We start from the raw sequence: 121,896 nt of genomic DNA, 5'->3' as shown, positions 1-121,896 counted from the left end.
GACACAGAAGTCTCATGATAGTTTTGTTAACAAACATTTGCTCCTAGAAAACTACACAGAAATAAATGAAAAATTCATCCTGAAGGACAACAACTATGAACTATGAGTCTATTCTGATTTTATTGTGGTCATGTGGAAAGGTGCGACGAGTTGGACTTTATCTTCCTGGGCGGTAGGAAGTGAGTGAACTGCAACATTTAGCAGCAACATTGTACATCCACAGTTTGAATATTACATACTGTACATGCAGTTATACTTTTGATCATTTCCGGTTTTGAAATAATAAATGCTATTTTGAATGTTTCAGATTCTTGCACAACTCACCCTGCTGTCACAACTTTTATTTAAGTGAAGAATATTGCGGAGTTTTTACATATTCATAACTATTTAGGATATTTGGTTTTTGAAACTAAAAAAGGGAAATTCTTTCCTAGCTGTAAAGAAAAGAGTTTGCTTAAAGATTTCAGTTCCTAAAAAAGCTTTTCTCTATGACCTCATATTTTAGTAATCTAAATTTACTGTACATTTCATCTTGTCAGTGTAGTAACATTTCATAATCTAAAACTAGGCAAAAACTAAAATAAATACTGATGGATAAGATGTGACTTAAACTAAAATGAAATGTAATTTCAAAATTAACACTGGTTTGGAAGAGGAAAACATGTCTTGGTATTTCTTTTTTCGTCTAACAAACTGTAGGAGTGCAAATACAAAAACATGAATCACATAAATGGCCCAACCCTCAAGTAGTAATAAATGAACAGTTAGTTTGACAGAAGTGCAGAAAAGGGCATGACAAATTGAAAATAATGGAGAAAACAGGTCATATTTGGGTATTGTACGATGCTATTTTATGAGAAGTAAATACTGAACCAAATGGTGATAGATAGGAATGAAATGACTATAAGACTTCCATATATGACTAAACTAAGCAAGTCACTAAGCTACTAGGAATAAATGTCACTAAACGTCAGTTAAATATAAAATCATTAGGCAAGGAAGATGCGCTAGGTACAAAATACCTAAATTATTGTGAATATTTTATTTATTTCTAAAGGTACATTCACAAAACAAACAGTTTGCATTTAAACAATAAAACAGCTGGAAAATTTTGAATTTGCATTTTATTTGTGTAGATTTTAATTAATATTTATGTGCAGAAATGATCAGACACAAAAAGACACTTAAATAAATTGGTGAAGTTCCAATAAACTATTTAAATGTATAATCAGTTCATGAGTTATGAATTTTGCAGAATTTATTGGCTCTTCCTTGTTGACAAGAAACAAAAATATAGAACTGGTTTGTGATTAAGCCGTAAAATGTTACATAATACATTTTCATTTTTAAATTTAATAAGCTGGCATTTAAATCCTTTCCCTGACAACTACAGCTAAGATACAGAATGTCGTTCACTTGCAATGACCTCAGGGTTACGCTAAGCTTGCTAGCCAGTTTGACAGGGGCATTAGTGCTGTTGCTAAGCTAGCTAAAGCTAGATACAAACTTAATTTCCAGCACAGAAACTGTCTGAAATGACTTTTAACTTTTACCAAGTTGATATTTTCATTTCCTAACATAACCAATTTTAATGGCTAATATTTAAAAGAACATCCAAAAATAAATTTTATTGAGTAATAAAAACATGAACCAGTAAATGCTTTAAGTAAAACGTAAAACAGCTAAAAGTTACATATCTAAAAAAATATCAGCAAAAAAACTTGCAAAATTTAATTAGTTCTAAAATTTCTACATAAATGGATGAATATTCTTATAGCTGGTGGCAGTATTTCAGAAAAATACTGCCAAAATCGTACTGTGGCCTGCACACTTCAACTGGCCCCTGGATGGTGCTGACATTGAGACATATTGATCATGATGACAGAGCAAGGGTCGCCTAAGGCTGATTGGGGGATTTTGTGGCTGAGTGAATGAAAGAAACTGAGAGGAAAAAACGGCTCTGAGAGCATTGCTTTGGGTGGGACGCTAAAAACTGGATGCTGACTGCTCTGTTTATTTATTGAATGCATTGGCTTCAGACGGACTTGGGCAATGGGCCAACGAAGGTCTCTGGTAGCCTACAGACTGTTTGACTAGTTATTGATTGACTAAATAATGTTATCTCCCCCCACAATTTAATCCACACGCCACCATATATAGCTGGATCCCAACGCAGTTTAATTCACCTGCTGCTTCCATGTCTGTCATACATCTCATATTGCATGTGCTTTGTAAACTGTTAGTTTTATTTACTTTATCTCATTAAGTCTGAGAAAAGAATATTAGTTTCTGAAAAATGCCTAACAACAGGCAATTAAATCGGCCCAAATAGTCCATTATGAAGTCATGCATGGATTACCTTTCTTTTAGATTACAATGACGTTAGCTAACCTCTGGATGGAGCCATAACATCACCCACGTTTGAGGGGAACATTTTACACGATTTCTTCAAACAGAAATAAAAATCTAATCGTTTTTTAACCTTTGAAAATACGGAAGCATTAAACCAAACAGAAAATGTTTAATCAAAAGCTTCTTTATTTGGCAAAGTGTCTTTGGATTTTAGCTGATACAGTGATAAAGTGACTACCTATTACAGTACAATTAAAGGTAAAACATAAAAGACCCTCCCCATATATTTTACTGTAAAACAAATTGGTGACAACAGCTGGTGCAGTATTTCATGATGCAAACCAATAATTCTCGAGCTGTCATCAGTTATTTTTAAATACAGCAATATAATCAATGGGAAAGTTCTAGACATATATTTTACATCCCAACGCTTTGTCTTTGGATAACATTGCATGTCAGTAGTAATTCTCCTTTTTAAGGGCTTTTTGGTTTCTGTGTGCAGAACATCAAAGTTTACATGACTGCACAGTCATACAGTCCTCTGGCCACTGGTATGAGTCAACAGTGAAGTCATCATAGTCAGTGCTATAACAGATTGAGCGAACATGTGCTTCTTTGTCGGACGGCTCTGGACGAAGCGTGGCCATTTTGTGGTCATAGGCATAATCCATGATCTGTAGATGCAGATTTTTTGAGATTACAGATCTCGCTGTGTCGCCAGGGTCAATGCTGACATGACAGGCTGGATCTAATTTTGTGCTGAGAATCTCACCTTAGCAGCCAGTTTAAGAGAAACCTCCCTGATGGAGCTGAGAGGAGGATAGAGTCTTCCCTCTGCAAGGTCCTTCTCAGTCACCAGGTCAGCAAGAGCCTTCGAACACACCCCTTATATCAGCATTGACAATCAAGTGTCTCAGAGGAATTGCTTTCAATTTGAAATGATCCTATGTCTATATAAACATTAAGTGTAGTTGCAGGATTTTAAGCTACATGCAGGTATGTGATATGACCTGTCATAGCCCATTTTTAAATCAATAGTTCAAGTTTTCATCATACACTCAATTTGAAATAAATTGTGAAATAAAAATAAATGAACATGAAAGGTTGCACATATACACCCATTCATGTATCACCTCTGCAGCTGTTAGGAAGACATCCTCGGTAATGTTTCGCAGGGCACAGACAGTGACGCCCAGGCCTACACCGGGGAAGATATAGGCGTTGTTGCCCTGACCAGGATAGAATGTCCTCCCATCAGGCAGGGTGACAGCGTCAAATGGACTGCCACTGGCGAAGATGCCGCGCCCCTGCAGCAAAAAGGTGTTCAATGAAATGTATGTTAACGTTGAAATCTCAAGGTTTCAAGGATTCAAGGATTCTTATTGTCATACCAGCTCACAGTTACATGTTGAGGTACGAAATTCGGACTCAGGTCCCGGTTAAGAAGCTTAATACTTAGGTTAAAAGAAAACTAAGTATAACATACAAAGCTAAATCTAACAATAAATAGACAAACTATAGCATTCAGTAAAAACACATGTAGTGAGAAGCAAAAAATAAGAAATATAGACATGCATAAAAATTACAGATGCACCAAGAAATCAGCTGTGGGAATTTGAAGTTTTTTAGTAGATTGTCTACAAGCAGTGACTAGCTAGCCTCAGTCTCAAAAACCTGAATGGGAAGACTTTCAACAGATTACAGAAAGGCTTAATGGTGTACAGTAATGTTGCTCTGCTGTTTCCTGGTGAGCATTCAGCCTCTGTCTGTCATGGAACAGGCTGGATCTGAAAATTGGCTGCCGTCATAAAATCTCGGAATTAAGATCACAATCCACATTTTTTAAGGATTACACATGGAAACTGCTGTTTTTGTAATGCTAACTTCGCTCATCTGCAGTTATTTCCAATATAGGATGCTAAAGCTTGTTTAAAATTTTAATTTTATAATCATTTTGTCTTTGTTTTTTAAATAAAGACCAGGTTTTACAGAGACCATGTACAGGTCCTTCTCAAAAAATTAGCATATTGTGATAAAGTTCATTATTTTCCATAATGTCATGATGAAAATTTAACATTCATATATTTTAGATTCATTGCACACTAACTGAAATATTTCAGGTCTTTTATTGTCTTAATACGGATGATTTTGGCATACAGCTCATGAAAACCCAAAATTCCTATCTCACAAAATTAGCATATTATTAAAAGGGTCTCTAAACGAGCTATGAACCTAATCATCTGAATCAACGAGTTAACTCTAAACACCTGCAAAAGATTCCTGAGGCCTTTAAAACTCCCAGCCTGGTTCATCACTCAAAACCCCAATCATGGGTAAGATTGCCGACCTGACTGCTGTCCAGAAGGCCACTATTGACACCCTCAAGCAAGAGGATAAGACACAGAAAGAAATTTCTGAATGAATAGGCTGTTCCCAGAGTGCTGTATCAAGGCACCTCAGTGGGAAGTCTGTGGGAAGGAAAAAGTGTGGCAGAAAACGCTGCACAACGAGAAGAGGTGACCGGACCCTGAGGAAGATTGTGGAGAAGGGCCGATTCCAGACCTTGGGGGACCTGCGGAAGCAGTGGACTGAGTCTGGAGTAGAAACATCCAGAGCCACCGTGCACAGGCGTGTGCAGGAAATGGGCTACAGGTGCCGCATTCCCCAGACCTGGGCTACAGAGAAGCAGCACTGGACTGTTGCTCAGTGGTCCAAAGTACTTTTTTCGGATGAAAGCAAATTCTGCATGTCATTCGGAAATCAAGGTGCCAGAGTCTGGAGGAAGACTGGGGAGAAGGAAATGCCAAAATGCCAGAAGTCCAGTGTCAAGTACCCACAGTCAGTGATGGTCTGGGGTGCCGTGTCAGCTGCTGGTGTTGGTCCACTGTGTTTTATCAAGGACAGGGTCAATGCAGCTAGCTATCAGGAGATTTTGGAGCACTTCATGCTTCCATCTGCTGAAAAGCTTTATGGAGATGAAGATTTCATTTTTCAGCACGACCTGGCACCTGCTCACAGTGCCAAAACCACTGGTAAATGGTTTACTGACCATGGTATCACTGTGCTCAATTGGCCTGCCAACTCTCCTGACCTGAACCCCATAGAGAATCTGTGGGATATTGTGAAGAGAACGTTGAGAGACTCAAGACCCAACACTCTGGATGAGCTAAAGGCCGCTATCGAAGCATCCTGGGCCTCCATAAGACCTCAGCAGTGCCACAGGCTGATTGCCTCCATGCCACGCCGCATTGAAGCAGTTATTTCTGCCAAAGGATTCCCGACCAAGTATTGAGTGCATAACTGTACATGATTATTTGAAGGTTGACGTTTTTTGTATTAAAAACACTTTTCTTTTATTGGTCGGATGAAATATGCTAATTTTGTGAGATAGGAATTTTGGGTTTTCATGAGCTGTATGCCAAAATCATCCGTATTAAGACAATAAAAAGACCTGAAATATTTCAGTTAGTGTGCAATGAATCTAAAATATATGAATATTAAATTTTCATCATTACATTATAGAAAATAATTAACTTTATCACAATATGCTAATATTTTGAGAAGGACCTGTATACACACAGCACCTATGCTCCTATTATAAATATTTAAAGAGCACTCAAGGCAGAAAGGCCAGAATAATATTTCAATCCATATTTTTCCTTATATTTTAGTTCCTAAAGAGAAATCTGTATCAGGTGAAATGAGTCTCAGCAGGTGAAAACTTGATAAATCTTGTGCAGTATCATCCATATTGAATATATTTGAAATACAATTGTGCAGCACTGAGTACCTCTGTGAATGTGTAGCACTGCTCAGCAGTACATTCAGCTTTGCTGGTTGGGTTGCTGAGGGCAAAGATAATTGGTCGCTGATTGAAGGAAGCCATGTCCCTGATGATCTGCTCAGAGAAAGCTCCGGCAACAGCTGCCACACCTGAGACACATGAACATTTAAGTTCAATGCGATCCATTTTACTGAACAGTGTGTCTGGAAATGAGCAGACAACATTTACAAAAGGGTTGTTTACCAATGATAGCTGTGGGTTTCAGATCCCGAACCGCATCCTCCAGGTTTTTCATCTGGGGATGCTCATGGGCAAATCTCTCCTTCTCATGGGTCAGGTGGTCTCGACCCTAAGGATCCAGAGTGAGAAAATCAAGATTAAAAATATCCAAAAACCTGATAAAAAGATTATTATTACAAAAAAACATGGATGTATGGTTTATCTACCCAGCTGAAAATTAATGGTCACAAGCCCACTACGTTGGTTTGAAATGCACAAGTTACCCAAAGAAAATCAATGAAAACCTTTGAGCATACATGAAATTCCTGGCAAATATGAATTCTATCTGCATCTCTGTTTGTTTTTCTTCATGTGTGTCTGTGTATGTGTGTGTTTGCAGGCCTAGACAGACACCTTGACGATGAGACCCTTTGAATCAACCATCCAGATTTTTTTCAAGCTTTCTATTTTACTAAGTCCCTCCTTCTCCATGGCCATGGAGATCAGCTCAGCAATCCCCATCGCTGCCTGGGAGCAACAGAGAAGGGAGGCAGAGAAAAGCAGAAGATGTGACACTATGTCTCATCAGTCCCATTAAAGACTATCTGTGCACATGTGATCTTCCTTTTAATGCTTTGGTAAATGGAAAAAAATGTCATGTCTCACTTACCTCTCCTGCCCCTTGGAACACAATGGTGTGGTTGCTCATTTTGCTTTTGGTGATGCGGAGGGCGGCAAGCAATCCTGCTACTGCTACTGCTGCTGTGCCTGAATACAGAGAGTCACATCTATTAGACTTTTCTAACTCTGTACACAGGGTTTATAATGCTTATGTTAAATGTGCCACATCAACGAGTGAGTTTTAAATGGTTCCAAAAAGAAATAAAAACTACTGATTAAAACTGCAGTTAGTTGTAGTGTGTATACCATACATGTCTACGAATGTAAGGCATGTCTTTATATCCTGAAGTGAAACCCTTACAGTTATTTAACAGTGAAGACTCAGCTGCTCATTAAACTTATTAATGACATCATAAACAATAAAATGTTCCACACCTTACTGGCCCAAATTTACCCTGATTGTTCTGCAGTGTTTCAGCTTTTCCATTTAGAGTTGACTAGACTGTTTTCCATAATCTAACACTGCTGATGGGTGGGTCATCAATGAGGTTAGGGTTTAGAGATTGTAATGACTAATCCATGTGTGGAAAAATTGTCTCCCTCACAACAAATCTACAGATGTGACTTGCAGGAGCTTGTGGGAGTACGCTCTACACAGCCTGCAGCTTTGTCTCTGTGTACTGTGTATTTCTTCTATTAAACAACACTCCACTTAACTCCTAAAACTCGCAAAGGTAAGTTGCCTTGACATGTGGCTTCAACATTTCAACATAATGTTCTTTGCTAATGATACCATCTATTTTGTGAAGTGCACCAGTTCCATCTTCAGCAAAACGCCTCCACAACAGGATGTTGCCACTGTATTTCAGTTGGGATGAGGTTCTGACGATTTAAACTGAAACCTTTTTCTTAAAAAAAAAATGTTGTAATGGTGATTATGAAAACTTCCATGTTTTCCACAGGACATGTCTTCAAAATGTAAGATCTTTGTCCCTTTATGCCTTTTCAAACAGTGTTCTGGCTTTTTATGTTGCTTTTGGAGTAATGGCCTCTTCCTCTCTGAGTGGCCTTTCAGACCATGTTGGCATATAAATAGTTTTACTGTTGATAATCACACTTTCTGAGTAGCCATGTTTATACCTGTGTTTAACTGTCTGAACATATGAATGTAGGACTTTCAGGGATCCTGGAATGGAACCCAAGGATGAACCAGATTTGTGGAGGTCCACAGTTCTGTTCCCAATATTTTGGCTAATTTCTTTTTTATTTTCCCATGATGACACACAAGGAAGCAGTGTTTAACATTTTAGAAACTTACAAAGTCATAACATCATCACTGGCTTTTTACAAACTAATGAAAGGATTAGTTTAATTGCAGTGCTACCAACTGCATGGTGGCGCAGCTGGTAGCACTGTTGCCTTGCAGCAAGAAGGTCCTAGGTTTGAATCCCGGCCTGGGGTCTTTCTGCATGGAGTTTGCATGTTCTCCCCGTGCATGCGTGGGTTCTCACCGGGTACTCCGGCTTCCTCCCACAGTCCAAAGACATGCCTGTTAGGTTAATTGGTCTCTAAATTGCCCTTAGGTGTATAAATGAGTGTGTGCATGGTTGTTTGTGTGTTGCCCTGCGATGGACTGGCAACCTGTCCAGGGTGTACCCCGTCTCTCGCCCATAGACAGCTGAAGATAGGCACCAGCTCCCCTGTGACCCACTATGGAATAAGCGGTAGAAAATGACTGATGAAAGGATTAGTAATCTTAATATATGCAAATGTTTGAATTTTAAGAAAGTGATAAAGTATTATTTAAAAATGTTATCTGTGATTATTCTGGGATTTACTGAATAGTAATCATTTTGGTAGACTGACCTAAAATAAGAACAGCCTAGTCTGATTTAATGTCAGACAGTAGGAAAAAAATGGGCCTTTTCACAGTGAATGTAAAAATGTGGTTTCAAGTGTATTGCTGGGGTTAAGAAAGCAACATTATTTTAGCTGGACATTATGTATCAGGTATTTTTAACTGAGTTCTTATTCTCTAAGATGTACTCCACGCTCTAGCCAATTCTTTTGTGAACAGGTCACATATCACAAAACCTTGAGTTGCCATCTGGAACTCGGCTTTGTAAGGAGGAACCATTAGGAATTACTGGTCCTTTGGTCTTTTTGGTCGCCCATCTTTCTATGGACCATTTCTGTTGCTTTCACCTCAGTTGTCTCTGAACCTACGCTCTTCATTGTGATGACAAACAAAAAATCTGTGGATACCTTGCTGACATTTCAGTTACCTTGGATGTCATCGTTGAATGTGCAGTATTTGTTGCGGTACTTGTTCAGCAGACGAAAAGCATTAATGTTTGCAAAGTCCTCAAACTGAATCAGACAGTCCATTCCATACCTGCAAGCAGAAGATGTGTTTAATATGACTAAACTACCATCTGTAAGCATGCAGGGGAAGAAAACATATGATTTAACACATTATAATTTAGTCCAGAGGGTGGTGCTCTCACTCAACGCAGCACAGCAACATGAGCAATTAAAGGAAATGTTGAACTCTAAACGTTCATTAAACTTAGCTTTTCAGAGATGCACAAACTATTTTCAATGAGGAGAAATGGAACACAGATTTGTCATTTAGAAAATGGGCACCTGTTCCCTCCAGCTTTGTGACAACACCCCAGAAGGAGTTTCAATGAGGGAGGTCAAACCCCCAATAAAAAGCAGGGTAACATACATCTAATATAAAGCAAAAGAGCCAACGCAGTAAACCAGCAGTGTTCGGTTTAACAAGTTGTTGCTTACCACCTTTCATACCTAGCTGGCTCGCCAACAGAGAGGTGAGTGCATGTAAGCTTTTCCAAAAATACCTTAGAACAAAAAGAAGTCCAGCACTACAAGTCTGTAACTTAGATTTAGTAGCAACAAGAAGGATTCTTGTTTCAAGAAGGATTCTTGTTGCTACTAAATCTTGTTCATATTTAAGATCACAATATTACCTCAAAAAAATAAAAGACTTAATACAGAAATATGGGCTTAAAGAAAAGTATGTTTCATACCTGTACTTTAATCTGACAAGCAAGCGAGATCGAAACACATATTCAAACTAAATAAATATGACTGTATGTGGTAGAAAACTAACACTGCAGATCAACCCAGGACACACCATTCCAACATTGAAACATGGAAGTGGCAGGATAAAGCTGTGGGGTTACTTTTGTTAAAAAGGCACATCGAAGCTAAGAGAGAAGCTGCATACGGGGTTATCTGAAACCCAGACATTTTAAACACAACTTTTGCTTCAGTGGCAGAGTGATAGAGGAAATTGGGGACAGGCTGTACAAACATAGCTTCCAGCACTCAGACCTTCTCTGCTCACTGAATAACAGTGAGAGGTGCCTTGAGGACCCTTTTTATCAGATCCCTCCTTATCACTTTCTGTTTCCATGTAGCCTTTTCTCCTTTATTCACTGGATATTACCTATTTTTTATCCTTTTCCACTTAGTTCTTCCATAGAAGCACATTTTATTTGTCATAAGGAAAGCACTGTTATTGAACAGCTCAGTAAAGCTGTTTCCCACTTGTTATAGTGACAGCTAAACTGCTTAGATTTGACAGTAGGGAGATGGAGCTGGGAGGAAATGATGCAAAATAAAAGACAATTTCAGATGTGATAAAACTTTATGTCCTGAGAGAGCATTTCGCTGTGTGTATCCTGTGACTCACAGACAGCCTAACAGTCGCTGACAGCAGTGTGAACTTCCTGCCAACACCGGAGTAGTGCTCAGAAGAGAAATGTGTTTTCTATCAGCGAGCAAGCAGACACGGAGCGCTGAGAGACGGCAACAAAGACGAGGACTTATGAGGCTAAAATGGGAGCTATAAACATTTCATTGTGTTTCGGATTCAGGAGACGGAGACAGGCGACAAGCCAGGATAGACGGGGCCTTGCACTATCGTCAGGCAGAGTCGTGCTTGCTGTTGCAGTCTGCGACACGAGAGGTCACACAAGTTCACATACTGGCTCAGGATTATTATACAGAGTTTATAAATGTGGACTTGGAAGAGTAGCTGTCTGCAGGATGAAAACTGTATTTATTTGTTGCTGCCCTTCTCGTCACATAGCACAATATATTTTCACTGGAAAAGATTGAACAGTTTTCTTTTAACTTCATCAGGTCAAAATAAATCTTTTGGCTGAAACTTTACTTGTGTCTGTGATTGAACGCAAAATGAACACAAGCATACTTAAGACCTTTCAATGACCACAAATTGCAGAGTGTATATCTGTGATTGTGGTGCTAAACAAAGGAACATCTCCTCTCTGCTGAATCTCTTTGTTCTTATGCAAGCAACAATGAACATAGGGTTCGTGCTTTTAACAATGTGTGTGGGCTTTGCCAAGAACAGAGCTTCTGTTCAGTGCTTGGTGCCTGTATTTTGTGTCTGTTACCTTTCACTGGAGAACCTGGAACATCAAGAAGTTACAATCTATCCCCATGCCAACTAAATTAAAGAAATGACCATGATGCAAGACACGATTTGCTTTTGTGTCTTCACTAAAGCGTTAAAGGCAGGAACCTAAGCAAGCCAGGGCACACCCAGTATTATTCCTGACCACGCTCTAAAAAACAAACCAATCCCTAGGCAGCAGTGGAGGAGGGACCAGAGATTGTCCAGAGTTACAGTAAGCAGAAACTGCACTTAAAGAAAAATGTAGATTTGTGAGCAAGAAACTTCTTTTGCGCCTTATCGTGTACTATTAATTAGCTCTGCCTGTGAAACAACTGACATTAGTTGGCTAATTAGCTTGTAGTTGACAATTTATTTTACCGCCAGGCAAGCTAAGCTTTGTTTCAAACCATGTCACCTTAAAAGAGGCAGGCATTTGTCTGGTATGCAAACTTTTTGTTTTTTAACTATCTGAAACATTTTAAATTGAATAACCTTAACTTTTTTTTATGAACTGGAAAACAAAAACTAACTCATGGTAATCTAGGGACTCATTCTTTCAGCCATGATCTGTGTTTAAGGATCATAGTATAGGGTTGGAACAAAGGTGGGCCCGTGGGTAGAGAGTTTTGCTTTAGACCCTCAGCAGCTCATCCTGGCCGCCTAGCACTCAGCTGCAAACCGCTCAAGTGCAAAGTAAAGGTCATGGCCTGAAGATGCCACCAGAACCACATCATGAGCAGAAAGCAAAGATGAGACCCTGAGGATCCCAAACCAAACATCCTCATCTCACTGGTTATACCTTGAGAACCCAACCATAGACAGCAATTCACAATCGGAACGACATTACCTTGGAGCTGAAGATGTGGATACAACTCTTGTTTTGGGTTCGCAAGGCCCAGATAGACCTTAAAAGTATCCCCGGTCCCCCGTACTCTTGCACAATTTCTCAAGGTTCAGGGTACAAAGCCTTCTCCAGAGCCACATGTAGACCAGACAACCAAATAAATTACTACATATTACATGTATTATTATTAAAGCTACCATTATTGTTATTTTCATATTTATATAATAATTTTTTCTCATCAGGTTAGCAGCAGTAGTAATACTGCTGTATCACGTATATCTATTGCTATATAATGTTTAAAATTAATTAGTTAAATGTTGGTTTTTAGGGAATTTAATTACTAAATCTGATTTTAAAAATTTGAAAAAAATGTATAAATCTCAAAAACAAAGTTTTCTATTTTTTTTCATTGTTTTTAAACAGAATCAAAACTGCTTTCTTCAGTAAAAAGAGCTGAAAAAGTTACAGACATGCTGCAATGCAGATAAAACTCCGCCCCTTCATTTGGATATAAGAACATGAAATAAAAAGAGCTTAAAATGAGAAACGGGGTTAAAAAGAAAGTCACTGAAATACGTAAAGTAGCTTTACAAAATAAGTGTGACAAAATAAAACTGCATTAGGAAAAATAAATAAATAAATAATAAAAAAATCTTTAAGTAAATTAAATAAATCTTGAAATGAATTAAATAAAATAAAATAAAATTTTTTTTAAACATAATTATTTTGTTTTATTTCATGGGAATATTTATTTATTTATTTCATGGAATATTTATTAATAATTTATCAATAGCAGTATTTATGTATTTATTTAATTTTGAATGAAACAGCTCTCCATAGTTCAATTAACAATTTTTATTATATTATTTGGTCACAAACTGCTTTTTTATAATTGCACACAGTTAGATTTTTCTTCTTTGTTCCAAAATCTAAAAATAAACTTTATTTCTAGATGTATTCATTGACCAAATTCCATATTGAGTATTTAGAACAAAATGATACACTAACTTTTCAAAGGGCGGTTTAACTTTGTGACTCTGGACAAAATTAATATGGCAAGACAAGAGGCAGACGAGGTTTTTTGGATGGTAAAGGTTGCTGACCCCTAATATATTGGCAAGTTTTTGAAACATTCCAGCAATAGAACCTCACAAATATTTAAAACAACTGGACAAGAAAAGTAAAAAAGAAAAAAACTGCAGTCTGTCAAAGCAATTTGAGCCATTCTACCAAAACAACACCAGACTGCTTTTTGCTTTCAACTTATATCTTACCGTGATTTATGATTCATCGCAATATAATTTCTTTAACAGAAGCAAAGAAAGAATCTAGGATATATGAAATCTCTCTTCAAGTTGCTGCAGTTCTTTTTTCTTATCTTTTAGCCAATTCATCAAGAGCTACTACAATTGCTGATGGCTGATATAAAGGTATGAGATATAATAAAACAAACATTCCTCATTTCAATGTGTTTCTTTAGTCTATAGCAGTGAAGACTTAACAAGTGACTCTTTCAAGAAACTAAATCTGGTGTTATTAAGGCTGAAATGCGCAGCTATGGGGAAGTAAGGGGATGTGGGTTTCCTTCCAGTGCAGAGACGAGAGACTGATTCAGAGGCACTAACTGATTCATTTAGCTGGGGCCGCTTCATGAGGGCCAGAGAGCCCAGGAGGACCAAAACAAAGGTCACAGACAAGGGCGCTCTGTCCAAACACAGCTGTGAATCTGCGTATATATGTGAGGGCCTGTGTATACACTCTCTCTTTAACACACACACATACACATACACACACCTACAGGCAGTGAGTTACCTTTTTCCCTAAGGGGCTTTGTGGTGGAGGCCCTTAATAAATCCCCAGCCGACTCCGGTTCTCCAGAGAGCCGGCATCTCTCAGCACACATTATTTCTCAAATCCCAGAGCCGTCATTAAAAAAAAGACACATTCTGCATTCTTTCTCCTCTCCTCCTTTCTGTTGCTCCTTCCACCAGCCTGTCTGCCTGGTCCTCACTTTTTTCAGTGCCAAGAGTTTTAAAATAGCTGATAGCATTCCTGTAGTCTTTGCATGTCAACCAGCTTTGTAGGGGAAATGTCCCGAATCCCCAATTCATCAAATATGTGTAAACCTGGTTGTTTGGTTTCTAAAAACTTCAGGTTTCTGGATGAAGTAAAGCAACTTGCTTCAAAACAAAACTGTTCAAGGAAGACTGAATTACGTTGAAAAAACTAAATATTTACTACCTATTGAGAATAAATATATATAATCAAGTTATCAGATTTGGGTACAAAAATGTATTTTTTAAAATTGTTTGACAGTTCCTATTTATGAACAATCAGGTGTTGATAATTCTGGTAGATGGAAACAAACATTTACAGACCTTGCCTCTATTTATTCATAGCTTCGACAGCCAGATAATCTTTGACTTAACTGAATAAAAGATCAACTATGGTAACAGATTAGTGGTATAAATCGCTATAAGAGACATGTACAACACTAAACATAATTTTTCAAACTAACAATGTCTCTTTAAATGTATAATTTTTTTTTTTTAACTTTTATTAGCTTACTTGCCAAACATAAGAAAGAAACAATCACATTTTTGGTTGGTTGAGACCCTTCAAATGAACCTCAGTTCATTATGCTGCAGAGCATTGTTTTAAACCCGACTGTCCAGTGCAATATTGTGCAGAACTGGACAGGTCTGACGCTTTTTCAGGTGAAACCAGCAGAGTTCCTCCAGCTGATCCCAGACAGAGACATCTGTACCCCTGAAGGAGCCCCTCACCACAGCCCATTTTCAAATGTATGCAGCCTGACCTCCCACTGGAACATCCAAAAACCCTAGCTTTTTGGGCACCAGTAATGATGTGGCTTTGGAGGGCCAGCTTCCTTTAATTGTGGTTCTAGATTTTGGCATAGCTCGATAATGACAACTTTTCAAAATGTTTTTATTTTTGTCATCGAATGTTAAACATTTCCACCCACTCATGTAGACATAGGAAGAATTATCACCTGAAACACATGACTTCCATCTCTGCTTAGTTAAATTAGGTTAACAACAGTGGTTGATATAGTACAACAGAAATATCAATGTCTCAGTAACTTGTCATATGTCCTTGAGCATCAAATAAAGCTTGACAGCAATGTCTGATGTTGTTGACAAGTCGACGGCAATCCACTTTTTTTCAAGGGGTACCCTCAGTGTTAATGAGGTTCAGGATTTCAGAGTTAGAACCTTCTAAATAAATAAAGTCTAGGTTTTTAATGGGATTTAGGTCTGAAGAAAGTGTAGACCACTTCATTTGAGATACCCTATCCTCCAAGCAGCCGTTTCCCGGCAATGCAACCATGATAAGCAGGGTTTTTTGTCATCTATAAAAATATAATCAGGCCTATTTTGCTCAAGCCCAGGCAAATGACTGGATTCATGATGTTATTCAGCTTGTCATGGAAGCCTTCACAATGTGTAGGGCTGTTCTGCATTGACCAGACATCTCCTACAACATGTTTCTTAGAAAACTAAACATGAATATTACTTTGAGCTGTAATCATTCATTGAATCCCTGAGCCCATAATTATTCATTTTCCACCAATCTGGCTCCGGTGGGGAGAAAAAAAAAGGATTCTCTGTTCCCTGCATTTGGGAAGCTACCTGGTTATTAAATTCATGGTTTCCTGTTGCCAGCTGGAGGGGACCCAGACCCAGACTTCCCTCTTTGGACTACAGTCTCTTTGGGTTGGGGATGAGGCTAAACCAGGCCAATATGTGTATATGAGGGTGTGTATACATGGCTTCGTGGCACATGGGCACAGACATGATGGCTCGCATGGTAAGCAAGAATATACAGAAATTCTAACCAAAAACAAGACTGCAGAAAACACACAGGGTAACAATCAGACCAGGAGGCATTATGTCTTAACTAATTTCAGCTCCTAAAAGAAAAATACGTATCAGATGGTAGTAAACCAAATAAGCAAGTAGACCAAGCAGTAAACTTGGTTAACAGAGGCTGGCACAGTCTAATTAAAGAAGAAACATTCAATGTTTAATATATTAGCATGGCATCATAAACCTGCATCTCGCATTTTCTTTGCGAGTGATTTCATACTTTTCCTGGGCCCATATACTAGGATAAAAAGAACAAATCCCTGTTCTTTTTATCTTAGTATATGGGATAAAACAGGGAAAAGGGAAAACTGCAACCGTTGGTGCGACTAGTAATGCTAGCCGCAGCAACCAGGCTCTGTAATCATTTTGTCTTTTGTTTTAAAATACAACTAAAACCCTGTTATACATTGTCTGGTCTTTCCCACAATTCCTAATACATTAGAAATAATTAATGTTTTTGAATACTGTTCTTTCCTTTTAGTTCCTAAAGATAAATTAAAATAGGCAAACATTGACAGCTGCAGGTCAAAAATAGGAGATCGGAAATCTGCCACAAAAATCTGATACTCTAATACATTCATTCATGTAAAAATCAATTGATCAATGTTAAACAGAATCAGAAAGGATGTAAAGTCTTTACATTGTTATGTGAGCAGCATTAAAAGAGTGATGAATAAAATATCTCAGCAACCAACATGTGAAACTGCTTGTAAGGGGGTAAAATAAAATTAGTGGAGAGGTAAATTCCAGGCCTCTGAATCCCACAACATCTGAATGTTTTGCATGCTTGGAGCATGCTAAACTGCTTAACATTTTTCTTTTAAGGGTCCAGTGTGACTAGTGACCTGAAATGATGATAGCAGACAGAAGAAAGGAAATGGGTAAAGGATGACTCGAAGGGTCAGTGTGATGAGCGTACCTGTCTGAAACGGCTTTCATAAATTCATCTATCAGCTCATTGTAGGCCTGGCCTCGGACTCTCTTATGCCTCAACCCGATGTAGAGGGGGTCCTTTAGCAGTGCCTGGAAAATAAAAAAAACACATGAAGGAGGTAGTCAGTATAGCCAGACATACCTTGTGAAATTGCAACATTCGTTGTTGTAGCTTTTAAAGCTGTGAATATGTAGAACCCTTCTGCTGGGCTTACACCTCTTTCTGTGAGAGTACACAGAAGAACAAAAAATACTCTGCAAATACAATTCACAGCAGATGAGCTGCCCCAAAGAGTCAGTGGTTTCATGACTGATTATGTGTATTAATTCTGCTATAAAAACTGAAAGAAAGCTAAAAAAAACCCATCTTGAACTCTGGCTAGTATTTTTACAGTTCTTGGGCCTCTGTGATAATTTGAGCCATGTGTGTTATAGTGTTGAGACATTTCTCCTGTGACATAACTTTACACCAGTCTGCACACACTTCTCCCAATCAAGCAAATCCTTTGGTTAAAGAATATGGTCATGAATTATAGAAAGTGATTATTGTTACTACGCTGCACCAAAAACGCTATGTGATTCCTTATGTTATATTATTTTGAAAAGAGCATGCATTGCTTTAAATATACAAGAGTTATACGTTCAGATTGGGGAGACACTGAACCAAATGGGGACAGCAAATCAGTGGGGGGAGGAGACCAATAAGATCTTTTGATCAGATCACAATAAAGTGAACAAACACTATGAGCGGGAGTTCATAGGAAATGTATATCACTGTGAACCATCCAAAAAGAAATAAAAAAAAACCCAGACTTTTAAATTAAGTGCAAGGAAAGGTCATCTAGATTTTCTTGACAAATATCCCTAAACCTTTAGAGCTAAATATACAAAGTAGTATATAGCATATATGAGAGTACTATAGTTTTTCTTTCTCGCAAAATTGCTCCAATTCAGCCAGACGGGATATAACGCGTCTGGGGGTTCTTGAATCATGGTTTGGCCTTTGACTGGGCCATTCAAACTTATGGTTATGCTTTTATCCAAACCATTCCATTGTGGTTGTGGATGTATGTTTAGGGTCATTGTTCACTTGGAAAGTGAAACCCCGGTCCAGTCTCAATTCTTTGGCAGCCTCTAACACATTTTCTTCCCAGGATTGTCCTGTATTTACCTTCATCCATCTTCACATGAATTCTGACAGCTTCCCTGCCCCTGCTGAACAAAAGCATCCCCACAGCATGATGCAGCCAACACCATGCATCAGAAACATTTTTCTATTATTGGATGAAAGATGATTTGAGCCAAGTCCAAAGCTTAGGATACTATTTTAAAACCTAACACTGCTTTAGATGCCTACACTACGTTCTCACTGATCTGTCTGCTTTGTTCCTTGTTCTCCATGATGCTGTTTATTCCCTAATGTTCTCTAACAAATCTCTGAAGCCTTCATAGAACAGCTGCATTTATGCTGAAATTAAATTGCACACAGGTAGACTCAATTGACTAATTAAATAACTTCTGAAACCAGTTGGTTCCATGGGAGATTTGTTGGAGAATCAGAATAAAGGGAGAGGATATAAATGCATGCCACAACATTCAGATTTAATCGGAAAACAACGGAAATTGTTTTGCTAAGACTACACAATTAAGGACCAGTTTGTGTTGGTCTATCACATAATGTCAGGATCTGTGCTTTGTGTGTCTGTTGGTGCTTTTACTTTTACAGCCCCTAGATGGCGTGGAATCTGGAGGAGAGGTGACAGGTGTTCGCTATTCCCCTGATTATTCTGCAGAGGACTATTTAAGGAGGAGGCTGCCAGCAACTCACTGCCAGAGTGTTGCCCTTAGTGGTTTCCTGAACCTGATTTTGCCTTGCATTGAATCCTGCCTGGATAAACGGTCTTCTGGAAGGAAGCAATCCAGTTCCATGAACAAAGACTCAAGTCTCTCATGACTTCGTTGGATCACGCCAGCTGGCAGCCTCCTGATTCCTGCGTACCTCGGACCTCCATCTGCGAACCCTGTCCACCCTCTTCCTTCCATCGCACCTCGTGGATTACAAACTCTCCTGGCTTACCATATCCACCAACTTCAGTCTCACCGGCAAACAACCACTTGGTTTCTCCACTCCCCCTCTGGCGGATCCCTCCACCATTCTTTGTAAGACAGATTTATTATTTTCATGAGTTCAGCCCCAGAGTTATCCCTGCTTACCTTCTTGTTTATTTCTACAGTTTGCATCCTGGTTCCAGTTCCCTGCATTATTCACCCAGTTGTAAATAAACACTTTACCGAACAATACCATCTCCTGAATTGCTTTCCGCATGTGGGTCAAATCCTTTAAACTCAATATGACACATAAAATGTTAATCAATTCAAATCTGAGACAAAATGTGTAAAAAGTTGAAGGGGAAGAAGACTTTTATATCGGTTTTAAGTTACTTACAGGCTTTGTGCAACATACAGCATGTTTTACATCATCTTGTAGAAAGTATACCTGTGCCACAAAATATAGCTTCTCAACACTTATATTTGTTTAATGAATTAAAGTATGCAGATTCCATAAATGCTCTTTAAAATGTAGCTCACTTGAACATTTTGTCTCAAATAGTGATCTGCTCCGCATGTCAGCTGAACTCGCATGGCCAGCTTTTACTTCTAGAGATGCCAAATTAAAGGGTGCCATAAAACTGGGCATGGCTTCAAGAAGACAAAAAGTAACCTTTCCATGGCATGTTCAACCATCCAAGTACAGCTTGAAGAGCTTATTCTGGACATTTATTTAAAGATGTCAACTCATTTTCTGGCAAGTCCTTAACAGATAGTTATAGGGAGGATTTGGCTGAGTTCATTGGTAACCAAAACAAGGCAAACCTGTGTCTTGTATCTCACAAGGAAAGAGTTTTTTTTTATGTCAGTGTGAGATTATGATATAAATTTAACAAAAAAGATACAAGAACATGCTTGGCAAATGAGAAAAGAATGAGGAAAAAGCTCAATGAAAGGATGTGGGTTCTATGGGTTCATTTGGAAATGTTGAGCAAAGCTGTTAAACGGGTGAAAGAGAAGAAGCCCTGAGTGGTTTTAAAGCGATCCAGTCTCATTGACTCTGTGATGAGCTGTTGACATGGGTTCTCTTTCTGTCCTAGATTATCTTCTGTTAATTGACTGAGCTGCCCTTTCCATTCATCGGACCCTTTCTGTTGGAGGAGATTAAACCTCTCATGAGAGGCAAAGCTATCTTTGACTAAGAAAACTATTCTCAAAATGTCAGATTTAGGGATAGTGATATGATGTATTAATATTAATATTCAATCTATTAGTAGCTTTGGTAGACAAAGCTTCAGTAGTGAATGGGTCTTTGTTAAACATTTGGGCTGCAGCCTTTATTGAAAAAAAATCTAATCTCAGATTTACAAGAAGGGCAGAGATCCATAACAGCCTAGAACTGTAGCTGTACTGACCCATCAGTGACACACACACAAACAGGACATTGTCCGATGGCACTGTACACTCATGAGCCAATGATTGCATTGAGCTTGGAGCCATTTCTGCCTGCTTCTATTATAATTTCTATCTGAAACTGTTAAAAAGGCACAAGGGCAGGGAGAAATATATTTTTATTGATGTAAAGAGTAAAGAGATACGAAATGTGAGGTTAAAATTTGAGTTTTATAAATGCTGAATGGTAGATTTTGTTACTTCGGCTATAGTGTTCTGGTCGTAACAAGAAACAAGCAATTCATTTATCATTTCAAATATATAAGAATGCTGGATCAAAATTGGATTTCTCATTGAGAAAATAAGGGTCTTCTGTCAGATGGAGGTGATCAAACAACTCTTAGGAGAGGAGCAGCATCTGTAAGATGGAGTGCACACTGGAATCCTCAGAATGCATCTCGTCAATTAAAAATTGCCGTCTTTGACTAACACACCTGATGTGTCATGCTGTATGATCAGACAGAAATGATACTGTAATTCAGCCGGGGATATAAGCGTTGACACTTCTAAATAGATTAGGTTTGAAAAGTATTGCTAGGCGCAGAACCTTGGAACATCAGCTGCCAAGCAGATGCTGTTCTTGTTGGTTATTTAATTTCTTTTTTTTTATGCTGCCAGCGTGCATTGCCCTTAATTCCTTGGTCAGCAATGCCTGTCCACCAGCATGCATCCAGTCTCTTGGTAACCAACCAGTGTATTGGCTGATGGATGATTTGTAGACCCCCACCACTTCCATAGTCACTTTAGGCTTCAATGATGCACTAAAGATCCAGCAAATTCAGGTTATGCAGCAACCCACTGCCTTGTTGTTTAATGGACGGACGTTTTCTGCTAGCATGCTGGTTTCTCCACCTGGGTTAAGAGATTTGGCTATGGAGTAAATTAAAAACAAAAACACAAGTCTATCACCTGCCGGTCAACATGCTATGTGGGTACTTGCAGCTGTAAATAATCCCTTCCATCACCCAGGGAATGAAGATTAGCAGGGAAAATCTGTAGTGTAGTTATTTCATTAAGGTCAGCTTGAGAGCTGTGCCTGGATAGTGGCTCTGCTGCCCTGCCTCCGCCTCAAAGCATGCCGCATTCTGTGCAACCATGGTCAGATTGATTGCCTCTTGAGAAGCTGGGCATGTGGGTTCTCCTCCAGTTTATATCTTCCATGCATTATCAAAGGTTAACCTAATCGGAAAAACTGAAAACCTCTGCATCATAGTGCCTGAAACCAACAAATAAACATACTACTTACATACATTTCTGAAGCGAGAGAGGCTGCTGCAAACTTGTGTGCTGCAATTTTCCAATTATACTTGCTAAACTTTATGCTAAACAGCTTCTGACTTTTCAATAACTGGTATGATAAAATGTTGCCTGGGTCATCCCGCAAAAACCAAAACGTAAATTCATCGTAATACCTTAAATTATTGGATTGAGGAAAAAACAATTCGTTGGATCTGTCTATTTAAGTTCTTGGATGTATTAATATCTCTCTATTTATCCCTACACCCCACCGAGGGACATATATAATCCTATAATAACAGCCATTTTAATAATTAGCCAATGCTACCTCATATCCTGCCTCCATGGATAAACCTCTGCAGCCCTTCAGAATCAGGGCTGCAGAGTGATGCGGGTTACCAAGAGGCCACAGCTTAGCTTGCCTTCTACAACAAGCTAGTCCAGAAAAGCTACACTTATACACACTCACAAAGCTGCTCTAATTATCCAGTTACATCCTATTTAGCTTGTCATGCCTTCAGAATGGCAGAAATAAAGAAATTTCTACCAGGGCTTGGCAGAATACAGTGAAATCTCATTTAGAAGCATTTGCAAGCCAGAATTATGTGTTTGCATGTATGTATGCCTAGTGTCTTGCAAAATGTATTCATACCCCTTGAACCTTTTCAAATTTTGTTACATTAGAACCAGAAACTTAAATGTGTTTAATTGAGACTTTATATGAAGCAAGCACAAGGCAGTGTATAAGTGGAACAAAAGAATGTAAAAGAAAAGTGTGCTGTACAGATGTGGTCAGCCGCTCCGTGTCAACACTTTGTAGAACCACCTCTCACTGTGATTACAGCTGCACTTCTTTAGGCTTATGTCTTGACCGGCTTTTATCTATGACAGTTATGACATATTTATGAAATTTTAGCCCGTTCTTTGCAAAATTGCTCAAGCTCAGTCAGAGTGGAAGGTGGGCATCTGTGAATGGGAATTTCCAAGTCTTACCACAGATTCTGAATTTCATTTCTGCCTGGATTTTAACTGGACCATTTCAACACATGAACATGCTTTTATCTGAACGAATCCATTGTGGCTATGGCTGTATGTTTAAAGGGGTCATGACAACAAATTAAATTTTTCTGAGGTTTAGGGGGTATAATATGATCTGTTGTGCACTGATGAGGTGAATGTCAAAAGCGGGTATCAAAGGCCCAGAGGACAGTTTATCTTTCTACATAATTCATATTCCCCAATTAGAGCACACCATCAAGCCTTCCCCCTCCCCCCTCCTCCCCTTCCCTCCCCTCCTATGCAGTCTTGTCTGATGAACGTATGTGTCTGGAGAGCCCATGATCCTAACATATGATAGCCTCAAACTCTCAAATGCTCTGTTGTGAATATATTTTCAAAGATAAAATCTTTCTTTGTATCTGACACCAAGGTTTACTCAGTCGTGTGGTTAAATAAATTGCGACTTGTTGAGTCTTATGACTTATTGAGAAGCGAGGTGTGGATGGAGGGGGCAAAGGCGTGTGGGGTCGTGTTTGACCAGTCTTCCAAATAGGGTTGTAGCCAATCAGAGCAAAGTCAAATAGGTAGAGACACATATCATTATCGTACCCAAACCTTTTAATGAGGAGGGAAATCAGGCCTGCCAAAACACCCCCCTACAAAAAGGTGATGATATATTTTTTATGAAATTCTTGACATATGCAGTAATATCGACTACATGAAATAGTTTATACAGTGATGTCACCACTCCTTTAAGGTTGTTGTCCTGTTGGAAAGTGAACCCCCAGGTCAGTCTCAAATCTTTGAACCTCTGACAGGCCAGAAATGTCCTAGCTACATCCATCTTTCCATCAACTCTGACAAGTTTCCCAATTACTAATGAAGAAAAGCACCCCCAGAGCACGATGTTGCTAACACCATGCATACCCAGCTCCCAAAGCTCCGTTCAGCACCATATTTCCTCTTGTTTTGCCATAACTGCTGGTTTGATTTTCATACACACTCAATGCTGTTTTATCTTGTTTAGTTAGTTATTTTACCCCTTTTGTGTAGAATTTTGCATGTTTGATGAGGAGAAGATTAATGAAACAGAAAAGCGAGGTGTATCAAGGCTGTTGATTTAATAAATATTCACATAGAGAAAGAGAAAGCATTTGTGTTTATTTTGAGCAAGAGTGATTTGTCTGTCGGTGAAACAATTGATTAAACAGTGACATCTAGTAATAGTTATCAATTATTACTGAGAATTTAATAATTGTAATTATCAAGGGCTTAGAGCCATAATTACAACACCAGAGGACATCTCTGATTTCAATTCGTAAGTAATGATTTTTGGTTAAGAAATACATTTTTTTCAAATTATGATTGTAAATTATAATTCTTGATAAATATTAATTAATCAATAATCATAATCCTTACATTGGTTTTAATCAAAGTTTGGAGAGACACTAAGCTTTCTTGCTGGAAATATTGTATGTTGATCATCCTTGAATCTCTCATGTATGATCTAAAACACATCCTCATCATTTAAAGAGGTCTGTATCTTCTATCCAGCTATGAAGTCTATCTGAGTTTCACAAAGGCAAAGACTAAAAACCTAACAAAATGGCCCAATACAGTATTAATGTGCTTCTATCTTTCATCCCAGCTGGGGCACATACTATAAATACATTTTATAACACTAACCTACTCTTGACTTAAACAATCCCAAAAGCAAACCTTATATTTTGCAATAAAAACAGGGGTTTCCATTCTTACAATGGTTTGTTTTTTGTTAGAAAAACAAAAATAAAAGCTTAGGTCATCATAGTTTAAAGTTATATTTTTTCATTGGACCTAAGAAAGTGAGCTAAAACAAAAACAATTAAAAGGAAATCTTAGAATAAAGAGACCCATAAAGAACAAGGTCAAAAGGTGCAGGAGAGTTACTGTAAATGCTACAAGACTATAAAGATTAAAAGCTGAAGTGGAGGATTTGGTAGAATCAAAAAAGATTTTACTCTCAATTGACTCTTAATGTCATGTGTTTTTTGGGAATAATGTGGCATTTATAGTTATGGAATGAAAAAGATATTTTTCCAGTAAGCCAAAGGACAACAATAAAATGGTTACTGGTTAAGTTCTTTCAGACTGGAACCCTATAATTCCAAACCTCTTTACTTTCATGGCATCAAAACTGCTCTTTGCAGTTAGGTTTTCCTCATTTGCCTTTCTGTTAGGTACCATGGTGTGTTTAGGTTTGTAAAGCCTCCTAACCACTGCTGTATCTCTAAACCCTTAATCCACTGAGACATCTGCTTGGAATAAAAGCAGATTCAATGAATCATCTGAAAGTTGCCTTGGAAAATGGACAATGACTGATAATTTGAGCTCAGCTGAGTTGGAAACATTAACACGTGATGCTGGACCAGCTTTGGTCTTGTTGCTTTGTATAAATGAAAGCTGCACACAGATTTCTTAGCCTGTTTAAGGGCAAATGCATGTCATGCCCTACCCAGAGTTTGGCTCATTTTCCAAAAAGGGCGGCATAAAAAATTTAGAATATTAATAGATGAATTACAGCTCTTTTGGCAGCCTTTTGTACAGACTGGCAGACAAGAAAGGTACTTTCCTAACTGGCATGTGAAGGTGCTTACCTCACTAAAGCACAGGGTGTTTCATGTTCTTGTTTGTAAAGTGTGAAATGTGTTGGCTGCTCTTGGCTGACCTTTGAAGCAAGTCCCCCCCACATATTTCTTTTGTTTTGCTTTTTTAATCAGATCATGAAATAACTTTTACTATCAGACACAGATAACCTGAAAAATTCAAAAAGCAGTTTTAAAATTATGATTTCATTTATTAAAGGAAGGTAACTTCTGACTTAAACTGGATTTTATTTACGGTATATAATTTAATAGGGGCGGAATAAAAATACATGACACACTTCTCAGATTTTGATTTGTTAATGATTTTCAACACCACGTTTCGTTTTCCCTCCACTTCACATGCATGAATTATTTGTTATTGGTCTATGACAACACGTCTTAATGAAATACTGTGCACTGGAGTTCTGATTGTAATGTAAATTCAAAAGGTGTGAATACCTTGCAAGGCTCTGTAGGTCTTTAAATAGTTATACTGAGACATTAGTGCTTACCTCGTTGTCTGTGCCAACATCCAGCATGACAGGTAGACACTGCTGGGGAGGCATTCCTCCACAGGCTGTGTAGAGGGCCAGCTTGCCAACTGGGATACCCATGCCATGGCAACCCAGATCTCCCAGTCCCAGGATCCTCTCTCCATCCGTCACACAAACAGCCTGTCAATCACGACAACTGTGAGTACATTACCACATTTAAAACCTGTCTGATTCTGGGTGCTGCACTAGTGGTGTAAGGGTTAAGCACGCAACCCATATATAAAAGGGTACAGTACTTGAAGAGTTCATCCCAGGTTCGAATCCCAGACCTGGAGACATTTGCCGAATGTCTTCCCCCTCTCTCTGCCCCTATTTTGTCTGCCAACATTTGGAAAAAATGAAAAGAAAGGCTTCTAGTGCCACAAAAAAATATTGAAAAACCCATCTGATTATTTTATCATGAATCTGAGATTACGTATTTGTTAGAAAAAACAGTACATACTATATATTACATACATGTTTAGTATAATTATGAAAGCAAATTAAACAATGGCCTTGATTTGCCTCAAATAAACCCTTTTTCCATTCTGTCAGTTCTGGTACCAATAGACATGCATGTTTCCTCAGTGAGAGCCAAGGAAACTTCACGCTGTCGACTCATCAAACTTTACAAATAAAACTTTCCTTCACCAAGATAAAATATCAGTTATGTAATAAAGCACAACATTTTGCTTTTTTCTTCCAATAATCCCACCCACTGATTCTGAGTTAGTTTATTAGTTTTTTCTTCTTTTTTTGCCTCTTGTTAATATGTTCCATTAGCTACTCTGGCTTATCAGAGAATGACAGCCTTGGCTCCTTTGTGAAATGTTGAAAGTAGGACATACTGCCTAAGGTTACCATAAGACCACCTTGAGAATCCGCAGCAGTATATCAGAGCTCAGGCACAGTAAATACCTTGCTGTTGACAGCTGTGAACAGGTGGCTGCGGCTGCAGGTATAGCTAACATGCGAGGAATGCCTGGTGGTGTCATCATACCGCTGAGAGTACCACTGATGACCCGTTCATATTTATGCAACAATGGGAAGCGACTGTTTAGTTTTAGTCTGGGTGGAAAGATTCAGTATAGGTTTGACCAGTTTATATGATTTTCAGACTTGTCTCAATCTAAGATTGCCCTGATGTGAAAAATGGATGAAAATTTATTTTAGTGTTTTTACAATCAATATAAAGATTTAATAATTCTCAAACGTTGTTTTAAAGAATCTCTGCTCATTGTAGAATAATCCATGTATTTAGATCCAATTTTTTACATTACTTTAAAACACAATGAACTAGCAAAATAGGAGTCTAATCAGATACTAACTTTAGTACTGTTCAAAAAATTGCAGTTCTGCCATATTTTTTGTGGAGTGTTTACAATGCACAGCATAGTAGGCCATTCTGTCAACATGGACTAAGTGTGACAGAAAAGTCAAGCTTGGCAGAACTGACAGAACCTTTTTTGTTTGTGTCACCTTTTTCTGTAAGCACTTGTGCTGCCCCATGGTAGAGCACTCTGACACCCTGGGCATGGAGCCATATTGTTGGTTTTAAAAACTGTTCGGAATAGAACTTGTTTTCCCTATGTTTCAATCAATCAGTCAATCAATTTTTGTATAACCCTTTCCACATCCACAGTACTGGTTACCAAAGTGCTTAACAAAATCAACATATGAAGAACACACAGAGAGATAAAAGTTGTTGCATCCTGAAAAAGTTGGGGATGACTGGGGGGCAATGACATAGTAAAGGTTGCAATAGTCAATTCTGTAACTGATAAAAGCATGAACAGCCATCGGCAGGTCACAACTGTTTAAAAGAGGCTTGACCTTCGTTAGAAGGGATAGATGATAAAAGCTAGATGGACCTACAGAGAATATATGTTTGTCAGATTTGAAATACTTGTCGAATATGACCCCTAGGTTTTTTAAGTTTTTTATTTTTATTTTGTGGCACTAGTGGCCTTTATTTTGTAAGTTGACTGACGGGAAAGGGAGTGGAGAGAGAGAGGAAGTCATGCAGCAAAGGTCAACAGGACTCAAACCCGTGAAGGCTGCTTCACGGACTGTAGCCGCTGTATAAGGGTTGCAGGCATCCCCGCATCCACCCTCTAGGTTTTGGACACAGATGCTAAATTTAGCAGTCAGAAGTCCAAAGTCAGTAGCAGTTTTGTCATCAAACTGTTGTTTTTTGTTCGTTTTAAAACACAGTGTCTTGACTTAGCCACTGTTAGATTGCAGAGATGCAGTCAAAGAGAGAATATGGTAGATTACTAAACCTGGGCTTAATGGGAAATAAATCTGCAAATCATCTGCATAGCAATGGAATTTAAAAATTGTGCTGGGTTATGATTTATTCAAGTGGCAACATCTTTAAGAAAAGAGGGCCTAAAATAATCCCTTGTGGCACCCCACACAAAAGAGTAACAGTATAGGAGGAGAAACCATTGAGCATAACACAAAGGTTTCTCTTGGTCAGTTAAGAGGGGAACCACTTTAAAGCTGTACCACCGGTACCAACATAATCACATGATTATGTTGGTACCGGTGGTACAGCTTCAATGGCAAGACTGGAGGACAGCATGGTGCACGGTATCAGAGGATGTTGCAAGGTCCAGAAGCACCACAGCTACAGAGCACCAGAAAACTGACAGGAATATCATTATGAACTTTTAATAATACAGATTCAGTACTATGACAGGATCTCAAGCCAGACAAAGGATCGGGTTGTGTTTTTTTTTTAAAAAAAAGGGAGGATGGCATACAACATTACTGCATGTTTGAAGGTAGAAGGCAGAGTTCCTAAACTAAGACATGAGTTAGTAAAAGATATGAGATAGGCAGTGTTAAAAACCTCTTCCAACAATTTAATGGGAAGAAATTTAAATGGGTTGTATGTAGGTTTCATAGAATGAACTATTTTGTCCAGAAGAGAAAGAGACACTGGTTCAAACTTCAAAAATACAACAGAACCAGTAAAGGCAACATAAAGCTCTGTTAGTTTGCCAAATCTGGGGATTTGCTTTCTTGGGGGATATGGCTAATAACTGATTTCATGTGTCATTGATTATCTGCAGTAGACTTGGTTGCATTTTTCTGGTTTATTTTTCTTACAGTTCATATTATCATACATTGTAATCATGTCTGATCAGGGATTTAGTGAATCAGGTTGCTGTTTTTGATTCTGATCAATAAATGCAGAAAACTGAAAATTCCCACTTTTATTAGTCTGTAAACACATTCAAAAATGACATATAGTGTGATGCACTTTGGTTTGATTTAAGTAAAAAAATCCTATTAGATAGAAAAAAAGATACAATCAAGTCAAAGGAATAAAATAACGTATTAGTAGTATACCTTGATGTCCTTTTCTGGCCAGTTTTGGAGGATTGAAGCAATGTGCCCACGGTCATGAACAGTGATGAAAAGCCCCCTGGAAATCACAAAAAAATACACAAACTTGAGCTGCATTTCAAAAAATGTTGTTTACTTCTTGTTTACTTCTTTCTACTGAGTTTTTTTGTTATAAAAAGAGCAAAATATCCCTTTAACATTGGAAGCAATATAAAATCAAGCGACACAACAGCCCTTTTAAGTTTTGAATGAAAGACTATTGATTTCCTATGGCACCTGGGTGGGACTTAAATGTTGATCCTACTGCTCAGGACCCCTAAGAACTGGGCTTAGGACCTGAGATACTTCCAAATCTTCATTTAGCTTAGTATCAGAACCCTTAAAACAATATCCCCACTCACCGGCATCAATGTCCTTTCCATGACAACAAAAAGAAAAAACGTTTTTCTCTAAGGGTGAGAAAAAATGACAACTTTTTTCACATCTAATGCCTGCATCGCGTTATAGTATGGGGCAAAAGTGCTGAAACGTCTGATAATTTCCTCCTAAAATAGATGTCTGTCTCAGGTCACTAATGGTATGCCAAGTGCAAGTAACATAAAAGAAAATTAAATCTAGAAAGAAGACACAACGGGATAGGAAACAAGTCATAAAAGTGTCACACAAAAATGCTGCACTGAAGCTATCAGCATAGGTTTCCACTGTGAAAGAAAAACACTAGTGGAAAGGTTTCAAAGTCAACTAAAACCTGTAAACACAAAGGTCAGCTTTAGGGTCTGAATCTGAATAAAACTAAGACTTTGAAGCTCAAATTGAAATATTTTAAAATGATTCAACTTGAGATGTTTAAAGTTTGTGTTTTTTAGAAAGCAGCCTAGCTGATCTATCAGCATCGTAATCACGTGACTACAGGTTAATTTAGGGGTCACGGGATGTAAAGAACAATTTCTTCGGGCCTTCGGACCCAGTATGTTTGCTTTGCAGGGGAACCGCATTTCTTCTAATTGATTAAATTGGGTAAACACACTTAAGGCCATTTTGAGAACTTTAAAACAAAAAGGTATATAGTCCCAATATAAAGATACTAACTTGAGGGCTTCAGGTTTTAACACTTAAATCAGTCTTCCAATCTAATATATTAGTATGAAACTAAGCTTAGAAACATGTGAATGTCCCATAGATAATCAGCGCATTTAATTAAAACTAAAAAGTGCTGCCCAGAATGTTTGTTTTGGTCCTATGTTAGCAATTGCATGCCTAATAAAACAACTATATAGAAATTTTAGCCTAACTAGTAGGAAGAAACTTTTCTTTTTCAATTTGCATTTTTTCCTCCCAATTTTATCTATGCTATCACTATATACTTGGGTTGTAACAGTAAGAGTAATATTAGATCAGTTTCATGTTTGGCTGAAATACAGCGTTACATAATATAAAAGCCAGGCAAAGGACAAAGAAACTGAGGTTTAGTGACCAAACACTGACTGCTGTTATTTATCCTTCCACTGCAAAGTTCACAGAAAGGTCACGTGGGCCACAGACATCTGGCTTTCTTTACATAGTAAACTTGTTTATCTATGCAATGATCCACATCTGCGCATTTCTTCACAGCTGTGCAGAAATTGTATCCAGGTAGAGCTGATCATTTAAGACGGCTTAAAACAGAGTCGTTGAAAACACTGAAGAGAGCGCTGGCATTGGGCGTGATAAGGAGACCTCAAAAAAAAAAAAAAAGAAATCAATGTTGGGGGAAAATAATCTGCAATGATGGATTAAATCAGACAAGCAGACAGTGAGTTATTGTTAATCTGTGTCATCTTGAAAGTCACCAAAAACATTTTGGGTTCACCTTTCAGTTATTTGTCCCTCCCTCTTTTCTAATACTCTGCCACTCTGTATGTTTAGGACTTATGTTGACCTCCTGACCTTTGACCCGAGAGGATCCCTCAGACCTGAAGGAACAGGGCATTTGGACCACTAATAATCTACACACATCTCATGAAGTCAGGAGTCATGCTGTTTTAAATTCATTAGTACTTTCCATTAGAATAAGTCTTTCTGAACAAGAATTTTGCATTACTTGGGTAGTTAACAGTTAAAAGCAGTAAAAATAATGTGTGAGAAGAATCTGAATGAAATGAAACATTGTTTTCATTATATATAATCATAAATATGTTTAATATAAATATCATTGTTTTACTGCATGACCCACTGCTGTACAATTAAGCTGCCGATACATTTTATATGTTAATGCTCGTTGTATGTGGCTTCGTCTGACTTTTGCAGATGTAATGGCAACAATCAACAGCAGACACTTGAAGTGAATAAAGCTCTTTTCATAAGACTGAAACGGAGAGCGTAAAAAAAATCTGATGGCCTGAAAGCAGTCTTCCATCTTTTGACCTCTGCCCACAAAAAACACCATCAGCCGCCATTTTTCACGCCAATTTCATAACCTTAATCCTTAGTGTGCTGGGTGTCCTCAAGGCCACATAAAGTTGAACTGACAGAATGAGCACAAATCACTGAAAAGAACATGAGACTAGAGGGAAAGGTCACAGTCATGCAATATAGGGTTTCTGTAACTAATTAGGCACCAAATCCATAATGACAGACAATGTTTTAACTGTCTCAAGTCTCCTGAAAGTGAGGAGAAGATTTTGTTGTTAATTTACAAAACTTATTTAAAAAAGGACAGTTTGTCTGTTTCACTGTAAATAATAAAAAAAAATGTATAAAACATAATATTTACTACATTAGAAATAAAAATACGTATTTATGTTCAAAGACAAACATTTAGACATGCCAGGTAAATGTGACGAGAGACCAATTCTGAAGTCACCATCTCTGTTTCACAGTATTCAAGATAATTAATCATAAGCAGTGAGTAAGAGATGCAAATGACTGCAGGATTGTATTCTTAGCCAATGTAATTCTATGCAAAGTGTTAATCTGCCCATTAGTTACCTGCGACAACACCCTTCATCTCACCAGCACCCTCCTACAAAGCTAAAATCTTGAACATCTCCTTCAGAGAGGAAAACAAATTACATCTAGGTTTTCAATTCCTGTCCACTGTCCATGCCCATGACATTGGCTACTGGATTAAAAGAGACACCTTCTTTGGTTTTGGCTGGTCACATTTAACTTGCCAGAGATTTATGCCCCTTTACCATTAGTACCTACTCAGTGCGGTTTGTCTTGGGTCAGTTGTACTCTACATGGTTTGTTTAATTTTCCATTAGAATTGAGTACTGTGTGTGCAGGATCGTCAACTGCAAGGTAGCCCCACAGTCTGAAAAAGTAACATGATGAGATTTGTAAATGACACAAACCCAACAACAATGGAGAATCTGCTGCTTGGTCTATGGTTGTTGTCAACCATATCATATCATCAAGATATGTCTGGATATGTTCAGGAGAGAGAGAAGCCATGAAGCCGTGTCAAACTGAAAGGTTCCATGTTCATAGGATTCTCTCAGGCAAATTATGCATTAAAGGTCTTAAACCTTACCCTCTACGGATATTTTTCTACCAGTGATGCATATTTGAGACCTGTATTATCTGGATTTTTATGGGCCCCGGAAAAGAAAAGAGACTGATTAATTAATTGTATGGATTGTGAATCAATCCTACACACAAACACAGTTGTTATAAAGAGACTATATATTCAGATTGGATGTATACTGTGTACTTGCTTTCCATCACAGTGTGCTGTCAAACACAGTACAATACCCCTGGTACATAATAGCTGATGCATATCCAAAATACGCTAAGCTTCTGACAGTAAGAGAAATAATTTTAGTCAGTGGGAGGAACCCCCTTGTTGAGATGTCTGGCTTTTGAAAAGTAGTTCAAACATGATCATCCCTCCAAAATTAACATAATAGATCCTGCTTTCAGACCAGCTGATAGGATATTTGTGGTATCATTTTATGAAGGCAGGGAAGTTCAACGGTCTCTTTTCATTAACATGAGATTATTAATTTGAATTTCTCTAGAGAGGATGACTTAACATAGTTAGAGTTTAAAAGATTAGACAAAAAAAAAACAAAGGCTTAAAAAGCAAAATATTAAGTATATAAAAATGTCAAACCTGTTTCATCCAAAGTTTAATGTTGAAAGTAAGTTGAGACTGCAATTTCTAACTATTAATAAAACAGGGAATAATGTTGATCCTAGTTAAACCATTATTGGTCCAGGGATGTTCTGTATTATTGTGTTTCATGACTGACCCTTACATTAACTGTCATTTATAAAGGAAGAATGTGCATTTTGAATATGTTTGTTTACTTTTAAACCAGCTATAAGGACATGTTGTAACACAAGCACTTTATTATGCAGCATAAGGGGATAGGTCACATGGTGATATACTCTAAAGCCAGTCTTTGTCCTTGCAAAAGTTTCCATCTAAGTGAAACACAAATGCATGAAAGGTTCTACCAATAAGAATGACCTCTGTCTAATTGGCCAACATATTCAGTTTCAGCATTAAAGCAAAGTTAAGCATCAAGTCATCATAAATCATGGCATTGGTAGATTGTGTATGGAAATAAGTAAATAAAATGTTCTGAGCTCACCCCTTGGAGATAACAAAGATCTTAAATAAACTGACAAAATACAGCTAAAATATACTCAGTAAGATGTTTATTGTGATAATTGTTCTTAAAGTTGGGTACAGATTGTTGCTGCACACCCCTTGCCATCTACACCCACACATCTAAAGAGGTATAGAATCTGACACCTGTCACTGTAGTTACTCTCCAATTTCTCCTATATATTATTGGAGCATTTAATCTGGCCAACGTCTGGAAAACTTCTATCCTGGCTGAACATTACCAGCCTTTGGCTAAATGGGGCTTTACAGAATATTGTTCACAAGATCATTGACCTTTTCCTAAGTCATGAAGAATTACTGTAGATATGGTGGAAATGTATTCCTATAGAGATTAAATTATCCAATATAAAATAAGTCCAAAAGAGGTGATAAAAATGTCAAAAATACATATGGCAGGTTGTGTGGCGAAATTGACTACAAAAGCTGCTGTAAGATTTTAGCCCCTCTTGATCTAGCCATTAGCTTCTGCCACCGGGTCAAACTAATATGGATTTTTATTAAATGGATATTCTAGGAAAGTACTGCAGGTAAGATGTTTACTGCTTATAATCTATTAACAGAACCTCACATCAAAGTCCTCAGCTATCCTGTTCAGCTGATAGGAATGTTTTTTGTTTTGGTTTTTATTAGTTCATCAAGCTGTTTCAGAGATTTCAACTTCTCTATGGCCACAAGGTGAATAAAACATAGCGCTGGTTATGAAAACTTTTGATTACTTTCTCAGTATTATATTTTAAACTAAGTGTTTTCTCTTCATCCTATTATTGACAGACACTGGTGCAGATCATTTAATAGTAACACATCTAAGCAGAATGCTTGGAGTGCACACAGACATTCAAAGCACCCTCATGGAGACAGGGTTCTATGGCTGGATGTGGTAACTAACCACATATTGTAGAAAAAGGGAATGACAGCCAAATATTTATGCAATGAGACTGCTGGTCTCCACTTTCATACTTCCTTTGCAACAATTTAATAATTTAAGTGTTCAGTGGAAAGAGGAGTCATTTACTCTGACAAATATTACAACCACAGATTTGAATTAACTTCATTGGGATATTGTGTGATAGACGAATATATATATATATATATATATATATATATATATATGTAAAATATCACAGGGAAAAATAACCTCAGCTTGCAAACAAAAGCCCTAAAAGCTTCATAGAACACACGACTGAATAAAAAAACCTGACATCCAAACAGCTGGGGAATTATCTTGCATCAACTCAATGTATGTGCTGTATGTAGCCCATAATCCAACACTACATCTCTGTCTAAGCACACATAATCCCTCTTATTATTGTTCAATCAGGAAAGAAAAGTTGATGAAAAAAACGTTTAAGGAAAGTGCTAGGTGTGGGTATTTTCCTGGGAATTTATTAACACACTAAGAAAACAATTACTGTCATTTTAGTAATTGTCACTTTGAAATTAAACATGACTGGCAGAAACTTTTCAATCCTACTGATCCCGTTTCCTTCTGCTTCACACCCTCCTTTCTTTGTATAGTACGGCTTCCTAAAGTGGCAATCCTCTCCCCCTCTTCATCCTTTAACAGGACTGAACAGGACTCCATTATATAATGAGGATTCAGCATGTTGCTTGGATATCCTTGTCTTTACACCAGCAAGAGCCACTTCCAGTCATTGGCCTCAGAAAACCATAACCTCGCCCAAACCTCATTCCACTGCAGCCCACTGAAGAAATCTGCATACACAAACTGAACTTTCTTTATGAAGCTTTTCCAAGTGTTGGGAAGTGGGTAACTGTAGAGAATTCAAGAGTAATGAGAACATAGTTTACCAAAGATGACTGACCCCTCTTCATTTTGGTTAACATGCTTAAGCAAAGTACATGAAAACATGGAATCTTTAACCCTAGCCAGCCTGCAGGTGGCGAAAAAAGCAAGAGGAGGAAGTGGGACAATAGGCTTTTCTAGTCTCTCTTCCATAGTGGCAGGTAGTTGGAAGAGATATACTCCAACGTCTGTCCAGAACTCAGGGTGAGAACCTGCAGGAAAAGGTCTGCTCCACTCCAAATGCCCTGCAAAAGGAATAAGAGGAACGGACCTGCTGAACCCAGCTGGTTGATAGATGAGATTCAGACGTCTGCAACCAGCTTTTCCACTCATCTCCCCTCTCGCTCACATGCATGCTGACATTTGAGGCACGCAGTGACGCTTGATGTAGGACGCAATGTGACGTTCAGCGGAAACCAGTCATTCCTAAGGTGAAATCCGAGAAAAGACTGTTTGAATGCTGCTTTGTGTTTGCAGCAGAAATTTCACACTGAATCTTGGGAACTATTCTTTAGCCAATTTCAAATTACTATCTCAATTTTAAAAGAAAACCATGACTTACGATGGCAATGGTGGACAAGCTAAAGCTTTTGTAAAATACTGAGCCCTGAATAAATGACAACGATTTATGGCCTGTGACATTCTCAGTGACAGTCAGACAAAAATATGAATTTCCTTTTCAGATCGTCTGAGGTGGCAGCAGGGTGGCTGTTAGGGTTCACTATGAAGCAGATGGAAAAATACTTTTAGAGTATCACATTTTTCACCGTCTACAGCTAAGGAGATAACTCATGTACTATATGACATTAAGGAAGAAGGTAAATGAAAAACCATTATATATTTTACAATAGACTATAAGTACATGTTGATGGCCCCACATGTTTATGTTCTCAAAGGCATTTTAAGCAGATTACAAGATGGCCCTTTAAATTTACACTGGTGTTGAAGAACTATGTCGAACATTGAAATGGCTTAAAAGCCTGAACCCAACTACAGGAAAAGGTTTGTGTGGTCATTAACTGTCTAAAACCAATGTGTATTCTAAATTACCTAGTAAACTACTTCATTATTGTTTTCTTCATTCTAATAAGGTATTTTCTGACCTAATAATTTTTTTAATGCAATTTCTTAAAATCACTGCTAAGAAATACATTTGCTTCATGGGTGAACAGCTTTTTGCTTAGGATTGGATTAGATTGCCTCCACAGAAAATGAATGATTTTTATGCTCCAGCCATTATGACACCTTGGTAAAAAGAGACAGTTCAGAATTTTCAAGTAAGGTTCAGTGAGTCATTTCTAGAGGCTGAAGCTAATCAATAGAATGAGAGAGGACTAGACCAAATAGGAGTTAAATTACTCGTACTCGTCGTCTTCCGCTTATCCGGGACCGGGTCGCGGGGGCAGCAGACTCAACAGAGACGCCCAGACGTCCCTCTCTCCAGACACCTCCTCCAGTTCCTCCAGGGGGAGCCCAAGGCGTTCCCAGGCCAGCCGAGAGACATAGTCCCTCCAGCGTGTCCTGGGCCGTCCCCTGGGCCTCCTCCCAGTGGGACGTGCCTGGAACACCTCCCGAGGAAGGCGTCCAGGAGGCATCCGGTATAGATGCCCGAGCCACCTCAACTGGCTCCTCTCGATGTGGAGGAGCAGCGGCTCTACTCCGAGCCCCTCCCGGATGGCCGAGCTCCTCACCCTATCTCTAAGGGAGTGCCTGGCCACCCTACGGAGGAAGCTCATTTCAGCCGCTTGTATCCGGGATCTCTTTCTTTCGGTCATGACCCAAAGTTCATGGCCATAGGTGAGGGTAGGAACGTAGACCGACCAGTAAATTGAGAGCCTTGCTTTTCGGCTCAGCTCTCTCTTCACCACAACGGACTGGCACAGCGCCCCCATTACTGTGGCAGCCGCACCGATCTGTCTGTCGATCTCCCGCTCCATTCTTCCCTCACTCGTGAACAAGACCCCGAGATACTTAAACTCCTCCACTTGAGGCAGGAACTCCCCTCCAACCTGAAGAGGACAAGCCACCCTTTTCCGGTCGAGTACCATGGCCTCGGACTTGGAGGAGCTGATCCTCATCCCAGCCGCTTCACACTCGGCTGCGAACCGCCACAGCGCATGCTGTAGGTCTTGGCTAGAGGGGGCCAGCAGGACCACGTCATCTGCAAAAAGAAGAGACGAAATCCACTGGTCCCCAAACCAGACCCCCTTGGCTGCGTCTAGAAATCCTGTCCATAAAAGTTATGAACAGGACCGGTGACAAAGGGCAGCCCTGCCGGAGTCCAACATGCACTGGGAACAGGTCCGACTTAGTGCCGGCAATGCGGACCAAACTCCTGCTCCGCTCGTACAGGGACCGGATGGCCCGTAGTAAAGGGCCCCCGATTCCATACTCCTGGAGCACCCCCCACAGGGAATCATGAGGGACACAGTCGAATGCCTTCTCCAGGTCCACAAAACACATGTGAACCGGTTGGGCAAACTCCCATGAACCCTCGAGCACCCTGTAGAGGGTATAGAGCTGGTCCAGTGTTCCACGGCCGGGACGAAAATCACACTGCTCCTCCTGAAGCCGAGGTTCGACTATCGGTCGGACTCTCCTCTCCAATACCCTGGCGTAGGCCTTACCAGGGAGGCTGAGGAGTGTGATCCCCCTGTAGTTGGAACACACCCTCCGGTCCCACTTCTTATGAAGGGGGACCACCACCCCAGTCTGCCAGTCCAGAGGCACTGTCCCCGACCGCCACGCAATGTTGAAGAGACGTGTCAACCATGACAGCCCTACAACATCCAGAGATTTGAGGTACTCAGGGCGGATCTCATCCACCCCCGAAGCCTTGCCACCGCGGAGCTTTTTAACCACCTCGGTGACTTCAGCCTGGGTGATGAAAGAGTCCAACCCCGAGTCCCCAGCCTCTGTTTCCACCACGGAATGCGTGATGGCAGGATTGAGGAGATCCTCAAAGTACTCCTTCCACCGCCCGATAATGTCCTCAGTCGAGGTCAGCAGTCTCCCACCCCCACTGTAAACAGTGTTGGCGAAGCACTGCTTCCCCCTCCCGAGGCGACGGAAGGTTTGCCAGAATCGCTTCGAGGGCAACCGGTAGTCCTTCTCCATGGCCTCACTGAACTCCTCCCAGGCCCGAGGTGCTACACCACCATGATCTACAAACAGAACAAGTAAAGATTTTATCTCAATACATGGCCACAATCTGACCTTTGACTCTCCCATGAAATATATAAGAAATACATACATGTTTTATTTGTCATCACATGTAACTAGGTGGCATTTACATGTCACAAAGGGATCGGATCTGTGCAGCTCAGGGGGTTGAAAGAACTGCAGCACTGGCAGTGCTCCTAAACTATCTTTAAAGGAGCTATCTACGCAACACACACACACACACACTCAGCCTTGACAAGTGTAATAAAGACATGAAATAGGAGTGTTTTAATTTGTAGTCCCAGTTTAAAGAAACCCTGCAAAAATAACTGCAGACAGATGACACTGTTAAAATATAGAGTACATTATATAGAGTACAAGAGCTGGAGGTGGCCAACATTTGCAAATGTGACTATTCCAAATGGCAACATATTCATCTCAACAATCTTTCCCACTTTTAAGTTTGAAGTTTTGGATCAGTTTTTCAAGGTTGAACACATTTTGTACGAGTTGAGTTCATTTTGTTTCAAACACTGTAACTTTATCCTCTTGTCCGAAAGCTCTGCCAGTTCCCATTAAAGTCATTAGAGGAGCTTCGTGGCCAACCTGCACGACATATGCTGGATACATTCTGAGCTTAATGCCTATAAGACACCATAAAGTTGGCCCTAAAACTACGAACCAGACCATGTGTGACTCACTCAGAATATCAGATAAGCTTTAATGGATATTTAGCAACTCTTATTTTCCAGTGTGGGTTGGTGAAATATTACCACTGCTAACCAAAATTTGGCATAGCGGCCAGAGAAGCTCCACTCTGTAATTTTGTCCTCAGTGGAGATGTGAGGTCTTGCAATTCTGTCATTCAGAAGCACAATAATGTTCAACTGGCATGCAATTAAGAGAAGGAAAAAGATTTTATAGAAAAGATTAGAAAACTACATTTTGTGTCATCTCTTGGAGTTATATACCACACTGCAGATTACACAGACTCAAAGTTGGCTATCAGAAAACTAATTTTAGATTCCTCAATGTTTTTATTGAACTTTGCTGCCATTTCATTTCAAAAACCCTGTTTACCTCCAAGGTGTGATCCTCATGAGGGCATTAATGCCACAAACATGATCCTCTGCTTCTTTAGAAGAGGGCGTGCTGGCATTTACAGTGCTTGTTCACTGTATTTTTGGGGGCTTCTTATGAGCCCTAAAAAGTAGTGCATAATTGTGATGAGAAAGCCTTCAGCTGATTCAAAATGCTGCAGCAAGAGTTCTGATGAAAATTACAAAGAGAGATCATATTTCTCCTATTTTAGCTTCCTTTCATTGGCTCCCTGTTAAATCCAGAATAGAATTTAAAATTTTCCTCCTCACATATAAAGCCCTTAATGATCTAGCTCCATCATACATCAGAGATCTGATTGTTCCATATGTTCCTAACAGAGCACTTCGTTCTCAGACTGCAGGTTTACTGGTGGTTCCTAGAGTCTCTAGAAGTAGAATGGGAGGCAGATCCTTTAGTTATCAGGCTCCTCTCCTGTGGAACCAGCTCCCGGTTTTGGTCCGTGAGGCGGACACTCTGTCTACTTTTAAGGCTAGGCTTAAAACTTTCCTTTTTCATAAATCTTATAGTTAGAGTGGCTTAGTTTATCAGGGAAGGAGCCTTCCTCCCTCCCTGTTGGATGGAGTAAGGGGGAGTCAGGTTTAGCCTAAACCAGCTCAGTTATGGTTGAGGTGCAAACACACCCTCCATTTCTGCTACCTGTATGACCCCTTCTCTTTTCCAATGGTTATAATCAGTCTGACAGAGAGAGGTATCCCAATCCTTGTGGTTTTTAGTGTAACAATGACCATCAGTAGGACCCTTTGTGGGGTGCCTTGAGACGACATTGTTGAAAATAAGCGCCATTTAACTAAATAATCTGAACTGAAACTATCTGTGTAGTTATGCTGCTATAGGCTTAGGCTGCTGGAGGACATAATGACCACTTTCACCCTCTTCACTACATTCTCACACTACTCTCCAATTTTGCATTATTTGCTGTTATTTCAGCTTTTAACTTTATGTTCTCTCTCTTTTCTCTTCCTAGAAGCTACACCTGGCCTGGCTCTGTGTCTACCTGTGACACCTTTCTGGAGAGGGGCATCGTCCGAGCTTCTGCTAGCAACAACTTAATGCTCACCCTCTACTGATGATCCACATAGCCCTGTCTTTCAGTGTTTAACCCTTTCTCTCTCCTAGACATGGAAATTGACTGAGCTTTTACTGCAACTAATTATATGTGCTCTCTTTCAGACTCTAACCTTGAAAACTGGCTCAGAGTTTCTGTTCTTTCTTTCTAGGTGAAACGACTAAAGGAGCTACATCCATTAACATTTACTTTTCCTTCCCATAGAAAGGACTCCTGGATCAGTGCTTTTTTGTTCTTTTTGTGTCTCTGCTCTGTTCTCTCTCAAACCCCCAGTTGGTCGTGGCAGATGGCCGCTCACACTGAGCCTGGTTCTGCTGGAGGGTTCTTCCTGTTAAAAGGGAGTTTTTCCTCTCCACTGTCGCTACATGCATGCTCAGTATGAGGGATTGCTGCAAAGTCAACGCCAGTGACTGTCCACTGTCCCTACATGCTCATCCGGGAGGAGTGAATGCTGCAAGTCACTGACTCGATGCAATCTGCTGGGTTTCCTTAGAAAAACTTTTTATCCAATTTGAATAAATAACTAACTCTGACTGCACTGTTCAATGGTTAGGACTAATTGGAATGCATGTACCTGACTTTTGTGAAGTGCCTTGAGACAACATGTGTTGTGAATTGGCACTATATACATAAAACTGAAAAATTGAATTGAGAAAAAAAAAATGTACATATAGAAACCAAAAACCATTTGTGGCATGCACACATTCTTCCCTCTATGCTGAATAAAGGGCCAAGAACAGAACTCAAACCATTAGCACACTGCACTGAATGTACTTTAATCGCAGTATGAATACAGCTGTTCTGTGAAGGTGTCATGATGTGAGTTGAGGTAGGGACAAGGTGCAGAGAGGATACCAGGAGCCAGTGGAATAAAGGTAAGTAGGGTTTTAATTCTTGTCCAAACGGAATCCAGACAGCAGAGGAAAAAAAAACCACACACAAAAAAATAATAAAAACAAGACTAGAGTTCAGGCAGATGGCTGGGAGGACGTCCCGAGCTGACACAGAGTTCAGGCGAGACCCAGAGGCATTTCGTCCTCAAAACCCTCTGGGACAGGCAGAAGAGGTGGTTCGTCCTCGAACCCTCCAGGACTGGAAGGAGGAGTGGAGGCAGCTCGTCACCGAGCTCCTCCGGAACAGGAACAGGATTAGGTATCAGTTGGTCCACAAACCGCTCAGGAACAGAATCAGGCAATGAAGGCATCTCCTCCGAGACAGAAACAGAAGGCAGCTCGTCCTTGAGCTCCTCCGGGACAGCAACCAGAAGTGGAGGCAGTCCGTCCCAAAACCCCTCACGGGCAGAAATGGAATGCGAGGGCGTTTCGTCTTCGGACCCCTCCAGAACAGAACCAGGAACAGGATCAGGCAGCAGAGTTAATCAACTCATGGAGGCTGGAGCTGCGGCATCGCACCAACCTTCAGGGAAGTCAGGAGCTGAAGCGCCACACCTGCGGCATGAGGAAGAGCCTGGGGAGAGATGTAGCGCAGCGGACCACCTCCAAGAAGGGGAATCGCAAGCCTTGAACCCCAGAATGGTGATCGCTGCTCCCTCGCCACTCGCTGTTCCTCTGCCGCCTTCTCCTCTGCATCACGCTGGAGATACTCCCACAGAGTGATCAACTTGTCTTCTTTTGCTTGGTCCATTTGGCATGTTCCTTTGTCATGATGTGAGATTGAGGTAGGACCAAAATGCAGAGAAGATACCAGGAGTCAGTGGAATGAAGGTAAGTTGGATTTTTATTCTTGTCCACACGGAATCCAGACAGCGGGTTTACAACGACCAGGACACCAGACCAGACACAACAGAATAACATAGAAGACATATCAAGGAACAATAGAAACGAAGGGACTTAAATGCAAAACAAAACAACAGGGTGAACCAATGAACAGGGGGACCAGGTAATCAGGGAAAATACAGAACAGGTGTGGGCTAGGCTGCAGGGAGACAGGGAAAACAAAGGACAAGACCAGGTGAAAAAACAAAAACACAAACACAAACTCAGACACTGGCTGGGTATGATAGAAGGCCTATCTCTGCCTTCTCGGACATCATAGATTCAATTGTTCCAATTAAAATCTTTCTTCACTGAGATCATCAGCAAAAACATTAACAATGCTCGTGTATTATTTGCTATGGTCGAAAGGCTAACAAACCCTCCTATAACTGTAGCATCTGAACTCTACTCTACCAGGTCCTGCAACGAATTTGCGAACGTCTTCACTGAAAAAGCCCAAAAGATCAGAGGGGCAGTCAGCACATCCACATCAACTCCAGTACCAAAGTTGTCTCCAACTGGAACTGATTTTGACAAAATTTCCCAATTTCACCAAATAAACTCCAAAAACCTTGAAGAAATTGTATACCATCTAAACTTCCTGGTGTCTAGATGCTTTATCCACAGCTTTCCTTATTTCCTGATTTAACACAAATAATAAGCGCGTCCCTTTTGTCAGGTGTTTTCCCCCAGACCCTAAAAACAGCAATTATCAAACTGCTATTGAAAAAGAGCAACTTGGACAAGCTGCTAATGCAGAACTACAGGCCTATATCAAACCTCCCCTTCATCAGTAAGATTATTGAAAAAGCTGTGTTTCAACAGTTAAACAACTTCCTAACAATGACCAGCTGCTTTGATGTCTTCCAGTCAGGCTTCCTGCTCACCACAGTACAGAGACTGCTCTTGTCAAGGTGTTCAATAACATCCGTATAAATACAGACTGTGGAAGAACCACAGTACTGGTATTATTGGACCTTAGTGCACCATTCGACACTGTTGATCACTCCATTTTATTAGAGCACCTGGAAAAATGGGTCGGCCTTTCTGGTACAGCACTCAACTGGTTTAAATCCTACTTGAAGGACAGGGATTTTTTTGTGTCAGTAGGTAACTTTACATCAGAGACCACAAAAATCACATGTGGCGTTCCCCAAGGGTCCATCTTAGGGCCCCTTCTATTCAATATCTACATGCTCCCCCTAACACAGATAATAATAAACAACATAAGTTAACATAACTACGCAGACAACACACAGCTATACATTATGATGTCACCAGGTGACTATGAACTCGTTCAAGCGCTGGGTAAATACTTAGAAAAAAATCAATGTATGGATGTGCCAAAATTTTCTTCCGCTGAATCAAAACCAAACTGAAGTAATTTTTGGACCAAAGGAAGAGAGTTTAAAAGTTAGCACACAGCTTCAATTAACACAACAGTATCTTCACAGGTCTGCCTAAAAAGTAGATCAGACAGCTGCAGTTGATCCAGAACGCTGCTGCCTGCGTCCTCACTAGAACTAAGAAGGTGGAGCACATCACCCCGGTTCTAAAGTCCCTACACTGGCTCCCCGTATCTTTAAGAATAGACTTTAAAATACTTCTGTTAGTCTATAAATCACTGAATGGCTTAGCATCAAAATACATTACAGACTTGTTGTCAGTGTATCAACCACCCAGACCTCTCAGGTCTTCTGGCTCAAATCCACTCTGCATACCCAGAGCCAGAACCAAACATGGAGAAGCAGCTTTTAGTTCTTATGATCCACTAATCTGGAATAAACTCCCAGAAAACTGTAAAAGAGCCCAAACCCTAAGTTGCTTTAAGTCAAGATTAAAAACTTATTTGTTTAGAGTGGCCTTTGACTCTGCTATCAAAACATTATTGGTTAAGTTTTCGGTCCAACTTTCCTATAATCTTCTTATCGATTTTATCATACATTTTTTATTTTATTTATTTATTTATTTATTCAGTTTCTTATCATCTTTTTAATTATTCATTCTTATTCTCTTTAATTATTTAATTACCTTTATACCACTGCAATGTACTTTTCCTATTAGGTTTCTTTTTCTTTTTTTTTAATGTACATCACTTTAAATTGCCTTGCTATGTGCTGTATAAATAAACTTGCGTTGCCTTGCCTTGCCAAGGAGATCTGTTAGAAGACATCAGTGTGAAACCATCCTCATGAAGACCAGGAAATTTCCAATACAGGTCAGGGTAAAGTTGTGGAGCAGTTTAAAGCTGGGTTGTGTAATAAAACCAGATCCGAAGCTTAGAACTGAACATTATTTATTTAATCATCTGACAATGTAAAGGGACTTAGCCATCCAGCAAAACTGACAGGTCTGGCAAGGAGAGCATTAACCAGCGAAGCAGTCAAAAGGTCTATGTAGGAACTACAGAGATCTGTAGCTCAGGTGGGAAATTAGTTGAGAAGAAACGCAGTCTAAAGAAAGCCATAATTAATGTTTACATAAGCCCTGTAGGGTGCATTGTGACTTCGCAGCTTAAAGGTTGCTATGGCATGTGGAGTTTGCTTGTTCAACCTCAAGCATGAGTTTTTGGTCAGTAATGTTCTATTAGAAACCTCTGAGGTCTTCACAGAATGGATGTATTTATCGCGGGATTAAATAACACAGATTGCCTTCATCTGTGAACTAGGTGACTTCTATATATGCTGAAAACCTGTAATCTTTTCCATGTTTTGTGAAACGTGCAAAGGTATAAAGGGGCTGCATGGTGGCGCAGTTGGTAGTTGCAGCAAGAAGGTCCTGGGTTCCCCTTTCTCTTGTTCTCCCATTGCATGCTTGAATTCTCTCCAGATCCTCTGGCTTCCTCCCACAGTCCAAAAACATGACTGTTAGGTTAACTGATCTCTCAGTTTTCCATAGATGTGCATGGTTGTGTGTCTCTGTGTTGCCTTGTAATGGAATGCCAACCTGTCCATTGTGTACACTGCCTCTCGCCCTTAGACCCCTAGAGATAAGCACCAGCTCCCCTGTGATCCTGTACGGAAGAATGGGGTATTAAAAACGGATAGAAAGGTACAAAGGCTTAGAATATTTTTTGCGATGTGTTGCTTCTTTTACTCTACTTCCACCCACACTAACCTTTACAACTTTTCAATGTGTATTTTGATGCTTCAGTAAACTTAGTTTTTATGTCCTAAACCTGTATTTTCATGTGCGATTGTTGTGACCCTTGAGCAAATGTTAGAGTTTATGTAATGTTTTTAAAGCCACTGCCCAGATTAAAAAAAAATCAACATGTCTGCCTTCTTTCACAAAACTGTACATGAGTGAGTTGATAGACCATGATTGGAATAAGATCAAAACAAAGAGAAACTTGTCTGGGTTGAGGCAGAAAAACATGGAAAGATGCTGCCTGGCGGGCTTTTAGGGTGACAGGCACAAGCCTTACCAAAATCTGAAATGAATACTATTGCAATGATTTTATTGTTGTTTCCAATGGAATCGATGGAAAAAAAAAAGTGAACTTTCTCCCAAGTAGCAAAATCCAACCACCAGGCTGTCCTGGCAGAATACAACGCGCGCACGGAAACATGTGGCATCATGAATTTGCAATGGCCCATAAAACTGCAGGTCACACACAATCCAGCCAGGTAGTCTTAACGGGGATGACAGCTCATAAAAGCATATATTTAGCTTGATTGCTTTCCATGTTTACATAGTAAACTGTGGCACTGCAGTGGATTTCAGCTGAGCATTAAATGCTACATCATTTATTGTACTTGGGGAAAAACAAGAGATGTGTGCTCTGAAATTTTGTTGCGGTCACTGGCTGAAGAACTTAAACGGTCAAAAGCTGTATATTTTTACACAAGTCATCAAAGTCCAAATTGGAATAATTTCCAAAAGTCCGATGAGCTCAAAACAATTGCAAACCAGAATTCCACTTTCCACATCTCCTTTACTTCATTGACATAGTACTTACAGGGGTTGGACAATGAAACTGAAACACCTAGTTTTAGACCACAACATTTATTAGTATGGTGTAGGGCCTCCTTTTGCAGTCCTGCACAGTGGTCAGAGGGATTTTAAGCCATTCTTCTTGCAGGATAGTGGCCAGATCACTACGTGATACTGGTGTAGGAAAACGTTTCCTGACTCGCTCCTCCAAAACACCCCAAAGGGGCTCAATAATATTTAGATCTGGTGACTGTGCAGGCCATGGGAGATGTTCAACTTCACTTTCATGTTCATCAAACCAATCTTCCACCAGTCTTGCTGTGTGTATTGGTGCATTGTCATCCTGATACACGGCACCGCCTTCAGGATACAATGTTTGAACCATTGGATGCACATGGTCCTTGGCAGTGACGGGCCCATCTAGCACAAGTATTGGACCAAGGTAATGCCATGATATGGCAGCCCAAACCATCACTGATCCACCCCCATGCTTCACTCTGGGCATGCAACAGTCTGGGTGGTACGCTTCTTTGAGGCTTCTCCACACCGTAACTCTCCTGGATGTGGGGAAAACAGTAAAGGTGGACTCATCAGAGAACAATACATGTTTCACATTGTCCACAGCCCAAGAGTTGCGCTCCTTGCACCATTGAAACCGACGTTTGGCATTGGCATGAGTGACCAAAGGTTTGGCTATAGCAGCCCGGCCGTGTATATTGACCCTGTGGAGCTCCTGACGGACAGTTCTGGTGGAAACAGGAGAGTTGAGGTGCACATTTAATTCTGCCGTGATTTGGGCAGCCGTGGTTTTATGTGTTTTGGATACAATCCGGGTTAGCACCCGAGCATCCCTTTCAGACAGCTTCCTCTTGCGTCCACAGTTAATCCTGTTGGATGTGGTTCGTCCTTCTTGGTGGTATACTGACATTACCCTGGATATCATGGCTCTTGATACATCACAAAGACTTGCTGTCTTGGTCATAGATGCGCCAGCAAGACGTGCACCAACAATTTGTCCTCTTTTGAACTCTGGTATGTCACCCATAATGTTGTGTGCATTTCAATATTTTGAGCAAAACTGTGCTCTTACCCTGCTAATTGAACCTTCACACTCTGCTCTTACTGGTGCAATGTGCAATCAATGAAGACTGGCTACCAGGCTGGTCCAATTTAGCCATGAAACCTCCCACACTAAAATGACAGGTGTTTCAGTTTCATTGTCCAACCCCTGTATATTTCATGTTGTTTTGCAGTGAAACAGATCAGTATCTGCAACATTGATACAATCAGCCATACTAAAAACATGAATCTAATGGTATTGAATATTAAATAACATGTTGTAGATGTATGCTAAACAAACAATATGATACAGCTTTGCCTAAACACTTGCAGTGTTATTCTGTATGGCCTTGCAAAGTTTAAGATCACATCTTAAAAAAAAAAACAACCTAATCTGTAAAGTTGGAACACTTAATCATCCAGCATTTGTCCTTTCAGAGGCAGCCAAGTTGCCTTCAGCTGATACCTTTCATTAGAGGCTTAAAAACGTCCTGCAGCTCACCCTCTGATTTAATCAAAGAACAATGCTTAAGACTTCCCATAGCTGCTTTCAATACAGCCTTCATCGCACTAATAACTTCAACATCATTTATTTGTTTTGGGTTTTCAGTTTAACAGTGGTCTGTTAAAGTGTTCATATTCCTTGACGTTTTCCATATTTTCTAACTTTCCTGCCACAAACTTTGAAGTTTTGTATGGAATTTTAAGTTTACAACAACGCAAAGCAAAAAGGAAAAAATCTTTGCATTTTAATCAGAAACTATAACATATTTAGTAAACTTCAAATGTGAGAAATTTAATCATAGGATAAATATAGCTGTTCTGAGAAGCCTTGGCACCTTTTGGTGGTATGTCTCTTCCACGTTGCACATCAAGAAATTAAATTTTTTGACCTGTCTTCATCAAAAACATGAAGCTTTTTAGCTCCGGTTTTTGACTGGATCATTTGATCTTTATCAAATACAATTGACAAAGATCAATTGTATTTATTTTGGAGTGAATTGGACCATGCATGTGTAATTTAGAGGTAAACATATGGCCATGGCGTGACATCAGAATTCGCCACACCCTCCAGCAGAGCCAGTCAATACTGGCGACTGCCTTAGACCATCATGTTATCTGTTACTTGGGACAGTTTCACATTGATTAGTTGAAGAACATCAAAAATTTACTCTCTAAAGGAAAACATGACACTTCCTGTTCTCAGGGGGCGGGGCTTCGATGATGTCAGCATCTGATCAGTGAATATTGTTCAAGGCTGAAGGCAGATCAATCTCAGAAGGTTTTAGGTCTCTGTGACTTTCCTTGTAGGGCTATATCAATTTTGTCTTTTATGGTGAGAAGTCATATTTTGAGGTGTGGCCACGCCCACACGCTTTCATGTATCAAAAAGCCTTTGATAACTTTTGATTCCCAATGCCTTAAGAGTATACTGAGTGATTTTCAAGCGTCTAAGTCAAGAGCTGTAGGAGGAGTTTGCTCAGATATGCGGGCTAGAAAGGGCAAAGCGCAAATGGCAAATGGTCAAAATGGCAAATTCAATCCAAAATGGCCGACTTCCTGTTGGGTTTGGACCAATGCTCCAAGAGATTTTTTTGTAGGTCTTGACAAGTTATATATGTGTACCAAATTTCACAATCCTCGAGCAAAGCATGGGTTGGGGCTGATTTTTTTTTATTTTCTAGGGGGCGCTGTGGATTAGGCCATGCCAGCCAAATATGTCATCAGATGCTGCTAAAAAAACTATTTAAAACTGCAACAAGCAATTGTTTTGAGGAGAAGAAAGTGCAGGAAGCGAAGGAGGCTTATGAACCAGACTCTCGCCACGCCAGTGTTTGTTTGAAAGGTAACTTCAGTGTTATGGCCTACTGACTGCCCAGACTCATTCTGAACCCAGTGGTTTCTTATAATGTTGAGCCTGGAAAACCAGTAAAAAAATATGTTTGTCGGCTTGCTGTCTAAAGAAAACGCAGTTCTTATTATTCTGATTTGATGGCTGATTACGTTGACGGTTGTGATTGGTTTTTGCTCAGAACGTCATCTGCAGCAGTGAATTGTGGGTGATATACTTCGGCAAAGTCCGCTTAGATGCGGGCTTCGCCAAAGGGCGGATTGAGGGCACAAAAGGGGCGGGGCTAAGAACCACTGGCGAATTGGGACACACTACCCACTCGAACCCATCGACGGGAACGCGCAATTCAGGGACACAAGGGTGGAATGCGAGTATTGGGACAGGACCTTTTAATCCCCCATGCCTTAACTGCATATTGACCAAATATGAAGCCGATAGCTCAAAATGCCTAGGAGGAGTTAGTTAAAGTTCGAGGTGAGTAAAAGTGAAAAACGGCCAAAAATTGGCCTTTGACCCAAAATGGCCGACTGCCTGTGCATTTTAGGGCATACCCCCAAGAGACTTTTTTTCTTGGTTTGAGGACCTCTACCTGTGTGCCAAATTTCAGATCTTTACAACTTACAGTTTGGCCTATCTCACGTTTGGCTGACGACAACATTAAAGAACAAAAATTTCACGTGGGGGACAATCTTGTGAGTTTTGGTGCATGGCAAAGTCCCCAAATTGCCCCGCAAAGAGGCAAAGAAAGAAAGAAAGAAAGAAAGAAAGAAAGAAAGAAAGAAAGAAAGAAAGAAAGAAAGAAAGAAAGAAAGAAAGAAAGAAAGAAAGAAAGAAAGAAAGAAAGAAAGAAAGAAAGAAAGAAAGAAAGAAAGAAAGAAAGAAAGAAAGAAAGAAAGAAAGAAAGAAAGAAAGAAAGAAAGAAAGAAAGAAAGAAAGAAAGAAAGAAAGAAAGAAAGAAAGAAAGAAAGAAAGAAAGAAAGAAAGAAAGAAAGAAAGAAAGAAAGAAAGAAAGAAAGAAAGAAAGAAAGAAAGAAAGAAAGAAAGAAAGAAAGAAAGAAAGAAAGAAAGAAAGAAAGAAAGAAAGAAAGAAAGAAAGAAAGAAAGAAAGAAAGAAAGAAAGAAAGAAAGAAAGAAAGAAAGAAAGAAAGAAAGAAAGAAAGAAAGAAAGAAAGAAAGAAAGAAAGAAAGAAAAGAAAGAAAGAAAGAAAGAAAGAAAGAAAGAAAGAAAGAAAGAAAGAATGAATGAATCCTACGATTACAATAGGCTCTTGCAGGCTTCCTGCTCGGGCCTAATCATTTATCACTGGTGAAAACCTTCAGCTGTCAAGCTAAATACAGCAGCTATATTTATGGTGAAAACACACTCAAGCTGTGATGAAAACAGACAAACTTTTTCAGCTAAAGGCCATGTTGTTTAAAAGCCAAACAAATTAACAAAAATTAGAATGTCCACTAATCTTCCTGTGATGTGAATATGTTCCTTTCTCTGACATTACCTTCCTCCCTCTGACCCATCTGAAGATCAGAGAATCAGCCATGTTTTGACACTTAATGGCGCTTGGCCTGTTGGAGTGTTTGGTTTCAGTGCAACACATTAACTGGTAAAGTCATGCAGGACAAGGAAAGACTGCTGCTTTCACATAGAAAGTCTTTCATACTTGAGAGGCTGTGATTAGAGGGCTAATCTGCTCCTATGGTGGTCCGGAGACATGCATGCACATACACAGTCCCTCGCACATTTGGTGATGTCAGTAATCCAGTAAGAGGATTTCTACAGAGATACTTGCAAGTAAAAAGTCAGATAGAAACAGTGAAGGATTTTTTTTTCCCAGAAAACAGAAAACAGCAAACTGAAAGTGTTCAACGAGTCTTAAATGATCTTGGGTGATCATTTTCTGTCAGGTTAGTAAATCATCATCTTTATTGATGAAATTATCATCATCATCAATAAAGATGATGATTTTTCATCAATAAAGATGATGCTTTGGTCATTGCACATGTACCATTCCATCCCTTATAGGCAGCAGTGGGCTGCCATTGTGCAGTGCCTGGGGAGCATTCTGGGGCTAAGGGCCTTGCTCGGTAGTCTGTGGGATACGAACCCAGCCCCTTGTGTCCCCTCCAGCCCCTCCAGAATGCAAACCTCCTGTTCTAACCACTAGGCCACCACTCCACAAATATTGTGGACTGTAATGTGATGTCTTTTGCCCTACTTGCAGCGGTGTCAGCTTTCGCAGCTTATTTAAGGCTACATTAGGGAGTTCTGATAAAACTGTGGACTTAGCCTGAAAGTTTGAACAAGCACACCCTGCGGGTTCCTCCCCCTTGCTCTCTGCTGTGCTACAGCCCTCCCTCCACAGCTCCTCCCCCACAGTGGGGGCCTGAACACGCAGGCTGGTAAGCCAGGCCATCGATGAAGGTGGATAAACAGCTATGGTAGCGCATACATGAGCATGATTGACACCGCCTTGGTTGTTTCTGACTGGGAGCGGTGACTGGGAGCGGTATATTTCAAATGGCAGGAAGACCACTAGGACAAGCCAGAGGAGCTTGATTTTAATCTGTCTCATATCATACTGTCAGGACATAGTGATGCTTTTAACAAAAATGTTAAAAAAAAGGAGAAGATAATTTTTTTGTGAGATAAGTTACCTACTGCTGCTTTAACTTCATATTAGTGTTTTTGTGTTTTTTTAGAGGGAGCGATATAATAATAGTAATAATAATAATAGTTACATTGTTAGTAAAATGTGAGTGTAAAAAACATAACACAAAAAGCCAACAATGAAAATGGCTTTATCATAAAATCTGACAGAAAACATAGAAACGTTTTTCAGAGATTACCATCAAGATAAAATTTTTATAAAAATCCCCTTTTCAGACATCTCTATTTTATTCATAAAATAGAGATGCACCAATGAGAATTTTGTGTCCGATTTACCTCTATGAACAAGATGTAAGAACAGCTATAACTGTTAATACATAACAGGCTATCACCTCAAAAGAGCTGCTCTACCTTCAAGTGATCTGACAGTTAGCCTGATTTATAGCAAACATTTCAACTTAAAGGAGTAGGAAACCATTTAAGTTGTGGAACCAATGGTGTTTTGTTTCTTACCCACAGAAAAGCAGTGGAAGAGACTTGTGACCCAGACTACTGGTTGAGTCCATAAGTGTTATTTGTAGTTCAATTAAACAGGAGGTAGGAAAACCACACAAACAACATCAACGACCTGGGCAGTTACTAAAGCCTTGCCCAGGTCAGTGTTGTACATTACATCCTGTTCCCAATCGTCTTACCTAGTTAAATCAAGGTTAAATAAAGAAATCTAAAACTATTCATTTCTTAGTGTTGTCTAGTTTTATAAACATTTTCAATCACTTAAGGTCTCACTTTGAGGGTTGATGAGGTCCTGAAAATATTAACATCCCACTCTTGTTGATTTGAAGCTTCCAATAGGGTACTGGTCCAACATTTAGGATCAGGCTATCACACTTTGAAATGATCTTGGGAACCTCGCAAAAAAGAAATGATGATAGAAGCTGTGCACTCTGGCAGAAGTACCTTCTCACATACACTACATAACTGCTGAGGCAGAGTGTAAAAACTGACTTTTCCAGCCAGCTGAGTGTGAGAAGAAGGAAAGCAGGCTGGGAATAGTTTCCAGTAAGTACTGAGGGGATGGAGAAATCAGGAGCTGTTGGGTAACACAGTTATGTGTATGGGAAAATTTGGTTTGCCAAGCATAACCGAAAGCTTTTCTAATAAAACTGTTTGGGCATCATTAGGAAAACTATGATTCAACAGCTAATCATAAGCACTAAAGTAGATAGCATAAATGAAACCATCACCAAATAAAGCAATATTATAGCACTACTGCAGAATGGATACACGATTAGAGAGCATCCTCATACATCTACAGCTTCTTGGAACATTTCTATATTCCTAAACCATGCCATATTTCAAAGGAATTTAAAGATTGTTGATTTAATACAATAATTTTCTGGATTAAAGCATAGCTTTAAAAAGTTCAGGTGGAATATATTTATCATCCTTTTAATTCTTTAATACAGCAATAAATGAGCCGCAAGTGAGTACAGGAGACTTCAAAGGGCAATTAACTGGGGTGGTCTTTCTCCTTTGAGTCTTATTAGAGTAAAAACACTTAAAACCACGTGAATCTGGTTAAAGGCAAGGAGCACTTCCAAGTTAAACACGTCGTGGCCCTGAATGCAGCACTGGGAATGGGGGAAATATCAGATTTTGGTAGCTGCTGGATGGGTTGGGGGATGGGTGGTTAACGTCAGGGAAGGACATAGACCAGATGAAGCTATGTGAGGAAAACATGATTCTAGGAATGGTTTTGGCACGTGTCCGCGTGTGTCAAACAGTGTGGCACATTTGAAAGTGTGGGAGGAGAAGACTGGATATATATTTCCAACTTTGACCAAGAATGTACTTTTTATCAAACAAGAGCGGGGTTCCTTGATTTCACTCAGATATTGTTCTCCTCTCGCTTGGAAACTGCCCTGTACCTCACTTTACTTCCAAACTGCATCTCTGCTCTCAGAAACCCTGTCACATTCTTTATAATGAGGTCCTCTTTTTGCACAACAGCATCTTTTGTGATCATGGACCACCTTATAACATCTCTTGGATTGCAGTAAAATAAAAACCTCAGCCACAGATGCTAAACTAACACTAATCCACTGTTTCCTTGTAGGTTTGGTGTTTTAATTATCAGCCGAGCCTCCTGCTGAATACTTGTCTCTAAATATCTTTAAAGATCTCACACAAAACTGTTTAATCCAGCAAGTGAAATGGAAGAAGTATAGCGTAAAACAGAGATATCACAGGGTGCATAGTAATATTTTGCAGTTTTCCAAAGACACATGCAGCTAGCAACTGATAGGACTTTGCAAAACATACTTCACTTTGACAAGACATAAAGTGGCATTTTGATATCACAAGATCTTGTTACACTCTTACAGGACACGTGTGATAATTACAAAACCCTCACCTGCTGCATGGATAGTTCAGAAACCAAGATAAACAAACTAGGAAACATGAAACTGAACCATAAGAAAACAAAATACGACAGTAAACCCAGACATACCCCAACCGACCATCAAATAGTTGAAGATCAATAATACAGCTAGAAATGGGACCTACCTTGGTCTTCGAAAGATGAGGCCATACTGCTGGCAGGCCAGACCCACAGTGGGAGTATAAATGATGGGCATAAACCTCTCCACATCTGACATTATAAGGCGATAGAAGAGCTTCTCGTTGCGGTCCATGAGCCCAATCAGGAACACATATCTGCAAGAGTCAGATGACTGTGATCAGTCAAACTTAACATTCTCAGGATCTTATTGATGATATCTGCTAAACTCAATAACCCTTTTTTTTAACACTCAGACATCTATATGGGTGCAATCAAGACCATGCAACAAAACAGTGTGTGAAAAAAAGTATTGAGTTCGCTAAATTCTGATTTCTGCAGAACGATTATTTGTAAAGACATTTTTGCTTTGGTTCCTAATGACTGAAAAAACACACAAAATGAAAGTCGACTTACAGACAGTTGACACAAGCTCTCTGTTTTAAAGAGTGAGCGGGAAATGAAAGCATGTATATTACCTAAATTAAGCATTGTATGCCAGAAAGAGCTCGATCCCTAATCAGAGAGGTTTCCATTAAGCTATGAGCACAAGGTGCCCGTTATTGAGAGGATAAAAGCCTGCAGCTTTTGTCTGTTTTAGGTTAGGCTCCACCAGCTGCACAACTCAACTCTCCTGTTTCCACCAGAACTGTCCATCGGGAGCTCCACAGGGTCAATATACATGGCCAGGCTGCTATAGCCAAACCTTTGGTCACTCATGCCAATGCCAAACGTCAGTTTCAATGGTGCAAGGAGTGCAAATCTTGGGCTGTGGACAATGTGAAACATGTATCGTTCTCTGATGAGTCCACCTTTACTGTTTTCCCCACATCCGAGAGAGTTACGGTGTGGAGAATCCCCAAAGAAGCGTACCACCCAGACTGTTGCATGCCCAGAGTGAAGAATGGGGGTGGATCAGTGATGGTTTGGGCTGCCATATCATAGCATTCCCTTGGCCCAATACTTGTGCAAGATGGGCGCGTCACTGCCAAGGACTACCGAACCATTCTTGAGGACCATGTGCATCCAATGGTTCAAACATTGTATCCTGAAGGCGGTGCCATGTATCAGGATGACAATGCACCAATGCAGTTGAACATCTCCCATGGCCTGCACAGTCACCAGATCTAAATATTATTGAGCCACTTTGGGGTGTTTTGGAGGAGCGAGTCAGGAAACAATTTCCTCCACCAGCATCACTTAGTGACCTGGCCACTATCCTGCAAGAAGAATGGCTTAAAATCCCTCTGACCACTGTGCAGGACTTGTATATGTCATTCCCAAGACGAATTGACGCTGTATTGTCCGCAAAAGGAGGCCCTACACCATACTAATAAATTATTGTGGTCTAAAACCAGGTTTCAGTTTCAGTTTCATTGTCCAACCCCTGTATTACATGATTTTACTCTTCAACTAGAGGCTTACTTTAAAATGCTATATGAACTATCCTTTGAATAAGTCACCAATCATAGTACCGTCAAACCTCTATTGTGAACATGTTGCTGATGTAGTTATGCATTATGCATTAAATAAAGATAAATACCTAGTTTTCTTCTAGTAATGCTAACTGTAATGAATTGTTATTTGACTGAGCAACAATTACCAAAGTCTTTAAACTTGCAACTGGAACAGTTTTAAGTTGACCATAAAACTTTGAGTTGGGGGTGATAAATAAGAGTCCCAACTTCTCAGAGTAGATGGAATGCAGCCTAAATCGCCACATCAAGTTCTAACACATCACTTGTGCTTGGGGATTTAATAAATGCTGCCGTTACGAATCATTCCTTGAAAATATTAATACACAAACCTCACTGCATTATAAAACAATATAATAAAGACATTTTGGCAGATTTTGGCTTTTTCAAGCATCCTTTTATTTGCACCGATTATATGCACACATCTTTATTGCAGTTTGGAATCCACCTCTCCTGATAATGGTGTGGTCACCCCATCAACCAAGCTCATAGACGTGTGATTGCTGTGCTGCTCTCTTCGATTTGCAACAAAAATGAGGTACGGCTGATGAAAATAGAACTGGAAGCCCTTACTTTGAAAAGTCATCCAAATAAATGACAGCATGTAGCAGTAACTACCAAAGAAGGATTGAGAGTTTGAAAGCAGATTGTCCATAAACAGAGCGAACTTGAGGGATGACAGGCAAAAAGCCTAAAACTGGAACACTCCTAAACCCCTGAGACAGGGACACTGATAAGACATGGGAACCATTGTTTTTAGACGCTGATTGAATGTCTTTCCGATGCTTTAAAATCAGAACATTCCTGTTTATTTCTAGGTTTATGGTAAATCCCATCCCCACCGGAATGCAGTCGTGGGCGAGCAGCTTTTACCACTCCTGATGGAGGGTTGGGTTCTGGAAGAGCCAATTTGTTGATGACTTCAATTGCTCAGAGAGCCCAAACTGAAAGGTTAAGCATTTTGGAACAACTGTTGTGTAACGCTTACAGCTACAAGTGGGTATAAAGCATGCAAGTTGGATTGGAAGCTTTTATTTTATCACCCAGGCCTTTGTAAAAACATAGCAAAGAAGGAGTAAATGAAGGCACAGTAAAAACAGAGATCAGGGACCATGAAGTAAAATTAATGGTATGAGAAGACAGATGCTCTGAGAGGACTGATAGCTAATCTGCCTTCTGTGTTTTGAAAGGCCCCACATAAAGGACCTGTTTGCACAAACAGAGGATCAGATGAGGTTTAACTCTCACAGGATAGCATAGAAAGCCTCTGGAAACACACCATAACATCCTGGCTGGTTTGTGCATAAGTCTCTCACCTGTCCAGGTCATCTCTTTTCATGTCATAGTTTTTTAGGACTCTGAGCAGCTGGACGTCCTGGCTGATGAAGCAAGGAGGCACCAGGCCGTGGATTCCGAGCTGGAGACGCTCCTCCATGGAGAAAGCCATTCCCTGTAAGGACAAATCATCATTATCCTCTGTTACTGCCAAAACTATAGCATGTAGGAATGCGTGAAGATCACCCAAAGACGTTCATTGGTGGGTGGAACAAAAGAGAACAAGCAACTGACTGCTTTTATCTGTTCCGGTGGCGGCGTTCACACGGACACCGTCCAAAAATATTTATACCTCTTGGACTTTTTTTGTTTTTTGTCACATCATAACAAAAAAGCTTCAATGTGTTTTATTAGGGCTTTATGTGATAGGGCAACCCAAAGTAGTGCATAGTTGTGAAGTGGAAGGAAACAATAAGTGATTTTCAAAATTGTTTGCAAATAAAAATCTGCAAAGTGGATTCAGAACCTCCTCTGTAGAACCAATTTTAGCTGCATTTGCAGCTGCAAGTCTTTTTAGCAGAACTTCTCCGCTAGTTTTGCACCTTTTAGGAAGGATTTTTTTTTACCCATTCTTCATTGCAGTATAGCTCAGGCTCAGTCAGACTGGATGAGGGGCACCTGTGAACAGAAACAAACTTGTCGGAGATTTTTCCAGGATTTTTCCAGGATTCAGTTCTGACCAGCTTCCTCATCCCTCCTGAAGAAGTGCATCCACACACAAAGTTGCTGCCACCACTATGCTCTGCAGTAGTGACGGAGTATTCAGAGTAACATGAAGTGCTGGTTTTACTCCACACAGAACATTTGCATGTGGGCCAAATAATTAAATTTGGATCTCATCTAACAAGAGCACCTTCTTCCCACGCATTAGCAGTGTCCCCTACATGACTTTAGGTAAACTTCAAGCAGGACTTCTTAGGTCTTTCTTTCAACAATGGCTTTCTTCCTACCAATCTTGTAGAAGAACAAGATATGTGGATTGTTTGAATAATACCTGTCTTGTTAACAAACTCTTCCACCTGAGCTATGGATCTCTGCTGCTCCTCCAGAGGTAGAATGGGCCTCTTCTGGGTAATAGCTGGTAGGTTTAGTTGTACAGCCATGTATTTTTAGGTATGCACTTGTGCCATACTGAATATACTGAAAAGGAATGAAAACATAGAGGTATCATGCAGGTTTGTATTCATGAAAGAAATAAGAACCACAAATCTTTTTTCTCAGTTCAAAATGAATTCTGGACATATTTAGAAGGGTATGAAAACTTTTTGTATATCAGTTGAAAAGCAGGTAGGGAAATTCCCGTGCCGACTGCTGCAAGGCAAAGCGAGTAGCAAAATAATGAATGCTACATTATATCAAAGCAAGAGTTAAACTTACTTAACAGGCGGGGTGAGAAAGAACTGACTAAACAGTCTTACAAGACAGGATGTTTATTCTCTGGTATATAATTTAGGCCAAGTAAGATGAACAGCCAGAGTCAGATTAATTCAACAGCTACAGGAAGGTAGGTTAAATAGTGGTTCAGCAGATGTATTGTGTTCCATGAAAATCATGTGTTGCTTCAGTGTTTGACATGTAGTGCATACAAGTTTCTACAGTTTGGCATGCTTCTGATTATTCTTAAGAGATTTAGCTCCTTTATGTTTTCAGTCTACAAAAATCTGTACTTTTACAAAGTAAAAACAAAGTGCTATATTTATTTTTCAATTATACAAAGAATCAAAACATGACAGATCTTTACAAAAAGTTTAACGCTTACCAAGTTGGAAACTGGAGCCTTAATTCACATTTTAGGACTTTCCTGAGAAGCTTGGTGGATTTTGCTACTTTAATAAATAAGATAAATGACACACGGAAGGCATTGCTGTGAAAGAAAGGAAACTTTTAAAAAGGAAGAAGCGAGAGAATATTAAAGAGCGACAATGGCCACAAACATGCAGAAATCTATAAATATAACTCTGATGGAGACTGTAGCTATAATATAAAAGTGAAACTAAACACTATTTTGATTGTAAAATGATTAATAGGTAAGGTATTGCTGTGTATAGCAGATATAGTGCTGATTCCAGTTCTATTTTCAACTAAATAAAAAAAAGAATAGCTGTGGAAGAAAGTCATTGGCATCTATCAGTCTGGAAATGGTTACAAAGCCATTTTTAAGGCTCCGGGACTCCAGAGAACCACAGGTAGAGTCTTTATTCATAAATGGAACAAACATGAAACAGTGGTAATCCTTCCCAGGACCTCACATGCCTCAGTCAAAGTTCATATTTCAACAATAAAGAAGAGAATGGGCAAAAGTGGCATCAACAGGAGAGTTCCGAGGCCAAAACCACTGCTGGCAAAAATGAAAGCAAAGGCCCATCACACATTTAGATAAAAAAAACTTGATGAACCCCCAAGACTTTTAGGAAAATATTCTATTTACACATCTAGGGTGTTTCCTGTTACATAGGTCATAAAAAAAGCAAACATGGTGGAGGTAGTGTGATGGCCTGGGGCTGCTCATCTTCTTCTGGATCTGTATGATTTGCTGTAAATGAGGCAATCATGAGTTCTGCTACTTAACAGAAACCCTGAACAAAAACGTCCAACCATCAGTTGGACAGTTTGTGAATTTAAGCTCAACTGTTCTTGCAGCAGGACAATAATTCGAAGTACACCAGCAAGTCCACATAAAAATGGCTAAAAAAAACAAAATTAAGGTTTTCGGAGTAGCCTAATCAAAGTCTGGACATAAATCTGATTAAGATGCTGTGGAATGACCTTAAATAGGCTGTTCATGCTCAAAAACACTCCAGTGTAGCTAAATGTTATCAATTCTGCAAAGAAGAGTGGGCTGAAATACCTCCATAGTGACGTAAAAGACTATCGGCCAATTATTGCAGGTAGACTAATTACTACTTGTGCCACCCTTGGTTGGCCAGGTTGGTTTGAAAAGCTTTTTTTTTCCTTTTTCCATTTACTCAAGGTTATCTTTGTCTGATTTTAAAATGTGCTAAAGTATTAGAGACATTTAACTGTGACAAAAAAACAAAATCAAAAGAAGTTTGTAGAAAACTAAAAACTTTTTTAAAGGGCTGTAAAACAAAATGAAGCTAAAAAAAACAGAGATAACTAAAAATACAAAACATTTGATCACTCCCATCAAAAGATACATGCACAATACTTACTGTTTAGCTTTAATAAGTGAAAAAAACACATATTCAACAGAACACGGAAAATGTGTTCTGGAAAGTTGTGGTATGCACTGTTTGATTACCGCAGTGATACGGAATTCAGATATATAAACACAATGAGCAGAAGCATTCACTTGTCTTTTTTTACTGAACTCCTGACAACCCTGACATATTGTTGACATTTCACTGACTTATAGTAGAGCTGTCCACATTGATTTGAACCCATTCTTTTTAATACTGACTACTTTTGTAGTTTTTGAAGTTATAAAGCCTATTCTGCTCTACAGTTTAAGCTGTAAACACACAAATTCTCAAAAAGAAGCTAGTTCTTCAAGGTTCTAACAGGCCAGCAAAATGAAAGAAAGTAACTGTCTCATAGCCTGAGAGGATATTTACTCTTCAAGGAGCTCTGTTGTAGCCTTGTGTTCAAAGGGCTTGTTGCTTGCTTACAATCTGGTCTAGTCTCTACTTTCAGAATCACAGATTCTTAAACAAACTACACACACACGACGTAAACTAATGCTCAATGACCTTCAACAGCTTTTTTTCTTGCTCACCTTTGACACTTGACCAGAAATGCTAAAGAAACTACCTGCTGTGTCATAGTTGTAACTTTAAGGTGGTCTGAACATGAATACGTTGTTATTTTAATCCTTCTACTCTAGCTTTGCCTATATGCTTAATGCTGTTGTCCTGGTGGAAGGTGGACCTCCAACACAGTCTCAAGTATTTTTCAGCCTCTATTTTCTCCCAGAATAGCCTCGTATTTAACTTCACCACAAAGTTTCACAGTGGGAATGATGAAAAACTTAAATTCTTCATCTAACCAGAGTTGTGTCCCCTACACGGCTACCTGTTCTCTAACAAACCTCTGAGGCATTCACAGAAGAGCTGCATTTATACTGAGATTAAAATCATAAACAGGTAGACTTTGTTTACTTATTAGGTGACTTCTGAGGGCAATTGGTTGTTTGATTTTATTTAGAGGTGTCGGAGTGAGGAGGGCTGAAAAGAAATGCACATCACAATTTAAAACTTTAAAAGCTTGCATCATGTATCTTTTTCCTTCCACTTCACATTTGTGCACTATTTTGTGTTGTTGTATCATGTAAAATCAGAAAAAATATGTATTGTTTGTGGTTATATTGACAGAATATGGCAGAATGTTAAAATGTTTGACAGGAATGAGGCACAGTACCCACCAGGATCTAAATACCAAAAAAAGTAGGAAATTAGGCACTTACAAGCTCTCCTCCATGAATAATAAATTTTAAACTGCTATGTTTACAGTTTTTCAAAGCCGCTAGCACTTTTGGCATGTCTGGTTATGTTAAAACATTTCTGAGAATTAAAAAAATATATAGATCAAATGATGTAATACCTAAGAGATGTAGAAAAGCATTTATCGTTAAATAAGTTAAATAAAGCTGGCCAATTCTATAGCAGAGAGCAAATACGGTATTCTTCTTCTCAAATCGTATCAGGCTAATTTAAAAAAAGCTACAAAGTTATTGATTTAAGAATTAATCCAAATGGTTCTTGAGAGTAAAACACAGATGCAAAAACACAATAGCAAGCAATTTCCCTTTGGCAGCACATCTGAAACAATTGGATCATGTGCTTTTACTGCAGAACATACTAACAGGAATAATTGTATATAATTACACAAACCAACACTGTGTAAATGTCAGTTACCAAACCAGTGTTAGTACTTTAGCTGACAGCACTGAATCTATAGCTGACTAAAAAAAAAACAAACAGCATTTGTTTGAGAAAATGAAATACACGTCTAGATCTGTGTGTTACATGAGGCGCTATGCAGTCTGTACTTAAGGGATCTCAAATAGACAGAGGCAGCTCTGAATTACAACCTTCTTCAATTATCAAAAAACATTTCCTATTTTCCAGAGCCATCTGTTCACATTAGACTCGTGCGTGTGGAACAGCAGCTGGTTCGCCACTGCTCTGGGCTTTAAATAAATAAGTCAAGCTGGGTTTAACATGGACATCTAAAAGAGTCTTTCCTCAGCCAGCAGCGGTCTTTCATTATTTGAGATATATTCAAATCCATCCTTACAGTAGGCTTCGTAGGTTTATAACACAAAGTACAGCTGCTTATAGCCACGGGAACAAAAAAGAAACACATGAACCAGGAACTTTTCAAAGACAGAAATACACCTTATTTGTGCAGACATAAACTTCCTTTGAGAATACCCTCACTGAACATAACGGATTTGCACTCAAGCACAAATGTAATAAGTGTAAACAATTCTATCTTTACATTTCATTTTCTTCTGAGCTTTTACTGTTCTCAGGCCATTTGGACTTGGGATTTTAAGATGGTGTGGATTTCAGCAAAGGTTGCAGATATTTGGGGATCAGTTCAAAAACATCAAATGACTCAATGAAAATCCCTAAATGTGTGAGAATTTGTGTAGTTTGAAGCTTTGTTTGGACAGAAAAAAGGATCTTCCCAGAGAGAATTCAAGTTTATGGAAGAGTGACATAGTTCAGTTGCACAATTTCAGTTCAGTTAAAAGAGTCTGGTTTCTTTCAGACTGCTAAAAAACCTAATCTAATGCTTCTTCTGTCTAAAGATGATTAACATTGGTATGTACTACACAATCACATTTAAATTAAATATATTAATCTAACACATTTGCTTTAGATTTGCTATTTAGAACACTTTAACAAGGTATTTTGGAGCATCCTTGACCACCGTTAAGGATGCACCCTTAACTTCAACATTTTAGAAATACAGTATGTTATATAAAGGCGAGACTTAATGCCACAGAATGCAACAATGTTGACCTAAGTAGACCTGACTTAACTAATAGATTTATAGGCTATATACAGAAAATGTGTGCGAATGCAAAAAAGACATTTATTATATCAATACCTCTTTAGGCTGCATTGCACCCTGCTTATCTTATATGTTGGTGCATAGAAAACTACAATGTGGCAAAGTATGTGTCCCACTTATCAGGCACCTCCATTTTCTATTTGGTGTGTTTATTAGGATGAAGGGTGTAAGATGTACAGAAAATTAAGATCAGTTTGCTGTGACTTCACCATCTGTGCTTTTTTGCTATGACATAATCACTATCTAACCAAGAAAACCCCAATGTTCTCTACAAAGTCTACCGTATGTTCCCCGAGAATGTCAAATAAACAATAGCTGAGTAATCAGAAAATAGGTCCAACTCCCCTGCCATGTCAGCTACTTAAGCACTCATCATCCCGAGGGGTGTAAATGTTCATCGGTGCAGACAGAGCGTCTGCATGAATGTAACAAGTTCTGATTTGTTATACACAAGGTAAAAGATTTTAGTCCATCCATAAATTCAAGAAGGATGCAAGCACAAAGAAAGCAAATAAGGGGAAAAAAACTATCCCCAGATTTAGTTGATCTAATAATCTCACCATTCAACTTTTTCTTCTATATAAAGTAGCACATAATTATGAAGTGGAGGGAAATAATCAATGGTTTTCCAAGGTAAAGCACCTTTCGCTACAATTACAGCTCCAAATCTATGTCCCAACAGGCTTTACACAACATGAGACATTTTTGGACATTCTTCTCCACAACATATCTCAAGCTCAAGCTCAGTCGGGTTGGATGGAAAGTTTCTGTGAAGAGCCATTATCAAGTCTTCCTACATATTCCCAATTAGGGTCAAACAAATTGGGCCATTCCAACCCACTGGTTGGTTTATTAGCACTGAGCATTTCCCTGTCCCTGCTGAATAAAATAATCCCCGCAGTATGATACAGCCACGACATGTGGGGATGAAATGTTCAGGGTGATGTGCTCTGTTAGTTTATTGACACACATGGTGCTTGCATGATCTATACACTTCCATATTTAGAATCTACAATTATCTGTCAATCGTCCATACATACATACATACATACATGAAAATGCAATTTTTGAAGTCATATTGGTTTTTTTGTTATGTATTTTTACAAATAACTCCAGTTTTCCACTTCTCACATGCAAAAAAGTCATAACAGCAGTTTTTCTCTCTGTTATGGAGTTATTTATGGTCCAGCAGCACACTCCTCCCTCACTCCTCTTGATGCTGTTCATCATTCTGCTTCAAGATTTATTAGTGGAGACAGCTATGCAACACATCCCTGTGTACTTAATCAAAACATGGGGCTTCCCTGCTCTGTTTGTAAAAAGAGATCTGCCCTTTTTTAAATTGACTACAAGACTCACACACTAGAATAGCTACATCTGTGCGTAAAAGATCTGCTTGAAATAGTTAGTATTTGACCCGTTTACAATCATGGCTCACCTTACCTGTTACAAAGATTTGTGAAGAGCAGCGAAGCTCTGCCTTAGGTTATCACACATCTCATATCTGGAATATGCTGCAATGAAAGCTTTAAACTGGCATGATTGACTCCACTGTCTTACATTCAGTTTTTAATTGGTCATCTTGTTGATTTAAAGTGTCTTTGCCATGATTTTGTATTAACCCAATGATTATATTGTATTCTATTGCAATGGATGTTTCTTGGCACAAACGAAATATAGAGGTACTCTCTCAACAGGCCAGGATATTTTTTTTTCTTATTTCAGCTCACTTACGATAAAGGACAGATTTGTGGAGTGCATTTCTGCAGCTCTTCCATAGATGCCATTGACCTCTACCATGGGTCAGTTTAGATGGATGCCCATGTTTTGGTGTGTTTGCAGTTTTGCCACACTCTTTACATTCAACAGAAATTTTCAAAGCATAGAATATTGTTTTATAGCCTAACACTGTTTTAAACTGCTGTTTTTTATTTTTAGATTTTGTTTTGGGGTATTCTAGCCAAGGAGTCTGAATAAAAGTGAATGTACAAATATGGATACAAGGTACTGTGTGTCACACACCGTTAATGAGAAAGTAGCTATTAAAGTGAACTTTGCCTTATTAAAAGTAATTACCAACACAGCTGTTAGTATTCCACACTAAGAGGAAACCACCCAAAGTGTCTGGCCAAAATGATAAATTGTTGTCAAACAAAGTTCATAGCATTTGGGCATTCACACAAGGAAATGGTAGGCTTTTTCATTGAAGATAAAAACACAAGACCAGGCACTATTTATGAAAAGGACAGGGCTTGGTGTTGTCTCTTGGACTTTTGGGTTAAATTTTTGCCTAACAAAGTTCTTGTAGCTAGCATGTAAAAAGACATCTTAAAGTTATTTGGTTTCTTTAATATGTCTGTTTATCTTTCAGTCAGAAACTGGTATGTTGCTCCATGTGAAAAACTTAGAAGGATGTCGTCGTCCTCCCCCCCCATCCCCAGAGCCTCGTTGTCTGAACACAGGTTTCTAACTGCAGTGCAGCTTGCTCTCTCTCACATTGGGACTTCTAAACTGGGCTGGGTGGAAGAAACTCTAGAAAGCTTCCACATGGCCCTGGCCACATCTGAAGTGCCCGCACATCGTGCCAACACTTGTGATGCCCGCAGCTCCGTGCCCCAGAAGCCGAAGTCACAACTGAACCTGTAATCCAACCCCGTGGGCAGTGCCAGCTCTAAACCTCGGGCTGCTGCCATGCCCACCCCAAAACCGTTCAGAGGGGAGAGGAAACAGCCAATTAGTTTCCCGGATCGCTAAACAAGACAGATGAAAGTGCAGGCTCTCTGAAACTGATAAAAGGCCTTTCTGTCCTTCCCAGGGAGTTCAAAGGGTGGGTTTCAGTTAACTTTTCAGTGCAAAGATTTAGAAACTCAAATATTCTGCTGCCTTAGCCTTTTAATTTCCCCCGCCAACCACAACCGCACAGTGCTCCATCTAACAGCAACCTTGTTAGTAGACTGACAGTCAGGACACTCCCTTCTTTACTGAAATTCCTTAATGCCACCAGAGGAGAGAGCCTCTTATCGCTGTAAAAACACAGCTCTAAAATCTTCTCCCACACTGCACTCCCATGGTATGGCGTCTCATTTTTCCCTTTCTGTGTGAAAAGTATGAAGTAAGTCCGATGGAATTTACAAAATTATGGAGTGACGGATTACAAACATGGGATGTAAAATTGTAAAGTGTTACACTGAACTAAGACATTGCTTTTAGCAGGCATGTAGTTTAACATTCATGTGATAGGTGAAAATAGACTTCCAAAGACTAGCTGTTTATGTGTCTGAGATCTCAAGTATGACAGACCCAACATCTTCAAAGCTTACCATGGTAAACAGTGTAGTAATCATGCTCCTGCGCCTTGCAGTAATCATGCTCATGTATATTATTGGGATTTTATGTAATAGATCAACAACAAGTAGCACCTAATTATGAAGTGCTAATACAAGCATACATTTATTTTACAAATAAAAGCTAAAAAGTGTGGAATGCTTTGTCATTAGTCCACTTTATTGGGAAATCCCTAAAAATTACAGTGCAACCAACCGCCTTCAGTAGCCACATAAATAGCCACGTAAATAGGGTCCATCTGTATAAATATGGGTATTCTTTGAAGGCATCGGAGGTGTGTTCAAGAACATCATTGATTAGCAACATTGGCTGCTCAAGTAGGAGAATCTGTTGACAGGTTAGCCTTTATGTATGTGAGCCAAATAGAAAGTCATTGCTGAAAGAAAGCCAGAGGAAGTCATGTTTTTAGTTAGTCACAAGCCAAGTAGAGGATGCAGCAAACGTGGAAGAATGTTCTCTGGTCAAATGAGACCTAAGGTAAATGTTTTGTTCTGTATGTTAAAGTAACCCTGCATATAAACCTAAACACACCATGTGTGAGTAACATCTAATATTTTGATGATACCAACCCTAAAAAAGTTTGACGAACATACTTTATTATACAGCCCTTTCCCGAGAAGTCTTTGAAATGCTTGGGGAAAAAAAATTTTGTTTTTGTTTTTACCTTTAAAAATGTAAAACGCTGCCATTTCCCATAATACACTTACCATTCTGTAACAATAAAAATATTTCCTAATCATTTTAAATGCTGCCTTTTGTTGACTTTGTCATCCCAAAAATGCTTATGTCTGTAAATACTAGACATTGATCAGTCCAAGCAAAACTTGCTCAGCTACAAAAAACACTGCAGGGCACTGTCACCGAAACAACAGCCGACTAAAATACGTTTCTTGCACAAATGAGTAAAAACAGTCCTACGTTGTCTGCAAAGGATCACCCTTGTTGATTATCCCTGATCCTAACCTAACTTTGCCTTCACTAGAGTTGTCCCTTTTTTTATTGCTTTGTCAGTATGACCATGTTTTTATTTTCTCTGCTTTGGATTTGTTTGCATTATATGTGGCAGCTGCTTCACCCTTTAACAAATCTGTTGTGTGTTAAAATCTGGCTTAAATTTGCTGCACATTTTTCATAGGATGAGCAGGGACACATCAAACGGAACAATAAAGCAGACAGTTCTCTTCCCCGAACGGTTTTGGTTTTCTCTTGCTGCAACAAAATTAAGGCTTGTGGTTTCACTATGAGACTAAATATCAGTGGTCGACGTGACTAATTTTCTCAGTCTGCTGACACAGTAAAAAAAACGTCAACCAAAGCCTAAATACTTGATCTTGCAAAATTTTAGAGAACACATCAGCATTATGTAATTCTGCCCAAAGTTACGCCTGATTTAGCTTTTAGGTTTGCCAGATAAGAGATGCAGACATATAGTTTCTTATTCTCCAAAACCAAAGAATTATTTATTTACTCCTAGAGAAGTTACCTGTTCTGAAAGTGAGGCTTATGTGACCAAAAACTACTTTTTTCCATTGGTTCTCACTCTTAGCTGCAGTTTCAGAACAGACATTGAGACAAAGACTTGCATGTTGCCGACAAGGAGAGAGGGCTAAAGTGCTTGGCACTGAGATGTGGCCTGGCAGAGATGTGTGTGGCCAGCCAGCACTCCTCTATTTAAAAATTAGTGGGAGAAAAAACACTTTCACTTCAAAAGCAGGGTTCTACACAATATGAGTTATTGTAGAGCATGTCTCACCTGAAACAGTGATATATGATGATAGTTATCTGAACACTGTATTTCATTAAAAAGTCACAAAAGTATAGAAGTTTGGGTAAGCACTTCTACAAATGTGTTCAAAATGACTCAAAAAGTTTATTTACATCTTATCTAGTACTATGTTATTCAAAGAATACACTGTTTTGGACAAATGATGTTCTAGATGAACAGGGGATCTATTAGACCATTAACTGCATGCAGTCTGATACTGAAAACGCATTCTGATTTTCTGTTTAGGGCTAAATGGACTTACTACAATTGTCAATTCAACTTTCAGTTCAGTTTATTTATATATCACTAATTCCCAGCACATGCTGTCTCAAGAAACCTTAATCAAAAAAATCTGTAGGGCAGGTGGTACATGCACCATGCATGTGAAGCATGTGGTACACCAAGCACCCTGCATGGTGTGTATGTGTGTGTGTGTGTGTGTGTTCTTGTACTTGTTGCTGAGTGACAACCATTTTTCGTATTTTTATCGCAAAGTGAGGACATTTTGACAAAGTGAGGACATTTTCCTGGTCCTCACTTTTTCAAATTCCGTTCTTGGGACAGGGGTTAGGTTTAGGACTAGGGTATGAATTGAGTTATTGTTAGGGTTAGGTATTAACTGGTTAGGGTTAGGGTTAGTGTTAGGGTCAGGGTTAGGCACTAAAAATCAAGGAAAAATGAATGGAAGTCAATGGAAGTAACCAAAAAGTCCTCATAAAGATAGTAAAACACGGATGTGTGTGTGTGTGTGTGTGTGTGTGTGTGTGTAGCTTGGCCCAGTGTGGGCAGTGTATGTACAGGTGCTTATCTGGTGGTGGCTCTTGCCCACCTTGTAGTGTGAGTTGTGTTTGGCTGCAGTGGATCTGTCTCCTTCTCTGCACACTGACCAGACCTCCTCCTAGTTTTGATGGGAGTTCTTTTTCCTATTTCTTTGCCTAGTGATGTCTTTCTCCTTTTTTCTTCCCATTGCCATGCTTTTGTCTTTAGAATAGTCGTGGTCTTTTTAGTTGCCTGACTTAATACAGCCCATCATGCCATGGTTTTAACAGTCAACAAGAGTTAAATCCCATTCTTTCCCTTTAGTACAGAAAATCTGCCTAAAGGTTGTAAGGTAATGAGACCCACTATACTGTCTGCCTAAGCTCTCAGGACAGGACTTATTAAAAAAGAAAATAAAAACAACAAATTACAGAACTTTAACAACTAACTCAGCTAAATCCAGTTACAGGTCCTTCTCAAAATATTAGCATATTGTGATAAAGTTCATTATTTTCCATAATGTCATGATGAAAATTTAACATTCATATATTTTAGATTCATTGCACACTAACTGAAATATTTCAGGTCTTTTATTGTCTTAATACGGATGATTTTAGCATACAGCTCATGAAAACCCAAAATTCCTATCTCACAAAATTAGCATATTTCATCTGACCAATAAAATAAAAGTGTTTTTAATACAAAAAACGTCAACCTTCAAATAATCATGTACAGTTATGCACTCGACACTTGGTCGGGAATCCTTTTGCAGAAATGACTGCGTCAATGCGGCGTGGCATGGAGGCAATCAGCCTGTGGCACTGCTGAGGTCTTATGGAGGCCCAGGATGCTTCAATAGCAGCCTTTAGCTCATCCAGAGTGTTGGGTCTTGAGTCTCTCAACGTTCTCGTCACAATATCCCACAGATTATCTATGGGGTTCAGGTCAGGAGAGTTGGCAGGCCAATTGAGCACATTGATACCATGGTCAGTAAACCATTTACCAGTGGTTGTGGCACTGTGAGCAGGTGCCAGGTCGTGCTGAAAAATGAAATCTTGATCTCCATAAAGCTTTTCAGCAGATGGAAGCATGAAGTGCTCCAAAATCTCCTGATAGCTAGCTGCATTGACCCTGCCCTTGATAAAACACAGTGGACCAACACCAGCAGCTGACACGGCACCCCAGACCATCACTAACTGTGGGTACTTGACACTGGACTTCTGGCATTTTGGCTTTTCCTTCTCCCCAGTCTTCCTCCAGACTCTGGCACCTTGATTTCCGAATGACATGCAGAATTTGCTTTAATCCGAAAAAAGTACTTTGGACCACTGAGCAACAGTCCAGTGCTGCTTCTCTGTAGCCCAGGTCAGGCGCTTCTGCTGCTGTTTCTGGTTCAAAAGTGGCTTGACCTGGGGAATGCGGCACCTGTAGCCCATTTCCTGCACACGCCTGTGCACGGTGGCTCTGGATGTTTCTACTCCAGACTCAGTCCACTGCTTCCGCAGGTCCCCCAAAGTCTGGAATCGGCCCTTCTCCACAATCTTCCTCAGTGTCCGGTCACCTCTTCTCGTTGTGCAGCGTTTTCTGCCACACTTTTTCCTTCCCACAGACTTCCCACTGAGGTGCCTTGATACAGCACTCTGGGAACAGCCTATTCGTTCAGAAATTTCTTTCTGTGTCTTACCCTCTTGCTTGAGGGTGTCAATAGTGGCCTTCTGGACAGCAGTCAGGTCAGCAGTCTTACCCATGATTGGGGTTTTGAGTGATGAACCAGGCTGGGAGTTTTAAAGGCCTCAGGAATCTTTTGCAGGTGTTTAGAGTTAACTCATTGATTCAGATGATTAGGTTCATAGCTCGTTTAGAGACCCTTTTAATGATATGCTAATTTTGTGAGATAGGAATTTTGGGTTTTCATGAGCTGTATGCCAAAATCATCCGTATTAAGACAATAAAAGACCTGAAATATTTCAGTTAGTGTGCAATGAATCTAAAATATATTAATGTTAAATTTTCATCATGACATTATGGAAAATAATTAACTTCATCACAATATGCTAATATTTTGAGAAGGACCTGTATATCAAGCTTTTAGGCTGTATATGTTTGGGGCTGGACAATGTGACTTTACATTATTATAAGATAAAATGTCTAGTGGGGCGAATATCGGTGAACAAACTAAAGAAACCAGAAATCCAATAAACATACAATTAAGATAGCCTGCCTATATAAAAATAGAACAAATCCACTTATCTTGATCTTTTCCTGAACTCTTAAGGATTTTTTCCACCTTAATCTCCGTGATGTCAAATGGTTTTACTTGACTATGTTAAAGTGAACGAATAAATAGCACTAGTTTGCCTCTTGTGTTTTGCACATAGTGCCAAAAAATGCTTGTGCTGGCAGTAATAAAGAAGCACTCCTTGGATGATTTCCAGTTAAAAATTATGTATTTAAATAGCCTGAAATGAACATGTGAAAAAAAAAACATTTATGGAGCATTTAGCAGGACTGTGAGAAAGTCAAAAAGTGTTTGTATTCAACCATTCTTTTGATACACCACAGAGCAGTGTATGGGTTCATTTCTTCTGATGATGTCAACACTCCTCAAAAACCAGACGCCCCTCTGCAGCTGGCCAAGCAGGGAACAGCAGACTGCTGAGGTTCTTGCCATAAACACCACCATTGGCTCGATTTACTCTACCCCACCATTATTGCCACGTGTTCTCTCCACTCTACACTAGGTTTCCAGATTGTTACAGCCGGTCTTGCACCTTATTCTTACAGTAGCACCTCTGTTAATCATATTAGTCCAGACAGCCAGTTAGACAGAATGGTAATTAAATCCAAAGAATAGATACAAACATGTAGACAGGGCTTGGCTTGAAAGCAAAGAAGTTCCTGGCCTTGAGGGTTCAGACAAGTCCATGCAAACCTCCCTGTCGTTTACCCTGAACATGATGTGGGTCCCAAACGTGCAAACCAAGTCCAATTGGGGAACCACAGCCCAAGCAGGAGACGAGTAAATACTTAGAGTCAACAGAAACTGAATTAGAAGCTTAGTATCACAGGAAACCTCCTGATGAGTTCACTGGGTTGGCTGTCGGTGACCCACACTGGGGTAGACTCTGGCTAACAGCTGGAGGAAAGACTGAGTCATAGGCCTCTGTGCTTCTATCACTGATGCAGTTTCTATAAACGCACACACATACAAATACATGCACACACACTTACACACACACACACAATAGAAATATGGTGTTGATTATATCAAGATCAACACAATCTTCAAAACACACAGTGTACATAAAGCTGCTGTAAACCCCCAATTCAGAAGAAGACAGAAATAGTGAGTGTTTTTAAACCTGCATCAGGAGAAGAACAGCACACCATGATGTTTTCATTCTCCAGCAGCATACCATGCCCATCTCTTGTTTAATCAATAGGAGCATTTGTGTCTAGACCCTGTAAAAACAGCTGGTGAGGATAAATGGGGGAATATTCCATGGGAATGACAGATTTATCCTGCAGTTATAGAAACTGGGATTACTGGACAGGATCAGATCCAAAAGGTGAGGAAAAAGTTGTCTGATGAAGGATGACAAACAAAAAGAAGAAAAAAAAAAAGAAATGGCAAAGCAGGTATGAGTTCAGAAACAGATCAGTTGTATATGTTTGGTGATTAGTTCTAAAGGCATAGTTAGCCAAGCAAATTTGAATATATTTTATGCATAATCTAACAGCCATTAAACTATAGTACATATTTCGCACACTGTTAAAAATCATATACAACACACTTTTTAGTATCTACACAGACTGAGTGACACTCATCTTTTTTACAACTCAGTGGTTTTGCTGGGCAAGCCTGGTTTGTTATGTCCTCACAGGGTTGTTGCTCTGGGTATTAATCACCCTAATTTACACGTTTAATGGCCAGTTAGACACTCTACATGGCAACAGCACTTGTGTATGCAAAACCAGACTTAAGTGTTATGATTTGGGGTTGTTTGGTTTTTGGTTTCGGGTTTTTTCTTTATATGTTATTTCACAGTTGAAGTTTTGAATCCTGTTTATTTTTCTGGTCATGTTTAAGTCTTGTTCATGTTTTGTCAAGTTTTTTTATGCTTTAGTTTCATGTTTTTCTATTTTCTGTTAGTTTGTATTCAAGAGTCTCTGTTTTGCTCCAGCCACGTTTTGTTCTGTCTGCCAATTATCTTTATTCCGCTCACCTACTCCAAGCTAATCTGTCTCCTTGCTACACCTGGTTAACACTCCATATATACACACCTGTTCAGTTATTCATCACGGAAACATTTTCAAATCATGCTCATGTCTAGTTCTCTCGATCATGTCATGCCTGTCTTACTTGCCTCATCTGCCTGTTTTGGAGTGAGTTTTTGTTAATTAAGTAATTTTTTTACTTACCATCTTGCTGCATGCTAGTCTGCATTCTTGGTCCCTCCGTTGCTCAAGTCCTAACATTAAGTCAGTGTCATGATGTCAATAATCAGCTAGCATACTAACTGTGTCGCTGCATAGTATTTGCAAGTATACAGCAATGTGCAAAGGTTTTGGACAGATGTAAAAAAATGGTGTAAACAAAGAATGCTTTCAGAAATATAGATGATGATTGTTTATTTTTATCAATTTACAAAATGCTAAGTGAACAAACCCAAACATACAGCTAAAGTTATGAAGAACTATCTTCAGCGTAAGGAAGAACAAGACTTACTGGAAGTGATGGTATGGCCCCCACAGAGCCTTGATCTCAACATCATGGAGTGTGTCTGGGATGACATGAAGAGACAGAAGGATGTGAGAAAGCTTACATCTACAGAAGATCTGTGGTTAGTTCTCCAAGATGTTTGGAACAACCTACCAGCCAAGTTCCTTTAAAATCTGTGTGGAAGTGTACCTAGAAGAATTGATGCTGTTTTGAAGGTAAAGGGTGGTCAGACCTAATATTGATTTAAATTAAGTTTTTTCTTTTGTTCATTATATGCATTTTGTTGATTGATGAAAATAAATGATTAACACTTCCATTTTTGAAAGCATTCTTTGTTTACAGCACATTTTGACACCTGCCTAAAACGTTTGCACAGTACTGTATGTGTTTCTCTTTTTTCCAACTTTTTTTGTCACAAAGCTAAAATCTTGATACTTTGTAAGTACTACAAGGTTTGCGTTTGTTTTAGAACAGCGCCTGACAAGTCTATTTCTCACATGATTTAAAATCTCAATCTCTGCTATTATTTTGATAATATTTACCTTTACAGCTGTCATAAAGGAAAGCTAGAAAACAAAAACATTAAGATGCAGTTTAACTTGTCTGCCCTACCTACAAACACACCTAGAGACCAGTGGCTGATGCTGGTCTTTCAAGGAGGGGAAGCTCAATTTCAAGATCGCTGATTCGCTCATTTCGATGTCAATCAAAAAGGGATTCAGCCTCAGACAGATCATCCAATCATCATGCAGAAGCTGAGTGTCCGAGCCAGCCGAGGCCAGCCCACTGCCCCATAGATCCCCAGAGACCCCCCAGAGACGCTGAGCGTCCAATGGGCGGGACAATGCCCAGCATTTATCCAATGACTCGTCTCGTTTCGCTGCAGCCGCGGCTGCCCCATAGACCCTCAGAGACGCTGAGCGTCCGATGGGCGGGAAAAAGCCCAGCGTTTTTGCTTCGCTATTGAACTCACTGTTTAAAGCACTGTGAAGCTGCGGTAGTGAGAGGAGAGCCGCGTCGTTACCACTGCTAATGTTGGACCACTTGTTTGCTGAATATTGGACCGTTTGCACGTTGCTGGACGCCACCAGACCTCCTGGCGTTTTCGGCCATTTTGTACCACAGGATAGTCTGTCCTACAAAACCCAGCGGCCCCTGCGGCTGATAAGACAGGGGCGTCGCAGCCCTGAGGCCACCGTCAACTATATAACAGAGGATGAGACGACCCACCATTTGCCCTCAGCTGGAGACCGTGACACGGTTACCAACATCTGAAGCATCACCTGGAGAAGAGTCCTGAGTGGATTTCATTTATTCTCCTTCGTTGGCCAATGAAAATTCATAAAAGAGGTTTCTGGAATAAGAAGGCCACAAATTTCACTTTGCCGATCGAAGACGTGAGCTTAACACGTAACCAAAAAAACCCACAGAGTTTCAAGGAGATGAATCGCCACCTTGTTTTGTTCTAGGACTGTGATGGTCAGCTTATATTTTTCCTTTTCGCCACGGAGGCCAGAGGACGAAGATTGACTGCTTTTCCTGAAGTTAACTGTGGACGCACATTAACTTCCAACTTCCACTACTTGGGTGCCAAAGGTTGTAGTGTTGGGGTTTTTAAAGCAGTGATTACCATATTGTTTTTTACACCACGATTTTACGTGGCGTACCAGTACTTGCAGTCAGTGCTTCCTGAAGTAGCAAAAGAACGCTAAGAAAATACTAGCACAGTTTGTCACTGAAACTCATTTGGTGGAGAAACCCAAACAGAGTTTAAAGGTAGGAACTGAAAACAGGTGCGACCCTTCTATGGCGAGTCTTTAGAGGTTTTCTGTGGAGAGCGAGGGAAACTGACCAGTTTAGTGACATGTAACATGTTCTCAGGTACTCATTCATTTTACACTAGAATGAGTGGCTGGGTGTGTGTTGGATGCATGTTAAAATAAGGGAAAGACGAAAAATGGGAGAGAGAGCTAAAATGAATGCATTCTTTCACGCTAGTGTGTGCAAGTGAGCGTTCATGCTCCCCCTCTGAACTGCTACACATAACGGCCATGAATTCAAATGGTGTAGGGAGCTGGGCTGGTTCTATTCCAACACAAATAATGACCTTCATACTGAAGCTAATGACCCGTCCCCTTTAACTCTCTCCAACATCCCAAGAAATACTGGTCCTCTTCATCCAAAACTACCCTCCCTAACCATCCATCATCTGTTTTAGAAAGGACACATCAAAGACTGTCAAATATAGATGTTCCACTGAATGATGGGATAAATCTGAGACCGTCTAAGGTTCAGGATCTATGATTGTCATTCAAATTGTCCCATAAAAGGAATCTGTTTCTCTGTTTCAAAAAGGCTAATTGAGCAAGCTTCATGGTTTACTTGAACCAGCTACATGTTGGCCCCACACGTTTTGAGGAAGCTTCACTGAACATGCTGTCCCAAACAACCCCAGCACACATCCTACACTATAGAAATTCCTTAGGCATTATCAACCAAGTGGAAAGAGCCACAGTTTGAGAAAGCTATTTGTCCTGAAACAGAGCCATCCTGTGGTGTGTGCACAGCAGCTCCCACGTTCCCTCTGAGAAATGCAATCTAAGCTGCGTCTCAACAACGTGTAAAACATGCATATGGGAGCACTTTTTAAAGTCCCATGTAGGAAATTATGATTTTTTTTTTCAAAAGATTTTTATTTTTATTAGAAGGATAAGGCTCTTGATCATTGGTTATTTAAAAAAATGTTAATAAAGATAATTTTATCGACAGAAATGAAATGGAAAATTACCACATTTGGAATGAATTTTATATTTCTTCAGCTTCTTGATCTTGATGTATGACCCTAGGTTTGTCTGTGGGTGGGTGGGCTGTGGGTGTGGCAAACGTTATGATCGGAGTGCTGGTAATATAGGCAGTGCGCCATTGCATTTTATACTTGATATTAGACTAAAAAAAGGCTAACTTTAATTTCTACTTCCTGAATGCAACACACTGACTGTTATTGGCGCCTTGCGAAATGTTCCTAATCTTTGACACTCTTAATATCCACCCTGTCAAAGAAATATCAGCACTATGTTTTAATAGCACTAAGTGAAGTGGAACAGAAGATAAAGACCTTCCAAGCAAGGTCACAATGGAGCAGTTGGAATGTTTGACACAATATTAATCCTGACTGGAAGATGAAACATGTGATGCAAAAGTAACCTGTTCTGATTTTGTCATGTTATAAAGAAAAACTTCAAAGTATTTTATAGAGTTTTTTTTTAATATGTGACAGACCAAAAGAAAGTTGTTGTGTCTTCTGAACATTCTTTGTCAATAAAAATCTAAAAGGTGATGCATATTATTTGTATTCACCCGCCTTTACTCCCATCCACTTCAATAAAATTTAGTGCAACCAGTTGCCTTTCAAAGTTACCGAATATGTAAATAGAGTCCCCCGTGTAATTTAATCTAAGTATAAAAACAACTGTTCTGTGATGGTTTGTTAAAGAACATTGGTAAGCAAAGAGCCTAAATGATGACCACATCAGACAGGACAGGGTTAAATTTGCAGAGATTTAAAGCTGGGTTAGGTTATAAAACAATATCTCAAGCTTTGAACATCTCACAAAAACGGCATTACTGCCAACAAAGCCCCCGTCCACTTATCAAATCCATCCTACCATCTCATGAACAGAATAGCATACTTGAAACAATGGGTGATGTGGACTTAAAATCTTATCATGCTATTTTGTGTTATTTATTGTGATAACGATAAAAGTGATAACAGTATATGCAACCTCTTTGCAGATTTTTTTAGGTAAATGTATGACTGACTGCATGTCACTGCAGCCAACTATCATTTGAACTGGACAGGACTCTACATTTTCCATTCTTACCTAATTGGTTTTGGAGTGGCTGCAACGAGCACAAAATTATTCAATCAAAGTTGGGGAATGACCAATGGAAAGCCCACAGACTCCTACCATTAGCTTAAGATTTAAGGTTGCAGTTACCTCTTGACATAGCTTGGTATAAAGATAGAAATTATTTTTATTTGTTTAGCTGATCTTTATTGAGCTCCGTTGATCCTATGTCATGACAGGTTTAAAGGCTGCAACAGGATGTCATTTCTTTGGCCACTTAAACTGCTGTGGGACTGACACGTTACAGGTTAAGTAATTTCCCAACATTTCTTTAGCAGAATGACAGCCCAGACCCCTTAGACGTTACCCAACCTTAACCAACCAAACAAAATCTTCTGTCAATTTACCATTACTCTATGCTTTTCATCTCTTCATTCAACTGTGAGCCACCCTCTGACCTGCTCCCCACATGATAAACATCTCCCTCTTACCAGTCTAGACTTGTCCTAAATATACAGAGACCATCATAGGAGGGTTTGGGGAATCTTTGTTACTTAGTGGTGGAAAAACAAAAACTCAATCATAGATTATTCAGAGGGACGAGCCAGACCAACATATCAGAATATTTAAAAGATAGGGAGGACAACCAAACTGACACACAGTTAGCACATGCAACCCAGACAGAGACACAATGGCAAGTCCAAGAAAACAATGAATTAAATCTGTGTTTATTTCTTCTCCGGATGAGGCCCTACTACTCTTCCTGAAGGCAAGCAACAAGTACAGAAAGTTTCTTAACTAGAGCTTAATGTACTATAAGAGTAAAGTTAAAGGTGTTAGGTTTAAATGTTTTACATTGATGAATGCAAAACTCTCTTCTTATTGGTAAGAATGAACATCTTATCTCACCTTTCTCCTTTTTGTGACTGCTGGACAGCTGGTGTTGTTACATTTTTGCTACAGTACAGTTAGAAGTTTTGGTCCAACCCCATTCTATACATTCACTGTTTGTTTATCGTCCTTATAAGACATGGGAAAAGCTGCAGGAATGTGTAGGTCATGGAGCTCATATGAAATGCACAGAGAAGCTTTTAATAATTCCTATATCATAGAAAAGAAAGCATTTGTCCAGTTTACAGCTGCACAATGATTTATAGCCGAGCCCACGAGCTTAGCAAATATTAACCTTGGAGAATCACTACAGTAGATATCTTACAATGGTTAAATTTCATGTTTAAAAAAAGATTTTATTTATCAGGTCACTTACATAGAAGCTGGTTTAGTCCCTTACAAAATATTCATACCTGTTGAACTTTTCACATTTTGCCACATTAGAATCACAAATTCCCATGCATTTTACTGGAATTGTATGTGATACACCAACACAGCTCCTACCTGTCAAGAGAAAGGAAAGAGCACATGGTTTCTAAAATATTTTAAAAGTAGAAGTCTGAACAGTTTTGCAATGCATTAATATACAGCCTTAACTATGATACTTCTAAATAAAATCCTGAGCAACTAATTGCTGTCAGAAGTAACCTAATTAGTAAATACAGTCTATGTTTGCGTATTTTAATCCCATCAGAAGGTCTCAGAAGTTTGTTAGAGAACATTAGTAACAAAATAGCATTATGAACACTAAGGAACGCACCAGAGAGGTAAGAAATGAGGCTGTGGAAAGGTGCCAGGCTGGGTCAGGGTATAAAAAAATGATGTTCCAAGCATTGAAAATCCCACCATTTAAACTGTTATACAAAATGAAAAGAGTATGGCAGAACTGCAAACCTACCAAGACAGGGCCTTCCACCAAAACTGACAATAAAAGCAGCCAAGAGGCCTATAGTAATGCTGAAGGAGCTGCAGAGGTCCACAGCTCAGATGTAAGGTATATCAATGGAACTACTGCTTGTCATGCACAAAGCAAACCTTTCATTTATGGAATAGTAGCAGGAAGAAAGTCATTGTCAAATAAAAACCTTAAGAAGTCTGACTTGAAGTTTGCTCCACAAGCCACGTAGAAGATACAGCAAACATATGGAAGAAAATGTTCCGGTCAGAGGAGACCAAAATGTAAAGCCTTATGAAATTATTTAACAAAATGACAGAATTTGATTCTGCTGTCACCATTGTCTCCTTTCTTGTTTTCTGAATCTTCCATTTGGATCCGTATGTTTGAGTTGGCTGATGAATTCATGATACCTGTCATGAATTCATCAGCCAGATTGGATGAAGAATAACACAAAAACCATTGATTCATCATAGGCGCAGAGAGCTGCACCAGAGAAGAATCTTTGGGTAACCAAGTCTAGACCAGCATGAAGTCATATGGAAGCCAAAAGTATCAAAATATATACACCCATTCAGAATGGGAATGTTGAAAAGTAAAAAGTCACATACATTTTATGAGTGAACAGATGTGGTCATTTTTTATTAGTTTGTAATTTATGTTTACTGTGTCTATACTTTACTCCTGTCCTGCGATATTTGATGGGGGTGGCGCCACTGTCTCTAGATGTACAACGCTTGTAGAAAATCTGCTTTTGCTGCAAACACAGTAAAAGGTTGTTCAACAAAGTATTGATTAAGGGGTCTCAATAGAAATAAACACCTCAAATTTGAGAAATATTATCTATTTTTCCTTTCACTCCACAATTCTGCTCTACTTTATGTAGGTCTATTACATAAATCCCAATAAATGCAATAAGGTTTGTAGTTGTAACCTGACAAAATATGAAAAGGTTTAAGGGGAACAAATACCTTAGTAAGGGTGTAGTACTGCACAAAAGAACTTCTGTGTGACTTTTTATCCTCTCTGTTCTGGATGTTTGTTTTCATTGTGAGGCCACAGCACAGCAACTTTCCCTATTGTGTCCAGTACTCCACCCCCCATCTTTCTCCTGCTAAAGCGGCAGCTATAATAGGGTTCAACAGGATTGCCCTCATAATAAAGCCATTTAAATCCATCCCTTCCTCTCAAGAGGAAGAGAAACAGCAAACATCAGCTCCCAACCATCTCCTCTCAGGCTCTTACAACCTGACTAAGCTTTTAGCAATGAATACCAACTGACAAAAGCGCAGTGTAAGGCCTGCAGGTAAACCCTCATTTTTAAATAACTCTGAAGGCCAAATATGGGTTTGCTGTTTGTAACTGCTTGATAGAAATTTCAGCCCTATTAATCCAAACATATTTCCAACAGAAATTGAAAATACACAAACTTTGGCTTTTATACACAACTTCCCAACAGCCATGTTCCTTTTCTCTTTGCTGGATGAGTTTGTTGAATGATACATAAATGACTTTTACAGCAGTTTTAGATTGAGTCTGTTGCATGCTAGTGTTAATAAAGATAATAGTCCTGACTAAAATATTGATGGCTGTTTGTTTTTGAGTTCTGATAAAAATCTAAATCTAAAAAGATCAGTGTCATGCACACCACCTAACCAGTCAGGGTGTTTAAATTTATTGAGTGCATTTACAGTCATAATATCTGTATTGCAGGGATAGATATAATCTACTGTACAGCACTGTAAGACCTAAAACCTTTTTATTAAGAAATTAAAACAACTTGAAAGAATTTCATCTGATCTTCCCCTTTTTTCTAACTATGTTACTGCTCTAAACAAAAACTTGTATTAAAAGTCATAAAACACAAAGAGATCTGAAAAGTAGTTTGAAGTTTTCTGTCAATTCGTCTGCTTCACCTGCTTCAGGTCTCTTTCCTAAAAGGGCACTGGGTGACTGGGACTTTGCCTCTTTTTACTTTTCATTCCGAGAGTCATGACCTCCACCTTAGCAACGCCGACTTCCAAAAAAGACCACTGGACCTTCTTAACAACCTCTCAGGCAAATATGCCGATGCAGGGCTTCCTAAATCAAGAGGTGTCAAGTTGTGAATGCATAGACACGCTTGTTGGTCAAACATCTTTGAAAACCAAAATGCTGTTGACTTAGGGAGGGCAGCTTTAAGTGGGTGGAGGAGACACAGCTCCCTTGAGGCAGCCCTTTTCATCCCGCGCAGTTCGGGTCCCTTAGGAGCCCGAGTGCTGCTGGGAAAGGGTCCAAGGCAATCAGTGATCTCTGAAGGTCAGGATCCAAATGTGCAGCTTTGCCCAGTGGTGATTCAGCATTCAGATGTCATCTTGTCCCCACTGAAAGGTCTAAATAAACACCATATCGAAAAAGCTTTTACATTAATAGCCATGTGAAACTGATCCCAGTCACTTCTCACTTACCATCCTCTAGTAAACAATCTCAGCTTGGTAAACTGGAACTCCCAGCTGAGTCAAATGTACAGGTCCTTCTCAAAATATTAGCATATTGTGATAAAGTTCATTATTTTCCATAATGTAATGATGAAAATTTAACATTCATATATTTTAGATTCATTGCACACTAACTGAAATATTTCAGGTCTTTTATTGTCTTAATACGGATGATTTTGGCATACAGCTCATGAAAACCCAAAATTCCTATCTCACAAAATTAGCATATCATTAAAAGGGTCTCTAAACGAGCTATGAACCTAATCATCTGAATCAACGTGTTAACTCTAAACACCTGCAAAAGATTCCTGAGGCCTTTAAAACTCCCAGCCTGGTTCATCACTCAAAACCCCAATCATGGGTAAGACTGCCGACCTGACTGCTGTCCAGAAGGCCACTATTGACACCCTCAAGCAAGAGGGTAAGACACAGAAAGAAATTTCTGAACGAATAGGCTGTTCCCAGAGTGCTGTATCAAGGCACCTCAGTGGGAAGTCTGTGGGAAGGAAAAAGTGTGGCAGAAAACGCTGCACAACGAGAAGAGGTGACCGGACCCTGAGGAAGATTGTGGAGAAGGGCCGATTCCTGACCTTGGGGGACCTGCGGAAGCAGTGGACTGAGTCTGGAGTAGAAACATCCAGAGCCACCGTGCACAGGCGTGTGCAGAAAATGGGCTACAGGTGCCGCATTCCCCAGGTCAAGCCACTTTTGAACCAGAAACAGCGGCAGAAGCGCCTGACCTGGGCTACAGAGAAGCAGCACTGGACTGTTGCTCAGTGGTCCAAAGTACTTTTTTCGGATGAAAGCAAATTCTGCATGTCATTCGGAAATCAAGGTGCCAGAGTCTGGAGGAAGACTGGGGAGAAGGAAATGCCAAAATGCCAGAAGTCCAGTGTCAAGTACCCACAGTCAGTGACGGTCTGGGGTGCCGTGTCAGCTGCTGGTGTTAGTCCACTGTGTTTTATCAAGGGCATGGTCAATGCAGCTAGCTATCGGGAGATTTTGGAGCACTTCATGCTTCCATCTGCTGAAAAGCTTTATGGAGATGAAGATTTCATTTTTCAGCACGACCTGGCACCTGCTCACAGTGCCAAAACCACTGGTAAATGGTTTACTGACCATGGTATCACTGTGCTCAATTGGCCTGCCAACTCTTCTGACCTGAACCCCATAGAGAATCTGTGGGATATTGTGAAGATAATGTTGAGAGACTCAAGACCCAACACTCTGGATGAGCTAAAGGCCGCTATCGAAGCATCCTGGGCCTCCATAAGACCTCAGCAGTGCCACAGGCTGATTGCCTCCATGCCACGCCGCATTGAAGCAGTCATTTCTGCCAAAGGATTCCCGACCAAGTATTGAGTGCATAACTGTACATGATTATTTGAAGGTTGACGTTTTTTGTGTTAAAAACACTTTTCTTTTATTGGTCGGATGAAATATGCTAATTTTGTGAGATAGGAATTTTGGGTTTTCATGAGCTGTATGCCACAATTATCCGTATTAAGACAATAAAAGACCTGAAATATTTCAGTTAGTGTGCAATGAATCTAAAATATATGAATGTTAAATTTTCATCATTACATTATGGAAAATAATGAACTTTATCACAATATGCTAATATTTTGAGAAGGACCTGTATAGGGAGAAAAATATGATCAATGTTCTCCACACAGATTGAACTGCGGTCATACTAAAGCCACTCATTGTACTTTAATGGACACAGCAAACGTCAGATCTCACATATTATCACCTGTCTAGCCAAGTTAATTGTCATCTTATGACAAGTAACATCAATCTATCATTCTCACGTATTGTTGTTGGGATGTTTTAAACAACCGCTTGATACTTTTGTCATGTTTTTGTTGCCGAACTTTGACTTTGTTTATTAACTACATGTATTGTTTGGTCCCATAGAATGTACCATACCAGGTACATTCATCATCTTCTGATATTGTAAAAAGGTCTCAGCATGTCTAACGTACAAAAAGCCGACACAGCTGCTAAATGTACCCTGTAATCTTTGTATGTACTATAAAACTAATGAGGACATTGGAGGACATTAAATGTTAGCCATTGCATTACAATTGTTTAAGCATATTAGTTTGTAAATGTAATGATCAATACAAATTCAACCTAAACATTTTCATGAAAACTTAACCAAAGGTGTTGATTAAGTAAACTGTTTTTATTATTTGTGCCGTGCAGTGTCCTTCAGAAAATGGAATAAGAACAATTTTTTGTTCACTTATTGTTCCAGGCAGGACATTTAATAATTCACAAGACACTCAGGTGCAGAACTCCTGGGAAGACCTTGGGCCCCCCAACTGTTAGGTTTTTCTACTAATCATTAGCAACACACATGTCATTATATGATTAACAAGACGTGTGCTATAGATTTTCATACTTCCTCACCGCCTCCGCCAGCTGTTCTTCAAGATTGTCCGTTACTGTACAGACTTCCATGCCAACCATACAATGGTCGTAGGATACCCCCAAATAAAAAAAGTTGATTCCAGATGATGTATCAAGAACAAGCTGTGAGAACTCCGAAATCCGAACAGTGACATAAAAAACTATTTTCTTAGATGTTGCAGCATATGTAGAATCAGAATCAGCTTTATTGCCAAGTTTGTACATACAAACAAGAAATTTGACTCCGGTACACTTTGCTCTCTGGTTTTTGTTTTTTGCATTAAAGAGTATATACAGTACAGACCAAAGGTTTGGACACACCTTCTCATTCAAAGAGTTTTCTTTATTTTCATGACTATGAATATTGTAGCTTCACACTGAAGGCATCAAAACTATGAATTAACACATGTGGAATTATATACTGAACAAAAAAGTGTGAAACAACTGAAAATATGTCTTATATTCTATGTTCTTCAAAGTAGCCACCTTTTGCTTTGATTACTGCTCTGCACACTCTTGATATTGTGTTGATGAGCTTCAAGAGGTAGTCACCTGAAATGGTTTTCACTTCACAGGTGTGCCCTGTCAGGTTTAATAAGTGGGATTTCAAGCCTTATAAATGGGGTTGGGACCATCAGTTGTGTTGTGTAGGAGGTGGATACAGTACACAGCTGATAGTCCTACTGAATAGACTGTTAGAATTTGTATTATGGCAAGAAAAAAGCAGCTAAGTAAAGAAAAACGAGTGGGCATCATTACTTTAAGAAATGAAGGTCAGTCAGTCTGAACAATTGGGAAAACTTTGAAAGTGTCCCCAAGTGCAGTCGCAAAAACCATCAAGCGCTACAAACAAACTGGCTCACATGAGGACCGCCCCAGGAAAGGAAGACCAAGAGTCACCTCTGCTGCAGACAATAAGTTCATCCGAGTCACCAGCCTCAGAAATCGCAGGTTAGCGCTTCTCAGATTAGAGAACAGGTCAATGTCACACAGAGTTCGAGCAGCAGACACATCTCTAGAACAACTGTTAAGAGGAGACTGTGTGAATCAGGCCTTCATGGTAAAATAGCTGCTAGGAAACCACTGCTGAGGACAGGCAACAAGCAGAAGAGACTTGTTTGGGCTAAAGAACACAAGGAATGGACATTAGACCAGGAGCAAATCTGTGCTTTGGTCTGATGAGTCCAAGTTTGAGATCTTTGGTTCCAACCACCGTGTCTTTGTGCGGCGCAGAAGAGGTGAACGGATGGACTCTACATGCCTGGTTTCCACCATGAAGCATGGAGGAGGAGGTGTGATGCTTCGGGGGTGCTTTGCTGGTGACACTGTTGGGGATTTATTCAAAATTGAAGGCATACTGAACCAGCATGGCTACCGCAGCATCTTGCAGCGGCATGCTATTCCATCCGGTTTGCGTTTAGTTGGACCATCATTTATTTTTCAACAGGACAATGACCCCAAACACACCTCCAGGCTGTGTAAGGGCTATTTGACCAAGAAGGAGAGTGATGGTGTGCTGCGCCAGATGACCTGGCCTCCACAGTCACCGGACCTGAACCCAATCGAGATGGTTTGGGGTGAGCTGGACCGCAGAGTGAAGGCAAAAGGGCCAACAAGTGCTAAGCATCTCTGGGAACTCATTCAAGACTGTTGGAAAACCATTTCAGGTGACTACCTCTTGAAGCTCATCAACAGAATGCCAAGAGTGTGCGGAGAAGTAATCAAAGCAAAAGGTGGATACTTTGAAGAACCTAGAATATAAGACATATTTTCAGTTGTTTCACACTTTTTTGTTCAGTATATAATTCCACATGTGTTAATTCATAGTTTTGATGCCTTCAGTGTGAAGCTACAATATTCATTGTCATGAAAATAAAGAAAACTCTTTGAATGAGGTGTGTCCAAACTTTTGGTCTGTACTGTATATACAATAAATAAATATGCACATATATAAATAAAAAGGTGCATTTGCAAAATCTGTATGCTGTTTTGTACTCTATTAAATGTTCAACAGAGAAACAGCCTGGAGGAAGATACTGTCTCTTTAGCGGCAGCCTGAAGGTAAAGCTCTGAACAGTTTATGTGCAGGGTGTGTGGGGTCTGCAGAGATTTTAGCAGCTCTTTTTCTTACCCTAGACCTGTATAAGTCCTGGATGGAGGGAAGGTCAGCCCTGATTATTCGTTGCAGTCTGGACCTGTCCTGTTTTGTGGATGAGCCAAACCACACTGAGATGGATGAAGACAGGACAGACTGAATGATGGCAGTGAAGAAGATGACCAGAAGCTCCTGTGGAAGGTTGAACTTCTTGAGTTGCCTCAGGAAGTACAGTCTCTGCTGGGCCTTCTTCCAAACAATGTCTATGTGTGAAGACCGTCTCAGGTCCTCAGAGATGGTGGTTCCTAAGAACCTGAAGTGGTCCACAGCCAACACATTGTTGTTGAGGATGGTGTGGAGGGTGTATATGGGTGGTGTTCTCCGAAAGTCCACCACCATTTCCACAGTCTTGAGTGGGTTGAGTTCCAGGTAGTTCTGACTGCACCAGTGTACCAGCCGATCCACCTGCTGCCTGTATGCAGACTCATCACCGTCCTGGATCAGTCCAATGACAGTGGTGTCATCTTCAAACTTAAGGAGTTTCTTTCAGGTGCTTCAACACCAGCCGCTCAAAGGATTTCATGACCACAGATGTCAGGGCTACAGGCCTGTAGTCATTTAATCCTAGGATGGTGAGTTTCTTTGGCACCGGGATGATGGTGGATCGTTTGAGGCAGGAGGGGACCTCACACTTCTCCAGAGATTTGTTGAAGATCCGGGTGAAGATCGAAGCGAGTTGATTTCCACAGGCTTTCAGGCATGATGGGGAGACGTTATCAAGTCCTACAGCTTTCTTTGTTTTCATGTGCTGAAAGAGCCTATTTACATCTTCCTCAGAGATCTTTAGTGCAGGCAGAGGATCTGAAGGTAGGAGGTTGGTTGTTTTACAGGTCGAATTTGTTCCTGAATGAGATGTGGAGGAGATGATTTGAGGCATGAATGGCTTTCCGTCATGTCTGCAGTAGAAGCCATTCAGACGATTAGCCAGGCAAGGACTCTGTTCAGGATGGATGGAGGGGCTCCTATAGGCAGTCAGGTTTCTCAGACCAGTCCATACAGCCGAAGTGTCACCAGTAGAAAGGCTGTTCTTAAGCTTCTCACTGTAGCTTCTCTTAGCTGCTTTGATCTCCTTTGTTAGTCTGTTCCTGGCCTGCCTGTACCGTGCCCAATGTCCTCTGCTGTGAGCTGCTGAAGTTTCAAAAACTGTCCAGTCTGTGCATTCAAAGCAGGCCTGTAGCATCTGCTTTGATTCCTCAGTCCACTTCTTAACAGTGTGAACCTTGGGTTTGGAAGCTCTTAGTCTCTGTCTGTAGGTTGGGATGAGGTGGATTAGATAATGATCCGAAAAACCAGAGCAGCCCTGGTAACAGCATGATATGAGTCCTTTAAAGCTGTGTAACAATGGTCCAGTGTGTTTTGGTCTCTGATGGGACACTTAATATGATGTCTGTATTTGGGGAGTTCATTTGAGAGGTTTGCACTGTTAAAATCTCCCAGTATTATGATGAAAGAGTGTTTTTTTGTCCATGTCTGTAATCAGCTCAGCGAGATGTTTTTCAGTGGCAGAAGTGAAGCCATGCGGTGGAATATATGAGCAAATTATTATAAATGAGGAAAACTCCCTCGGCGAATAAAACGGTTTACAGTTTATATAAAATGCCTGCAGATCAGGACTACATGTTTTCCCCTGCACTTTTATGTCTCTGCACCAACCTTCATTTATATAAAAGCAGATTCCACCTCCTCGCCTTTTCTCCGATAGCCCCGCGCTGCGATCCGCTCTGAACAGCTGGAAACCCGGCAACAGCAATGCGCAGTCCGGGATGTTTTCACTCAGCAATGTCTCAGAAAGCAGAGAACTGCTGATCTGCGGAGGTCCGAGGTTTTACCGGTGAGGAGAAGCAGCTTGTCCATCTTGTTGCTTAGAGAGCGGACATTTGCCAGATGGATTGAAGGCAGTGGTGTGCGAAGTCCTCCTTTGCGGAGCTTTACCAGTGCACCAACCCGCTTTCCCCTCCGACGCTTTCGGCGCAGTATCCCATGGAGTTGCTGGAGCTCCGCTCGTCAGAAGCTCAGTGAACCTCGGATCGATGAAAGATGGTGAAAAAATCCCAAGAGAGGACTCTCTGATGTTGAGAAGTTCCTCTCTACTGAATGAGATCACAGAATTGTGGCCCGAGACCACAGTACTGTGGCTCGAAAAACATAAAAACACACAAAATACACAAAGAGAGAGCGAAGCTCCGAGGCGGCCATCGTCGGCGCCATCTTGGTATAAGATGGACCTGTAGAGTCCTTGACGCTGATGTGCTTATATGGGTTGTAATATAAATGAAGACATCAGTTTATAAAAAGTTAATAACTTGTAGTTCTGTGCTGAAGCAAGAATTGAAGTTTGTATCCAGCTTTAACTAGTTTAGCAACAGAGCAAATGCTTCAGCCCAAACTTGCTAGCAAGCTGAGGTTCTTTGTCCTGAGGCAACCCCACGTTCTTGTCAATGAACGATACTTCTTACCCGTGCAAGTCAGGGGAAAGGTTTACAGGTCCTTCTCAAAATATTAGCATATTGTGATAAAGTTCATTATTTTCCATAATGTCATGGTGAAAATTTAACATTCATATATTTTAGATTCATTGCACACTAACTGAAATATTTCAGGTCTTTTATTGTCTTAATATGGATGATTTTGGCATACAGCTCATGAAAACCCAAAATTCCTATCTCACAAAATTAGCATATTTCATCCGACCAATAAAAGAAACGTGTTTTTAATACAAAAAACGTCAACCTTCAAATAATCATGTACAGTTATGCACTCAATACTTGGTCGGGAATCCTTTGGCAGAAATGACTGCTTCAATGCGGCGTGGCATGGAGGCAATCAGCCTGTGGCACTGCTGAGGTCTTATGGAGGCCCAGGATGCTTCAATAGCGGCCTTTAGCTCATCCAGAGTGTTGGGTCTTGAGTCTCTCAACGTTCTCTTCACAATATCCCACAGATTCTCTATGGGGTTCAGGTCAGGAGAGTTGGCAGGCCAATTGAGCACAGTGATACCATGGTCAGTAAACCATTTACCAGTGGTTTTGGCACTGTGAGCAGGTGCCAGGTCGTGCTGAAAAATGAAATCTTCATCTCCATAAAGCTTTTCAGCAGATGGAAGCATGAAGTGCTCCAAAATCTCCTGATAGCTAGCTGCATTGACCCTGCCCTTGATAAAACACAGTGGACCAACACCAGCAGCTGACACGGCACCCCAGACCATCACTGACTGTGGGTACTTGACACTGGACTTCTGGCATTTTGGCATTTCCTTCTCCCCAGTCTTCCTCCAGACTCTGGCACCTTGATTTCCGAATGACATGCAAAATTTGCTTTCATCAGATAAAAGTACTTTGGACCACTGAGCAACAGTCCAGTGCTGCTTCTCTGTAGCCCAGGTCTGGGGAATGCGGCACCTGTAGCCCATTTCCTGCACACGCCTGTGCACGGTGGCTCTGGATGTTTCTACTCCAGATTCAGTCCACTGCTTCCGCAGGTCCCCCAAGGTCTGGAATCGGCCCTTCTCCACAATCTTCCTCAAGGTCCGGTCACCTCTTCTCGTTGTGCAGCGTTTTCTGCCACACTTTTTCTTTCCCACAGACTTCCCACTGAGGTGCCATGATACAGCACTCTGGGAACAGCCTATTCGTACAGAAATTTATTTCTGTGTCTTACCCTCTTGCTTGAGGGTGTCAATAGTGGCCTTCTGGACAGCAGTCAGGTCGGCAGTCTTACCCATGATTGGGGTTTTGAGTGATGAACCAGGCTGGGAGTTTTAAAGGCCCCAGGAATCTTTTGTGGGTGTTTAGAGTTAACTCGTTGATTCAGATGATTAGGTTCATAGCTCGTTTAGAGACCCTTTTAATGATATGCTAATTTTGTGAGATAGGAATTTTGGGTTTTCATGAGCTGTATGCCACAATCATCCGTATTAAGACAATAAAAGACCTGAAATATTTCAGTTAGTGTGCAATGAATCTAAAATATATGAATGTAAAATTTTCATCATGACATTATGGAAAATAATGAACTTTATCACAATATGCTAATATTTTGAGAAGGACCAGTATATGCCACCGAACAGATTCGAAGTTTGGTATCATTTCAGTTAGGCCTGCACAATATATCACAAGTATATCGTTATCAAAATACTCTGTATGCAATAAACATATCGCTATGAACTGCCTGAACTCCAACAAGTGTCGGCTAATCATTCAAGTATGGTGACACTCGTTGAATGCAGCTTTAAAAGTTTTAGAAGTTAAAACTGGTGGTCCGGTGGTCAGGTCATAAAGAAATGTCTATTACAGCCGAGTCATTTCAATGCTGGAACAGCATACCACGGCCAGAAGTAACTTCATCTCTCAAACAAGGTTTCACAGAAGACAAAGAAGGAAATATAAAATAAAATTTTTCTTTCAGTTGTTCAATAGACTTCTCATTATCTGGGGTCCATGTTTGCTATTAACAAAGCAGAAAGATATTAACACTTTTGAATTGAACATTTTCCTAATATGGAGCAACCTTTATTTTAAGGATATTTTATGTTTTAATCACAAACCAATTCTTGTTTTTGCCTCTTTTTTATGCATGAAGGACAAACCAGATATTTTTAGCAACGTATATTCCAAATTACTAGCAGAGGTGTCGTTATTGATAGATGTGATCTGCCTTCATAAAACTCGTTTCAGGTGTACTGATAAAGTTGTGCTTGTAGGTTTTACAAGAGTGATTAGATGAATTAATCCAAGTAAAATACTTATAAATTTGCTTAATTTTCCTTATTCAGTTAGATAAAATGATTGAGATTAATCTAATTCATTTTTTACTGTTTTACTTTAATTACCTACATAATCTCTAATAAAGTTTTATTATATGACAAGGAATCCCCTACTGTGATATAACAGACAAAAGCAGCATTGAGGTGAGCTGAAAGACATGAGATGCTTAAGATGAGCTTCATGGGCAGGTGATGAGGTTCAGACAGTCTCCCTCTTTCTGTCTGGGACAACCTAATGGCTTCTCCCTTGTATTCACATGAATGAGGACCACTCTCATGAAACAAACAAAACAAAACAAAACAAAAGAAAAAAACTCAAAAGTGACCTCAGGAGGTAGATCTTTTGACTACTGAATAAACCCATCCTTAGAGTGTGTTGGATTGCAGTCAGCTGAACTGACATTCTGATCAAATTACATTCTGCTGTCCCAGAAGACGACCAGCAGGTTAACAAAAATATGCATGTGTGTGTGTGTGTGTGTGTGTGTACAGCTTTCTATCTGTCTGGGCGATTCACTTCAGTCTATCAGAGGAATTTCTGGTCACCTGCAGTATGTGCAGTCAACCTGAAACACCTGGCAACACCTGGACACACACTGTTCTGTGACACACACATGCGTAGAGCTCTGTGATCCACCTACTAGGTGCAGATGTTTTCCATGAGCCCTGAACAAAGACAGACCTGTCACATTTTTCAGCTCAGTTGAACGAAGGAGTGGAATCTGAATGTTGACCTTGTTGTATTTATCTTTACTATGCCCACCCACTCCTAAACAGAATGTTATGAATGCGCAAACACACACACACACACACACACACACACACACACACACACACACACACACACACACACACACAGAAGCTGTTTAATACTTGCCCAGACTCTAAAAATATTAATTGGGGATAAAAACTGAATGCACACTAATGTCCATACTTTTGATCTGAAACGGATTTTATTCCTACATGCCATGATAGCTCTATTCATTTCTATGGCCACCCAAGAGGAAAGTAGTGATAACAAAGTTTCCAGCTCAAATATAAGCTCATGAGGTGATTTTATACCTGGTATTTATCTAGAGAGGAGGATGAAGTCAAGTAGCTTAAGTACGTAACAGACCAGCACCCTGTCCAGAGATTTAAAAGCACTCTGTAATGACCCCACAATTTGCTACAGTGGTGAATGACACCTTGTTAAAAAACTTATACTTAAAAAAAAAAACATATTCTGGCGGAAATCATATATATGTCATTGCTTCTCTGGTTCTGATCAGCATTGTCTCTCTGCTGCTGGCAGCTGTTTCTCCAACTACTGTTTCAATCAACAACTGTGTCACAAGAGTGGCCAACTTTATATTAAGCAGTAAAGTGGTTTTATTAAACATAGTAGCGGTGAATGGAAGAAGCCAAAAGTCTTACTTTTCTATACATAACCTACCTGGTTTTACTTGTCTGGTTTTACCGGCGCTTAAAAACGTGGCTCTCAAAACCTTATTCAGAAGACACCATTTATCAATCAAAGCAAAACAATCAATCAAAACAATGAACTGCCAATTGTAATGTACTTGTTTTTCACACTTTCAGGATTTTTTAGGTTTCCTAAAGTAGCTCCCTTTAGGTTTCGTAAAGTAGCTCCCTAAAGTATGATATAGTACATTTAATCAAATTGAAAACAAAACTTATGTTTTAAACGGATGGCTTCATGGTTAAGAAGCTCCATTACAATGGTCCATTTACCTTGGAAGTTGAAACTTAGATCTGGGAATGACATTGCACCCATCATAACTGTACTACAGTTGTTAATTGTGCTTATTGGCCAGGCTACTATTAGTAATACAAGTCAAAATGGGTCCTCTGTGTAACACAGAGGACCCATAGGGCATGTGGACACAGAGGACATGTTCACACGTTGATGTTATACAGTACTTTGAGCGCCACCGTTTAAAAAAGATACTGCTGCTGATTGTAATGTTGCAGAAATTGGAAAAAAAAACTGTCATGAGTGGCATTCATTTCATGTTCTGGACTCAGTGATGCTCAGAGATCATGGACTGTTCAATTTAGCATTCCATTTGCTTTTTCTGGACCTGGAACTTGAAAATTCCGGACTTTTGAATAAAAATGGGTTCCACCGTAAAAAGTCTTGGTAAAAGGAAAGTAAACCATCCATTAGTTGATCTTCGGTTAACAGGGTTCTGAAAGCACTTAAGTCTAACATCCAGTGTACCAACATATACCCCAGATTCCACCCTATCAATATTTAAAAAGATAAAGCCTAAATGTAAACAATAACAAAAAAAACGAAATATACCCCAAATACCCAAAATCCCTAACACCACATAATTTAACAGGTTACTCTTTCTTTTTGCCATGACAACTTTAGTGAGGTCCATCCTCTGTCCAACTTTTCTGCGGCTTAGCAATAGTTTATTCCTAATGTCTGACTTTCACAATAGAAAACCAATTAGTGCAAATAGTAGTTATTAGAATCCAGATTTACATCAAACTCTAGCTAATAACAGAAAGCAAAGAAACATTCAGTTCTAAGCTGTTTATAATTTCATAGGACAGATTTAGAACTTGTAAAAACTGAAATGCTAAATGGCTTATAAAAAGGAGCATGCCTATTTAAATTGCATCTGTCAAGTTAAAAGATATTTTAAAATGCAATCCTGAATTCACTGCTGCTCATCACTTATGGGAAAATGTGTCCATATAAAAGGACATCACATGTTTTCAGCAGAGTAGGTCAAGAAGGCCAAAACAGGGATGAGAGCGATGAATCCAGTAAAACAATCAAACGACATGAGAAGCTTGGCTTGCAGCATAAAGACTTCACTGACATGGATTTTTCCAACAAGTGTAGGCACTAAACTTTTATAACCCGTGACTGTGCAGAAATATAAATTTCCCACTTTCATGCTGACACTAAGGTTTTATGAAAAACCAAGCTTCTTATAGCAGTTCCTAAAAGTCACTGCTCAAGAATGCTAGATTTTTGTTTTACCAGACACATTTTAATAATTGTGAAACAACTCTGAACATATGTGGTAAAGACTGGTTTGGTTATTCAGAGACACTAATTCTGAATTTAGTGTAACAAAAAATAGATTAAAAAAAACTGTGTACAAAATCTTTCAAGCTAGAAATGTATCAGAAGTACAAAGTTTAAGGAAAGTCTAATAATTAATATTTAGGTACTGAATGTGAAAGCCTTCCAGTAAAGGAAAATTCAAAGTAAATATTCTTTACTGCATGAAAAAGTGAGTGAAAGCTGCAGCCAAACCAGAATAAATCTAAAATGAGAGTTATATGCTGCTGCATGGAGTTATTAGGACCTTCGCCATCTGGCTTCAGATCTTCGCTGCCTAATCAGCTATGCACTATTCAGCACATGCTAAAAACAAATATTCTTAAATATAGTGTTTCATCATGCAGTGTCATATGCAGTCTGTGGTTACAAATGGCAAATCTAATTCAAGAGCTGTCTGCATGTGAGCTCTCCATTTAATTTAGTATTCCCAGGTCTAAATTATCCATGCTGTTTATAAGTTTTATAGCCTTCGATAAACACAACGTTACTGTTTAGAATGAGGATCAACAGGAGTTTGGTGGGATTTATCATTAAAAGGATGAATGACAGGCTCCTTTTTCATTTGATGGCCCATTGTTTTGAATGTAGGTTTTTTGTGGGTCTTCTAGTCATCATCTATTCACCATTGAGATATTTTTTTGTAAGTTTTGCAAGCAGGTAAAATGTGCATAGAAGATAGTTGCTACAAAAAGGCTGCTGGTTGTTTTATTCTTCAAAACATTTTTTTACTTTTTGTCATCTCATAACAGACCTTTTCCAGGTATGAAAATGAACAGCCATCACCGAACGTTTTATACTGATAATTTATAAATTTGCACGCAGAAAGAGTAGGTTTCCTGGCAACCATGTGTCAATTTACAGCCACCATGAGGACATTTTGTACAAACCATGTGTCAATTTGTTTCCACCTTTGGTCTGTTTCGTACCAACTATGCCCACCAGAGGGATCTTTCATACCAACACGCGTTCAGTCAGGAGGTTTTATACAGCATTATTGGTGATCTTCTGTTTTTTGCTTTTTTGTCACAATTCAGATCATCAAACTATTTTTTTATCATGCAAAGATAACCTGAGTAAATCCAAAATATGTTTTCAAATGAGGATTTCGTGTATTAAGGGAAACACAAAGCTGGCCCTATGTAAAAACATAACAGCCCCCCATTGTTAAATCACAAATTACTTAAACAAAACCTGACTGACAACATGAAGTGGGCTAAAAGACCCAAAAAGCAACACACCACGCCTAATCTGAAGAAATTCAAGGACAGATTAGAAACAAAGTCATTGATATCTTGTCCGGAAAGGATTACAAATCATATAAAGACTTGTTATCATGTATAGCACCATGAATTCTGTAATCAACCAGAAAATTCTCACGTAAACTACCTGGCCATCAGTCCATGACCTCAAGTGAAGCTCTGCAGCAGGACAATGATCCAAGGTGCAACAGCAAGTCCACTTCTGAATCTCTAAATAAACCAAGGTTTTAGAATGGTCTAGTAAAAGTCTGAACCTAAATTAGATTAAGATGAAGTGGACTTACATTAAAAAGGTTGTTTATGGTTAAAATCTTCCAATGTGGCTGCATCAAAACACAAAAAAAAGCTAAAATTTCCCAACAGTGCTGTAAAAGACTCATTGTCACCACCTATCACAAAACTACTAGATGGTAGGTGTTGCAGCTTAGGGTGACATAGCTAGTTTGTAGTTTTACAGGTAATTTTTCACACATAGGCAAATTGGTTTGGGTATTTTTTCCTAAGTAAATAAATAAAATCAAAAACTGACAACATAAGGGTAGGATATGGGGCTGCAAATTGGCAAACTGCAAAATTAAATAACAACCGTGAAATAGTACCATCCTACTGGTCAACAAAAACAAACGGGAACTGTAGTTCTCATTCTCCTCATCTTTTACCATCAACTATTTGTTAAGTTCCCTACAGCGGAGAACCAGTAAAAGGTCACCAGTTTGTCTCAGGCACAACAAATACCTCAGTTTGGTGAGATCCTGCATCTCTAATTAGACCCTAAGAGGGTTTCTTTTTAAAATGTTGTTTTTCAAAGCAGCACCAGGTGACGCCGGCATCAGAGAGCAGTACCGAGAGCTGAGATGCACACTGATGCCTCATTAAGGTGATCAAGCAAAGAGACAGAGGACTTCTGTGGTGCAAGGCCAGCACTCTGCTCACCACCACAGAGGTTCCTTTCTGCACCTCATACCCTACTTCATCTCTTTATTGCACACAAAACTCACCTATAATATCCGCTTACACCTTGATGGAGGGAGGAGGGAGAAAGGTGAGGCTGTGTGAGTCCATACATCCCCGAGCGAGGCGTATGCGCACATGCAGAGAGATTAGAGGCAAACGAAGCCTGTCGATGTGAGGAGAGGCTGCTTTCAGCACTGCATCCCTTAGCATCAATTAGCAGGTTGTGCTGTGACTGGCTCCTGTTAGAGGTCAAGTGGACCAGCTAAGAGAGGCAAACACACCTCATCCCAAGGGCTTGCAGAAATCTGGACGAGGGTAACAATGTTGTACTGCCTGGGCCACAAGGACCTGCCTGTACCTGACTCCTAACATGATTTAGCAGTCATTTCCTACCTTCTACTTCAATTTCCTGGCCTTTGGCTCATGTAGAAGCACTGACAGTGAACAGTTCACCTGGCTGCATAAGCAACCATTTTTCTGCCGGTACTCTCACCTGTGTATTTGGCCAACTGATGAAAGCATGACGGTTCATCAGGTACATCCACCATGCAGCTCCAGTTTACAACCTTGTTTCTATTTCAACATACCTATAGGACATCTCGCTTTTGTTCCAGTTCTTCTTTTTCTTTAGGCCTTAAAGAACAAACCTTGTATCAAGTAGAAATAGGCACAGCAGTGTTTAATGCTTTTGAAGTTTTTGCACTAACAAAATTGCCTTATAAAACCACACTTTCTTCCAAAACAACGTATGAACACAGCAGTTAGCTAATTTATGATGGCCAGCTTTGAAGTGAGATGAAAAACCACCTTGTAAAAGGGAACAACAAAAGACTGTAGCTCATAACATTTACTCTTCACACCACTCAAAAAGAACAGTGCAAAAAGGGAAGAGAGAGAGAAAATTGCAGAGATTAAATCACGAGCAAAACTGATTTGAAAACTAAAATCTCAGTCATTTTAGGATAAGATCAGTCTGTCAGAAAGTTTGGTTTATGAGATACTTTGAATAAAGCACAGATAATGCACAATGCCAGTGTAAATGTACATACGCTCATCTGCTTTTAAAATGTATTTTATCAGCATGTTTATACAACATGCAACCTCAATGACTTTTAGAAACTAGAGCTCAGTGTCGAATATGGAATTTGTAGTACATTGTTTCTAATTAAAAAAAAAGGTAAAAAAAAAAACATAAAATACTTAGGTCATAATACATTTCTCTTAACAAATTACACAGAAACTGCAGGGATTTTAGGCACCGTCAAGGCATAATATTTAACCACTCTACTTCCTTAAAAACGTAGAGCTCATTTTTTAAACTGGTTGCTTCTAAATTTTCAGTGGGATTGCTTTGTGCTTTAAGCATTCCAAGACCAGTTTTATTGGCTGTTTGGGATCATTTAGGAACATCCACTTGTGCCTAACTTTCAACCATGTAGCTGTTTATTTCAGGTGAAGTTTAACCTCTTAAGCCCAACCCCCAGTACTGGGGGCAGAATTTAACTTTTGTTTTCTTCTTCTTTCTGTACTGCAAGTTCCATTAGTTAAACATATGTGGTATCCACAGAAATTCAATTCAATTCAGTTTTATTTATATAGCGCCAATTTACAACACATGTTGTCTCAAGGCACTTCACAACAGTCAGGTTCATACATTCCAATTAATCCTAACCATTGAACAGTGCAGTCGGAGTTAGCTTTTTATTCAAATTGGATAAAAAGTTTTTCTGTCTAAGGAAACCCAGCAGATTGCATCCAGTCAGTGACTTGCAGCATTCATTCCTCCCGGATGAGCATGTAGAGAAAATGGACAGTCACTAGCGTTGACTTTGCAGCAATCCCTCATACTGAGCATGCATGTAGCGACAGTGGAGAGAAAAACTCCCTTTTAACAGGAAGAAACCTCCTGCAGAGCCAGGCTCAGTGTGAGCGGCCATCTGCCACAACCGACTGGGGGTTAGAGAGAACAGAGCAGAGACACAAAAAGAACACAGAAGCACTGATCCAGGAGTACTTTCTATGGGAAGGAGAAGTAAATGTTAATGGATGTAGCTCCTTTAGTCGTTTCACCTAGAAAGAAAGAACAGATAAACTCTGAACCAGTTTTCAAGGTTAGAGTCTGAAAAAGAGCACATATAATTAGTTACAGTTAAGCTCAGTCAATCGCCATGTCTAGGAGAGAGAAAGGGTTAAACACTAAAAGACAGGGATGGATGGATGGATGGATGGATGGATGCCACAACCTTTCTAGTGCTAACAAAACACATGTTGTTTCTCTGCAACTTCCTAAGAAACATTTATCCAAATATTAGTGAGGATATGTGCATATATTTGAACTTGTATGTTTGACTCTGCTGAAGTTGTTTGTTGTATAATAATTCTATCCTCAAAGAAAAACTATCTGAACGTGTAAAAATGATATTTGTGCGAACTATGAATGTACGTAAACATTTCCCTGCATTTGAAGGCCTTAAGTGACAGGACAGTTATACTTCCATATGAATGTGGCTCACCATATTCGACCCGTTGAAAGAGGGTTCACTATTCACTGGTTGTGTAACCTGAGAAGTAAAGAAACAAGACTAAGCCTAAACGCTGAGGCTTTAGCTTTTTAGATTGACCTCTATGCGAAGCAGTTATGTAAAATTCAAATGAAACCAAGCTTTATTGTCAATCTGCTTTGTATACAATCATAGTGCAGCATTGGAAATTTTAAAATGTTTAAAAAATATATAAACATACATGCAGATCCTGTAGCAAACACCCCAGCCATATTCTGCTGTGACATTTGCCAGATGGCAGCGTTTTGAAGAATGTACGGAGCAAATGTGAGGGGTCCTTGATGATGTTCATTGTCCTGCTTCTGTAGCGGTTTTGGAAGATATTTTGGACAGAGAGGAGAGAAACTCTACTGATCTGATCAACTGCTCTAACTATTCTCTGCAGAGCCTTATTGGACATACTGGAACAGTGTGGTACTGATAAACATTATGTTGGAATTCCCTCAACTACACGTCTGTAGAAGGTTCTGAGGACACTGGTAGTGAGATAAACCTGTTCCAACCTTCTCAGGAAGGGCAATCTTAGCTGGGAGCGATTTGTGATTGCTGAAATGTTCTTGTGCCAGCTTTTGTCCTTCAACATCTGCACACCTGGGAACCTAATGTCCTCAACTCTCTCCACTGGACAGTCACTGATGTTGAGCATGCTCACTCTGTGTCCCTCAGAAGTCAATCATCATTTCCTTTGTTTTTGACTATGTTTAGCACCAGAATGTTCTCTCGGCACCAACCCTCAAGGTGTTCAGCCTCTTTCCTGTTCATTGATTCATTGTTTCCCCTAATCAGTCCTACCACTGTGGCGTCATCTGTGAACTAAGTGACTAGGTTTCCCTCATATCTGGATGCACCGTCATGTGTTAGAGTAAATTTTTTGTGGGCTGAGAACACAGCCTTGAGAAGATCCAGTGCTTAGCATAATGAGCTTAGCTTACTTAGCTGAGAAGAAGAATATTTAAATCAAAAGAGGTATGCATTCTGATTCTTAAAGCAAACCTTTAGCAGAAAACTCATCCCCACCTCAGAAAATCACAGAAAACCTGCAACAAGTGACCCTACAGTGCAATGATCATCTGGGCAGCAGCTTCACCTACGTAGCTGAACACTGCAGATTTTTCAGCCTTAGAGCATTTTGACGTATAGTGGTGACATTTTTTTTTCTGAGCTTTAAAAGTACTCCATCATTGTATTAAATAGTAAAGAATTTCATCTGTTCAGTGCAATAAGAGATAGAAAGTGAGATTATTCTGAGATAGACATGATACAACCAGATAACATTATAATATATTAAAAATCATTTATAATAAAAAAAAAAAACTTAACTTTGGAAGCAAATGTTACAATTTCATACACACACACACACACACACACACACACACACACACACACATACACATACACATACATACATACATACATACATATATACTATGAAATTGTAACATTTGCTTCCAAAGCTAAGTTTTTTTTTTATTACATATGATTGGGGACAGAAAAACAGATCAAAGTCACAGAAACCATCAGTGCTTGAAGAATAAAACAGGAACATAACAAATGCAGATTTAGTAAAACATGTCATGTGACCCTGTACAGTGTTCAGATCAAATTTGAAAGTAAAAGAAATCTGATTTGTTTTGGATTCTTCTTTTAAGGAAGTGTCAAAAAGTAAAGTCAGAGAAAAACCTGTAGCTACAGAGAGGATGTTGGTACATTTCTGCTGTGACAACAGAATCTCATCATGCCTGCCAAAGTTCCTGATAAGCATGGAGAAACATAACATGCAATGCAGAAATTATAAGCTTTTAACTGATATTTTTGTTCATCTTTCAATGAATGTTTGGCTACTTGAAATGAAGTTGAGTAAGAATTGGAGTTGAACTCTGAAGATTTTTAAATATATTAATGAACATAATCTTTTCGAAACATAACACCTCTGTTTTTCCAGATGAAAAAGCTTTTTGAGTATAGTGCTACATCTTGCATCAGTGTACACACACATTTCACTTAACTGTATAGTGTTACACAGTAAAACAAACACACGGGGCTGATGGGCAGCATTTGGTGCCATCATTAGGAGTTACAGCATACAGGCACCAGCTCACCCCATAGACAATGGCCTGATAGAACTTCACTAGCTGACTTATCAACCGCCTGGCTGATAGCTCACACAACAGCAGTAAACTGTCTGTCAGCTTTATCAGCTCTGAACACCTTTCTATGTGAAGTAGATGGTGAACTCACAGGTCACATTGCTTCATTATCCAACTGCAAACTTCAGTGTGTTTTATTGGGAAAACATTGTGTTGAGAAGTGGAGATGACTCGATGCATGGTTCTTTACTGATAAAAAGTCTTAAAAGTCTGTATTGCATTTATATCCAGTCCCCTTTACTCTGGTACCCCTAAACAAAATCCAGTGCAACCATCTGTCCTCAAAAGTGACCTAATTAGAATAAAAGGCAGCTGTTCTGTGAAAGCATCTAAGGTTTGTTAAAGAACATTCGGACAAAATACAACATGAAAGATCATGGAACACACTAGACAGGTCAATCCATCATTTAAAACTGGAAAGATTATGGTACCATGACAAACCTATCAAGATGTGGCCATAAATCGTCCAGTTTGTAGTTTGGCCCAAGCCATGTTAGAGAAGCTGTACAACAACCTGAACTCCCCCCAATGACCCTGGGCAATGGCAGCATCATGCTGAGGGGATGCTTTTTATCTGCACTGGTGGCCTGGTCAGATTTGATAGAAATGTGGACGGAGCTACATACGGGTCAATCAAGATTTCTATTTGTAAAACACTTTTAAGAACCATGTATCACTTTCTTTCCACTTCACAATCCTGTACTACTCTGTATTGAAATCCCAAGTAGATATACTGATGTTTTTTTTGTTGTAATGTGTACAAACGTTAAAAAAAACTTTAAGGGGTGTGAATACCTTTGCAAGGCTCTGTACACCAAGTGTGTTTTTAATATTACATCTGACAGCCACTGGCCAAACAAACAGAAATAAACGAGGTAAAGCACCTACATGTTGCTTTCTTTCTCAATAAGGGAACATATGCGAACAGAAAACAACTCAGAGGGTAAAATAATGACTGAAAGAATTGTTTTAAAAAGTTGAATGTCTGCAAAAGAGCAGTTGGATTGCACTTTGTGGAGTCAGAATTACGGCTGCTGTTTTAACGGTCAGTCAGCACCATGGACAGAAGCCCCTGTGACCACACCTTGACCTCTGGGGCCCCAGTCCATTATCAAGCCAAGAGAAAACACTGGAAAACTCACAGGCAGTCACTCAAACGTTTCTGATACAGACTGTGGATGAGAATTACTCTACATATCTGAATTGGACCTATTTACATAAGCCATTGTCATTCTTAAACAAATAAAGAAATAAACTAAATGTGAGCAAATAAATATTCATGGGAATGAATGTGCCGGGGAAATCCAGCATCTAATTCCCAACACTGATAAGCTTTTTTTTTTTTTATCAGCAGTGACAAGTAAAGTCACACTCAATCTAATTTATACGTTACCCAACATTATTTACTGCCTGCTTGTGTAACTTATCTGTCTTTCTTTGATTTATTCTATGGGGGCATATAGAAAAGGAACTTTAAGCTTTAATTAAAGCTAATCAACATGATAAGATGCAACATGCTGATTCATGCTGCAGTGCGCCTACCTATGACCTTAGAATACATTATAACCACTCTCCTATGGTCTCCGAAGCGGTAGGGCAGCAGAGGTCTCCCCGCTCTGTGCGGTAGCTGCGTTTGGTCTCTTTAAATTCTAAATATAACCGCGTCTAAAGCTGATACCCAAACGTCCTGGCTAATGTGACGTTCACTAGCTGCCCCTGGGCTCCGTCAGGAGTCAGTAAACAAATACAAGGCAGCTAGACTTGATATACAAATGCTTCACATTCGCTAAGAGTTTGTTTGGTAGTTGCTGCCTCTATAATGGATAGAATGAGGACGTCGATAAACATATAGAAGACACTGAAATTGTGTAAATTTACTTAATTTCTGTTGCAAATCAGTGGGAAAACGTTGATTTTGTTCTGAAACTAGCCAGTGCTGGGCTATAACACCTCTAAAGGTTTTCTAGAACACACGAACAATTATATTACAGAATAACGCATTTTCCCCTTATATTGTTAGCTTACAATAACCTTTTTTGTTCCGAGGACTAATATCTCCTATAGCGCCTGAACGCAGCAGCTTACTTGTCCCCGCTTGTTGCTCTCAGAAACAAGAGGTAAACTCACCAAAAGCTCCACGAACACTCACCTTGTTGTGGTGGGGGTTTCTGGTGACATCGTAGCCCTTCTTTTTGGTGTAAACAAACGTCTTCCCTTTGTCTTCGGATTTGTGCATCTCCGTTTCCACTGACTCCCGCCTGACAAGCCCGTGTGCCATGTTGTTGCCTCTTTAAATAGAGCGGCTCTGGTTGAACTGTTGTGAACTCAACAAGTGGATGGCCAGGTCTAGCCGCGTAGCTCTGGCCGCACGTCCGCCCCGGGGGGTTTAAGAAGAGTCGGAGTGTCCTTATCAGTGGAGCTGTTTCACTGTAACTTTCTAAAGGTCAGGATATGAGCAAAGTGTCTTCCTATGTGGGGTGACGTAACAGCAGCCTACCACTAGAACTAAGTAGTTACAGACCGGAACAAACATTTTAACCCATGAATTGTTTTGTATTATTCCAGCCTACTGAACCTACAACATCATGAAACATACAAATCAGCAATGAAGAAGTTACTGTACTTGAAACCACAAATAAATAGGGAATATTTACTGTGCCATTCAAACTTGCAGTACAGATTCAAAATTAAAGTGAGAATTTACAGGGCCTTACATAAACTATCCATCCCCTTTAAGTTGCTCACATTTTGACCCATGACAGCTGCAAACGTCTATGTATTTTATTGAGATTTTATGTAGAAGGCTAACCCTTAGTAATACATACAAGTCCTTCTCAAAATATTAGCATATTGTGATAAAGTTAATTATTTTCCATAATGTCATGATGAAAATTTAACATTCATATATTTTAGATTCATTGCACACTAACTGAAATATTTCAGGTCTTTTATTGTCTTAATACGGATGATTTTGGCATACAGCTCATGGAAACCCAAAATTCCTATCTCACAAAATTAGCATATCATTAAAAGGGTCTCTAAACGAGCTATGAACCTAATCATCTGAATCAACGAGTTAACTCTAAACACCTGCAAAAGATTCCTGAGGCCTTTAAAACTCCCAGCCTGGTTCATCACTCAAAACCCCAATCGTGGGTAAGACTGCCGACCTGACTGCTGTCCAGAAGGCCACTATTGACACCCTCAAGCAAGAGGGTAAGACACAGAAATAAATGTCTGAACGAATAGGCTGTTCCCAGAGTGCTGTATCAAGGCACCTCAGTGGGAAGTCTGTGGGAAGGAAAAAGTGTGGCAGAAAACGCTGCACAACGAGAAGAGGTGACCGGACCCTGAGGAAGATTTTGGAGAAGGGCCGATTCCAGACCTTGGGGGACCTGCGGAAGCAGTGGACTGAGTCTGGAGTAGAAACATCCAGAGCCACCGTGCACAGGCGTGTGCAGGAAATAGGCTACAGGTGCCGCATTCCCCAGGTCAAGCCACTTTTGAACCAGAAACAGCGGCAGAAGCGCCTGACCTGGGCTACAGAGAAGCAGCACTGGACTGTTGCTCAGTGGTCCAAAGTACTTTTTTCGGATGAAAGCAAATTCTGCATGTCATTCGGAAATCAAGGAGCCAGAGTCTGGAGGAAGACTGGGGAGAAGGAAATGCCAAAATGCCAGAAGTCCAGTGTCAAGTACCCACAGTCAGTGATGGTCTGGGGTGCCGTGTCAGCTGCTGGTGTTGGTCCACTGTGTTTTATCAAGGGCAGGGTCAATGCAGCTAGCTATCAGGAGATTTTGGAGCACTTCATGCTTCCATCTGCTGAAAAGCTTTATGGAGATGAAGATTTCATTTTTCAGCACGACCTGGCACCTGCTCACAGTGCCAAAACCACTGGTAAATGGTTTACTGACCATGGTATCACTGTGCTCAATTGGCCTGCCAACTCTCCTGACCTGAACCCCATAGAGAATCTGTGGGATATTGTGAAGAGAACGTTGAGAGACTCAAGACCCAACACTCTGGATGAGCTAAAGGCTGCTATCGAAGCATCCTGGGCCTCCATAAGACCTCAGCAGTGCCACAGGCTGATTGCCTCCATGCCACGCCGCATTGAAGCAGTCATTTCTGCAAAAGGATTCCCGACCAAGTATTCAGTGCATAACTGTACATGATTATTTGAAGGTTGATGTTGTTTGTATTAAAAACACTTTTCTTTTATTGGTCGGATGAAATATGCTAATTTTGTGAGATAGGAATTTTGGGTTTTCATGAGCTGTATGCCAAAATCATCCATATTAAGACAATAAAAGACCTGAAATATTTCAGTTAGTGTGCAATGAATCTAAAATATATGAATGTTAAATTTTCATCATTACATTATAGAAAATAATGAACTTTATCACAATATGCTAATATTTTGAGAAGGACCTGTAACTGTGAAGTTGAAGGAAAATAATATATGATTTGAAGAGCAATACATGGTAGAACCTCCTTTCACTACTGCTGCAGCTGCAAGGTATGTCTTTATTTTTGTCCTTTCTTTGCAAAATCTCTAAAGAGCATTTTTATATTGAATCTCTTATTTAGATTTAGGTCTGAACTTTAAAAGGGTCACTCTAATGCAGAGGTCTCCAACTCCAGTTTATGTTGCGTGGTGCACAATTATGGTGCCACCTAATCCACAGAACCTTCTTCCACATGTTTATTGTGTCCCCCACATGCCTTATAGCAAACTACAAAATTGACTTTTCATAGGTGTCTTTCAACAGTGGCTTTCTTCTCACCACTCTTTCATAAAGGTCAGATTTGTGAATTTCTTGACTAATAGTTATCCTGTCAAGTGATTCCCTCACCTGAGCCGTTGATCTCTGCAACTCTTCTTGCATTGGGTGGATGGCCATGTCTTGGTAGGGTAATAGTAGTACCAAACTATTTCCATTTTCAGAGGATGGATTGAACAGTGCTCTGTGGGATGGTCAAAGTTTGGGATATTTATTCATAACTTCTCTGCAACTTTACCGCTGACCTGTCTACTGTGTTCCTTGGTATTCATGGTGCTGTTTGTTCACTTATATTCTGAGACCTTCAGAGAACAGGTGGATTTATTATGTGAATAAATTACACACAGGTGGACTATTCATCTGGGTGACATCTTAAGGTAAGGTAATTTCTTCCTCTGGCTTTTTTTGAGGTGTGTCACAGTAAAATTCGGAGGCGGAGGGGGGATAGATGTGCATATTCCATTTTGTAGATTTTCTTTTATAAAAAAATTGAAATCATTTTGTTTTCATTTCACCTCACAATTATGCACTAAATTTGTTTGTGATCGAATAAAATCCCAATTAAAATACAGTTAAGTTAATGGTTTGTTATTAGGCAAACTGTGACAAAGTTAAATACTTTTGCAAGACCCTGTAAAGCTCTCAAGTGTCTATTTAGTCACTGCTTTTGCTACTAACAGTTTCTAAGATTGCAACACTGTAATTCATATCTGTGGCAGGACCAAAGCCAAGGACAGCCTTCACACAGTTACAGTAGCACAATGTTGCAACATTACACAGCAGTGAACTCTGACAGGAGCCTGGCAATTTAGGATGAAAACAAATGTTATTCCACCCTCAGTCCACATCTGTCGTGTTGGTCAGGTGACTGCTGTGCACACATCCTGACATTTAGAACGACTGATTAGTCAAACCTGCATGCTTTGCCAATGAGAGCAAGGTCTCATGTGGAAACACCAGGCGATATGTTGAGTTTTTGTTTTACAAATAATCAAGTATTTTTTTATTATTTTATGGTCTGTAAAAACTGGTTTACCTGCCAGCGTGCATAATGTGAAGAGTGTTAGTATAACCAGTGAACAATTACTTTTTCAAACATGCCAAAGCTCAATTACGACCACATGTAAGAGAAATTAAAACAAAAATTCCATTAATACAGAATGTACAAAAATGCTCTGACAATATACAGAAAAAGTTCGGATGGTGTTTATTTCCACATTCTGTGCCAAACCTTATGTTCAAAAAGCTTAACAATTTGAATCTGCAAAGGAAATAATATTCTCGAATTCAGTAGATCAGATTTCAGAAAGTTTTGAGATATTTGTACTCAGTGGACAAGAATGAAAACAAGCAGAGATTAATTTTCTTGCCTTCAGGCAGCCGTGTATTAAGAACATGCTGCAGAGGAGTCATAGCATGGGACCAGGAATGCTTCTGGAGTCTACTCTGTTAAAACATTTTAGTGATGTATCCGCATATTAAATGAAAAGAAAAATAAATACATTCAAAGGATGAGAAATGCTGCTGCTTGTTTTTGAGACCAAGCTCTTTGGAGAAATTTCCTATTGTCTTTTAAGTGGAGATATTTTATTCATCCACTGCTGTGGTTAATATGGGGTCACTTGGTTTCTGCATAAAATGGTTCCCTTTGGCAGCCAACTAACTGACAGACCACTTTTTTATCAAATCAAACTTCTTCTTCTGCCAAATGGATAGACTTGAACAGCATCTGTGAGACCACTCATGCTTTCAAACAGGCCCTTTTTAGGGGTAAAATAGTGTTTACAAGTACAGCTTTCTAAGCACATGTGCACCCAAAAACTGTAATCACTGGTTTCATTAATCCTGTGTGGGTGTGGTGTTAACGCTGATTGTTGCACAAACATTTAGTCATGTAGTGTATATTTATCTATTCAAAGGTTTTGTGAATCTCAACAGGATTTACTTATTAACAAAAGCAGAATTTCAAGCTGTGGTAACTCTGTTTCCCATCTTGCCTTGTTTGTTTGACTATTGAAAAGCATGTCACATGGGTAGAGATGTGTGAAAATGCTGCATGTTAGTGGATCAATAAGACCTGTCACACCTATCAAGTATACAGGGGTTGGACAATGAAACTGAAACACCTGGTTTTAGACCACAATAATTTATTAGTATGGTGTAGGGCCTCCTTTTGCGGCCAATACAGCATCCATTCGTCTTGGGAATGACATATACAAGTCCTGCACAGTGGTCAGAGGGATTTTAAGCCATTCTTCTTGCAGGATAGTGGCCAGGTCACTAAGTGATACTGGTGGAGGAAAACGTTTCCTGACTCGCTCCTCCAAAACACCCCAAAGTGGTTCAATAATATTTAGATCTGGTGACTGTGCAGGCCATGGGAGATGTTCAACTTCACTTTCATGTTCATCAAACCAATCTTTCACCAGTCTTGCTGTGTGTATTGGTGCATTGTCATCCTGATACACGGCACCGCCTTCAGGATACAATGTTTGAACCATTAGATGCACATGGTCCTCAAGAATGGTTTGGTAGTTCTTGGCAGTGACGCGCCCATCTAGCACAAGTATTGGGCCAAGGGAATGCCATGATATGGCAGCCCAAACCATCACTGATCCACCCCCATGCTTCACTCTGGGCATGCAACAGTCTGGGTGGTACGCTTCTTTGGGGCTTCTGCACACCGTAACTCTCCTGGATGTGGGGAAAACAGTAAAGGTGGACTCATCAGAGAACAATACATGTTTCACATTGTTCACAGCCCAAGATTTGCGCTCCTTGCACCATTGAAACCGACGTTTTTCATTGGCATGAGTGACCAACGGTTTGGCTATAGCAGCCCAGCCTTGTATATTGACCCTGTGGAGTTCCCAACGGACAGTTCTGGTGGAAACAGGAGAGTTGAGGTGCACATTTAATTCTGCCGTGATTTGGGCAGCTGTGGTTTTATGTTTTTTGGATACAATCCAGGTTAGCACCCGAACATCCCTTTCAGAGAGCTTCCTCTTGTGTCCACAGTTAATCCTGTTGGATGTGGTTCGTCCTTCTTGGTGGTATGCTGACATTACCCTGGATACCGTGGCTCTTGATACATCACAAAGACTTGCTGTCTTGGTCACAGATGCGCCAGCAAGACGTGCACCAACAATTTGTCCTCTTTTGAACTCTGGTATGTCACCCATAATGTTGTGTGCATTTCAATATTTTGAATAAAACTGTGCTCTTACCCTGCTAATTGAACCTTCACACTCTGCTCTTACTGGTGCAATGTGCAATCAATGAAGACTGGCTACCAGGCTGGTCCAATTTAGCCATGAAACCTCCCACACTAAAATGACAGATGTTTCAGTTTCATTGTCCAACCCCTGTATTTGTCCCATTTTGAAATTGTATACTCTATGCATTGAAGTGAAAGGTGTACCGTATCAGGACGGGGTTTGCTTTTTTCCGTGACCACTTATTTTAATATTTTTCGGTATTTCAGGAACAACTGACCATCTGGCAATAAACATTCATTACTCAACAAGTGTTCCCAAATAATCAATAGGTATCAGCTGACTTATTCAGAAAGTAGATTAACCTGCTGTCAGTTGGAGCTGCTCCAGGAATTTAGCATACAAGTTGGGTTTGAATCCTTATTGATGCAGGACATTGAGTACCACATGCTACTTATATTCCATAGCTTTGGTACCTTTATGCACTATGTGTCGTGTCTCAGAGTTGTGATTAAAAAAAAAAAAAAGGAGATTAGGCTGCATATGCTATAGTGTCACATGCATAGGAAGGCAATGCTGGTGCGTTATATACCTAAGGCAGCTTATCTTTCCAGGCAATTGAAATGCAATGCAGATACACACTAGTTTGATGGGGGTATTATCTGGTGTCAAATTTGGCATATACAATAAACAATTAAACTATATATTATGTTATCTCGTTGAATATATAATCCAAATCATTTAAAATTGTGTAAGCAATGCACAGTGACTGACCAGAATCAAGGGTACAATGGCAGACATTTTGTTACTCTGCAGCAGCCAAGGAAGGAATACGTCTGCAATGATTTTAGAAGAACAATTACTGTTGTATGTCTGTCTGTCTTGGAAGTATTGTGGAATCCATTGTTCTACAATGGAGAAAAATACTCATGAATGGAAAACATTAAAAACAGTTTCCAATCATTAGGAGTTTTGGTCTCAGTAAGTCCCCCCATCCAAAAGCTAAAGAGCTCAGATTCCTGAGGCCGCAGTTAGCATTTTGCATATAAACAATCATGAAAGTAAAATGTGTGAAATTGTATTTTTTGTGGTTTTCCCAGGACTAAGCCTTTTCTATGTTAAATTAACAAGATATCATGGCTCAGGTCTGTAAAGGAAAAATGTCCTTCACACAGAAAAAACCCCCAAAAAAACAGCATTTTGTCATGATCACCTCATACCAACAGTCAATCACCAACGTGGATATTTGTTATTTTTGACCTGAACATGTTGGATCAATGATGAATTCCTCTCTATTGCAAAGTAATCTAGAGGTAAATGTGCTTTTCACAGCTGTAGCTCAGCTGGGTCATGCAAAAATTAACCCAAACACTGCACTCCTTTTGCAACAGAGTGGCTAAAAAAAGAAAACAATCAATGCATTGCTGCAATGTCTCAAAGTCCTGGACTCAGTCTGACTAAATGTTGTTAAATGGATTGGAAATATGCATGCATTTCAATATTTTTTTCAGATTTGTGTATCTGAACCATCCCTGTTAGTCTGATATCCCTAAATAAAATCAAGTGTAACCAAATGACTTTATGAGTCACCTAATTAGTAGAGTCCACTCTGTAATTTCATTTCTGGATAAATCCAGCTGAACATTGCTGAACAAATAGTATCAGGAAGATTAAGGTACACTGCATACAGACTAAAGAGAAAGTTCTAAAGAAGTGGAAATCAGGCTTAGGTTAACAAACACTTTTCCAGGTTTTTAACTTCTCACAGTGCATTTTTCAGTCCATTATACTAAAATGTACACGATATGGCACAACTGCAAACCTAATAAGACATGGCTATACATCTAACCTAACAGGTCGGGCAAGGAGAGTAGTCATCGGAAAAGTAGCCAAGAGGTCAATGTTAACTCTGGAGGAGTCCAGAGCTCAGACAGGAATCTGTCTACATGGCAACATATAGTTAATTGCAGCCATAATATGGCGGTGTTACAAGTTAATAAGTCATAAGGTGTTATCTTATTTTTTAACATAGTTTTATACTATCATTAGAGAATGTGATATAGTAGTCTTGTAGTAGTCATAGTCTTGTTCTAAGGTTGGACAATATTTACCTAGGTTTTAGTTAAGTAGACAAACAACAGAATCAGCCACTGACTGTAGAAAACCACTTTGCCATGGTAAGTAAGAAGCATGACTGAAGCATATTCAAATTCTAGATCTCATAAATCCCAAATACAAAAACCAAATCTAATTAAATATAAACAGCATCACTGTCTGATTAACGAACTAAATGTTAGCCTAGAAAAAGCTAAGAAAAGAGAAATTGGCTGTAGCCATACTCCTGGAGCTGAGTGTTTGATACTGATCGGCATGTCCAGGTGTTTCCATAAACAACTGCGTCCCTCTCAATCAGCTTGTTTATCATGCTTCCTGACTGTGTTTGAATAAGTAATCTGAACGATTAACATCTGCCATCTGTTTCTGAATCAGGGATGGAATCTTATTTCTAAAGTTTAGGCAGGACGCCAGCTGGCAGTGGGATGGTATGAGGAATGCACGAGAGCATGGGAAGCATCATCAGCCCATCAACTGGAGTTCATCACGGCAGAACAACCAAATGATTGTTTATTGTTAATCTAATAGGGAAGAGTCAGGTTCTAAAAATTTAACTATTATTGTTATCAATAAACTCAAAGGTTTCTGCTTTTGTAGATTTGTAGAAACCTTGTTCAGGGTTTGTTTATTTATTTGCGGTTTAACCTCTGATTTTGTAGCACTGTTGGAAAACATTTTTACATTTCAGTGCACTATTTTACAAATCTTTTCACAGAATGCAGTCATTCTGTATCAGGTAGACACCACTGGTAAAGAGGATGAATTATGCATTCTTTAAAATGTTTTCATCTTTTTGTGAAGTTGCGCTACCTGTGTAAACATTCGGGAGATGGAAGCATTTTGTTATTGTAACACTGCACTGATCTTTGAGAATCACACAGTGCTTACCATGGCTGTCACTAAGAGGAACAAACAAAGACGAGCTGTTTTTCCCTCTATTGCAAGACCTTCTCATTAAATCAGGCCAATTGTGGTGGAGTGGAGTGCAGTTTTTTTGTTGTGGTATCAGTGGGGCTTGGTCTATGTGTCATGATCCAGGGCTGATTATCATTAAGGTAACTCCATAATGGTTCATTCACTTGTGTTGATTTTCTTAGTTCTTTCTCATCTTCTGCTCTCTGTTTTTATGGCTTTTATGCTACTATTAATTCTCAGGATTTGGTATATAAGAGTCGTTTTCCTTCTGTTATTATTTCTGTGATTACTAGCCACATTGCCTCAGTTCCCTGCTTCGACATCTGCATCTTTGTAATGTCCTTGTCTTATTAAATCATCTCATCATCACATTTCCTGTCTGCATTTGGGTCCTTCTGATCAACCAAAAATGGCACAATGTGGCAGCGTGTCATTTCTCAGGGAATGGCCCCAGCTTGGTTGGGGCCTCCATTCTTCCTGACCTGCCCAGGACTGTCCCATCAGGGGGATTGCATGGTGCCCTCCCTAAATCAGTCTTTCTGAAGCCCCGTTGCCACAGTGGCCTGTGCCAGCTCTGGGGATTCTTCCTTCTCAGTGCTGCATGGTCCTTCTGCTTGATTTATTGTGTGTGACCCTGGTTGTCAGAGTGAGCTGGCTCCTGGCCTGCCCTGCATAGGGGCTGGTGGACGGCTTGCTGGGTTTGGGGTCTTGGCACCTTGCAGTGCTAAATCTATTGATACCATGCATATTGGCACCAATTCAACTATGGCCTTCTCTTTTGTAAGACTGTAGATATACATATTTACAAAAAATGCTTTATTTTTATTCTCCTTTTATATATTTATATTTTCAATTTCTTCAATGAGACCAAAGTGGAATCAAAGTCAAATTCCTTGTTTGTGTGCAAAACTGGGCAAATAAAGCTGATTCTGATCTTTCTCTATGGCTCCTGTGCTTTGCTGCAAACTCACCTCTGTCTAGTATGTATGGCTATTCTGCAGGTGTGCCTGGTCTATCGAGGGTTGCTGCAAGCCTCGGTGATCTGTGCTGCCAGTTTAACCAGTTTAACTACTATGCATCCCCAGGACATAGATTTCCACCTCAACTAGCCTAAGTCTTTCATGTTATGCCTGACCTGTCTCTGGTGTTTCTTGGTCTTCATGATGCTGTTTTTTCACTGTTTTCTAACAGACCTATGAGGCCTTCATGGAACAGCTTCATCAATACTGAGATTAAATTAAACATAAATGAATTATATTGATTGAATTTCTTCTAAAGAAAACTGTTAGCTCTGGATTTTGGGGTTTCAGATTAAATGGGGTTAAATACATATGCATGGCTAACTTTTCAGACTTTAAAATCATCTGACAAAGTGTGAAAAAAATCGAGTATGAACACGTGCAAGATATGGGTTTTGATTATCTAGGTAAGTACAAAGTCAAGTCCCATAAAATTGCACATCAGCATGAAGTGTGATGAAACATTTCTCAATGGCCATGCAATTGATGACAGGATTAAATGTTCAACTTTATCTTCAGTGAAAGAGTAGGCTTTTAGTTAATGACAGCCAGGCCTTGATCTAAGTGTTGGATCACTACCTTGATTCTCCTACAGATGCTGAAAAAGCCAGTCCCTGTAATGTAGTAACACTTTTAAACTATCCTTTTGTTATAAATACAACCAAAAATCTAGAATAAAGGGTAATAAGCAAATAAACAATGTAAAAACTAGGACAGTCTCATGCAGTTCACCTCATTTGGAACAGCTCTTAGCACTTTAAGGCACCTGTTAAACCAGGTGTCATAGACGTAGAGACCTATAACAACCTGTTAGGAATCTTAATAGCAGACATACAGTATCTCCAGGATACAACTTCCTTAATATACATTTCACATCCATACAGTACCCTGCTGTTCCCACTTTTCCCCCCTGTGTGTGTTTGCCTTTTGTTTATCCCTTTGGGGATTTCTGGGCAGGAAGAGGAGGACGCAGCAGACAAAGGCAAATACAATTACTCAGAATGAAATCGTACACAAACACGTGGTTTTCTCTTTTGCCACCATTTCTTACTGGCTGCACACTGACAGCGGCAACTGGCCACACTTCCTGTGCAGTAGCCGATGGTAAACGGCTCACAAACATGGTCATTAAAGGTAATTACAGCTAGCCTCTATGGTGCTAGGAAACCATAGCTTGTGGCTGCGTTGGGACCTGTCAGTATAAACTGTAGAAGGATCATTCAAATGACTGACTCATTACAATAAATAAGAGCTGTGACTTTATACAGAAGCCAAAACTGCAGCTGGTTGTAGCTATTATAGACTATACTTACAAATAAGTATTTTGCATCACAATGTGGAAGAGATCTAATGTCAAGATTTATTTTAGTCTAAGGATTTACAAGATACCTCAAAAGGACAAGTTGACTTTGCTAAAGTTGTTACCCAGGTCTCTTTAAGTCCCATTCCCGTCATTTCAAATACGATTTTTGACTATAATTTTTCAGCCACTTTTTCAATCATTCTTGTGTTGTTTGACCCAGCTTTAGACAATATTCAGCTAGCAGACAGTTGGCCTCATGTTTGCCTCTATAAACATTTGCTATACAGATGAGTCCCTAATAAACTCAGTCAGTCCTATAGAAACAAAACAAACCCAAATCATTAAACTTCCTCTAATGTACATAACAGTTGTGTTGGGACCACAGCCACGATTACAACGTGAAAGGCCAGTACAGACTTTCCTGGAACTTTCAAAATAAACTGCATTTAACCTACTTCTGGCACAGCCAAGCAAACTGTAACAGCAGATTTCCCATGATGCCACTGGCCGTATAAAACCACCACCTTTCCAATGGTCCGATCTCTTCTACTGCTCCTTAGTCTTCCTTATTCTTTAATTCTGCTTGGTAGTTTAGTTGGATTGTTTTAGCATAGTAAAGAGTTTGTTGATTGAAATATGTTTGTCTTTGAATTGACTTATTTTTATTAATAAATTCTTGTATTTTAAGAAATTGTGTGAATTCATTCCATATATGTGCAGAGTTTATGCTGTTCAATAATGTCAGAGCTGGTCTCACACCTTTCTATTTTGTCCTAATATCACTGCCTTACTAGGCTGGTATTCACAGGACAATCCTTGACAGACCGAAATATTATTTGATAAAATATTAAAATATGAATATTAAATATTAAATAATATTCTCAGATTCATAATCACAACAGTTGGTATGAGATGGTGGTTGTAATGATATGATATTACGGGTTTGTACTGTCTGTCATTTTGTTACTTTTGTATCTTTGTTGATTTCAGTTTTGTCTTTTTGTCAGGTTCCAACTTTGTGTGGACTTGTATTCAGTTACTGACTTAGTCCTGAGTCATACTTTGTTATTTCCTGTTTAGTGTTCTCTTACAGCTGTTGCACATCAGTGTAATCACTCACCCATTTTTATTCCAGTTACCCCCTATGTTTATATTATTATTTGTAGTTTTCTCTGTCATCTTTGGATCATTTTGCTAAGCTCCGCAATATCTCCCTGATTTTTTCATTCATTTGGATTTCCTCTCTGTGTTGCCTCCAGTGTTGGGGGTAAGTTTGTTTTCTTTTTTGTTAAATCACTTAATAGTAACCTCCCTGCCTCCGGCCTACACTTGGATCCTACACCACACAAAATCATGATAGATATGTGTTTATACGTGTTAATATCCAAATTTATCTTCACAGTTTGTATCATTGCATTCACTAGCTCAGACCAGTATGTACGGACAACAGGACAGTCAAAAACAATATGAAAATAGTCAACAGTAGTGGTTCCAAACACTCTCCAGCAATGACCATGGCCCAGGTTGCCACTTTGACAACTCTTAATGTTTTGGATTTAAGAAAAGCTTGAGATTGTTCTTACATTTAAATCTCTTCCACTGTCTTAAGCCGGTTGTGGTACATGCTGTGGTACATATATTTAACCAGTCTTCATTTGTTAATTTTATCTTGGAATTCTTTTTCCCATTTGGCTTCAACATAAAATGCTGGGAAACGTCAGATTTTTTTTACAGTCCTTTCATTTGTAAACTGGTTTCCGTCATGACTCAGTCACTCTTTTCATGTGTCGCTCCACGATGGTTGAATGACCAAGTGAGCGCTACCAGAACAGGGCAGTCCCTTTGTATCTTCAAGCAACTCTTGAAGACCAAGTTCTTCAGAAAACATTTCCTACAATTGCACCTACCCTGTGCTTCTCTAGCTCTTTCTACACTTTCCTATATGTCTGCACTGCATTTCTACACTTTCATCTGTGTCACCTCTGACAGAAGCTGACTTGTGACGTTCCTTCGTAGTAGTTTATTGTCAGCTTTGACATCAACTGCATTGGTATATCCTCATTTGTAGGTCGCTTTGTTAAAACAAATGTGTACATACATTACTTGATCCCACTTCTGAAAAAATTGCTGGGCAACAACTTAATCCCACCGGCAGTTTTTAATCTCTCCTTTTGTGCCAACACACATTTTATTAAAAATATTGCTTTAATGAAGGTAATTGCATCTGGTGGCTATCAGTTGATCTAATGTATTTGATTACGAAAACCTAGCTTCTAATTATTGTTTCTTTTCCTATGGAAGCAATAAGGGCACACTTAGTTTTTCACACTTTAATTTATCTAATGACAGAGCACCCCAATTAACTATTTTAGTAAGAAAAGTTAGCATTATGATGCGTAATCTTTTTGATACATCCCTGGAATTTAAATGGACTTAACTGAAATTAACTGCACTTAACAATGTTTACCTTGTTTTACTTATTAAACAAAAGATATTCTTTTAAATGTGTTTTTAAACTAAGGAAAAAGTTAGAGCAACTAGCCCCTAATTCCTAACCTTAGCCATTTTGGTTTAATTTCAGAGAGTCTCTGACATCAGTCTGAAGAAAGTTCGCCCCACTCCTTACTTTTAACTTTTTGAGATGTTTCAGGGGTTTTATGCATGTTCAGACTTTTCCAATTCACATCACAGCCTCTCAATGAGATCAAGATCTGGGCTTTGACTAGGCCTAGGACCTTCCATTTCTCAATTGTTATTCAGTCCTAAGTGGATTTGCTGGTATGTTTCAGGTCACTGCATTGTTGCTAGGTCTAGTTCAGTTTCAGCTTTTTTTGATTGTACAAATGGTTTCAAATATTCCTTGAGCTCTTTCTGATACATTGTATCAGAGAGAGCTCGAGGGATATTCAGTGATGGTGAGCTGGCCCTGTACTGCTTCAACAAAGCACGCATTTTGTCTACATTCTCTGAGGTAAACTTCAGTCCAGCCTTCAAGTTTTTATTAAAGAGCAATGGTTTCCTTCTTGCAAACCTCCCACAGAAGTTATACTTGTGCGGGCTCTTTCTGAGTGTAAAGGCATGCACTTTCATACCAAGAGTAGCAACAGATGGTTGCAGATCACATGATGACATTTTAGGGTTTTTGGAGACTTCTTTAAGCCTTAGCTTTAAAGGGGGATTTAAAACCAGACTTATGGTCTTTATTCTGAAGGCAGACAGCTCTTTTAATATCAGCCTGGTATTCACTCTCCCTTTATGTTTGAAATTGTGTCTTTTTTTTTTTTTTTGCTTCTTACCTATATTATTAATGAAAGTGTGTACGGTAAGTGTACTTTCGTAGCAGGAAATGATTATAGACAATGTTCCATAAAAATAGCATTTGGCATTTGGCCTAATAATGCTTTATGCACAGACAAAAAGTTTTTCCTTACATCCATCCTTCTTTCACAGAGATGCCATAAGCTCTGGGAGCATGTTGGTAATAAACACACCTTTCATCCCGGTCTACTTGAAAAACAAGAGTCTTTCAGAGATATTCCCGCTCACTTCAAAAGTCAGAGCCACACCAACCTAAATGTTTGAGATTTAAACAGGGCACCTGATGCAATACAGCCCCGTGTGATTCTAGCCATTTTAATTGGGAATAAATATGAGAATGTCCTAATTCAATCCCCACCAAAAACAGCATTTTCCTTACATATTTGCAGAAAGTTTTAAAACATGTTTTTATTAGTTTTAATTGTTTGCTATTTCTTACATTTTCACAAGTCATCCTTATTACATGTGTAAAGATGTAGGAATATCGGTTTTAACAATGAGACATTGTTAAAAAAGGCTCACAGGTCAAACAGCAGAAGAAGTGTGCTCGGTCAGAGCTTCAGATTATAATCTTTGGCAAGTGAGGCAACTCACCTTCTTTAAATTGGCACTATTTGTTTAACAAGAGGATGCACTGAATGAGCTTCCTATATTCTACAACTTTGTATTTTTTTTTAAAGTACCTAGCTGGTACTTTGGTAAAGATAACCTAAAACAAAACTTAAAGATAATTATTGACGTTGTGGGAGACAAGTTAAGTAAGTTTATATATATTATTTATTTTGCTGTTCAATCTTATTTTGTTTAAATAGTAATTTCATAATAAATTTAGGGTTAAAATTCAAGTAGAATTATTTTATTGCGTTTATGTTTATATGTTGGGGTGTTGTTATGAACAGGTTTTGAGAAAAGACTGGTTTCTAGTTTTGAGCTCGGGACTTTGTGATTTTAGGGGAAGCGCGGGGGAGGTTAGATGGTATTGCCGAAGTACAGTAGGCGCTGCAGCTTAAGACAGAGCCACACGGTTTTTCTACTGTAGTTCAAAGGAAATTGGGGCCGGGATGCCTTTGTATGCTCTTGTAAAAAGATGTCGTGAAACTGTGGAATAAAACTTTTTCTATTATTTTCTTTTTACATTGGAGTACTGTGGAAGCTTTTTCCTCCTCGAACGAACGGACAAGAGTGAATCTGGAGACATTAACCTTGTGGCATTACAGAAGTATTAACTCTTGTTTGAACTCTCAACAGAATAAATGCACAAACAGATTGATCGGCATTTGGCCTGTTGTGCAACTTCAGCAGCAGTGGAGGAAATGGGTGGATGTTTTTGCTAGGCTCCTGAGGGACACTCCAAGCCAGCAGCCAAACACATGACTACTTTCAACCCTTTAAGATCTCTGCTTCTTCTTTGAGTCCACACATGACCCCCCTCCCCCAAAATCAATGGGCCCTTTTACTGATTTTTCTTTATAATGACCCTCTGTTTGAATCCACACTTTCAGTGAGGTGGAAGGAAAAAGAACTTCATTCTGCAACTTATCTGTCTTGCATTTTGGAGTAAAAAACAACAATGCAACATACTGCTGAACCTTCAATTTTTTATAGTCTTCATGAATATGAAGTGTGCTCATTATTCGTATAGCTCTTATGCCTAGTTTCAGGGTTGGCCCATGGTTGTATGGGACCTCAAACAGAGTTTGGGGGCCCTCTTCCTGTTAGGAACATCACCACCACTGACAGTGTTTTCATACAGATTTGGTGGACTCTGGGAGAGGCGGCTATATTCATTTGGCTGATGTTAAAAGGAATCATGGAAAATCTGCGTTATTTGCTGAGATGTATTTGTGAGCAAACCAAGCTCAAACACATTTAACGGATTAAACCTGTAGTCTCAAATTGCAAGACTGGTAACACAACCATCCAATAATAAAGATTCTTTGCTCTAAACTTGCTCTAAAAAGTTTGTTTAAATCTTGAATTGATCATTTAAAATCTTTTATTTGATGTATGCTAAAAACTGTCAAATCAAAGTAGTATTCTCATTTTCAAAAAACATGTTCATGTCTTTTAATCTTTTTCTCAAGTTAAGTTTAAATATTTTTTAAACAGTGTTGATTAGCATAAAATAAAACTGTAATATAAACAATTCAAGCTAATGCAGGACAAGCAGTTAGCTTTAGAGCTTATGAGAAAACTTTATCTGCTTGCAGGGAAAAAAAATAAAACATATATACAACTGTCACAAACACAGACCAGTCAGACTTCTTTTAAGTAACGGAAACATCTTTGTATTTTAATCTGCAGGGTCTACATACAGAGAGGGTTGTTAATGATACCAACTGCCTTGTGTGGTTGTGTTTTTTAAAGCCAAAAGAAAAGGGAAGCATTACAACCTGGGAACATTGGTGCTAATGTAATCTCTAGTCAGAGATATGCAGCCTTTTTAGGAATACAAATTTATAAATGGCCTGCACTTGTACAGCATTTTATCAAGTCCAAGGATTGCACTTTATAATGCAGTCAGTCATCCACCCATTCAACACTGACAGTGGTAGAGTATATTGTAGCCACAGCTGCACTGAGGCAGACTGACAGAAGTGAGACTGACGTACAGCCGACACCACTGGGCCCTCTGACCACCATCACCAGGCAAGGCAAGTGAAGTGTCCTACCCAAGGACAAAATGACTGAGACAGATGAAACAGGGGTTCGAACTGGCAACCCACTGGTTACTGGACGAACCCCTACCAGCTGAGGCACCTGAGCCCCAATGGTTTGTATTTGTTGACATTTATGTTTAGTTTTAATCCCTAGATTGTGTTATTTTCCCATCTGTTGTTATAGGAAGGCTATTTTTTTTTTAGAAATAGAGAATATGGTGGGGTATGAGGACTGCTTTGAAAATGAGTTTTAACAAAGCCAAACTGCAAAGAAAAACTTTCAGAAAGCCTGAAAAAGTGTTGATCAAAACTGCTTTAACAAAATGTTTTATTTAAAAAACAAACATCATATAAAAAAACCTAAAGTTTTTAATTCAGAAAATTTATTTGTAATCTAAATAGACAAATATTTTATTATTTTTCACATGTCCACTGCTATCCTTCTGCTACCCAGAATGTCTTCGTTTGGTGTTTGGGTGATTTTACTAAAATCGCCCGACTACCACAGTAAATATTTTTTGCTACATGTTGTAATAAAAATGAGACTGGAATAGGATGGAATTTTAGAATAAAAATGTGAACCTTTATGTTTGTCATTTTCCTTTTTTTTTTGCATCTTACCTTTGTTATTAATGAAAAAACTAAAAAAAAAAATAGGTTTAGTGTGTAGGTCTGAATATTCATGCCAACAAATTATTAATTTCTTTAGACACTGTTCCTACAGCTAATAAGGCCCACAATGCCAAAGGGATAGAAACGTTTTTTC

At 39.5% G+C, this 121,896-nt stretch overlaps 1 protein-coding gene across 1 annotated transcript; it reads right to left on the bottom strand.

Moving 5' to 3' along the window:
- Positions 1–2,520: 2,520 nt before the first annotated feature.
- On the bottom strand, positions 2,521–104,259 carry me1 (malic enzyme 1, NADP(+)-dependent, cytosolic). The gene is made up of 14 exons (XM_047358645.1): positions 103,951–104,259; positions 57,694–57,827; positions 54,911–55,060; positions 29,347–29,422; positions 25,966–26,127; positions 17,080–17,183; positions 9,262–9,371; positions 7,026–7,123; positions 6,770–6,883; positions 6,380–6,485; positions 6,143–6,285; positions 3,486–3,659; positions 3,125–3,223; positions 2,521–3,026 (listed from the first exon to the last, which is right to left on the bottom strand). The coding sequence occupies exons 1-14, from the start codon at positions 104,077–104,079 to the stop codon at positions 2,859–2,861; spliced, it is 1,767 nt and encodes a 588-aa protein (XP_047214601.1). The 5' UTR covers positions 104,080–104,259; the 3' UTR covers positions 2,521–2,858.
- Positions 104,260–121,896: the final 17,637 nt, after the last annotated feature.

The sequence above is a fragment of the Girardinichthys multiradiatus genome, chromosome 3 (assembly GCF_021462225.1).
Source record: "Girardinichthys multiradiatus isolate DD_20200921_A chromosome 3, DD_fGirMul_XY1, whole genome shotgun sequence".
Classification (NCBI taxonomy): domain Eukaryota; kingdom Metazoa; phylum Chordata; class Actinopteri; order Cyprinodontiformes; family Goodeidae; genus Girardinichthys; species Girardinichthys multiradiatus.
Note: the sequence above shows the minus strand (reverse complement) of the source record. Positions and strands in the feature narration are given on the sequence as shown.

What these genes read in the sequence shown, in the direction of transcription:
- me1 (XM_047358645.1), bottom strand. Translation starts at nt 104,079, where the DNA reads ATGGCACACGGGCTTGTCAGGCGGGAGTCAGTGGAAACGGAGATGCAC. An exon ending in TCTTCCTAACAGCTGCAGAG is followed by an intron (nt 3,224 to 3,485) that starts GTGATACATGAA and finishes GTGTGTTCGAAG; the next exon opens with GCTCTTGCTGACCTGGTGAC. An exon ending in CTCTTAAACTGGCTGCTAAG is followed by an intron (nt 3,027 to 3,124) that starts GTGAGATTCTCA and finishes CTGCATCTACAG; the next exon opens with ATCATGGATTATGCCTATGA.